This window comes from Anopheles bellator, chromosome 1 (genome assembly GCF_943735745.2).
Source record: "Anopheles bellator chromosome 1, idAnoBellAS_SP24_06.2, whole genome shotgun sequence".
Lineage (NCBI taxonomy): Eukaryota > Metazoa > Arthropoda > Insecta > Diptera > Culicidae > Anopheles > Anopheles bellator.
In genome coordinates this window covers 16,181,966-16,313,275 of record NC_071285.1, presented here as the reverse complement: position 1 = coordinate 16,313,275, position 131,310 = coordinate 16,181,966, and the positions used below count along the sequence as shown (strand labels likewise).

Sequence of the window (131,310 nt, the reverse complement as noted above, 5' to 3'; positions counted from 1 at the left end):
AAACCACGATGTTTATGTGTATAATACTGTTCCGGTTGTCCCGGAGTTACCCAGGGGGTGGGGGCACGTGTAACACGCGATCAGATAGAGGGTCCTGATAGGTGCTTTTTCAATTTCGACTCACCTGCCCTACCTTGCCCTGCACCCAATCTAACCTTTTTGGACGAGTCATGCCCCCGAACAGGACTCCCAGCGCTGCACGTGTCAACGTAAATTAGACTCCCTTTCAGGTTAGGTCCCCGCAGAGCGACTCGGTGCGTGTTTCGGGAACCGGGAACCAGGCACCAGGAACTCCACGGGGCACAATATAGATATCAACCATCGGAAGCGAACGGATCAAACGATGAAGGGAAGGACCCAGCACCACCACCACCAGTCGTGTTTGTATTGGTTGGTGCGTACGTGTGAATAATTAATAGCCCTCAATAGAAGGGTGCGCACGCGTGTGTATGTGTACACTCCGCCAGATGGGTCCAGGCCGGGCGAGTCCCACCCAAAAACGGGGCCACCATTAATGAATATAGCGGGCAAATAATCCAACGCAACGTGACAAGTTGATGCAGGTGTCGCTCCACTCGAGCGCTCCAACAACAACAAGCGGAGCACACCGGCGGACGGACAAAGGATCCTGCCTGGGGTGGCTGTTCCAGCAAATTATACTCAGCTCCTGGCGTTCGGAATGGGAAGCGGCAAACTTTCGGGCGTTTTTTGGACCCACCCACCAGCGCCATAAAGCTTCTGAGATTGAGCGCGGTCTCCTGGTCAGATTGCTACTCCTGGATAGGACCTGGATCCATAATCCTTTAAATATTCATACCGAACGCTGCGTCCACTCGTACGCTCTCTTTGTCTCTTTGTAGTGTCACCCGATGTAGGATTACCAGGATGGCGACCCGTTCCGAGTCCCCGGCACAGAGAGTACAATAATCACCCACCGGGAGGGACTGGGAAGAAAAACTCCACAAACTCCACAAACCCGGGATGAAATGATGTGAAAAATGGCGCACTTCAGTGTTCACTTTTCCATGTCAGCACTCTTCGCACGGCGAATCGGAATTAATGGGCGACTGTGACCCGGGCCCAGGGTGATGGGATTCCGGGCATTCCGAACACCCACCACCGCCCCCCCGTAATCGATAGAACCGAGACCCGGCCCGGTGGATGCGTTGTTGTGGATTTTTGGATTCAATTATCTACCCATACACACTGTGGCCGGATCAGGGGCCAGGTCCGCACTCACTAAACTTGACGACGTAACACCGATAGTCCGGTGTCCGGCCATCGCAGTGCTCGCAGTCCGGACGGTGTGGAAGCTCATCCTCTGGACGATTGGGTCAGCAGATCGGACAAACAAACAAATTATCCCCACCCCGGTCCTGCTCTCTCTCTCTCTGTCTCTGTCAAGAAGAACTTGAGCCTCGCAGCCTGACGATGCCTGACGCAGCCTGACGATGCAGCGATACGCACTGCAAAGCCGCATGCCAATAACTGCTAAAGTACTTCATAAATTATGCCGGCACGTCGGCAGTCGACACTGGTACCCGGCTGCCGGCTGCCGGCCCACCAAACGGAGAGGTTTTGCATTCCAACATTAGGACACCCGAGACACGCCCGGGATTGGATTCCGAACCATCGCGTGGATTTGTTGTCCACCGACGACCTTGCTGCAGCTGCAGCGCCGGAAGCGAGCGGAAGATTTATAACACACGGTGGTGGCGGCGTGGAGGGGCTCAGGATCTGGATCGTGCCGCTCCCAAGACACGCCATGCCGTGTGCCGTGATTCTGTGCAAACATGTTCACGACTCGGTGCGTTCCGGCCGACCAGCGGAGTAGGTGACGATCCGACGACGGTGACCAGGCAACCGGGCAGGACCCCGGACAGGCCAGCAGCAGCTGCGAATATTTAATATGCACAGTAATGAATGATCTATGGGCACACTAGGCCGCAATTGTATGCATATTTCATGACCTCTTCCCGTCCCCGGATAATCCAACAGTTCCCCGAAAAACCAGCAGCGTTCCAGCGTGGCACCACCGATGCAAGGATCTGGTGCCGGTTTCGGGGGGCCCCCGGGGGGAGGTGAACTCGGCCTACACACTTGCTCCATTCGTACCTCGTAAATCTTGACAAACAACCGATTGTCCGTGCCGTCCGGAGGGGATTGCACTGTCGAGCGCCAGCGATCCAATGTGTGATGTCGCGAATTTGTCAACTCCCGCCGACTGGCTTCAAGTTTTTCGGAACGAACCAATGGTTCGAAAACAAAAAAAAAACGGCAATCCACCGGATAACCACAGAACCGGTTCGCACGCGTTCGAAGTGTAATCGAAACCGGTAGCTACCGAAAGGCACGGCGGCGAACCGGTTTCCCTGGTGACGATGGCGCTGCGCGGGCTACTGTTTTAAATTTCGCACCGGGCAGTGCCGTGGGCCCCAATAATTATCTCATCACCAATTCGCGAACCATGTCCGCTTCGGTGTGGCCATTTATTATTCGTTTCGATTTTTTGCGTTTTTTTTCGGTTTCTTTCCCGCTGCTAGATTCAAGTGTTTGAATAGGCTTCCGAGGCCGCTTCCTTGTGAAAACTTTGGCCCTCGATCAAAGACCATCCGCCCATATTTCGCCGCTTTGGCGCCCATTAAACGGCGAACTGCACATTACAGCAGATTAGGCGAATAAAATATTTGCCCATTTCCCCGGGCCCCCGGAAGACATGGGCGCTGAGCCCTTTCGATGGCACCCCGGCTGGGGGGGTGGGTTTGATCCTTCCCTTCGAGAGCGCCAGCGAGCAAACGGCCATCTGCCCGGCCTGCCCGATTGCCACTGTGAACCCGTGTCCGTGTCCTATCTCCGTGGCCAAATCTCATCGGGTGGTCCCGCGCCAGTGTTTCTATTGTTTCTAATGCTGTTGCCTCTAAAATAGATCACCCAATTCATCACCCCCGTAAATGCCTGTGTGTGGCGGTGGCTGGCACATACTCGCGTATCGGGCATGAAAAATCTCCCATTCCGCTGTTCCGGGTTGGAAAATAGAAATATAAAAATGATAACACGGAAAGAAAAAAGGGCGTTGGGCCGTGCAGGGAAAAAAACCCCCACTCGACGCCAAACCAAATGTGAATATAACTCAGACCGAACCGAACCGAGTGATGGACGCGGTGGCGGTGGCGATGGCGGTGGCCGAGCGGGCGACCTGTGCACACGAATTTATAACCTCGCTTATCAACAATTTATATGCGCATATATTTCATCCATGAAATATAGAAAACACCATGAATAAATTCTATATCTATCATTCGAACCCGGCGCCGAGGTTCCGGACGGGCCCGGATTCGAAGAGGCATCCTCGGGTCTCGGCCGGATCGGTGTGTGTGGTGCCGCTGCTGGACATCATCCTGGAGCCCGGGAGCCTGACGAATATGCATACAGTCGACGTCCATCCCTGCCATCAAGGGCAGCCGGAACGGTCAAGCAGCCGGAACGGAAGCGCATTCGCTCCGGGTTCGCCATCAATAAAGCCATCGTCCGGCTTTTGGAGCCGTCCCGGCGTCAGGCGGCTGCTACGCAACGCTGCTGACCATCCTCGGCCGTAAACCTCGGTGAACAGTTCTCGCCCCATCCGCGGTTCGGTCCAGGGAACGGTCCAGGACCTTCTTCTCTTCGCCGAACGCCACACCGTTACGCGACCTTACGTTTTCGTGCGATGTGGGAAAATTGGCAAAATATTTCCAAGCGCAACCAGCGTCCAGGGGCCGCTACAAAACAGGTGCTTGACCCTGCTGCTGGTCCTCCGACGGGGACCTAAATTCATCATCCCAATAACTCATTCCGGGTTCTCACCCGGTTCCAGAAACCTTGTTGTTTCCCCCGAAGGGATTACAGGATGGAACGGAAAATGGATTTACACCCGCGTCCACGGGCAGGAGCTTCATCGGTGGTGAGGGTGTTGTCCCAAATCGATGGCCCGACGAACGTGTGACACGTTTCGGGCTTACAGTTTTTCCGGCCGCAGCGTAAGGTGGCCCGAATGGCCCCGAATGGCGGTCGCACGGTCGAGTGCTTCGCAACGGTTCGATGCAACAGCCCGGGCCCGGGTTGTGCCCTCCCTTCCTCCCTCTCATCCCCCCAAAGAGTCCTGCAAAAATATTATCCTCACGTGTGTTTGCGTGTGTGCGTGGTTATTTTGTGTCGATTTTGATGCCCGGGACACGGAACGGTGGCCAATTTACCTCGTCGACTGACCGAGGACCGAGGTCTGGCGTGGACAAAGAACAATTTTCATTTCCCTTTTCGGATGATGTTGAGTGATGTGGCGCGTCGGTTTTTTACTCGGAAAACTCAACCCACTGGTCTGCACTGCTGACTAATGGCTTCCCTTTTGGATGGTGGGCTGGTTCCCTCGAATATTGTGCCATGTCGTTAAACGTTGTACATGGAATGTGGAAATGGCAACAGTAACATTGTTTTATGTTGCCGAATGTAAGAGATTGTAAGAGAAGTACCATTAAAGCATATTGCGCTAATTTTTTTTTATTTAAAAACTGTTTCCTTAATCCAACTCATCGAACACTCATCGATATTTAAAATTAATGTAATTTCGATTTTCAGCACTGATTGGGCGTACAATGTTTAACGCGCGTCTAACGAGCCGTTTAAAATCACTCAACAAAACAGGGTGTAAAAAAAGGCGGCCCGATGGGGTGGCCAAATGCAGCGGCTCTAAATCAATTTTCCTGTAATTATAAGAGCCGTTCTGCCTCAGCGACTGCATGCGCCCCGTGAACCGTAACTAAAATCAAATCAACTCCCACGCGCTCTCTCTCTCTCTCTCTTTCTCTCTCTCTCTCTCTCTTTCCCGCTTATGTGCGCCGATGCGCACGATGCACACATCCAATAAATATTCGCCCCGACCCAGAGGGCACCAAAAAATGCACTCACCTTCTGCACATTGCACTAACGATTGCAATCTCTTAAACCGATTACTGGCCCGGCACGGTTCGACTCGGCTCAGGTCGGTGGATCACTTACCACTGATGCCTGCCGCTGCTCACCGCTGCCGGTGGCTTGATGATGATGATGATGATGATGGCACGATGGCCGCCGCTCGGAGGAAGGAAATGCACCACCGAATACGTTATCACATCATCCGCTCGAAACGGTTTCGAAATTACATTTCACATCCAAAAGGCATCGCCCCCATCACACATACACCCACTCACTGATGTGGGAGGGAAATTTTAAACAACCGTCAGCAAAAGCAGCGGTCCAGAGCAGAAGCAACATTCGAGGACGACGACGTCACCGACCGGGATTCCTGGAGCAGGTGAAATAAAATTCCAGACCGACGAAGCAACGGATAAATATTAGTGCCGGGGTTGCCTCCTAACGATGATTCCGACTCTCCCGAAAATGATATCCGTAATGGGATCACACTAATGCCGTCGTCGATCTACAAGCACACATACACCGAGCGCCCAGAAATTGACTTTTCAATCTTCATTAAACTTCCTCCGGCGAGTTTTATTTATTCCACTTTGTTTCTCCCGGCCGTGCGACCAATCACGGGGCACGCAGGGCTGCCCCGCCATAAATAGCAACCGGGAGCCGAGCCGGGAGGTGAAAAAGTTTAATTTGATCACTTCCTGCTCATCGCCACCACACAGATTCGCTCCGGGCGCGTTCGTGCGCATGATAAATTGTCAATCTTTCTGCGTAAACAGTGGCGTGCCAAGGCACACTCCATAAATGGCACACCTTCGCCGAGGCCGAGGCGACACCCGACCGACCACGGTGCTGTGACGGTCATCAATCATTCGGCGTGTGACGCGCGATGATGTGAGGAACTGGGCGCCTCCATCCGATCACCAGGCGCCTCCACCATCCGGTGGCGGCGGGAGTGTCATAAACTTTAGTTCCCCGCACGTAAGCAGTGGGGTCACGGTGGCACAATAAATTTAGGGGCGTTTAGTTACACAATGATCTTCACTCTAGGCGGCCCAATAGGACACTTCCACGTGACCGGTAGCATCAGCATAGTTTTTCACTATTATCGATCGCTGCTTTATTCATTAACGGCTGCACCGTGGAGAAGAGGCTAACGCAAACATTCCGACAGTAAAACAGCTTCCCGGACCAATTCATTCAATCAGAGCTCCGACCGGATAATCTCGGTGTTCGAGTAAGATTGATTGTTTGACGGAATTGGAAAACGGAAACAGAGGTTCGAGCCAGACGGGGGCCAGAAAATAGGACGATTAGCTTTGCAAACGAATAACTTTGCCCGGTCGGCCCGGGGTATTTATTTATGTTTGCCACCACCGATGATTGGACGAGATTGGGCACACTGGGTGTCCATCCGCGTCCGTTGCCAATTGATCGATCGAACTTAAATGACACTTTTCTTGCATTGCGGCATCCGTCATTCATCTTGCAAGTGGACTGCCGCTGTTGGGGAAAATGGATTTTTGTGATCACGCAAATGGTGCCGGCCGTGTTGGGTACCATCTTACACGAACCATCTTGTGTCCTGCTGCGCCCAACCCCTGCCGTTGAACCGCTGCTGTTCGTTATTGTTCGACAGGTCTACACCCTTAACGAAGACGGAGCAGAAAATGGGATGCACAATCCGAATCTGCAGTGCGCCGGGTTTGATGTTTCGACTGTGCCAGCTTCCCAGTTTTTAATTACGCCTTCCCGGGCTAATTACCGGGGTTCGTTCGACAAAAAGCGTACCCGTGCACGGTTGTGTCAACTTTCAACTCTGTTTCCCAACAATAAACCCAACGAAAAAAAAAAAACCGGGCGCAACATCCGAATGAATGGACTGCTGCCGCTTTCCAAAAAAACATGCCTTGGCTTGAGAGATCAGAGAAAAGCGGGCAGACGAAACAAACGCAAAACAAAATGGAGATTATATTTCCCAACAATCTTTTTAATGCCATGACCTCGGCGGGCTTTATTAGTGCACGGACTATCCCTGCTGTTTCGAGATGGAGTATGGAGATCCGCACCTTTTTTTTTTGTCCCAAGTCCCAAGTCCCAAGTCCCGCTTCAATAGCGTAGCCCGGCGTTCCAGTCGGTGCCCTAAAACAATAAATTGCACGAATTGTGCAGGAAGGACGGGGCCAACGACCCCCTTTTCGGTCGGGGCGCTGGTGCATTGTCACCTTCAGGCGCACGGAAGGCATTAATGTGATGGACCGGCACCAAGCAAAGCCGGAAACAGTAAGTCTTTGTACGAGTTTGGCTTTTCATTTTTCCAGTCACTCCGTGAAGTGCTCCGAACACCAAATCCGTGCTGCGAAGGGGCTTCGGCAAAACAAAAGCCATGCCCACCCTAAATCAATGACACAGGGTGCAGCTGCAGCACACGGGAAAAGGCATTAGCGCTCTTGCAATTACGAAATTGAAGTAATTTTTCATAAAATTTGTCCACTTTTGGGTCACCCCGGGATGTTGGAGAGGCCTCCGACGGTACCGGTTACGGATGCCAGAAGAAACATTGCGAGCGAAGGAACGAGACGCCACCACAGCACCACAAATTAATTTGTTTTAATTTATTCATTGACTGCATTCTGGTCGGGCTCGGGGCTCCGGCTCTAATTGGTAATTTTCTGGCACAAGAAATGCCAGCCCGGGATGCGATGTCCGCAGTGAGATAGAGCGAGATAGAGAGCACGCCGTCGTCTTGCACTACATTTTTTCGCTTCTCGCCTGAACCGAAGCGCACCGGAAATCGGTGGTAAAGTTAAGGACCCCTAAATCACATAAACCATAAGAGCAAGGAAATGGAACCGGACCACCCGACCCAGCCAGCCCAGCCGAACCAAGTAATGGTGGGCACCAGCCAACGAGCCAAGAAGACGACCGAAAGCGGACGACACCCAAACCGTATAGTTAAGCAAAACCCCAAACCAAACCCCGGGGCCCGGGATTTGCTGCATTTCCCTGGTTTTTCTTTTACGATTCTTGCACCGGACCAAGACCGGCTTCGCTGGCCTGGGCTCAAATTAGGGAGCGGTCACGGTCGAGAAGGCACACCACGGACCAACCCGCGCGCCGTGGTTCCGCGCACGAGGATCCCATTAGGCCGCGGTGCACGGCGGTGCAGTTTGCCGGGTTGCGGCCTCGACTTCGTTGAGAGAGCCCCCGGATCCGGATCCAGAGATTTTTCCTAGCCATCCCGTCCGCTGCCGTCGGGTGGTCCGGTGGATGAAAGTTGTAAATTACAAAATTTGCATTTAAATAGCGGCAATAAAGCAACGATTCCCCGAGTTCTTCCAGCTTCCAGCCAGCACGCGGCAGTCCCCGGGAGCAAAGGGCCCCTTCGTTTGTTGCCCGGGGGCCAGGATTTAGTTTTTAGTGACGTTTAGTCGACTGCGGAGACAATCCGCCCGCCCGCTTCTGTTGCTCCTTTATCCCGCGGATCCATCCCCGGTGGGGCCAGCTTTGGACTTGCTGTGTGCTTTGATTTCTGGTCTACAGGAAATCACGGTCGCTTTGGGTGTTTCTTTTCTGAGTCCGTAGCTTGCCCAACCCGGACTGCCGGTTCCTAGGGGCGGATGGAAAAGCAATTTCCACGCTTTCGCCTTTCGCGGAACATTTTGGCCAGTTTGTGCAGTGTGGCCGCGGGTCCGTTGGGCCCACCACGAACCGGTGGGGGGTATCTCACTTAGCGCTGGTGAATTATTTATCTGCATTAAAATCAAATTCCCACTCACTGCCCGGCGCCCTGTCGCGGTCGAAAGCGAAATGCACGACCGGTTGGAAGGAATGCACCGGGGATTTTAGGCTCCAATCTCGGGTTTGAATATTTAGTAGAGCGAGCCCGAGGGACGCGGCCTGTATTACTTACTCGACGCCTAAGCCACAGTGGACCATGAGTTTTTCGTTTCTTCAAATTGTGTTTGACTTCTGGGCCGTTGTTGACTTTCGTTTCGCTTACCGGACCGGAAGAAATCGGCAGCAACTTGCCGAACAACTAGTTGCCAAACAAGTCGCATAAAAATACATAGAAATGTGGAGTCCCCCATCTCTCGGTGACACATGTCACCGTCTTTCTTTTGCGAGGACAAATTTGTGATCCAAGAACAAAGCAAGCTGCGGCCAACTTTGGTTCGCAACCGATTGCGCACGGAAAGATTTATTCAAAATGGTGGAAAGTCGGGCAAAATCGGGTTCCCGAATCGGTTAAAGTTTGTGCGTTTCGATTGTCCAACTCGTAATTTTTCCCGTTGAGAGAAAGAGAGAGAGAGAGAGAGTGATAACGTCACGTGGAGGAAACAAAAACTGGCCGCAGCAGCACAGCCCTTTGCCGAGCCACTGTCCTTGGGCGGGAAGTTTTTTGTTCCATTCGCTCCGATTATATTTCAGCTGAACCGCAACTGATCGTAGTTGCGTACTAGTTGGGGATCCGGTGGTTGGTGGCCAGCCAGTCGGTCAGTGGGAAAGCAAACCCGGAGCAACTAACAAAGAAACATAAATAAAACAATCCCCCAAGACCGTGGATCCCGGGACGACGGGTGGACACGTTCGGGTTTAGTTGGACGGTTTTATTGTACTTTTCGGGTGAGTTGGTTCTGGTGGTTCTACGGTTTTTTTGCCCCTCCACTCTTCTCTGCTTCAGCTTCAGCGTCAGCAACCCATCAACAGCACAAGCGTTTCAAGTGTCGCACCAAGCACCAAGAAACGTCCACAGCGGTGGCATTCGGTCACATACGATTAGAAAAATGGTTCCGAAGAAAGTTTTTATTTCTATCGGTCACCGATGGTGGTCCACCCGGTCTCGGTCCCCCAGAAGCCTGCCCCGAGTGGTGTCCCGCGGAAGCGCAGAATCACAGCGCGGTTGGCAAACAATAATTGAGTTCCTGCAAAGTGCTCTTTCCGGCCGCGGAAGAAGAAAGGACATCGGCGAAATCTTCTGTGGAAAACTTTGCCCCGCACGTTGCACGTTTTCGGTGCTGCACCATATTGCGACACATTTTGAAGGATTTTTTCGGCGAACACAAAAACGTTACTCGACCTCGTGCCCGATCGGGAGCGATGATAACGGAAGGATTTGGGGTGTCCGCGTTCCGTGTTGTGATTTCGTGATAGTTCCGGCTCTATGGGAAAAGTTTTCCCATCGATGAGCTTACTTTTGGCGGCTCCGTTTTGAACTTCCGTCCTGTCGCGGCCATTGTGAAACGGTTAGTGGAATTGGTGGCCGTAAATGTAGATGGAAAAATGATTTACAGACTCAGCCCAGCAGATCGTGCTCGTTTCACACCTTCACGCAGTACTTACCAGGGCAGCGAAAAGCGGCAGTCTCGGTGGGCAAAAGTCGGCATTATGGTAGGTCATGCGTTTATTGATTCCTTCCGGATGAACCCCAACAAGGCGGGTTTGTTCCATTCCAGCTGGTAACAAATTCGACCCACTCGTAAGGGGCTCATTTTACGTTTTAAATTTGAATATTTATTCGGTACTACGCCTTGCTAGAGGTTGCATCCTAGAACTTCGCTACTACTTTCTCTCTATTTCTCTAGGGTGCTGATAATGTAACCTTTTTCTCAACTGTCCGATTCCGAAGCGATTGTGTTGTCCATTCTCTACGGATCGGTACTAGCGATTTGTGCAGTTTCTTCTACGACTTTCTGTACTACAACTCATCTACCATCAGCGGCTGGGAGCTCGCTAAACAACTTCGGTAAACTAAACGCCACGTCGTAAAATGGTACCTCGAAGACCCTGTTTCGCAAAACTCGAGCTTCTGATGGCGATTTAAAACGTGGATTCGAAACATCCAGCACTAAGGACGGTGGGGAATGGTTTCCTTTCCTGCGATACTTTAAAACGTTTGCACGAAAACTGGAACTCATAAGTCGGCTCAATAATGTTCTTAACTTTCTTTTCAGAATCGGAAGACCTACGGGAAAACAGGAAAGGGCTTTCAGTCGCTAAGCGGAGGCAGTCTATAGGTTACAACATTCGTATAAAACTCTTCGAAACACGCGCATCCAGGCGTGGGTTTGCTTTTGTTCATGTTTTGCTAGATAATCCTTAAACGATAACGATAACATTAACATCGCTAGTGCCGGCTCTACACACCTAATCAAAAGTACGGTGAGTATAATTCGTGGCGACAATTCCATCCGCTATCAGACATCGGTTTGGGCTACAGTCTTGTACTCTACGATATTACGTGCTAAGCTAAGGGCCGCGTTTGCTCGTGGCACACCGGAACTGAAACGTACAGGTAACTACACTCATACCGCTTCTTCCCGCCGTCCGATCCGCCCCGGGCTTGTGGCTGCGTCTGCTGAGTATTCGCACGGTGATGACGGCCTCGGGTTCGGATTCTATCAGAAGCGTACGATTGCTTATGTCTCTACTATGCAACATTGTGCCCACATTTGTTTTTGTTTTTTCTCTGTTAATTCCACCATCCTATAGCGTTTCATATCACCATTTCGTATTGACTAAAGTATGAGCATTGCTTGTTTCGCGGTACTACACCTAAAATACGAGGCCGTGCGCTAACGTCTAAATATCGCCTTCTGTCGCCGCGTGCCAGGAGTCAAAAAACTACTAAAAAAGCATACGGGAAAGCGTCCGCTCAAAGAGCGACCGAAGACATTGAAATAGACGCTGCCGGGGGCTCTGTAAATTTTGTTAACGATTCCGGTTCCAGTCGGGAGCCCAGCACTCGGGGTCCCTATGCGCCAGCGCTCGTTGCTTATCGGTTTAACGTTGGCATTCAGTCACTACGATTGGATCCCCAGTCTCTTACCAGGGTCGTTAACTTTGTGTGCGCGATCAAATCACAATCGATGGACTCCGAAAGATGCTGGGTCTTCTTATCTCATATTTCTGTTTTGTTTGGTTTCCGGTGGGTTGCTGCTGGCGCGGGTGTCCTCTCAGGAGTTCAAGTTAGGTCAGCGCGAATCGGGGACAAGAAAACGGAAAGCTTCGGTGGTAACATCCGCTTCGGCTGGGAGCATTTTTGCGCACGCTTCCGTTCCTTCGAGATACCGGAACCGGTAAGCAGCATTAAGGTTCCGTGATTTGTGTGTCCTTGTGAGCTAAAAAAACACATTCCTGCTGAACGCCACCTTCCACACACCATTCGCAGTGTTACAGCGATGGCCGCGTGGACGGGCACCGTCGGCCTGGCTCCGTTCCGGTGCCGGAAGTGTATCGAACGCCACTTACATCACCAGACAGTCATCACACTCGCCCTGTCCATCGTCCTCGCAGTCGCAAAACCCACAGTCACCGCCCGGGCCTGACTCGTCGTACGCACAGCACGAACAGCATTCCTCCTCCGTCGGTTCGATGGTCACTTCCGGGGTGGAGAGCTAAAACACAGACCAATGCATGGGAAGGATGAAATAAAAACCGGGAATAACCGGAATCGACGCCAGCTTACCGGTTCGTTGCTTATGACGCCCTCCACATTGACCGTGGTGCTCGCCGATGCACCCGGGAATAGCATTTCCGGCGGAAACAGATACGTATCGTAGTAGTAATGACTGTGGGTGACCTTGATGTGTTGGTGCAACTTTTCCTGCGACTCGATAGGCATATCACAAAGCGGGCATTTGAAGCTCATTTCTCCTCGCTCGAACAAACTCATCGTCGGGCCGGATCGCCCCGGAGCTCAGGGCTCTTGGCGTGCTGGGCAATCTTTCCTTCCGCGGGTAAGGGCCTTACCGAATGTTAAGGTTTGTGTGTTGATTTGATGATCACATCTTCCGCTGATTCCGCTTTGCTGTTGGCACTAATGTAAATACTCAAAGCTGTCCGGAGGCTTCGTTTTGGAAGTATAAATTTGTTTCAAAAATATGTTAACATCGTTCCGACTGCGGTACGCCCGAAGGTAGACTACTCTTGCTGCACTGACAGTTCGCCTCACGTGCTGTCAGTCGCCTGAAGTGACAGCACTCTCACTGAATGCTTAAACCGACGTACAGGTGGCGCTGTTGAAAAAAGTGAGAAAACAGAAAAAACCTAAATATTAGGTTGGGGGAAAAGAAATCCATTATTTCCTCGGATGATGACTTAAGTGATCGATATCTCGTGAAGTATCTATCGTACAGTTTAGGCTCGTTTTACAACTGATACTTTACACTTAAAAAATTGCTTTCGCTGTTTGTTCCATTCGTTTGTGAGTTACAGGGTGTTAACAATCGAGGTTAACGAAGAGAAAATTCGGTACATTTTAGAGTTTTTCTTTGAAAAAGGGGAAAATTCAAGCTAGGCAGTTGAAATTGTACATGGTGATTATGGTGGCGATACTTTTACAGCGTGCAACATGAGATTTTAGTTTCGTTGACCCGTTACAGTTATGGGAAACGGAAAGGGAAGTTGGCGAAGCACCGGGAACAGCTAGTACAAAGTAAAATAGAAAATATGTCCCGCGATTTGACTGTGTCGCTTAAATCGTACTTGGAGCACTTTATTTGCGTGGTTAAAAAGTGTAAACCTAATGCAGAAATATAATACACCTACAAACACGTTGCAAATAAGATGAACATTTTCATCTGGCTATTACAAAGGCCAAAGTCTAGCTATTATTATACCGGGAACTTATCAAAGTTAGAGAGTTAGAACTCCTTCGTACTGGGATGGAAGAGTATTTTTGTGGCTTGAGCGGCTCTCCTTGATCATTCGACGAACATCTTAATTACCAACGGCAACGGTTTAGCAGTTTCTGCTATCCTAGAGACTTAAGGACGTTGAGCACACGTCATCAACAGACATAAGTTGTAGGAATTGGACGGTTCCCACAACAGGTTTAAGCTATCTCTGATCCTTGTATGAGTAAGAAGCACCGGAAGCAATTGAGTCACATTATGGAACAGTCCCCACAATCGCAGTCACAGTTACAATCGCCACAATCGCAACAGTCGCAGTCACAATCACAATCCCCACCGTCGCCGGGATTTGCGCGTCTTCCGTCGTCACAGCATCCGTCGAAACAGCAACAACAGCCACAACAGCCACAACCTCCGCCGTCATCAACTACCAATACTGTGTCGGTTCCAACCTGTAACGAACGAAAGTAAAAGTCGATCATCCTGGGCATCAACAAAGCACACGCAATTTCACGCAAAAAACGTCTATTTCTGATTTTATTTATTCTTTTTACCGATGTCGGAGCAGTCGTAATCACCGTGGCCGTTGTGCCGATGGTGGCCACATCGTTTAAAACCAGCGGTATCGCCATGTAAGTATCATAATAATACGTGGTATGCGCATCCTTCACATGGCCTGCGAGATCCTCTTGCGCTGCGAAGAAGGTGTCACACAAAGGGCACTTGAAATCCATCGCCCTTTTCAATACCGGTCAAGGTTAGCGACGGCGTGTGACCCGGACGCGAACTGTTTATGAGACGCACCACCGCAAACAAAAAATAAACAAAACGTAAAACAAAACGCGCGTCTACGCCAAACGACACTTGCGACAGTTCTGCGGAATCGACGCAACCCGGCGCTATGTTTAGTTTATGATCAAAGCGTACGCAACGCCGTATCACCAATACTTTTGAGACCTCTGCCGCGAGTAAACACACACACAGGTACACACAAGGCTTGCCGATGTTTTGGATCGAGTCCAGCTGGTTTGGGGATTATGGGAATTTCGCCGAAAGCGCGTTACTCATAAGATTGCGGTTCTTATCACACCCAATACTCATCACTCTGCGGTTCTTATCACACCCAATAAACTGACCAAGGCCTATTACAAAACACTTCGTTTTTATCTAGCCATTATGATTACCGCAGCGGTCCGTATTGGAGAAATATATGTGGATTAGAATGCGCTAGGAATGTCCTCTAAACGAACACATCCGAGCCAAGCAGCTCCATTTGAACCGCGCGAGTGAAGGTTAACGACATTTCCAAGCGTGACAGACGGCGACGGCGTGTGGCGTGGCGGGTTGCGTGCTCCCCTTTTACGTAGTTAACGAGGTCAGCTGGGTGAACTTGTAAAACCCCCTTGGGGAGTCACCTGACGCATCGGTGCATAGTTCTTTCCTCATCGATGTTCGGTTCCAAATGCACGAAAATAAGAACGAAACGCAACGGGTGGGATCAGTTGTTTTCTCTTCATTTTAATTTTCAATGTAATCCTTTCGGCCACATTAATCCATCACATCTCGTTGTCATACAGAAGTTCAGTAATAACAGTTAATATTATGCTCCACTAATCCCGCACCGTTGGCGATCCTCTTGCCATCGCCATCTTTTCGTTCCAATAAATTAGGTCACTGTTGGGAAAATGGTGCGAAACGGGACGAAAGCAAAGCCAAAAACGCTCATATTTGGACAGGGGTGTATCGTGAAGAGGTTTATGCTACGCGACACGTGGTACGCAGCCACGCGGTAAAGTGCACTTTCCTATAACGAGATGAGTGAGTGACACAATCGATAACGCATCGTAATCATGAAAGCCCTACTCTAAAGCGACCACTTAACGAAAGGTGCCGGCGATTCTTATGATAAAAACTCCAGTTCCTTCGCGCGGTACCGTATATAAAGCGACCAGACAAAAAGCGCAACTCAAAGATCACTTTAGTAACAAGAATTGTAAAAAAAACGTTTGTTACTCAGGTCACCGGGGGAGAGTAAGCCGACAGTAATAAAAAAGAACTTGTTGCCTTTTGCATTTCGTATCTCGCAAAGACCCTTCCGCGCCGCCTATCCGAACCGATAATACTAACGCCCTTCCAGATCACACATTCACCCCTAAGCCTTATGGATGCTAAATATCTATTCCACAAACAAGCTGCCACCCAAAAAAAGGTTGGAAGGTTAGCTTTCTTTGTGTTACATTCTCGAACGTTACTTCGTAAGCACGATTATTCGATTGATGCTGCCGCGGCTTACTGGCGCTCGATAAATAGTCTAAATATCTACATGACAAGTGATCGCTTCTTACCGGCCACGGATCGGTTCACCCCCGTGGGTAGACCACCATCGTTTGCTGATTTACTATAGTTTTCTCGAATCCACGAATCATGAAGTCGGGCGGACGAAATCGGGGTTAATGTTCTTTTTCTTCTTCATCTACAAAATTGTCTTATTAACATCAACACGTGAAATAGTACGCTGCTGCAGCCGCAGTCAACCAGCGCTCGGTCACCCGCCAATCGGTTCCATTTATTCCCTCCTGTGAGTCTGCTAGCCCAGCTAGTGTGGTGGTCAGTTTTAATTTAAGCCTGCACAGGGATAGAGACTGAGAAAGGCGACTGGGTGAGTGAGGTTAAAAAAGAAACCAACGGAAGGCAAACGGAACAAAACGTGTGCGTTTGTGGTGGATGAATGTAATCTAAACACAACGGGGACAAATAAACATTCACCACCTGCACCGTCCACTCCCGTAGCATGGAAGCATTGTTAGCAGAGAAAAATGGGAAAGTTTGGCCACGGAACGGTTTATTTAAAAGTTAAGCAATAACAAACCACAAATCATTGCTGGTTAGCGTGCAGTGGAAAGCAAAGGCGAGATTTGTAGCTGCGTACGGGGTGAGGCGGATGCAGGGGAAAACAATCTAAAAGAATATGATTTCTGGGTCCCCCTTTTGTTCGACTTGACGTGCTCAACTAGTTGATTGTTAATTAAATTGCTTCATTCTTATCTACCGTTCGACAGAACGCGCGCTATTCCTATTATTACACGGATGCGGATGTAGTATTCAAGGATTGATTCGGGAACGCGCTGGCCATCCCGTGCCCCTGTAAACGGGACGTGCCTTTCGTACACCACTGATCAGTGTGTATATTGTTGTGGTTGAATTACTTTGGATTATTTTATACACAGCAAAACTGATACGGTTCAGTTGTACTTTCAGTGAAGGACGCGCGTAATCCCTAACACTGTCACTTTCTTTAGACCTTAGACCTGCCCTAGACAAGGACAGCAGAGAGAGAATCACTAAATCTCGTCCTAGTGGAATACTTCACCGTATTCGTGTTTTAACTTTTGGTTTCTTTTGCTTTCGAGTAACGGCCACACGGGAGTCACTACTGGGGGCTCACGAGGTCCACCGGAGTGATAGCTTTCGGCTCACCTTTTTCACTTCGGCACCCCGTCCGATAGCGATCGAACGCAAACTAGTCGAGTGTGTTTGTGTGAATGTTAAACAACAGAATCTTTGCGAATCCTAAAAGTAAAGGTAAGTAAAAGAAAGGATGATGTGTTAAACTGAGAGGAGAAAGAAAACCAACGCAAATGATGAAAGCGGATGGCGGAACGGAGAGACAGGCAGGGTTCTAGCGGGAAGCGATAGGATGGTGTGAGATGCCGCTTTAAGCGAAATGGTTAGCGATACGTCAATCTTAAATCGCAAACAAGTGAGTTAATAGTCGGATGGAATCGCAAAACAAGAAAAATGTGAGAACAAAGACACAAAACCATCACACAGCACGATGAAGCGTGACGCGTCCGATGTGTTGGCGGCGGGTCAGTTCGTGGGTGCAACCCCAAAAAGACAACCCATTCACCCATCTTGGGAACAATGGAGCGATCATCGTAAGCACGTAGCAGTGTGATTAGAGGTAGATGCAGAAAAACTGGGTTGCCAAAGAACGGTGTTAAGCAAGTTAAACGGGGGTCTTGGGCGGGCAGGTGGTGGTGTTGGGACAGAAAATCGGTCGTGGTGGGGATGTGTTTCACTATTTACCACATGTAGTTCTCTGTCTGTGGTGCCCGCATCACGCCAACCCCACCGCCGAGCCGTCGGTAGTTCATGCAGCCGCACAGCCGCCACTGATTCGTTTCCGGATCGTACACCTCGATCGTCTTCAAGTAGGCGGTGCCATCGAAACCTCCAACTGCGTAAAGCTGTCCGTTTACGACCGCTAGTCCAACCTGCATACAAACAGAAAGCGAGATCATAGTAAGCTTTGGCATGAGTGACTCGATGAATGCTGTGTACGTACTCCGCTTCGTCTGGACGTCATGGCCACGATCGGGCTCCAGGAGTTGGTGTGCGGATTGTAGCGTTCGGCCGACGACAGCTCCATACAGTCGTCCCGACCGCCGACGGCGTAAATGAAGTTGTTGAACACGGCGCACCCCAAATGTTTCCTGCGGGTCGACATCGGACTGACGGCGCACCACTTGTTTTGCCGCGGGTCGTACCGCTCGACGGTATTCAGCGGACACTGACCGTCGGAGCCACCGATCGCGTAAAGGTAGCCACCGAGCACGGCAACGGCCACCCCAAGCCGTCGTGTCGTCATCGGCGCCACCTTTGACCATTTGTTCTCCTTCGGATCGTACCGTTCGACGTGGTTTAAACACTGCACCCCATCCTGTCCCCCGACGGCGTACAGAAAGCCATCCAGCACGGCCACCCCGACACTGGTGCGACAGCTGGTGGTGGGGGCCACATCACAAGACCACTGATTCGTCTGCGGATCGTACCGTTCGATGCTGTTCAGATAGCTCTGCCCATCGTGCCCACCTACGGCGTACAGTAAATCGTTCAACACGGCCACTCCGACTCCGCAGCGCCGTTTACTCATCGGAGCGACCATCTTCCAATCCGCCGTCTCCGGATCGAACCGTTCGACCGAGGCAATCGCATCGCCCGAACACCAGCCCCCCACGGCGAACAGAACCTCACCGCGGCGGGTCGGCTTTCGGGGCCGGGTCCTCGGTCCCTGCATCAGCGGTCGCTCCTGTGGCAGTAGCAGATAGTTCTTCGCCTCATCCACCAGATCGCGGCAGGCTTCGTCCGAGCGGACGAGCAAATCGGACCCGACCGTGCCGACGAGAAACTTGGGACTCAGCAACGGCATCCGCACGTGCTGTAGCACTTGCGCCAGATGCTGGCGCCGTTCGGCCACATTATATTTGAGCCACGCCATCACGGCATTGAAAACCTGCTCCTCGGAGCGCACGTTTAGCTCGTCGCTGCAGATTATGTCCACCAGCTGGCCGACCGGCAGCAGGAGAAACTCTTCGCTTTCCATCACCTCCTGGAAGTTGTGTTGCGTGAACTTGTCCGCGATGCGCAGCAACTCGCGGCACGAGTGTGTGTCGGCGAACGCCCTGATCCCGAGACAGTTGGTCGGATCGAGCTGGCGCTTCAGGAACTCACAGCAAATGTCTTGTATTTCGGCCAATTGAAGCAGACAAGCGGCGGGCAGCAGGGTCTGAACGTTCGATTCCTCGACGACGATGTGCGAAGTGTAGCAGAAATCGATCAGGAGTTCCATGGCGTTCTCGTCGATGTCCCGGATGGTGACTTCTGTTTGGCGCGATTCTTCCAGCTCGCCCGTGAACATGGCCCGGAAGTAGGGGCTGCAGGCGGACAGGATCACACGGTGGGCGAATATCTTTCGGCCGCTCACATTAATCACGACATCGCACAGCTCGCGGTGGCGCCGGAGCACGTTGAGCTCCTGCAGGGTCACCCGAGGATGCTTTTCCGAGGTGTGTGACAGTCTACTGTGGGACGTAAGTGGGAACGACGGACGGATAAATTCCGGAGTTTTACGGCGTTTCGATTTTTCCCCCAAAAGAAGCTTACCTCGCCGGCGACGGTGGACGATCCGATATCAGTACGTCTCCCATCCTGTTGGCCGCAAGACGCAGCGGGGCAGAGGCCCAACCCCACACGGTATCTATCTGCGAATGGGAGTAAAACCGGAGACCGTAAACATCACGCCACCAATTACGCCTGCACTACGGGACCATCGCTTTGCGTAAACGTATTAATTTTATGGATAACTTTTTTGCCCACCACCCCGAAAAAAACCAAGGTAGGCGCGGAGCTCGCATGAAGATGAAAAACGTTTCTAATAATGGCGCTGCGTCTGTGGGCGAATGGATGCTCTCCCCCATCATCCAAGCAATCTTCGTCCCCAGTGAAGCGTGTTACCGTTTCTCTTTCCGCTTTTTTCTTCCTCTTTCGCTGCTCCACTTGGCAAAGTAAACAGTGCAAAGGCTTTCGAACAGCAGACGGTAGATGCTGTGCGGACGCGCACTAAAAGGTGCCTTCAGAACCTGTCCCAAATAGCGGCACTTCTAGCATCGATTCGCCCAAAAACTAGTTTGCCGCGGCCCTTAAGAACGGTACACGGTACTTTCCTAACGGTCGCGAGCCTCCTATTCTAATTGGCCCCATTCGGCGGCAAACGGCGATTAACGGGAAGATGCTCTGAGCTATGAAGGACTTCCTGGTGGCCCCCGGGATGTTGGGGCGAGATTCTTAAAGCCGTTCATTCGCGCATATTTTTACACGCAAATTGACGCGCACACACACAAACACACGTCGATGGGCGGATGAGAAGCAAATTTGTTGCGAAATTTGCACAACCATTCTGACAAATGCCTAGCCCTTTCGGGATGCTGCTTACCTTTGTATCTTTTATTCACACCCCTTGGCGCAAAAAGGGCGGAAGTGGCTGATGATTCCTCTTCTTCTATTCGACGGCGGGTTACGCACGCACAGCGGACGCACGCACGCACAAACCTACAGACACGCAGACTGTGCGTGTGGTCCGCGTAATTCCTTCCCCGTTCGAAGTTCGACTCGGGAGCGCTGGGTTGTGACTCGGGGTTTCTTTTCAGCAAAGGTCAAACCATCGGGAAAGCACCATTTCGCGGATCGCTGGAACCATTTTTCCGTCTATCGTCGTCGTCGTCGCCTACTGCTCGAGGGATTGGGATTTTTCGTGCCCGTTACCACGATCGGTGGAAAACACTACACTTCGCGCATCAACGATCGCTCGCACAGTCCCGCACGAGGCAGGCACTTTACGCGAAACACGGGGAGAATATTTTCGCACCGTCGTCCTGCGGAAACGGGATTCTTTTCCGTCGTCGCCGATTCAATACGCTGCGCGAAATCAGAGTCAATATGGAAGGGTGAGGATTTTGACAGCTCGCTCGCGATGACAGCACGGTGAAAACGAAGAGTAGACGTCAACAGTAGACGTCAACATCGCTAAACGAAAGAATCTTTTCGCCGCGATCCGTTCGTAGCCCGTGTGTTTTGCCTTTTCTTTCTTCGGCCTTTATTTGCACAACTTTGTGATAAAACTGTAAGTTTCTCGAAAAGAACGAAGGTCTTCGTCGAGAGGGCTCCATCAACGGCGCAACGATGGAGGCCGTTCCACGGATGCCGATGGTTGGCTTTGAGCTGAAAATTTCTCCCGAGCAGACGAGCTTCGTAGGTCTGAAGCAGGTTAGTTGCGGTGAATCATCACGCGTCATGGTGCGCAAATCAAATTAGCAAAACGACGGGACGGCGCCTCCCGTCGCATTAACCATTCCGATGCTCTTTTCACCGCGCCAGTACATTGCGGAGTACTACCACGAAGATCCGGACTCGTACTCGAAGGAGTGCTATCAGCTGGAGCAGTTGCGGGGAAATGCAACCCGGCCGACGCGAGACATCGAGGGCACTGCCACTATACGGCGTTACTACTGCCAGCTGCACTCGATCCAGAACCGCTTTCTGCTCGGAGGGCTAAGCGAAAGCCAACAGATACTGTCCTTTCACTGGAAGGACATGTACTCCGGGGCGACGGTGACGAAGGCGAATCTAAAGTTCGAAATGGCCGCCGTGCTGCACAACTTTGCCGCCCTCCACACGCAGCTCGGTGGAGCGGAAAGCCGCTCCGATCCGGAAGGAATGAAGAAGGCTTGTACGCATTTCCAGTGTGCGGCCTGGGCATACGGTCACGTGAAGGATGGTTACGCTGCACTGCTGCAGGGCGATCTTTCCTCCGAGCTGCTGGCCTTCATGCAGGCGCTTTGTCTCGCCCAGGCTCAGGAATGCATCATGGAGAAGAGTCTGTGCGACAACCGGAAGTCGGGCATTATCGCCAAAGTGACGGCTCAGATCATTAGCTACTACAACTCGGCTCTGGCAGCGCTCCTCACGCAAGCAGGTGACGGTGGGCGGGTGCAGGACATTGTCGGCAGCAAGCTGTTCAAGGAGTGGCGCCGTTACGTGCGCTTTAAGATATCGTATCTGTCCTGCATCCTGCTGCTGTACCAGGGCCAGCAGTCCGAGGAGCAGCAAAAGATGGGCGAAAGGGTCGCACTCTACCAGGCGTCGTTCGACAAGCTCGAGGAGGCACGCAAAGAGTCGAAGGGCATGGGCTGCCAGGAGCAAGTGAACGAAGCTCTGCAGTTCACGATGGACGTGGTCGAAGCGAAGCGGAAGGCTGCGAAAAACGAGAACGAATTCATCTACCACGAGGAGGTACCCGAACTGAGTGCGATTTCCGCCGTGCAGGGTGCCAATCTCGTTAATGGGATCGCATTCAACGTAACCGATCCGGAGGCGATGGGCGAGGACATCTTTCATCGGCTCGTTCCGATGAAGGCGCACGAAAGTAGCTCCCTGTACAGCGAGGAGAAGGCGACGCTGCTGCGTACGCTCGGTTCCCGGGTTGAAGACAAAAACACCGAACTGGAGACGTTTATGAGTTCGCTAAACTTGGCCGCCATCAAGCAGCTCGAGTTGGGCGAGGATGGTAAACCGACAGCGGCAAACGATTCGCGGCTCCCGCAAGGCCTGGTCGACCGCTGTGCTGAGCTGCAGGCGAAACCGAACGCCATTCCGGATCTGGTGCAGTCAATGTCCGTCCTAGCGGACACGTGCTCCGATGTGGAGCTTACTTTGAAGGAAATAAAGAACCTGCTGCGACAGGACGAGGCGAAGGAGGATCGGTATCAGCAAAAGATTGGCCAACGTTCGAACGGAGGGGCCCACATCGTTGAGCTGGGCCGAGAATTGGCCAAATATCAGGAAGCACACAATAAGGCCGGCGAAAGCAACGACACCCTGCGCAAAGCGATGGGATTGCACGTGCAGAATCTGAAGATACTTTCGCAACCGCTACCCGACATCCGAGCGCAAGTGCCAGTGTGTAGCGAACAGTTCGACGAGGTTGCGTTGTCCAATCTGACACTTATGCTGGGAAAGGTCGAGGAAATGCGCCTTCAGCGCGACGATCTGTATAAAGACGTGCGCCACAACATCACTGAAGATGACATCACATCGCAACTGATAGCCCTCGATGGAGGTGGCAGCACGGAGCAGAAGACCAAAATGGAGGAACTGTTCCGGCGGGAACTCTCGAAGCACGATAAGCTCATCGGCATTCTGGAGCAAAACATGAAAGCGCAACCAAACATCTTGAAGGCAATGACCGAGGCTTACGCGCGCTGTGCGCCGACTCTGAAGAGTCACTCGGACAACAAGACGCGTCGGGATCAGTTCTTCTCTTCGCTCGTTGCGTCGTACGACGTGTACCAGGATCTCCTGTCGAAGAGTGCGAAAGGGCTTGAGTTCTACCGGAAGCTGCAGAGCAACGTGCAGAAGCTTTACTCGCGCGTCAAAGCCGCCTGCGATGTGCAGAACGAAGAGCGCAATCAGAAACTAAAGTCGAGTAACATTTCCAAGCGTTCGAACGAAGCTGTAAACGGAGCTGGTGGAGCGACGTACGCCTCGGGATCAGCCGCCGGTACTCCGGGAGCCGGTAGTGGTGGTCCCAAACTGAAAGATTATCTAAAAGCAGGAACCATAACGCTCGGATCGATTAAAGCTGCCGGAGTGGATAAACATTTGCCATCGATACGCCCGGCACCGGTCGGCTCGGAGAGCACGGGTGGCAGAGGAGCAAATGTTAGTGGCGGAAATGTCGGTCAGGCCGGAGGCTACTATCAGGACTCGTATAGCGCGGGCTATGGCAATTACCATCAACAACAACAACAGTATGGAGGAAGCAATGTATCTCCGGCCGTTGCCGCCTACGACTACGCTCAGTATGCGGCGTCACAAATTCAGCAGCAAACACCGCTGCCATCCACCAGCACTGGGTATGCCAATCCTTTGTATCAAAACACAAGCACCGCACCGTACTACTACAATCAGCAATCGCACCAACCATCGCAACAGCAGCAGACAAGTCAGTTGCAAACCGTACCTACCGCGGCAACCTACGATTATGGGCAACAGCAGCAGTATCGTCCAGCCCAGCAACCGTCACCGGCTCCTTCGACGGCATCATCAACGACCGACATTAGCCAGGGACAGTCTTGGCCACAATTATCGCAGCAGTTCGGTGCAATGAATCTTCAGCAACCCACCGACGTATCATCTTATTATGCGACCACAGCAAACAATGCTCCTACGGGAGGTTACGGTTCAACGGACACCCCAACCGATCAGCAGACTTATCCCAATCTACAGTCGCAACTCAACGCCTATACGGTGCCGCAGCAACAGTATCAGACTCCGGCGAACAGCTATGTACAATATTCGGTTTCTTCTAGTGAATCGTTTGCCTCGACGCCGACGATGCCGGAAGCGTATGGAAATTCCAGCCAATCGCAGGTTAATCACTACCAACAGCCGGTAACATCCCAGTATTACCAGCAACCACAACAACAAGGGCACTATCAGTGTGAGCAAACATCATCATACGGTTCGCATCCGGGTTATTCCTACAACTCACAAACTGGGGCGTATGAGTATACCAGTGGTTTTCAGTATGATTCATCGTTTGTATCCGCGTCGTACCAGAACCAGTATGCTCCGAGCACCCAAACGGCTGCAGGAACCTCAATGGCTGTCACTACGCCCAGTCAATCGATAACATCCGTAGATTCGTTCTCGCAGCCGTATCAAATCTCCGCCAGTCCAGCCATTGCTGGGCAGTCTTCAGGCGCCCAGGGTGGTTACAATGCCCCTCAGCAACAACCTCAACAACCTGATTCATCGTACTATTCGACGGGAGCGATGGCGTCGAACGCGGCCGGATATTATCACCAATCGTCGACGTATTCCACAATCCAATCGAATCAGTATTCGCAACAGCTGGATTCGATGACGCCAGTCTCCATTCCGTCGGTTGATCCTGCCAACGTGGCCCACTATTCGCATCACACAAACTCGTACGTTGACAGTAGTGGGTCACAGCAGGTGCAGCAGCAACAACAGCCGAATGTCACGACAACGACTCCGTCATCTCAGCAGCAGCAGCAGCCTGCTCAATCTGTACCACCGGCGCCGAAGCCTTCGAAGAGTGCCAACATTGACCTATTGTCCGGAATTGATTTTTCTCCGGCCGACGTACCACCGCTTTCCGTGCCCGTACTGCAACCGCAATCCTCCGTCACACCGTCCGTCAGTGGCAGTGCGATCGATGAGAGTGAGATTGCTAGCGAGATTCTGACACCATCGAAGGTACCGGAGAAGATGACGCCCGTTCCGCTAGCAGTCAGCCAACCATCCACCGGTGCACAACCACCACCGGCTCCAGCAACACCGAATTCTGCCTCGATCAGTCTCGATCGGAAGCCAAGCTTCGACAATCTTTCACTCTGCTCCGATCTGAGCTCGAGCTTCGACTGGGAAAGTGCCTCGGTGTGTGGTGCGACGGCCACTGCCTCGGGAGCGACGACCGGTGTTAGTGGCGCCGTGATGGATAATGTCTTTTTGCGTCCCGCAAAACCGGACCCATTCGACGATGCCAGCACGGTCAAGTGGTTCCACAAGGAGGTCGAACGATTGGAGAAGTTTGTCGAAACGATTAACGTGAAAACGCTGAACGGTACGACTCCACTCGATAGCAAGTGGAAGGAGCTGCAAGATTTGCTGGTGAGAAATTCGACAAAGTAAGAGAACCTGGACACAGATTTACATTCCGCTTATCCGGCATTCGCAGGTCAAAGAAGAATCGAAGCGCCAGGTTGGTGTTGCTCGACTGTTCCCGGAAAAGAATCGATCGATCGATTGCGTTCCGTATGATCACGCACGGGTGCAACTGTCGACCGATACGGACAACTACATTAACGCTGTTTACGTGAAGGTTTGTACCGAACAACCGAGCACACTGAAATTTCCCGTGATCACTCACCTTCCGTTGATCAGTCGATCAGTGCTTTTTGCGTCACCAAATGCTTCCCTTTCGTTCTCCCATAACCCGTATAGCAAGTGTACCCTTTTTGTGTCCAAAATGAGTTTATTAGATCTGTATTTATATATCTGTTTCTGTTTTAACTTTTTGATTTTATTCTTAAATTTGCTTTTGAAAAAAACACCAAAAAAGTTCAAGAAGGACCCAAAGCTGGTAAGTTCCAGTTCGCGCCCCCCTTTTTACGAAGGCGGTCGAACATCCATTGTTTGTATATTAAGCATGACAATATTTATACTTTTCTCACCTTCTTATTATGCGTTTTTTATGAAAATGTGAACGGGCATGATGAATGATTCCATAATATCTTTTCAACGTTTTAATATTACACAGGATCTTGGTTTCGGTTGTCCCAATTTTGTACTGGCCCAAACACCGCTGCCAAACACGGTGAACGATTTCTGGAACATGATTTGGTCCCAAAAAGCCAACGTGATTGTGTGCCTTCACACGGCCAACGAGGTAAACAGCCTGCGGAAATGCTCATCGCTCTTCGGTTAATGATGCTCCTTCTCAATTGCAGCTTCTCGATCCATTTTGGCCAACGGAAGCGAGCAAAGAGCTTAGCTACGGTGACGTATCTGTAACGTTGGTAAAACAGTTTGATCTGACACACTGCACCGAGCGCACGTTATGCATTCAAATGCTCGGTGCCGACCATTCGCTCACCGTCGCACTTCTGCAACCGAAGTTGTGGCCGAAACATAGCACCGAACACATTCTGGGTGTGGCGCAGAATCTGATCGATGCGTACCGGCAGTATAATGCACAGGTGGATCAGAAGCTAACGCAGCTACGGCCTCTAGTGTTGAACTGCCTGAATGGCTCCGATCGCTCCAGTCTGGTCACGGTGGCCATCGGAACCATTCTCGCTACGCAGACACGAAAACCACTGTTGATAAGTATGTTACCGTCGACGAAGAAGCGGAACCTGCGAATCGAATATCGAGATCGCCATTTTTTTCCCTTGCAGATGTGATCGATATTTGGTACCGGATCTGCTGCCAGCGAAAGGGTGCTTTGCGTGACCCGAACTACATACAACTTTCTTATCAAATCGTATTGAGCCACGGGCACTGCATTTTAAACAAACGTAAGCAAATGTCAACGAGTGATCGCCGGCGGATAAACGGATTCATAACTAATCGAAATCATTAACTTCTAATCGCACTGCACAGGTGGTATCCTCACGTCCTATCAGATGAAATCGGCGCAAGCAGCAAGCAGCACCGTGAAGGAGGAAGCGAATAATGATCCCTTCAAAGATCTTGATCCACTGTGGAAATTGAAATGACGGCCTTCGCCAGCGATCGACGCGCAGTGATGGGTCTAAACCGGAACACGGAATTTGATGGACACGCTCACGATCAATCACGGCACGGGTGGCGCATCGCACTGCAACACAAGCCAAATTATTGTTAAACTTTATGTTTACTGGAAAATTTTATCGTACCGTTTTAGTGTAATGTTTCGTGTTGCGTTTCATTGTGTTCTGCGTTGCACGTGTTAGGCCCGGGAAGTGCTGTATCGGACACGATCCATCTAGTTCCCATTCCCGTTTACTTTGCAGCTGCCGATTCCATTTTATTTGAAAAAGACTAGGGGATGTGTTCCAATATTTAAACTATTGCAAAAACATACATATTTATTTTTATCGCTAATATACGGAATGTGGGAGATAGTGAAAGAATGATATATAATCTTCAATCCTTCTAGGAGTCAAGCAGAAGCGGCTTCGACCAAAAATATAAACGTTTATTTCGATAGCTACGATATGCTCGTGATCGCCGATGTGTACGGCGTATTTTCCAACAAAATAAAATATACTTGTTTCCGGCACATTTGGGAAAATTCCAAAAACGATTGTTGCTTTTTTAACGAAACCCTTTAACGTGTGGTGTATTATTCTAAACGATCTCGTGATGGGCCGTCCTGAGGACCACCGACGCATGATGGCCACTGACCGAATTGAGGATATGGTTTATGGGGTATCGTAAACCGTTTTATCACTCCACTCTCTCGCAATCCATCCGTTTGGACCTGTCACGAAGCGGTGCAGTAAACGGATTAACAAAACGGCAACAAAAAAACGACAGCATCCTGACCCGCCCAAGCTGACCAAGTGCCCTCGAGAGAAAGGGTTGTTTTCTTGGGCGTCTTCTGCCTGTCTATCATAAATATGGATGTCCGCTGATGACCGAGAGGCATAAATTATTAGTGTGGTTCGTTGGGCGAAAGAGTTGTGCCTTCCGCTTTCGTCACACAGAGAGAGTTTAATCGAACGAATAAGAATTACACGCGCTGTTGGAAAATCACATCAACTTTACTAAATCAAATTGTTTAGCTGCTTGGAAACGTGCAACTTCTAAGGTTCATACCTTCATAAATTCATACTTTTTTAAAGCGTCGATAGTGATGGCAAAATTCAAACGTTGTTCTAACGGCCTTAGTATCGCGCTTTTATGCAGCAATTTTCGTCAACCCCACGCACACACGCTATGTGAGTTGCGAACTTAGTTGCCACGTTGTGTTGAGCAAAAAGCACCTAGACTTTACGAAAATTGGAGTCAGTTTTTCGTAAGTTTATGATGTTAAGGTCAGCCAGGACTCTTCAATTTAACCCACCTTACTCAACGGGGTCCTGTGGCGCAATAGCAATATCTTCACAATCCAAAATTTGGTTACAAAATTACAGCTCTATTACAAAATGTTGAAACGTTCAAATAACCTGGCATGGAAAATAATAACACAAACTTTAATTCCATGGGCTAGCATATTTTATAGTCGCTGGAATGACCACTTTTATTCCAACCCAAGCAGGCTGCTCTCTTCGCTCTCTCTTTCATTCTCTCTCTCTCTCTCTCTCTCTGAATCGCTGGTCGAACAGAAGAAACAAAGCAGCGCCATTCACGGTGAGCGGCAATTTTAGTCTTAGTTTCGTGCGGGACGGGACAAATTCAACGGGCGCGCACAGGTTTTTCAAGTTTCGCGCTGTAGAAAGTGAAATTGTGTGTTGAAAAGTGAAAAGTGTTCTTCAAAACCGGTCGTGGGGCCCGCGGACGTGAAAAACAACGGTTCTCGGGAAGGGCAATGGCGGGTTTCCGGGCGACCCGTTACGTGACGTGAACGAGTGAAATGTGTGAACCGTGCAGGAAGCAGCGTTAGCCAACATCAACCCCGGCATTAGAATGGAATGCTAAATGTTCACCGGCAAGAAGGAAGGCCCTACGTTCAATCGGTAGGTAATATAGACACGATCGTTACCGATCGTGTGGTGGTCCATTTCGCCAGTGTGCCGAAAGCGGAACGGAAGTGCAAACACATGTGCCTTTCCGCAAACAATCTTGCCTAGTGCGTGCGTGTGTTCGTGGCCGTGAAGATGATCGTCATCCAACAGCAATCTTGCCGATGGACACGACCGTCTCAAGGAAAGCGAAATTGTGATTCACGTGCAAGTGGTGTTGTGTCGGACCGGTCTGTCCAAGATACTGCGTCGAGCATCGTCGAAGTGTGCGTCAGCTGTGAGCACGATCGGTTTTTTTCGGTTTGTTTGGCGAAACAAATCTCGTCGGTAGAGCGTTTCCGCGGCGATTGGCCACTCGAATCAAGGTGAAAGATGCCCTAGAAAGATGCCTAGAATGGCCACTGACTTGGTGGCGGATGCTGCGAAGAAGCATTCTCCATTAGAGTGGGGAAAAAAACAAATGTTCCATCGCCTGCTCCGATCGGGGCTGCTTCGTTGCGACACACTCAGACCATCGCTGTGTACTCAGCTGATACATGGCCGAGATGTTGGCGAGAATAAACACAACTTCAAGTACCGCGGGGAAGACCCGTGGAAGGTCATCGCGCGGTTATATATTTAGTATACACTATATATAATAATACTATATATATTAGTGGAACATCATCGACCGTCTGACCGTGGACTGTTTCTGGTCTGTGTGAGTAACACACTTGAGCCGTGAGCCGTGGTGTCTTTACGGCGTTGCCCTTTCGCGTGCATTATCTTCGCCGCTGAGGCTGTGGGACATTATGAGCAATGTTGAATTTGCACGCCCTTCGATGGCTTGGGCTCCCAGGGCCTGGGGGGTTCCGTGGACACAAACGTCTGCAGAGCCGAGTTTACGTAAGCGTGCTTAATGCGTGCCATTGTGGCATGTCTAGTTACCGAAGGGAATTTCTTTTAAAATGCTGTTTCACTGCAACTATTATGACCGTTTCTTAGCGCAGGGGTTTTGGCAATGCACATTGTTTAATTTCTTTATTTTCCTTTTTGAAAATCTGTAAAGCCTATTAAAAGCCTGTGAAGGATGTTTAAACTGATTCTTTTTTACTAAAATCACCTTCGAACGTGTCGAAGTGCAATATGGCCACTGGACTACCGGCCGCCCTTACTAACGATCCGCTTGGGTGTCTCCCGAACGAAGATGCAATGATAAGTCACACCGCGACCAAAGACGCTTCACGAAATAGGAAAGTGTTTACCAATTATTTATTCGGGCTTCATTCGAACCGTGTGATGTTATTTTTCACCTTCATAACTGTTACGAACATTTATAATCACCTTTTTGTTTGTTTCGTGAAAGCTGCAGGGTTTTCGGTACCTGGTAAAATGTTTTTCCAATCTTGGGCTATGTATGCCTCACGTTTCTATACGAGTTTGTAATCTGAGTTTGCATGTCAAAAAGCACATTTTCCCTTCAGATTTCAAATATTCACCTGAACGCATCCGTGACGCACTTGAGCGGGTGTCCTTTGGCACGTTTATCAGGCCGCACAATCAAACGGATGCCTCACTCAGGCAAACGCGAACCGGATAAAGGATGAAGTTTCAAATTTCTAATAACCCTCCGACCTGCAAGGCGCCATTATCGATGCGGCATCGCGAGATAATGGAGGCACCGTTGCCATGTAAAGCCGAAAATGATAAAGGATGGTACGGACGCTTGCACTGGGAAAGGGTATAAATAGATTAAAAAGCGTTTTTCAGACTCCATCCACCAAAGAAGAAGGAATCACCATCGCTCCATCATCAATAGAGAGCATAAATTTAATGAAGCCTCCTCAACTCTTTCTTTCGCAGGACTTTGCGCTTAAACTTCCAGGTTGCCCACTGATTCGAAAGACCCTGTGTGTTCATGAAAGAAGGAAGGAAAGTTTATTACCAGCGTACCGCGCATATCGTGGTTTCAATAGAACATTTCGTGCGATTGAAGCTTGGCTATGAGTAGCCAGACAGAGTATCAACGTTTGACCCAGAACGAATATGAGGACGTCGGTGTCCTAGTATCTAGTACTAGTGACTCGGAGCGTGATGATGACGAGGACGGAGAGTTGCTGTTTCCAGTCCCAACGGATGAAAGTGATCGCCGGAGAACCACTTCCGACGAACGCAGGTGGTTAACGACGCAAGGAACCATCGTCGACATTGACGGAGACCCCGGCAAAGGCGGCAAAATGAAAAGCGAAACGTATCAGGTAATAATTGAATAATTGTGGTCCCAGCTGGCACGTGAAAAATGTGCGTGGGTTATGTTGGAAGCGCGTCCCAAGACACGACCCGACAAAAGCTTAAGGTAAACTTCTATTAAACCGTGATTCTAGCACAACCTTGTTACGGAACTTTATCAAACTGACCAGAATGTCAATGTCAACTTTATGATTAAAGTATGAAAAATGGCTGGTCGATTGTTGCATCGCGCGGTGCAATGCGGTCTAATTGCTAACCACGAAACCGTCATTGTGTGTAATTAAAGCACTGCAGTTATCGTTCGCAACATACCGTTCTTCGTTGGCTTCATTTCGGAATGTATGCTTCCAAGCGGGGACCGGATAGGGAAGTGGGACGGTCCCGTCAAACGCCACTGTCAGACATGCAATTATCAATCACACCAGGCGGGGTTGTGATTCCCAGTCGCAGCTCGTATTGATCGAGTGGTGGCTGTCGGAACACCTTCTGCGACCAATCTCGATTAGCCTATTGTTTGGGGCGTGCACAGTCGCATTTTCCCACCCATCTTAGGGCCACCCGGTTAGCACGTGGATTAAACGAACAGCGCTTTCTGGGTCGTGTTGCTTGTGTCTTGTGTCTACCAACTTCCCCGGCACGTAAACACACTTGTACGGTGTATGCTCGCTTTTCTGTTTTATGTTTCACCGCCGTTTGAACCAGACCGAGCTAATGAAGTTTCGTCGTGCAACGTGTTGCTTCATCGCTTCCACCAGAGAATCGAAGCCCCTAGTGGCAGCGTATACTTAAGAACCATTAGCGCGTGGCACATGAATCATTTATCGTGGTTCAAAATCTGCCTGCCGAGGCCCATCTTCGTGACAGCAATTAATGATGCCGGCCGCTCATTATGTACAATCTTCGCTTTTTGTGCTTCAATTGCCTCCATCCTGATTAGAGCCGACAGCGCCGTATGAGGGTTTGTTTGAACTTGTGTCCCGTGCGTGACCAGCAGAATGATGCATCGCGGCGACGGGATGCAAAAGCCGGTCGGAACTGGTGCGGTGGTGCGATGAGGGAACGTCGTGAAAATAATAGTTTAATTGCACCGCCGCCACTGAAGCCGATCAGCGACACGGTTCACGCACTACAACCTGCAAGGTGCTGCAACCTTGACAGGGAAAGTGGTACGAAGGGCCCGAGAGATGCGCTTGACCGCACTTCTCCTCGCTGCGGTGGGCCTCGAAAACCGACACCGAAAACCGCAATGCTTATCCATTTTGTATGCACTTTTAACGCGGCGTCAGAGGCCGCAACAAGTCGTTGTTTACTATTCGATCCTAGTGGCCATTGGCGCGCGCAAAAGGCGACCGAAACCGAGAGAGTGAGAGGGTCGCTCACGCATCGTGCGGAGAGCTCACGAAGCGAAGTGAGCGTCCATTGTGTATTGGCTAACCAGAGTCGAGCAGATTACTATTCGGAGTCGCGCCAAATCGGCTTTTGCAATCGACTGGCATTTCGTTTTGAATCTTATTATCTTAATGCAGCAGTTAGTTTAGTGAAAGTATTATCTGTTTGACATGCTAATTTGAAAAACTCACAAATTTATTGAAAGACAACTATTGAATTGCTAAAGCTTTGGCAATGCAGAGTTAATAATCTCTGAACAATGTGACAATTGAAACAAACTCAACACCCCACAAACCCTAATTAATTATCATAATTAGTTGGATGGTAGACACGCCATTTTAATGGACTTTTAAGTCATCAAACACACGGCACGGTTAGTGGCACGTTGCATTTTAAGTTTTCGAGCACTTTCGTGAAAGCATCGTTCGCTCGTTTTCTCACCCTTTTTCTCTTATACTCTCGGAGCGCCTGAGCTGCTGGTGGTCCCAACACTTTTTTGTTTGCTTTTGTATTATAGAGACTTTTTGCTTTTTGCCTAACATTCGTCTCTATTCAAAATACTAATCAAATCTAATTCAAAATTTAAAACCTAGTGCCAGTTGGGCGATTCAAGACCGTGGCTTTTCCGAAGATCTCCACTTCCACTGGAAGGTTTGAAGTACTAGAGGCCCGACTCTGAGGAGTCTGTGACTGTGGATCGCCGGCAAAGATTTGAAAGTGATGGGCAACTCTGAAAGAGTTTTTGACTCTTGGGGGTAAAGTCTCTGAGACAGTCCTATGAGCCCGTTGGAGAAGACTGAACGACTTCTTCCCCGTCCTGCGCACTACCGCCTCCAGAGACCGTAGATCTGTAATGGAGGTTAACGTAGCAGTAGAAGTATCCTTTGACTCTGAAAGAGTCGGTGAACTTTTCATATTATTTGTCCCAAAAAGACTGCCAACCTTCATTTGTGTGCTGCCTCGGTGCATGTAGCTGTAAGTAGATCCACGTTGCTTCAGTAACGCCATCCCACAGTAACTTCAGCTTCAGTAACGCCATTCAGTTGCAGCCAGCCATCCCACAGTAGGGAATTTGTTTGGAAAAGGAGGACATATTTGTTTTTAGGAAGAATCTATGGGCTTTTTTCAATGTTTTTGGTTTCTTTGCATGTGTTTTGATTGAATTAAACTTTTTATGTGTAATACACGCGTTCAAGCACAATAAAAAAGCTTTTTTCTTTATTTTAAGGGTTTTAAACGCCAATGATTTTCTGCTACAAATCTTAGGCCATATACAAGATAGACACACGATAGGCCTTATACAAGATTAATACCGAATACAAGATAGAGACTTTGCTTAAGTTATCTAAATAATAGGAAAGGTATAAGGGTAATATGTTTTTTATGGCCGTTTCATAGACTACACAGAGGAAGAACGAAACATATTGGAAATAGTTTAAAATTACCTTAATTTTCATTTCAATCACTAGTGTCAATGACAGAAGGTGGCACATTTTTTTTTGCTGCATTACCCAAGTTGAAAAACTGTATTTTTTCGTAGTTATTTTATTTCCGATAAAAATGTACTAGCAATGCCAAACGTAAACATTTGATGAAAGAAAGATCTATTACCTTTCGAATGATGTATAATATACGTACAATACCGAAGCAGAACTGTGCGTTAAAGTAGCTGATAGAAGTTGGTTTTCAAGGGCCATTTTTATCACTTTTTCGACTTTGACAGATGAATTCACGGAATCTACGCAACATGAAATGCTAAAAGTTCGGATTTACCATAGATAACTTATCTCTTTTTTTGGGGCTAATATAACTAAAACCCTCAGTTTTTACCATTGACTTACGACCACCTTCTTCCCATAGAGCGGATGCATCCGCAGCACCGAGCGAGCCGACGGGGTCCCAACACTTGACTCTTGCTCAGTGTTCAGTCTTCGTCTGGCGCTCAACCCGTTCGGTTGCGCTGCTCGCTCGGCCGTTTCTGTTTTTTGTCCCCCGGAGTCAAGTCTGTGGTCAGTTACGACGCGCGGTAGGTGTGTGCGTGCGCTGGTGTGGCCATTCCGCGGGCGCGCCTTAAAAGCCGGAACGCCAAGAACCGGCCAAACCAAACATTCCTTCGCGCCGCCAACGTGCGTGGAACGCGCGCGGTCCGTTTGCGTGATTTTGCACCCTATGTGGGGGGCTGGCGTGTCTCGTCGTTGGCCGGCCCAAAAAGTGTGGCCATCGGGAGCTAATGATCCATTACCGTTTTCGTGTCGTTTTTTTTCTGTGTGGCAGCAACTGAAATGCGCCTAATCCTCACGGATGACCGGCGATCAGCGTCCGATGCGGTTCCCAGAGGATAGTGTGTCCCTGAAAGTGAAGAAGAATTGCCATCGATTTGCTTGTGGATTTATCATCTGGATGTTTTTGTGCGGAGTTCCACTCCGGTGTGTGCGTGGTTTTGGTCGAGCCATCCGAATAAGCGGCCACGTGATTCGTTTAGCGCGACGGAAGGCATCAAAAAGATCCATTTACGACTAATATCTGATGCATTGTGTGTGCGTGTAGTGTGTGGCCAATAAGATTACCGCCGTACCTAAATTGCCGCGCCGCGGTCCGTTTGTTATCTCGTTCCGAGCGCCGGATGACCCTGTGATCGTGTCCTTCGGTCGCAGCAGAACTTTCTCCCCAAAACGCGTGCCATCCATTACAGCGCGGCCGTGGAATTGTGCGACCACGCGAAAGGCGCTGTCGAGAACATGCATCATGTGCCGGGTTTTGTCCCCTTGTTTGCCATGCTGCGCACGGGAAGAAAGCATTTTGATTAACGGGAAGCAAGAATGCAGGAAAGTGTAAAATAAAAAAAAAAAGAGCGCCCAACGCATTCCTCTGTGACTGCCATGCGCCGCGTTGCACTTCCGCGTGCAGCAGCAACTTGCTCGAGCGTTGTGACGCGTTCACAATGGGGGTCACTTTATAAATCATGGACGAAATAAAAACAAAATGTTACCCATAAAACAAACACACCGGGGAAAGGACCGGTGCGGACACGGACCGTGAAATGTAACCATCACGCGGGCAGTTACATTCCACCGTATTTGCTCACCTGTAACGGCTGTGTACCGCCGCGATAAGGGTGAGCTTTTTATGAGAAGTCTCATAAAAACGTACTCTACAGCAAACCATCGTGTTTCAATTGTGTCTCCAAGAGCCGATTACGGCTGCCAGGGGCAGCTTTTCGCGGAATGCCTGTCTGGTGGAGTGTACTTCACCGCCGAACGTGGGGAAGTACTCCCTATCTGGCTGCACTGTATCATGTCCACCGAATCGAATTTGACTTCTCGCTGAGGAAGGTTCTGGGCTCATGATTCTGGTTTCACCTCAGCAACGTAAACAGTTTTTATCTGATTTCGGTTACATCATCGCGACACGACGCTCGCCTCGCTGGGGGCAGCACGACACATTTGTCGATCGACACAGGTTGTTGTTGGCAGAAGGTTTTTTTTTTCGAGGTGTAAAATGGCTGCTGAATGGCACCCCCCCGCTCAGTGGCGATTCCAGATCCAGCCCCCTAGCGCCTAATGGGAAGAAGGTTACACTTCTTACGAGACGTTGCCTGCCGGCCACACCAAATCGCGAGAAACCGGTTTTCATTTTCGCGTTTTTGTTGCTTATTAATGGCATCCGTGATCAATCTGCGCCGCGGAGTTCTACGAAACGGTTCGGAATTCGGGTCCAATTTTTGAAACACTCCATCCACTCCATCGCGCACTGTTTGCGTGTCCTTCATGTGATCGCATTGCGACTGGACTGGACGATCGGGTGTGCTATTATTAACATTATTTAAATCAAGCGATCCAAACTTCCAGTGGCGGAAAGAGTGAAACTTGTATTCTGCATCTGTTTGGAAGGTTAAAATGCGGAGGACAGCTCGCTGACTCGGTTTGTGGGACACACAGCACACCGACCGGATGCCACGGTCGGCTTGTCACGGTCAGTTGGTTCGGTTCGGATTTATCTCGCGCAAATGCAGTTGCGGGTTGTAAATGTCATGTTCACACAGGCGAGCGTCACAAGAGATGATATTTTGTGCTTTACCGCTGGCCAGAGCTTCACCCGAAGCATTCGAAACGAAGCGAAAGGAAGTACTCCTACCGATCAATACCGAACATTTGTGTGAGATCGGGACGGAAAACGGTGACATCATCATCACGGATGGGATGCCAACGGAACGAGATGTACGATCGAATTTAACCAATAGCACAACCACGATGGAACCGGTCCAATAGTGAAAAAGGTTAGCGTTAAGTGACAGACCTGACCTCACGCTACTATGTAGCCGGCAATCTCCCTTGCAGCAGATCGTGGCCGACCGAACAAAACGATGTTTAATTTCATAAGCAATGTTGCCGTGGTATGTCGGCGTGCAGGTGAAACACGATCCGACGGACAAGCGGAATACTTTGGCGCTGGCTTTCGGTTTCATTCATCACAAAACTTGCACCACAGAATTTATGGCAGAGGAGAAGTAATAAAACCGACACAGCTTGATTACGCTTTTAACGCATGACGACGACGGGCGTGATGCGGCCCTTTCTAATCATCAAACCCGACCACGTGCCGTGTGATCCGCAAGTGATTGGTATCTTGAGGCGGGAGGGCTGAAAGAGTTTTTAGGGCACGTCTTTAATTAAAATCGATTTCTGGCTGGATGAGGCTTAAGCTTCGAAAAAAATGGCTTACAACAATGATGGTGAACTACCGAGCGATTCGCGAGTGTTTCGTATTGAGGTCAAGAATTCGTCGTCCGCTGCTTTAAGGATGTTAATCGGGCTCAGCATGGGCACCCTCTTGTTACACGAGATGAAATCCTTTCCTGCCTGTCACTCGAACCGATTAGGAAGCCAATGGGGCGTAACGATTTTACACAGCATGGCGGTTATACCGGTCAACCGGAACTCCTCATAAATCAATTGAGAAATTCCACGTGCCAAACAAATCAACCGTGCACAAGTGTGTCTGCCACATGAGCGCCGCGCAGCGTCTTTGAAGTGCTTGCTCCCTGACCACCGGCATCGGCCGACGGATTCCTTTTGTGTCCTTTTTGAGAGTGTCTTCCTAAACGATTTTATGGGCGTTCAATTTTAGCCCCCCTGTGCGGGGCCTTTAAAAGCTTAGGCACTGGTGCGCCCGTACGTAATGAAAGTGTCCGTCATCGTGGGATCCTGGGTTGATGGACATTTTCATCTCTTAGACCAGGCCTCCCCTCAAGAAGTCGAGAACATTAATAATGCATTCCGCTGCAACCACTTGGCTCAACGTGGCCGTCGTCGTCGGCGTGATAAGTGCCCGTTTAATGACACGTAACGGGGGCCCCAGTGTGGGTCCTTCAGGAAGAATGGAGCCAGGATGAACTGCCGCTGATTACCGACGTCAACGATTACCGACCACAGGGGCGGATTACCGGAAGGAAACCCCGGCCTTTGGGTGGGCCCCTTAAGGCGACAGCCGTTCACTAACCAGAGAAGCTGTAATAAAGGGCTGGATGGCCGATGGTGCTGGCGACTGGAATCAGTATGTGTGTCATGAAAAATGCAAACCTTTTTAAAAGGGCACCATCGTCGTCGCCCGTCCGGCAGATAACATCTGCTGTACCGTGCACTTTTGGTTGAAATAGGCTAAACCGACTTGCATCTTTAAAACGACTGCTGCAAGCGGCCCCATTGGTGACGGTTTGTGAGCATAAGTGTCCAACGGCCACCCGGCAGACAAAGCCCTCGGGTGCCAGTGGAACGGGTTAATTAAAGTTAATCGAACTGAGAACACACACCATGATGGATTAGGGCAGACGGATGATGAATCTCGAAGGAGTAACACTAACAGGGAAACAGAAATGTATCGATTGGTCCAAGACACCAGCCTTGCGTTACAGTGTCTCGTCGGTACGGGCAGGATTCGGATCGGTGCTTTCGGTGGACTGATTTCGGAACAGTTTTATTCTTCCAAGAAGTGTGACTGCATGAATCAATCCATTCGGACGCCTGGCAAGATCACAATTGGCCCTAATTGTTGGTCTGTGACTCACTTCCGGCCCTTCGTGGCGTTTTCTTTTGAATTTCGCTGGCTGTACGTCATCACCGCATCCGTTAAAGGCATCCACAATTGAAAGTGATGATGATGATGCCGGCACCAGTGTGAACAGATCAGTCAGAGCTCGTGTATCGACCGATTCTGGCGGCTCTTGCGGGGTTCCGATTTTCGTATCCAACGGCGCGCCGCACGAAACCACAAGTGATCAGTAACGGTACGATGAAGAGGCTCACGACGCGGCCAATTATCTTCGCCAGCCACGAAACCAATGCCGGCGCTTGGAGAAAAAGTGATAGTTTTCCGTTCTTTGGTTGAACAAATTGTTTAAAAACAAGTGGATAGCTCTCGGCGCCTGCCATACAAGGTGAGGGCGTCCAACAGCTCATTATCACCCACCGAGAAAATTGCCGACAATTTAAAATCGGCCGTTTTTCCCAGCAGGCCCAGCGCGCCAGTTCGTGGAACAGCCAGACGTGTCTTCCGGGTCCCGCGTGGTACAGGAGAGTCATTACACGGCCATTTAGCCAGCACGACACGGTACTTTGAGCATCGAGCAGTTTGTGTGCGTAGTACAATGTCTGTTTTACCTCAAAAACAGTCGATCCCGATCGGAAAGGGGGTTGAAGATCGATTCACGATCGTTGGCCGGGGAAGGGACAACCGTTGGTGTGGTGTTGACTGCGCCGAGATGGAGATTAATCCGTCCGGGGTACCAACTTCCTTCTACGATTCATTGAACATCAAGAAACGGCCTTAAGTTTGTTTCTATTTTACTGCTGGCCGAACGCTGCAACAGTTTTGATAAGATCGTACTCGAATGGGGTACTGATAGCCCGCACACCGGCCGATGATAAAGCTGTGGCTTCAACTGCATTCCTCCGCGTCGATGATGGAACAGAACCGAAGCGAACCGAATGCCGAAAGTTTAAAGCACAATCGGTTGGTTCCAACCACAAACAAATTTCCTTCACTTTACCGCGTGTTTTCTCACACTTTCGCGTACAAAATTTGAATTCGATTTTCGATGCTGTAAATTTGTGCCACGGCCTCAAATGGCCCCCCTAATTACTGCATCCTCAAAATCTAATTCCCCAACTATTGTGCCCGCCGCCGTTGTGTTCTCCACTTGTGCAACACACTCGATAACACGTCTTGTGATCGTATCGACCTAAGTGTTGGCCGGCATGTTGTTTATACAGCTGAGACGTTACCACGAGCGGCGCATGAACCGGGCCAAGAAAATGTGCCACATGAACACCTCACTTCGATTCGATTTCGACGAGCGCTCAGATCGTAGGTGTGCCTCCTGGTAGCGGACCGAAATCCCTGCACTGTTCGGTTTTGTCAGGGACCCCCAAAAATTGAACGGCCACCCTACTTTTCCGTGAAATTTTTCGGCACACCACAGCGCAACCGCTGGGAAAACCACCGAAAACTTAGTCTTAACTTCGCGCCGTTTCCTTATCATCAACCCGGGTCTCCCACCAGCAGGGCAGCGGCGCAAGTGAAAAGTAAACTTTGAGAAGAAGAAAGGTGCCAATAGTGAACCGGACCAAGTGAAAGCTGCCCCCCAGACGCTCGACGACGATCCGACAACGATGGCAGCCTCGAGTGGAAACTCGATCGAAATCGGGCACTCGGATCAGGTAAATGATACTTCCCTCCATTCGTGTGGTCAAGGGTTTTTAGGGCTAATTTTTATTACTTCAAATCACGAGACAAGCCGCTAATGATTAATGATGGCAACGGGAGTGAGTTGCATGCTTTCGTCTGCTTTCTTCTATTGTAGGCTCGTGCGACAATCCATCATTATTAGCGCATGAAAACACGAACATCCGTGTGTTGTCCACTGGTCGATTTCTCCATCAGTTTTCCCTCTCGTTTCAAAAAGGGCCCCCCGAAAAGCCCTCCGATAAATCATACCAGAAACCATTCCACTGCAAATAGTTTACAAATGAAATGCAAATAATTCCGTCCGTTAAATAGACACCGCGAACGATCGGGCACGCGGTGTCGGGATCTACCAAGCGCACGCGGTCGCGCAATACTGGCGATCGCGCCCCAAACCAGAAGTTACCACATAACGGAGCTTATGTAACGCGAAACACACACAGTGCTGTGGCCACGAAAATGTGGCACGAAATTTTTGTGGAGCACGGTTATAAAATCGGACAATCGCCGGCGACACGAGCTGTAGGTTATATTGCTGGGCCGTTGGTGTCTTATGGGCCATCGTCTCTCTGTGGCTCAGGTGTTTGCAATGCGATGATCGCAAACGCATTTCAATTGCGCAAAGTACGCCGGTATGGGGTGTGCATCGAAACTCCTCCGTAAAGCTTCCTCCAAAAGTGGGACACGCATGTTGCAACGCTCGGTAAGCGATATGGTCCAAAAGCGTGATTAGTACTGAGGGAATCTCAGAGATACCTGGCTCTGGCGGTCCTGGCTCTGGCGGTTAAACTTCCGTCATTTACTTCCGGTCGAGACGATCGAAAAGGAAGCGCTCGCTAATCGGAAGTGCCCGATCGTCATGAACGCCCGGGTGTAATGCAGTTTTAATGCATTCCCCCTGCCTGAAGGCATTCCTAGGTATCGCATGTGCGCTGACGATCATTACGAGAGTACCGTGGCGGATCGTTGGTTGGGTTTTCGTGACCGGTTTCTTGGCTGTTGTTAGCTAACGTGCCTCGCAACAGAAGGAGCGCGCTCTCGGTAAGGAAGTAGACCCTAGCTTAGGACTGTTGATAGGTTGTTGGATAGACTCATCGACTCATACGAATAGTGATTGCCAAGACTGATCGTTCGCCATTGTCCACCCAGTGGGGGGAACACAATAATCCTCTTCCCTAGTAAACCTTAAACAGACCCGAATGTGTTCGAATCTAAATGACCGTCTTTATCGATAGGGCAATTCAATGCCACCGTATCAATCGGTTCGTTCGGCGACAGACGATTGATAGCATTGTGGGGGTCGCAAATTTACAACAATCCGACAAGACATCCGATAAGGTGTCATGCGTGCGTAAGAGCCGTGCCGTACAAGATAATTGACAGCTGATACGAAGTTGCTTAGCCCTCAATGTAAGCAATCGGCAATGATATGGCGTATAATGGTCAAGATTAAAGCGTAGATGAGTATGGAAAAAAAACGGCACTCAGCTAAGGGTAATTCCGTGCGTGATTGGGTCTTACGATGTATCTCGTATCTGGCCAGTATTCGATTGTGTACATTTGTTTAAAGAAAACTTTTCCCCTTTTCACCCTCTCTCCAAGGAGCTGGTCGGTTCGGGAAAGCGGAACCTCCGGCGCTACATGCTTCTCGGGACCGTCGCCCTCATTCTGACGGTCGTCGCAGTCGCCCTGGTGGTCATGCTGACGGCCGGCAACGATGACGAAGGATCCCCCGAAACAGCCCCGATCGTATTGCCTGGTCAGCCAATCACACTGGAGGAAGTGCTATCGGGGCGCCTGTCCGCTAGTGGCTACACTGGCACCTGGAGCTCGAACGGGAAGATCATCTATCGGGATGATTTCGGCTCGGTGATGGTGTACGATCCGGAGTTGAATGAAACAACAACACTGCTGGGCCCAACCCACGAGCAGCTGCTGGAGGGCTTCAAGTTCGATCTGTCGCCCGACGGGAAGTTTTTGCTGGTGGCGCGCGGTTACAGCAAAATCTTTCGCCACAGCTATCTGGCCATTTACGATATCTTCGATCTGCAGACCAATCAGGTGATTCCGGTGAATGTCGGTGGCACGAGGGTAAGCGCAGGAAGAAGCTCCCACTGGAAGGATCGGGAAGGATTCGCTTCTTATCGTAATTCTTTTCATCTTGCAGCGACCGCTAAACCTGGTTGAATGGGGCCCAGTTGATCACTCGTTCGTGTTTGTGTTCGACAACAATCTGTACTACTGCGAAGCACCTGGTTCGGCCGAGGTACAGATCACGACCGACGGTAGCCCGAGCGTGTACAATGGCATTCCCGATTGGGTGTATGAGGAGGAAGTGTTCTCGACCAACATCGCCACCTGGTTCTCGCCCGATGGTCGGCGGATAGCGTTCATCCGGTTCAACGACACCGACACACGGCTGATGAAGATTCCGATCTACGGTCCGCCGGGACACCCCGACTACCAGTATCCTCGCGAACTGTCGCTCCACTACCCGAAGGTGGGTACGAAAAACCCGGTGGTGCACCTGTTCCAGTACGATCTCCGGGAACGCAAGATGCAGGAGGTGGAAGCACCCCGTGAGCTCGTCAACGCGAACCAGGACCACATCATCACCAGCGTGGGATGGTCTCCTTCAACCGACCGGCTGGTGACGATCTGGAAAAACCGTGTGCAGAACCATGCCATTCTGCGGTCATGCAAGGCCATGGAAGCGACACCAGGTGCAGAGGATTGTATGACGGTGCACGAGATCAAAGAGGGAGACGGATGGTTGGATCTCTTCAGTGCTCCCGTGTTCAATGCACTGGGAACACACTTCGTGATCATTGCGTCCCAAAGCCAAGGACTCGTAGGTGGTTACAAGCACGTCACAATGATCTCGACCACGGAACAGTCGAGCGTTGTGGCCCTCACGAAGGGCCACTTTGTCGTGCAGGACATCCTAAAGTGGGACCCCGAAACGAATCTTATTTTCTACACCGCCAACACGGAGGAGGAATCGCACATCCTGCACGTGTACGCCATCGAGGCCCGCGAAGGATCGGTGGCACAGTGTTTGACGTGCGATGTGGACGTGGGCGAGAAACAGAGCTTCTTTAACGCGCAGGTTAGCCCGAAAGGGGGCAATTACGTTGTGCTGGAAGCGCGAGGACCAAACATTCCCTGGAGTCACGTTTTTCACTGGAGCGTTCCGGCTGGATCGACTAACAAGAGTAAGCCCCAAATGTTCGCTCTGAACTACTTGGCGCCTCGGAAACTCACGCTTCGGTTTTCTCGTTCTTTTTGTAGCCGTCCAGTTGAAGTTGATTAAGATGTGGGAATCAAATCACCACCTCGAGCGGATGCTGAAAGGAAAAGCAGTCCCGAGGGTGGAAATTCACGAAATCGATCTCGGCAATGGATACACGGCGAAGGCGAAGCTACTTATACCGCCCGGTATCAACACGACCAGTGCGGCCGTGAAGCTGCCGATGCTGGTGGACGTTTACGGTGGCCCCAACTCGGCCAACGTCGTCGATACGTGGGGCATCAACTGGGGTACGCATTTGGCGTCGAACCGCTCGGTGGTGTACGCCAAAATTGATGGACGCGGCAGTGGATTGCGCGGTGATCGGTTAATGTACCAAATCTATCGGAAGCTGGGCACAGTCGAGATAGACGATCAAATAGCGGGAGCCAAAAAGCTGGCCGAACAGTTACCGTACATCGATGCGAACCGGATGGCCATCTGGGGCTGGAGCTACGGAGGTTATGCATCAGCGATGGCCCTAGCACACGATGTGGACCACGTGTTCCAATGTGCCGTTTCCGTTGCACCGGTCACCGATTGGCTGTTTTACGGTAAGCAATGTTCCATGGTGGGAACAGGGGTATCCATTAAAACGTCAATGCTCTAAGCTTATTCACCATTTTGGCTTCCTTCTTGTCCGATACCCGTAGATTCCATCTACACCGAGCGCTACATGGGTCTCCCGAAGGACGATAACGAGCGCGGCTATGAACGGTCACGGCTGACGGCACTTCACGAGCGGTTCCGGAACCGTAGTTTCCTGCTGGTGCACGGCACGTACGACGACAACGTTCACTTCCAGCAGGCGATGCAGCTGTCCCGGGCCCTCGAAACGCACGACATTATGTTCAAGCAGGTGGTAAGTAGCTGTTTCGCCGTTTTTGCAACAATTAGCGCCCCATAAGTGGACCCCTTCTCTGAACCTCTATCGCTTTCTTTGCCCCATAGAGTTACCCCGACGAGGATCACAGCTTAGCTGGCGTTCGCCCGCATCTTTACCACACACTCGGCAGGTTCTTCAGCGAGTGCTTAAAGTTGCAGTAAACTCCATCGTGTCGCAAAGAAAACCTTCACGTCTAGCAGATCCTTCCCCAAACCTTACCAGACTTGAAACCCGTCCCAATTGAAACTCGTCGCTAGTGCACCCCATTGTTTCTTCCTGTTCGACGAGGTTCTTGTGGTTCCGTTAAACAATCACCGCGCTCCCTCCTCACCGTGTTCGTGATACAGTTCTCCTCACCAAATCCTTGCGAGAGGCACGAGCGCGCACGCCGCGGATTGGTGATGTATATAATAGATTAGCTTTGTATGTTGTAATGGAGACGTAAGTGTCTGTTGTTGAAACGTTTCCTATCACGCGATAGGATCCTCGTAAGCATTTCCGTTAACGTACCGTTCTTCGTGGCTGTTCTTGTGCGGAAACACCGGTTGTTGTTGGAAGCAGATTTTACCTGTGTGTAAATATAAGTTCAAACCGTACGAGCATTAGATAAATTAAGGCAGCATTAAACGGGATGAAACAACATAGAGAGAGAGAAAGACAGAGGAAAGATTACTGGGACATACTGTAACTGGCGGATCATGGCAGTATTTCTCTACAAAGGATACTGAAAACAGAGACATACCTTACAGAAGGACCAAACGTGTTTATAAAACACTAGTCACTGGCAGGAAGAAGAAACGGATAAAAACTGTCTTGTGTTGCTGATTGATCCCGAGAGATAAACGTTCGGAGTGAGAATGATAAAACTAGGCATAGAAAGTGGCCAGATAGTGGAAAATAAAGCATCTTATTTTACCAGGAAGCCCCCCAGGGAGATAAGAATTTTTTTTTCAGAACCTTTCATTTACCGCATCTACCGGTTCACCGGCCAAGGTAATGTGCCCGAGATTGAACGAGATTGCTTTTGATTTTACATAAGATTCACTTTATTTACTTTTCTTTTGTTTTCCGTTATATTCGGCTGTTGTGTTCACCATTTTACTCATTATTTACACACATTTATATTGGTTTACCATTCGTGTCTCGCATCGCTCTTTCGCACACCGACCACCGACCTGTCTGCCTGTCTGCTCTCTAACGGTACTTTAAGTTGCTTACCTTTAGTGAGTTATAATTTAGGATTCTGATTCATAATTCATAATTCGATACACTAGTAATGCAGAGAAGATGTGAATTGGGAGGAGTACAGTACATCAAGCTTCTTGGCTCACACGCCTCGCCTCACTTCCCAATCGGGTTCCCTCGGTTCCAAGCCCTAAATCTTCCCTTTCCTCCACCATCAGCCCACGTTCCATGCGCGATCGTGTTCACTCGTTTGTTGTTTGTTCGTTCCTTACTTTTATATATATATATGTTGTTGTAGAATTTTGGTTCAAATTTTCACTAAATGTTTCTCTCGCTCTCTCATAATTTGTAAAAATGTGCAAATCGAAATGTTCGCAATAGTTTTGTTGGTTTTTTTGTTTGTTCTTTGTTTTACAGCAGAGAGAAGATAAATCGCGCACGCGAAAAACGAAGATCAATTCGTTTTATCAATGGAGTGTAAAAATATTTGATTTAGCCCATTTCGCCATTCGCCGCGGGTCCGAGAATTGCCTTTCGGCAATCCGTTTTTATTTCGCTACAGTTTAAAATTTGCATTTCTCACCACAATCTGCCCATCTGGTTTTGATCAGCTTTGTGTTATGGTTTGTTTATACAGCAATTTATGATTTACGAGACACTGTATGATGCTACTTTTTTACTGTCTGTCTGTGAGATGTGATTTCTAATGGATTATCTCGTTTATATTGTGAATTATTTCTTTTATGAGTTCAGTTTGATGTGCTCGACAGTCGGCTGTTCAACAAGATCATTGTCATCATAATTTTCTCGAATTTATAAGCGCCTGTGCTACCACCGTCGATTCATGCTCAGGCCTCATGGCATTACGGGGAAATCAATCGCTAAATGCATTACGAATTAACTATCGATCAGTGCGAGCATTGTTTGATCTTTTCCTGACGCCACGCCGTGGTGGAGCTCTGTTTACTGCTCCCTTTTCTCGTTCCCTATTTGCTAATGTTGTACTTTAATTTGTTGCCATTGCGGTCTAATTGTAAAATTTGGACAAGAAACTTTCGACGAGAGAAAACAAACAACCAACTCTTATTTCGCTATCCTTTTCTTCTGCGGTCGCGTTCAGTAGTAGTGTTCGAGAGTTTCATAATTTTGCTTGTATGCTTGCATGGGACAAGTTATGTTGTATTATTGCGATAAAATGACACCCAAACATACATGTTGTTTATTCGTATTGTAGTGTTTATTTTTGTCTCCGATCCTGAGGGGGCTATTTAGTATTTATATTATCTTTTTTACATTCAATTGTCACCTACGCGCCGCACCGCACTTCTACCTTGCTAACGCGCACACACACACACACACACACACACACACACAACAGACACACAATGGGTTTTACATTTAGCTTCTTCTTGTGCCGCGACACTTCCTTGTTGTTGTTCCAGAGAGACTCATGTTAGATATTTTGAATGCACATTCTCCCTTTCGTGTTATGTCTTGATTCATTACTAGCACAAGAAGCGAACGATAACAAGCGAGAAAACGAATAAATAATAAAAATGTTTCCCTTCTTTGCTTTATTTGTCTACTATATAGTTTTAGTGAGGGCCTCACTCACTCACTAACTCACAATGACTTCAAATTTATTTCAAAATGGCCACCCACCAACTGCGAACTGAGCCGACCCAATTTTGCAAACTCAACAGGCGTCATACAAAACATACGGTTGCCAAAAACCCAATTCTCGGTGGTTTTCGTGTCCGGCACCATGCACCGCACGCACATTAGTTACAAACACATTGGGGACTCTTCTTAAAGAATGAAAGGAAAACAAGTAAACCTCGAGCCACGTGTGCCCACATTCGGCAAGCCTTCCGCAAGTGTCGTACAATCATCCTATAGCATACGTTTACATGTGGTGTGTATTGTATGTGTCTATATATATATTACTCTATTACACGTTAAAAAGTACTCTAATACTACCTCCCGGGAGGGTTGTTGTGCGCCAGTGTGAAGGGACCCTGTGACTCTATTGTGGGGTGCGATGGAAAGCCAATGGCTTCTGATGTATGTTCAAAAGCAGACTGGCAAAGCTGATTTACAAACCAGTCGTGGCGACATTTAGTGTATTGTTTGAGTTCTGCTACTCTCTTCACTACCGGACGTGCTGTGCTCGGTCAGCGATTACTTCGGACTAGTGCTGTCTGAAGCAAAACGCGTGGCGTGACACCGATGGAACGAGCTGTTGGGCGAAAAATCGCTTTAAAGCTGACTATTTCCACGGCTGGGAAAGGCGAAAGGGTAGAGTGATACTAGATTAGGAGATATTTCGTTTAAAACTGGATTTTGGGCTTCCGTATTTTGTCGGTCTTTCCAGAACGGATCGCCATACACATAAATCATTTCGTTCACATTGCATCCATCGCTCGTGGATTTATTGTTTATGTATGTACAGGGTGGAGCATCTTGCTCGTTCGATTGAATTTCTTGTTCCGCTTAAGATGCCCCGCTAGGTGGGCCCCGCTATCCGTGGCCGTTTGCGGACAGTACGGGACGGCCTCTTCTCCGATGGCACCCCCTTTTGCATTCTTGGGCATTCTACTACTAATTCAATATCGAACCATGCCACGCGTTTGAAACATGCGTTTGAGTGTTGAGCAAACACAGCTTTCCCTCCTTTGCCTACTCAAAGAAGTAACCGGAAGTGGAGAAAAAACAAGAACGAATCGGTTAAAAACTTTGCCATACCAAAACCGGTTACACTTCTCTCTATTGTGCCTCTGTTTACTCGTTTCAAGTTCTTTGCGTTCCCGGCACTATTATACGTTATCTGCCTTCCGTTCATTCAGCGTTTGTTGTGTGTGGACGCGCGAAAGCATCATCATCGCACCCCGTTAATATATTTACAGTTGCAACAAACATAATTTAAAATCCGAAAGAAGGTCAACAATTAAAAATAAAACTTCATTGTGCCGGTGGGAAGAGAAGATCCACCGCTATTGATACGGTGGCCAGCAGCTCCACACACTCATCAGCGTTTACCCCAATCATCATCGTTACGAACGCGTCACCCCAGTCAGTGGGTGGTAGTAGTTTGGAATTTATAATTCAAATCCACACACTCACGCTTATGGCGCGTAACTAATAAAAGATATTCCTAACTTAAATAATCCTGCGCATTGTAGACTGATTTCGTGTGCCACCACCGCACCACTAAAAGGTGAGGTGTGTGCGCGTGAAAAGAAGAGTACAAACTGTTAACACCTTACTCCTTTAACCACACATTTTACCACATCGAAAAGAAAGCAATTCTTTACACAGTTACACGTTAAGCGCGCTTTCGGCTTAACAAGCAATCCTCGTCGCGCGTTTCGCGCGAGGCCTTGAGTTGATGGCAAACCGTAAACAAAACACGTTCATTTGTCTACAAAATGAAAAAATGCTTATAGGACGACGGCAATCCGGCGTGATCGGTACTGTTTCCACCGCCACCGCCGCCGCCGCCGTTCCCACCACCATCGTCGTCATCATCATCATTGCCACCGGTTGCCTCAGCTTCCGTTTCGTCGTCATCCGCGGCTTCCCCTCTTCCCGATGACGCCGTGCTGGTGCCCGGTGCCGCTGCTGCTGCCGGAGAGTTTTCGCTAGAAAGCTCCAAACTCACACCGGCAGCTGTGAGCCGCAACCCGCTTCCGCCACCAACTAGTGTGTGTCCCCCTTGGACCACTTCTTCTTCATCGTCACCGCCAATTACCTCCACTCCTTCGAGATCACCACCTCCGTCACCTCCACTGCTGTCGATCGTGGGCAGCACGTCGGAAGTGGTGACGAAACTGATACTGCGACCACCCCCATGGCCACCTATTCCCCGTCGACTGCCGCTGGCCGTTGTGACGGTCACGACCGTCGACCCACCATCATCATCATCCTCATCCTCGTCGAACCCGTGTTGCACGATCTCTTCCTCCGCCAGCTCCTCCTCACTTCCGTCCAGCCCGTGATGATGCAATATTTCCTCATGATGCTGATGATGGTGCAAAAGCAATTCCTCGTCCTCATCGGTGGCCGTATCGATGATCACACCTTCCGAAGGATCGCCACCATCAGTAACTACGACCCTTCCCGTGCAATCCACTAGTTCGCCTGCGGCGACCGCTGCAGCCGCGACGGCGTCCAGGACAATCTGCTCGTCTCCATCGTCCCCCTGGTCACCGGTGACAATGATGCCACCGTTTGCCACCGCCCCACCAGCACCGTCATCCATCTCCTCGATCACCTCGATACCACCGTCCGGCTGCTGTTCGTCCACAACCTCGCCGCTCACCAACTCGCCGTCCTCGCCAACCACCGGTTCCTCCTCTATTTCGACGTCGACACCGCTGTCGATGATACAATCATAATCGACACCCTCAACTATCTCATAAACGTCGCCTTCCCCTACCACCCCGTTGTCGACGTCCGCATCGTTCTAAGTCAGGCGATTCGACGTGTCCGTGCGACGTTCCTCTATCGTGTACACGGTGTTGCCGACGCGGAACAGTTCCGTGTGCGGGCGCAGGGTGGGTTCGTGCGTTCCGATGATGCCTGCCTCGATCGATTCACCGGTGCGTATCAATGTGGCCTGTGCCGGAAGAACGGGATTCCAAAATTGCGCAATGAGTCCTGCGGTCTTTTTGTTCCGCCGCACCACACCCGGCTGCTGTCCCGTTTCCCTGCTTACCTGATTGAGATTTCCGATGGCTAGCTGATGGCCGTCCAGCGTTTGTACCTGCGCGATCGAGAGCGAAGTCGTGCCGTCGGCGTGTTCGTGCTGCGTAACGACGTGTTGCTGTCCACTAGCCGCCGCCTGTTCCAGCTGCTGAGCCTGTGCCTGGGAAACTGTAACCGATATCGTGCCGTTCGTGTCGATCGTGGTCTGTCCCTGTTGTGCCTGCTGCTGGGCTTGCTGCTGCTGCTGTTGCTGCTGAGCCTGTTGTCCCGTGGGGTCACCACCGGTCGTTACCACCGTTACCGTTCCGTTATTGCCAGCGTTTGTTCCGTTTGCTCCGTTTGCCTGGTTTGCGTTTGCGCCTTGTCCTGACGAGAAAACAAAACCGGAGAAGGTCATACTTGCGCAGAGAACGGGGCAGAGTGCCGCCTGTACCTTTCTTGTTCTTGCGAACACGCTCCTTTTTGACGCCCGGTTTTTTGAAGTGTCGCAGCTCGAGATGACGGCGCAGGTTGCGTGACTGTCTGATGACCGCCTGGCAGATGGGGCAGGTGGCGGGCTGTTCCGATTGTGACTTGCTCTTGATCTCTGTTTGCGGGCGGAGAGTACAAAAGTAATACGATGAGCGATTTCAGTACCGGCCGTGCACTACTCGTAACTCACTGATAATGCCTTCCTTCGTGTCCACGGGTGTTCCGTCCGGGTTCGTTTCCTTTTTGATGTCCTTCACCACGGCAGCGGCTGCCGCGGCGGCCGTCACACCTTCCTCGGCGCTGTTAACAATGATCGTCTGAATTGTGCCGTCCTCATCCGTTTTCATGACCTTGGCGTTCTGGGCTCCTCCAGCGTTGCCGGCAGCCGCACCGACGGTACCTTGGCCAGCATTTTTCTTGGTGCGCTGCTTGCGCTTACGGGTGGGCAAAAATTGGCTAATCACGTCCTTGGTCACTTCGTCCGACATCTGGTCCGGGGTGATCGTCTCAATAACCTGTGCCTGTACGGTTTGTGTCGGTGCGAGGGTCGTAATCAGATCTTCCGTCTGCAATGGGAGAAAGCGAAGGGTGACGATCACAGTCACCGTGCGTTCGGTTTGCAATGTCGGTGGCCAGAGTTCGGCGATCGGAACCCTGTGGAAGTCTCTTATTTACTCACGCAAACATTGTTGCCCACGTCGATCACGGCCTTGACGTGGTTCTGGGGTACGAGCGTCGGGTGGAGCTGGATTGACGTGGTGTACGTTGTGTTGTCGTCCTTGTGCGAAACCGTCTGCGGGGCCAGTCCCTGGATGTTGAGACAGTGGGCTGCCTGCAGCAGCGAAGGGAGCTGCGAATGGTCCACGCTCACCTCACCGCGGTACACGAACTCGAGCAGCGCCTCGAGATCGTTCGCATTCACCCCGGCCAGCATCACGACCGGATGTTTGCACGGTGTGTTCTGTGTGTGTGCGCGTGTTGTTTTGTTTTGATGCCGCAGGTGCCACCGGGCGGGAGCACAATGAAGCGAAGGTTCAGAACCAAAACAGAGCGGGAGAAAAGCGTGAAATCGAAGAGATAGTCGTCGATGTGGTTGATGAGTCCGGGTCGTTCGTTATTCATCACAACAGAGCGCGTTGTGGATCGTGCGAATGATCCAAATCCGGAGAGCAAGATCGTGAGAGTGGGAGAGAGAAAGAGAGAAAAAGAGAGCAGTGTTACAACTTTATTGATTACACAAAGTATGCTGTGAGTATGCTACCGGTGGTTCGAGGCGCCACTCTCTGGCATCTTTTGATGCTTTCTTCTTATACTCCTTTCTCTATCTTCTACTTCCCGTCATTGCTCTTATCAGTTGGCATTGACGTGTGCTGTTTTAGCGTGGGTTCTACGTTGTACCACTGCTAGCTTTCCCGCACCAGCCATTCCACGTCCATTGCGCATGCTTCGGAAGTGCTACCCACTGTTTTCATCCCACAGCCAACTAGGTCGCCCAGGGAAACATTCCAGAACTGCCCAAAGGAAGCACCAACAGTACAGAGCAAAAAAAATGCACCACCATTCACAAAACATCTCAGTGTGCAGCGTTGCTCTTCGCGTCGGTGATGACCTCTCACGGCGCGTTTTTCTTTTCTCGCAGAGTGCGCGCGCGATTTTCATGTGTGCAAAAAATCAAAACAGAGCAACACCGCCGACAGTGGAGGAATAGAACCGTTTTGAGCGAGAGAATTCTATCTCCGACAAACCGACGGAGTTTGGGGGCCACCGTTTCACTGATTTGCGCGGTCATTCTCGCGCCCGCTCGCCGTTTCTCGCCGATGGACGATGTGTTGACGACCACCAATTGGGGGAGTTGCGTGCGTTATTTTGCTCTCAACTTTATTGCTATCGCTGTTATTTGTGGCGCCACCATCGTCCATCTTCGGTGGCGCGAAACGGCGAAAGAGTCCGCGCCGTGGTTTGCTGAGTTGGAGATAGCGCGCGCGCTGCGACTCTCTAGTCACGAACACGCCCTCCTCCACTCGCTACTCCGTGTGGCCGCACCAACAACGCGCATTGCCTGACGTATGGATGTGTGTGCATGTTGGATATATATAAATAGCACCCCCCACAAGTGGAACGAGATTCTTTACTGAATTTCCACGGAATTCGTCAACACACGTGTTGTTTCGTTAAAACAACGGCCGAACAGCAATTTGGGTTTATTTGCATCCGAAAACAAAGCCCCCCCAAAGGAGATTGACAAATTCGCTCGCCGAAATAAATAAGAATCCGTTCAAAATAGGATTTCTCTCATTCTCATTGAATGTCCAGTTTGTTGCTCTGCTGGCAGCACTGTCATTGACACTGGAACGCGCCGCGCTCTCTTTCTCTCGCATTCGGTGTTACTGTTTCTTCTCAGCGCTACAATTCAACCGTGCGAGAGATATTGACCGCCACCGTGGCTTCACTCCCTCTCCTCTCCTAGCTCGAAGTCATTTCCAGTAACAATGTTTGCGCTGCTGACGACCGTAATGAGGTTTGTTATTTGTAGGGGCGGGAAGCATTACCATCCCTCTCCCGCTCTGGCGCATGTTCTTCTGCGTCAAGTGACAGGACCAACTTTCTCATGCACTTTTCGGTTTTCCTCATTCTCGCTACAAGCAGCAGGCCATGCTAAAAATATGTTTTCTCTCGCTCACCGCCAACATGAGGATGTCCTAACGCGCATTCTCTTTACATTCGTGTGCTCACATACACATTCCTGCTCTTACACGCGCACGCTCTATATTTAACTTGGCAGGCTTGGGAATCTCACTCTGCCTTCAGGTTGCGCTGAAAAAATCAACTGCTTTGGCCACCCACCCAGCACCCCCACCCGCATTTTCTTACCTTCAGCAGGTCCAACAGAAATGGACTGGCGGCGCAGAGGACTATCTTGTGCGCCGGAAAGCTACGCCCCCCGGCGGCCAGCGTAACATCGACCAAGTCCCCATGGCACCGCAGCAGCTGAACCGCGGACACCAGCGAGGTTCCGTAGTCGCCCCACGTCAGGCTGTAGAGTGAATTTATAGGGAGCGACATGCTCACCCGTGCTTCTCACGCTCACCGAATTCGCTGCTCACTTGCTCACTTCTCCACGTACCGACGGCGACACACGATTTGGTGCGAGAAAGAGTTGTGGCAATCTCTTGGCCCGCAAAGTTGGCTTTCTGCTCACTCTGCTCGCTACTTTCACCGTATTCTTTCTCGCCTTTTTCACTGGCGTACACAACAATTATAGATGGCTATCGCGAGCGCTTTGCATGCCTCCCTTTTTCGCTCTTCGCACCTCACTCACTCACTCACTCTTTTGCCTCGCTGCTGCTCTTGTGGAGGGTTTTTCTCTCACCGCTGCTCACTTTTCGCTCACGCAACTTCTCACCGCTACTTTGCTGCCGATGTTTTCATCCCTTCTGCGGGTGGGCGAATCACGGTACACTTCTATTCTGAAATGTTAAAATATTTTGCTTCCAATATTTGCAACAAACCACACGGAGCGTTTAACACACCACAGCTGGACACATCCCAAACCTCGCGTCCTACGTTCTCGCACTTAGCAGGCCAGGAAAAAAACCTCACCAGAACCCGCGCGCGTATACACACAAACACACGGACGCACCAGCACGGTCTCACTCACTCGCTTACGCTCCCAGCGAAGTCGCTCTCGCTCGCTCTCCTCCGCTCAGGTTTGCTTTATGAGTGAGGTAAAAAACCACTTCTTCCGCTCTCTTCTAAGCTCTTCTTCTTGGCACACTCGACCACTCTACCGACTGCTCCCGAGCGCAAACACCAAACTGGCGCTGTTGGTTTGGGAGAAGAATCTAAAATCTTGGCCAGGGAATCGCGCGAGACGACCGAAGCTCGGAAATCGACCAACTCGCGCTAGGCTCACTCACCGTATGATGGTTTCTCGCTCCCGATTGCTCTTTGCTCCGCAGTGCCGCGGTCGGCGCGCTGGTTGCGTGTGCGTGCTCTCAATCGCACGGTCGGAGTCGTCACGCACACTACGCCGCCGCAAGAGTAGAAGAGCTGTGCTCGCACAATCCACTCTTCTCGGCGTACTTGCCGCTTCGCTCACACGCTCTAGCCTTCGCTCCCGACGCTTGGGTCTCTCCGTTGCACCCGCTCGCACGTTCGGCCCCACATCAACGTGGAACGGGAATGTTTCTGGCCGTCGCCGTTGTCAACGGGGGGGATCGAATTCACAAAACCACCGCGATGACAGCGCAACGACCCAGCAGCAAAAGGGGCAAAGTAGGCAACGAGCTGCTGCTTTTGCTGACGGCCAATGAAAACTTATTGGCGCCGCGCGAACCTGCTGTCGATCGGCGCACTTTCTGCATTCACAAAGATCCTCGATCCTTCGATCCTCCTCCAAGCACGGCCACCGACAATAACAAATGCCGTGCTCTCCACTAACCCCCGGAAACACTCCGTTCTCGAGAAAGTCGCGCTCGCCAAGATGGTTTGTTTGTTTTCAATTTTACACTATTTTCGCCGTTCTCACGCCGAGAAAAAGGATAGCGCTTTGGTCGAGAAACAAACACTCCTCGAAAATATCGCTCGAGCTCTCGAAGCTCTGGGCTCTTTTTCTCTCGAGACAGTGCGGAATTGCTCGCGTTCCTCCTCGATGCTCAGAGACCACCGGAATGTGCTGGCCAGTCACGAGGAATCGGCCACTTGCGGCAGAGGCGCCAATTTTCGGGCGCGTGTCCCTCCGAAAGAAATCCGGTGTTCCGGCCTACTGCGCCGATGAAGAGGACGACGGGTACGCAACGCAGAACTCAGCGGAATCGACAGGCTTCGGGCGCCAATGGATTCTCGGTGGTTTCAATTTTAGAATTCTACCGCCAAACCGTGTAGGAATGCGCCCATTTATTTGCCTTTGAAATGCACGTGTGAAACATATGCTTGCTGCCCCATTTGATATGCGCGGCCAACGATGAAATCGATCGAAGACTGCTGTGAAGAAGCAGGCTGGCGGGAGACAAACCGCGGATCAAGAAGAAGAAAAAGCGCGTACGAGCAGGACAGAGTGACGGCGGAGATGGATTTCGTGTATGGCTACCAGCGCCACCGAGCGAGAACGAAAGAGCGAATGGTGGTGGCTGAAAATCTAAACGAAAAAATACGGGAGTTGGGTCGTTTTCGGAAAAATAGTAACCGTGCACAGGCGCGCTTTTCAGCACTCTCGAGCAGCGAACCCTGTGTGAGAGAGAGGGAGAGAAATAGAGACCGACCGAACGACGGAAAATTTACAAACAATCGCCATTCGCCAACATACATTGAACAATATTTTTCGGATACACTACCGTGTCGTAGCGTTGTTTCCTAGTTTTCGGACCATCGCATTCTACAAGTCTTGGCTGGCTTATTTGATGCTTTTATTACGAGCGGTGCCCCATGCACTCGCAATGCGTTTGGTTTGTACCGATTTGTATGTTTGCGGAAGAAACACCGATAAAACTACAAAAACGGAAAACTGAAACAAAGTGTAATGAACGTAATTTACAAAAATTAATTATCATTACCATTACCAGCACGACAGCGGAGGATTGAAAACGATGTGACCTAATGTCGTGATGATAGAAAATAATGTTTTCTGAGTCATTGTCACAAACCTTCTGCGTTACGGTTTAAATCCTACACACCCGTGTACCGGAACGACTTAAAATGAGAGCTTTTCCACAACGATCACGGTCGCATTAGCAGCAATAGCGGGCAGCAACAATGAATATATTAACACCTCTTCCGGCAATCGAGTTATTGCTATCCATCACATCCAAACCGTTGCGTATGCGAAGCGTCCACGTTAGGGGTCTCTTGCTCGCTTGCTTGCTCGCCTACTTGTGGTTGGTGATGTTGAAGTTCTGAGTAAAATCGTATTCAATTGTTGGAATAACGGTTTGCACAAACTTCAGGAAGATGATCAGATACATGTGCACTCCGAGTTCGCCGCCGCCCTCCTCAACGGTTTGGATGATTTTCTTCATAATATCAGCGTGTCTGCAGAAGGATGGATAAGGATGCGATAAGATAGCGAGACGTTTGTGTTTCGCTCGCTCGTGTCACTCACTTGCACGGATGCACCGACGCCATATTGGGGCCGGGTAAATTCGGGTGCGATTCCATGGTGACGGTTTTCTTCGCATGATCCTGACTCACGTCTTCGTACATCTGCTCGACGGTCAGCAGCTTCCGGTTCTCATCGTACCCAACCACCCAAAGACGGGGCGTTTGATAATACTTGTCGTAGCTAATGTGCAGATCGTAGGTTCGCGTACGCACGACGGATTCACCTTCCGCTTCCAGCGTGGACACAGATGCTTCGGACGGTTTTTCATTCGGTGCCGGCAAAAGTGCGTTCGACTGTGAAGAATGGAGAGCAAACGTAAAACGGGTGTAAAAAATGGCTCGTTTCAAGAGCAATCGGCTTGCAGTTAGGATTTACCGGATCGACCGCGTCAAGCAAACCGCTCTCCTCGAACTCATCCATATCGATGGCCGCTCCTTCATCATCATCCTCGCCACCATCGTCCTCACCGTCTCCACCTGCTAGATTTCGCGGGTCATCCATGTCCGCCGCCAGTTCGTCCTCGATCCGTGAGCTATCCAGCTTCATCTCGCACACTTTTTCTTCCAACCCCGAACTTCCCGCTTCGTCCGGATTGTAGTGATGAGTCTCAACCCAGCCACCGTCCGCATCGTTCACCTCGACCAGATTCTCCTCACCGACGAACTCGATCTGTTTGCAGCGCCTTCGGCAGGGCACGTTGCGTGTGATAAGAAATTGTTTGTCTACAATGAGATAGAAGAAACCAGAACCATTATTCCATCCGTCAATCAAGCAGGTCGCAGGTGTTTACCCTTTGGAAGGTAGGGTTTGATTTTGCTCTCGTCGCCCACAGCCCACGACCACGTAGGGCAGTGGTGCACTAGATGGTCCCCGGCCGCTATGAATTCTTCCGGTGTGAGCACTCCCGTTTCACGGAACTTGGATTCCTGCAATGCAAAGAAAGCTTGCATTAGCCCGAACGCCGTGGTGAAGTTTTCACGTGCCCCAACCAACCTTTAGAACGGGCGTTAAATATTCGGCCACACCAAGGGCCGTCCCTTTGACCGAATTCAGTACGCTTTGCATGGCTCACGATCTGCCCAATCAACCACTAACAAGAACACAATGGGCCAGGGACGGGACCAACGACGAAGGCCTTCTGCGCGCTGGCCTTCCTTTCTGCAGAGACAAACGAGGAACAAAGACAATTGCAGCGACCCTCAGCCACGCCCGAAGCCTGTTCCTACGGCCACAATAGTTTTCCAGGTGATAAAAAGGCAATCACGGGATCGAATACGGGGTATACGATGAATTAATCGCTCGAGTTTAGTGTGATATTTGCTTCCAAAACAATCAATGCGCTAATGGGGAACTTCTTCTGACAGCTGACGATGAATCGCTGCTTTGTTGCGAGAGTGTGCGTGAGAGAGACAGCATGAGAGAGTGAGAGATGAATGAAAACAAACCGAATGTCGGCATTGTCGGTGTAGTGACTTTTTAAATAAAAATACGTTGGCAGGCCGCATTTGTACGCGCTTCTTTGCAATTGAAATAACCACCAGTAATAACGGTAATATTCTTATTCCTTTATTTTCTGCTCTCATTATGACGATATTTACCTTTTTATTTCACTACTTCTTTTGTTTCCTACGTTTATTCTTCCAGCTTTATCCATCGTTTCGCTCCGTTTCGCTACGTTTTCTTATATAGTACACAATAAATATATATTTATCATGTAAATATGGTATTTTTACATAATGCATTGTTCTCGTTATCGGAGTGGAGGACATGGGAACTGAACAACACCACTTTAATCCCCAACAACAAACACCACCACCCATTTGAATGTGTGTCGCGCGCGTGTTTCTGGGTTTCATGCTCCGCGTGTCCTTTTGTCGATAATTTATGTCTGCGGTTGATCGATTTCCTCTACTTTTCAACTGTGTTTTGTTTTTTTATTCATTTAACTATTACACTTTCATTGAACGCTTTTACACACATCTATACGCATTTAGACCAATTTGCTTCGCTGAACCTGCCACTTGCCAGTTTGTTTTTCCGTTGTTGCTGTTTGGTTTTGCTCTTCTCCGTCGTAACTTTGTTTATGCTTTACTTTAGGATTTATCCTCTTATTGTTACTTCTTCTAGAGGTCCGATCGCCACCGTGACGGGGGGAATGGCTTTAGTTAGTTTTCATAGGCTTTTCTTTCGACGGAACCAGATACCCTATTAAGATTAAGACCCTAATAACCCAGTGTGTTATGTGAGTGAGCAATGACCGATTGGTTCAGGGATGACCCAGATACGCGTCGGATAACCCGCAGAAAAGAGTGCACTCGCCGTGCGAGTAGATGTTCCAGACGAAGAAGTTCCAATTGGTTTTTGTTTCTGGATATGTGATTTTTTGCAACTTTTGAAACATCTAGTCTCGCCTTTGGGAAAACATGCATTTCTTACTCCTCTCTTTTCTACTGGTGTTTTTGTGTTTATTACTGCCGAATTGTTTTAGGCCATCTTGTCCATTCCGCAAAGCAGACAGGAGGGGCCCCAGTCAGTTCGCTGATGATTGTATTCGAAACGCTGACGCTCAACTAAATTCGATTGCCAACCCCCTTTCTCGGTGGCCCCTCTCCTGGGCATCCATGCCTTGCACCTTTTCTCTCTGGCTGATTGCTCGTCAAACTACAATATCTAGAATCGAACTTCGAGAGTTCCTAGAAGATTGAATTTAGTTAAAACTTGAATTGAACGCTGGAATGTTTACTAAAACAAAAAATCAGACTTCAAACCGGAAAGCAACACAATAATTATCACATTCTACCAAAGCATCGACGTGTGATAAACTCATGATTTCTTCCATTTGCAACCGCATTAATGAATCGATGACAAGCAGACGAGCAAAAGGCTGGCGACATAAACGGAAAGGATAGTGTTTGCGTGTGCCTGTGTACTCATCCTACATCCGGTGTGTCTTCGTTTTGTACAATTTATATACACGGCGCGAGAAGAAATATAACAGTTACACGGGTATTCTTAATGTAAACAATTGAATAGCTCAATGTTCGAAGATCAACTCAAGATCACCTCAGTTAATTTAATGGGACAAGTTTAGCTGGGATTGAACCAAATTCGTTACAATAATTCACAAGCAAACGACATATTTGTTGTAGTAACAAATATATTAACTTAAGTGTTTACATCGGATGCTATGCGGGACATGAAATCACCACCACTCGGCGCGAAGAGACTGGAAACCACTTTTTAACTTACAATCACAGTGTTGTAAATAATTTCAAAAAAGTACGTTGCTGGGTGCAGTTTTTCGCGAGCGACGAACAAGGGGACGAGCAAATCATGCGGGGACGTAAATTACGTGTTTGACCATTCTCACACCGACGCTGTTTGTTTAATAACACTTTTTCGCTTGTACACACGCTACAGTGTGTCGTCCTGTTCTCTGGCGGTTGCTTCTAGTCTGATGAATCGGGGTATCCGTTAAAGCGTTTCCTCGCAGGAATTAGGAATTAGGCTCCGGTTTTTGTAACAACTTTGCTTGCTTGCTAGGTTGTGGTGTGTGCCTTGCGCACTTATGCTACACTATCGTACGGTGGTGGCGAACTGAACGCGATCGGTTGCACATTGTTGACCAGTGTCGAGTTCTGTTTGGTGGTAGTACCACCGCCCAGTCCGCCAGTGGATGCCATTCCACCGCCTCGCTCAGCGGACGAGCTGGTTCCCGCCGATGCTGCTGCTGCCGCCGCTCGCATGCTGTCTAACGACGCTCTGGCCAGGGCACAACGACGGTCAAAACATGAAGCACAGAACAGAAAGCGAAAGAACGTGCAAACAACAAAATGACGAAAAGAAAAGCAAAAGAAGAAAGTTAGAAAATCAGAATGAAGTCCATACCGTGGCTAACTCTACATAAGCTACTTAAAAGTACCGATACTTATAATATGTACTATGTACAAGCCATGAAACTATTCGGTTAGGGATTGCGATGGGCACTAAGAAATGTTAGTCAAAATTAAGGTAAAGGAAAGGCAAACAACGCTACACAAAAAACCACCGTTCTGACCCGACCAAAATTGCCACGTAAAGCCAGTAAAGCGTACGCAAAATGATCGTGAAATCGTAATGGACGAACGAATGACAGTAATTCAGGTAACCCTGCACAGAAAACATGAAACACATTCCGACAGATTGAACGCACGGACGGTCAGTGCACATATTAGTTTTTCTCACACGACAATGGCAACCGTTCTGACTAATTGCATCATGTTTGAGATGAAATCGTTTTCTACTCTCTTTTTGATAAATCGATCTAACCGCAGTGACATTTTTCTTCGCCGTAAGAATGCGCGCCACACCCTACTCTGTCTACTTCGAGCCTTTCGAGCTGGAGGTGCAGGTTGGTTCTAAACTCCCAGGGACCCATCAGTGCGCGCGATCGGACCTTAGTTTGCCTATTTCCTTCTTCTTTGGTGGGTTATGTCAGTGGACAGTACGGCATTAGGTTGGACTTTTTCCTCCAATGGTGGATTGAATGGATTGTTTGTTTGGTTTGGTTTCCTCACATCATTTCTACTTCTCTTTCATTGTTTCTTTTTTGCTTCCTATTGAAGGTGAACGTTATTTATACGGGTTTGCGAGACTATCAGCTGCTATGTGTTGTTGGAGTCTTGTGTGTTTCTGTTACTTCCGCACAGATAGTTTGTGTGTCTGTGCTGTAATGTGAGTGGAGTGTTAGAATGTTAGGTGACATGTGACGCACTTTAGCCTGGCGGTTCTTCAGTTTAACGTTAGAAACTAATGCGGAGAGGTATTTCATAAGACTATGCTCGTTCTCCCTCATTTTTTCGTCAACATTTAACGCATTCAAGAAGGTTGCACCAACCACAACTCGATAGGCGACCACAACGAGGAAAATCAAACAAAAAGAAACGATGAATATTGAACACATTTTGATTTTGTTTGTAAGACGACCAATTATTCCCCTTTTGTTGCCGATTACTGTTTGCTATTGGACTACAACCTAACAGCAAAAAGGGCAAACATAAAATTGAACATCTAACCTGTTCCGAGGTCACATAAACGATTGCCCCTATCGACGGTCATCTAAAATACGACCATCTCGTTATTGCTAGGAAGTGCACACATGGCTGGGTGCGACAGGTGAGTATGTGGTGCGCGCGTACCCATCGTGTGCATGTTGTGGGTGAAGTTCGACTTTGCACCGATTCAGTCGGATTAGCATAGAGGAGGGATACGTCGAGCAAGAGAGTTACATCGTGCTCTCTCAAGAATCCTAAAACCTACCCTCGAAGCCGACCGGATTTCAGACACACGTCAGGACGTCGATTATACTGGGAATGTCGTATGCTTAGGGTTGTGTGTTTTGTGCGGCTCTTTAGAGCATCCTGATGCGAGTTCCTTTGCGACGAACTCCGCGGATTGTTTTGTACATCTTCTTCTGCGCGTGTTTTATGCCAAACCGGAGTGGGATTTTTTCAGTAAGCATCGAGAGTTTTGTTTCGATTTTTACTTCTCGTATGTTTGTCACTACGTAGACTGTAGTATGGCAACGGAGACTGAGTGGTCAGCTAATCGAGCGGACAATGATACTTCGGGGAACAATTTGTCGCGGGTGTGATTGAAGGCGGGACACAATAGTAGCGATAGTAGTAGCAGTAGTAGTAATAGCGGTTCTAATGTTAGAGAGGATTTTGATAGTGGAACAATTTATGTGGGACGCCATACATCGGGATCCTCCATGAGGGTAGAGTGTTGGTCCGTGGACGGTACGCCTTGTACCGGGGACATCGCGTTCGGTGAAGCCATTGCTGCCATATCCTCGCGCGATCCTCTGCGTGGCGACAGTGTAGGTGTGATTGGAGATTGTGAATTTGTTTACAATGAATTTTGTTAGTTAAATGAAATTTCGCAGCAATATGATAGCGGTAGCAGTAGTAGCAGCATGATAGCGTTTGTTAGTAGGAGTGGTCATGTAGTTCCCGTTTGTGAGGCACATTTGGAAGACAAAAAAATAACAACAAACACGGTTAAGGTTATGTTGCACAATTTCAAACCCATCATAGTTAAGTACAGCCATTATGGAAAGACTGCCACAAATGAAAGTATTTACATTTCACACACATCTTTTGATTAACAATGATCCTTACTCCAAATAAGTAGAGAGAAATCGCTTGGTCGTTAATTCGTCTTCTATCTGTTACTTACTTTTTGCCAAGCGCCATCATTCCGTACAGCATGCCAGTGACAAAGATAAGACCACAACCGAAGAGACTGCCAAGCCCTAGGCACATGATAACCGGCGGAATGGCAATCCTAAAACAAGAAGCAAACAAAACGCAATGAATATAAGCGCAAACATTTCGCTGAAACTGATGCCCGATACTAACAAGCAGTAGAGTGCAGCCCGATTCCAGTACGGTCTCTGGTCCGCCTTTTCGGCTGCCTGCTGCACGAAATCGATAAAGATGAAGCAAAATGGTGCTTCTATCGCCAGCACTATGAACCCGGCCAGTATCTGGAGAATGCCCCCGACGAGGCATCCGACGTCACCGAGCAGGATGCCGATGCAATTGTACAGTCCGAAAAGAACGGCAACTGAAAATTTATTTTAAGAAAGATTATCAGAAGATGTCAACATAATTACGAAACAAAAACAATAGAGTCTCGTGTTGTCATTTTGCGTCGTACGTTCTGAACCCTATCGCATCCCCGTGATGTATCCAACAAGTCTTAAGTTGCATTTCAACAGTGCAATGTTGTTATCATCAAAGGCGCATATGGAGAAAGTTTACCGTTCTTAGCAGCGCGTTGAGAATGCTAAGCATTGAAAGCATCAATAAGATAACGAGTTAGGGCATAAATTGTAAAGATCCTTCCTATCCTTACACGTGTTGGAAAATATTCAAAGCGTAAATTTTTCGTATTTTCATTGTTGCTGCCAAGCTCCGGTCACCTCCCGCGATTCATGCTTTTCGTGAGCATTGGAGAGCAACATTTCTCCCGGAGCTAAATCCTTGATCCTGGTTCCTTTCCTTTCGGCACCATCACGTAACGGTACAATGTATCCGTTACATAATAACCTTCGGCAAAGGTTGCTCCAGGAGGCCAGGATACCCACAAACAAAAAAGGCACCCCGAGCGCGTGAGAAAAAGGATAACACTCTGACTGGCACACATAGAAGCGCCACTTGTAGCGGTTGCAAAATCCGTTACTCGGTCGCTCTTTCTCTCTGGCTCGAACCGATTCTCACCATTCCATTCGTGCGCTCTCTTTACCGTTGGGTTTTTTCCGAGACACGCGCGTTCACTTTCTTCTCGTGGTTTGCTACGATTTACTTTTTCGTTTTTCCTTGCCCACTGGCCGAAAAGAAAAATCAACGCCAGGCGACGAAGCAAACTCTGGAATATAATCCATTTTTTCCTCTTCACTCCACACGAATCCAAACACCACGCACGCAAGCGATCGAACGGAACGGGGTTCACGGGTTGTTGGCTACTCGTTAATGATTCATTATTGTTTCGAATAAATCGCACTTTGAAGGCTTCTGAGACCACGGACGTTAAAAACCACTATCACTGGCTGTTGGAAAAATCTATTTCGTCTGTCCAGGGGGAACCATTAAAAACTGTCGCTAATTTGGCGTCCTGGACGATTTCCTGTTATCTCGCTTATCAGTGCAGCAACGGAGGTGATTCATTCTCACCCTCGCCACCACTTCGTTAACACCATGCTTCCCAGAATTGTAAATCATCGCTCCAACATCAACAAAAAAAACACTAAAACATTGAACGACTTTCATTTGGGTTTCGAGACCCTCCCACCGCGAATCGATCGATAAATCTACTCACAGAATCCACCGACGATGCCAGCCGCACGTCCACCATACTTCAGATGCCACGGCACATCATCCCGCGGTATGTTATCCTGGTTAGGGCGGGCCATCAATCCCGCTAATCTTTCGGCGAACGACTGAAAGAAACGAACCGACAAAAGTTGAAAATAAAAAGAAAGTTTTATCACTGCCTCCATTGCTTCGGTAGGCTTTCGTTTCGAGTCCATTGATTTGCCACAGCAAACTTACCATTTTTTATAATTTATATTTTACACCTCTGTGAAGAACACGGAGTCCGCTCCGAATCGAGACGGCTGCTAACACTTTTTTGCGGATCGAAACAAACGAAACGAACCAGAATTGTTCTCAGCAGTGTAGAGCAGCTGCTGGATTGTTGCGCGAGGGAAAGCGATAATACGCTGTGGCTAATCCTTGTGCACTGGAGAATTCGGTCGGAAATGTGTAAGAATCGTCTTATCGACCACCAAATTTTCTCTCTTCCCGCGCGCGCCGCACCGACTCAATCCCTTCGTTTGCAGCAGCGGTCGTGTCCGTTTTTCTTCACTGCCCCTTTTTCGGCTGAAGCCAGCGAAAAAGATGACAAGCTCGCACAGCAAACGTTTCGGATGCTGCGTTTATAGTGGCGAGTTCAATCGTATATTCACCGTCTTTTTAAACTCAAGAGGGCCGATTCACTCCGACGCATTGGATCCTTAGGGTCACAAGCTAGTTTTTCCAAAGTGGTCTACAACATCCAATATTTGGCACGGAATAACAACGTTTGCTGGTGCTGCAAAAACTCTGAATTTTGAGTCTATTTGTTTGAACCGGTATGTGGTAGTGTGTGTGCCAGGATCAGTGGTGAAAAATCGATACCGGTTCTGTCACAGAAACCGAAGAAACTCTCAATTAGACGTTGTTGTTGAACACAAAAAATATTCGTTTGGCGGAATACCAACAATCTTGAAAATACAGTCAGTCTTACGCGTGCTTCTTCGCTTTTTTCTCCATCCCGTGACCAAAAGCTATGGACAATATTTTCACCCTGTAGGTGACTTAAGCACTCGATCCGTCCGTATAGGCGTACGTGACACAACAATCCGATCCGTCCGTGTTTACGTTACAACAAAAAGTGTCAACAAACAATCGGGGAAAAAATGTCCAACGATTCCTGCTACGCGAGTTTAGCGGGAAAAATACTGCTTTACGATTCGAAAGTGTGTCGACTTTGCGGCGAAGAGAATGAAAATGGACTCCCGTTGTTTCGCAACAGCGAAGGGAAGAAAGATTGCGAACTTAGTCAGCTGATCAACCGATACTTGCCCTTGAAGGTAAGTGCGCTGCGACCGCGGGATCGGTAGAAGAATTACAAGTATTTTTGCGTTCATCGTAGGTTCATGACGATGGCATTTCCCCCCGGTGGATTTGCCCCGGCTGCAACATTCAGCTTGACTCAACGGCTCAGTTTTTCGAGATGATCATCAAAGGCCAGCAGTTGGTGGAAGCGTTGCTGTTTCGGGAAATCGAATGGGAGGAACAACGGCAGCGTGCGTCCGCCAGTAAAAGCAGTGCCGCCGTGGAAGATTTAGAACCTCTGTACGACACACTCGATCAGGCAAAGTGGAACGAATTGTTCGAGAAAGCAGAAATGGCCCCAACTGGCTCCGGGACCGATCTCCTGCCAATCGAACTGCACGAGCTAGAAGATTTACTTAAACCGGACAGCAACGCCAAAGAACACACCGATTTGGTTCCAGCAACGGAAGAGCCGATGGATGCGCCAAGTGGGGCGGATGCCGAGAAAGACTGGATTGTTAAGTCGGACATGTCGAAAACGAACGGCCGATTGATCGGGTTCGTGCAAAATCGTAACGCAACCGACATCGGCAGCCTTGTGGTGGTGGCGCGCACTGAAGGTTCGAAGCGGACACAAGCACAGTTCGTGTGTGACATTTGTAGCAAACTTTTTCCTCAAGAACTGCAGTACCTAAGGCATCGGAAAATACACAGTATTCTGTTCGAGTGTTTCGACTGTCTGCTCAAGTTCGGCACAAGCGACAAACTCGAAATACATCAGCAGGAAACGTCACACCAGGGACGAGGGATGGTCGAAGGTCTGCAATTTGCCGACGAGAAACAGACCACCGCAAGGAAGGCGGCAGAACGTCAACCAGCTAAGGTAGACAGGGATCTGTACGCTTGTGATAGCTGTGATAATACGTTCCCCGAACTGACCACCGTCCTGAAGCACGAGAAAACGGTTCACGCCGGTGACAGCCGCACTTACGTTTGCAGTGCTTGCGGTAAATCGTTTCGCCAGAAAAATCTCCTGAAACGCCACCAAAACACTCACACCGAAGGCCGGCCACATCGGTGCGAGGTGTGCGAAGCGGCGTTTAAAACGCGCTCGACCCTCGCGAAACACGCCCAATCGCACACCGCAACCAAGCGCTTCCCGTGTACGATCTGCGATCAGCAGTTTCGCTACAAAACCAGCTTGAAGCAGCACCTCAACTGGCACCAGGGTGTGAAGCCGTTCGAGTGCCAGTTCTGTCAGAAACGGTTCTCCCAGCGGGGCAACATGAAGGAACACCTGCGAGTTCACTCAGGTGACAAGCCGTTCTCGTGTGGCATCTGCGACGCCCACTTCACGACCAGCTCGCAGCAGCGGTTGCACATGATGCGCCATGGTAACTTCCGTCCCCACGGCTGTGAATTGTGCAGCAAAACGTTCGTAGCTCTCGACGCGTTCAAAACCCACATGCGACGTCATCTGAACGAGAAGCCATTCTCGTGCGACGATTGTCCGAGTTCTTTCGCCGAACGGAACGCCTTGCGAAAGCACCTTCGAACACACACCCGCGAGAAACCGTACGCCTGCAAGCACTGCGAGAAGACGTTTTCCGATTTGTCGAACATGGCGCGCCACACATCGAAAATTCATGGACGGGACAAAAACCTCACGGAAGGAAGTGAAGCCGGAGAACCAACTGGAAACATCGAATGGGAAGCCGTTGCCCAGGATACGATAGCGGACGCAATCGACGACGAATCCGACGCGAATCCACTACGTGATACTCTTTCCGAAGTGGAAATGCTTGGCCTAGACGCGGTTTATATGAGCGAACACTAGGGGCAGAGTTACTCCCCGGCAAGGTAGGAACTCCACATCGTTAACCCTATGTTAGGGCCGGGTCATCGGAGGGCAGATAAGAGCACGACACAGCGGATATCCTTCCCTACCATCTTGAGACGGTTTAGTGTGGCTCAAGATTCTTTTTCATAACTTGGCCGTATTTCTCTTATTGAAAGGCCAACAGCAACTGCTAAATAAAGTCAAGAGGTGTCCTTTACAGGAACCGTCTTCACGAAAGCGCCACGAACATCGCACGCCCAGTCTCGTGAAATATGAGGCTTTACGTTTCCAATGAACTCCATTTCCACGGGACCACCATTCGAGCGGACCGCCCGGCGGTGATTAGAAAGAATGTCTCATTATGTAAATATACCCGTTTCTTCCTCAAGAGAAAACTTGGAATAGATTTCCCATACGACGAAGCAAACTACGGCCCAGTTATCGCCGTCGACGCCCGGTGAAAGCGAACACGAAACCGGGTGGTCGTGTCCGTGACAAAAAGTAAAGGACTAAACGGTCGTGGTACTGTCCTTGCTGGGGGCTGGGTTCTTGAAACATGATTCCACGTTCAAGAGCGCGAGGTCGGTATTTGGCATTGGTGGCTCATTATTCTCGTTTTTTGCTCGCCGTTTTCACGAGCACTGATGATGAAGGTTCTGATATTCGACCTCTAGGGGAAATGCAAACCTTCGGTGAGTTTCGGAGAAGGACAGTCTGTGTGCTAATGCTGCTGCTGCATCGAGATATGGGTTATGAAGCCGCAGGCCAGTGTCACATTAGGTGGCCCAATACTATAAATCGAATGGGTGGTAGATAAAAAGTTATAGGTTTTTGTGGTGGTTTGGTTCCACCGCTCTAATTAGTTACCATTTTAGTACAAACCGTAGGAGAAGAAGGCTACTCAGTCAGGCTCAGTCAGCCACATACCGGTCCGAGGCATTCAGGACACCAAGTTTAAACGAATCGTTCGTACCGGTATCTGTAACTCATTAGTGCATCTGTGTGTGCTCCCAAAAAAGTGGAGAAGCGATTTAATAAATTACTTCACCAAACCCCCAATCTGGTGGCAATCGCCGTGCCGTTACTTTCGTTTTTATTGAGCAATCCGCCTGCCGCTTGCGTTCCTCGTTTTTTGCAGAAAGTACGATTTGCCCCCGTTATCTGTCTAATGTGTCTGCTAGAGACGCAAAACGCTCTGGAAAAAGTGTGTCCACAGTGCGAACGCACAAACAGAGCCTCCGAAGGATGGAACACGAGACCGGTACGGAGCACGCTAAGGACACGATCGCCCATAAATTATCGGCAGAGCCGCCACACTTCACCGAGCCCACTGCTCCATCGGACTACGGAGGCTGACAGTTTTGGCACACATCAGGCGTCGGGTCGGTGGTTCCTCCGGTGCATTTCTGCTACGCTCTGCATTCCGGCACACTCGCTCGCTTGCACCGCATTCAATGCCGGTGGGAAATGATAACTTTCCGTGACCAACCGACCAATGACCGAGCCCGAGTAGAGAATGGCCGTGCGGCTCGACGGAACCGACGGGACCGGAAAGGAACTTATCACCCGTTCGCTCTGTCGTACCGGGGGAGATGGCTTTGGGAGTTAATGTAGCGTGCGTACCAGGCTTGTAGGTAAATCATTCGCATACACTTGTGTGTATTGCCGATGTGGCGTGTGCCCAGTGCGGGGCCAACGCATGTAACGCACGCCGACCGGTAAAGTGCAATACGTTTAAGTTTGTGTAATGTGTAATCAAAAAGGACAGCATTCCCTGGGCTAGCCACGGGGCGGGAGGAAAGGATAAAGTGGGAAACTGCGGTTGCTGCGTACGACTCTTATCCTTTCCTGTAAACACACTGCCCGACAGAGCAGCAAACGGGAGCAGCTTTCGTTTGATGGCCAACGCTTTCGAGGCCACCAGAGGGAAAAGAGTGGCTCTAACTTCGTTTATTTGCATACTGATTTAATGCTGAATTTGCGCTTCAGCTCTCGTGGCGGTGTCTTAAATGCTTCATCAGTGATTTCATTCTCGAGTGAAACTTTCACGCAACCCGCCAACGTCAGCCCGGCATCGGGCAAGAAATGTGCCGCATGCGAACGGTGCGTTAGTCCTCGGTGTGAAGTTTCGTAATTCGTTTGGGAATTCCGCTTTCGCTGAGCAGCAGCAGCATGACTGTGCTTCGCGCCTAAACCGATGGGGTTCTCGAGATTCACACATTCCATCATCGCACGCCTCGCCGGGGCCCCCCCATCCGTCCGTCTGCGTCGGATGAAATTTAAAGAGATTTACGGTGACACGATAATGACGGGCATTTCACGGTTGATTTAAGGCTCCAGCGCGCGCTATGCAACCGGTGACCGGTGTTGGCATTCATATTTCATCAGCCGCGTTCAGCAAAACAGTTTAGTTTCGACGCACACGGCGGGGCAAGAGGATTTCGGGGAACGGACGGGGACTCTCTAACTATTGACAAACGGTCACCATTATCTGGCGCAATCGGATAAGCTCTTTGAATGGTTAAATTAATTTTCATAAAAACGGATTACGGGTTAAGTGGCGAGCACGTTTGGCGTGAGCACATCAAAGTTTTCAGAGGATACAGTGCTTCTCAATTGTCCCCGGTGGCCCTCAAATTATTGGTTAATTATTCAACATCAATTCAAACACACGAGATTGTTGGCGTTACGTTTGCACTGATTTATTTACCAGTTTAGGCAGATATTTAAAAAAAATAAAAAAATAGTTCACCAAAAACTCAGCTTGGGAACCACTTGCTTGGCGAGGCTCGTGCGCTATTTGATCACAATTTTCCATTGCTTTGAAGTGTCCACCCGGAGTGCTGTTATGTGATCTGCATCGTCAACGGTTTTGCCCTCATTTTTTTCCTTTCGAACCTTCTCCGAAATAACTGGGGCTGCACCATGCAGCAGGTTCGGGCTTGTTTGCCTCGACGAGATTTAAAAGTTTGAACAAAATTTTTAAACAGTTGCCCAGCTTTATCCGAACGTCCGGCGGGTGGGAAGGGGAAGCCACACACCACACCCGGCAACGACCGGACGTTGGTGCAACGGTGTGCGGCTCACGGTGGCGCACTTCAAAGGGTACCGTAAGTTTCGTATCATATCGGTCGGTGATTTACACAACAAAAATTACCGCCACATTGTTCCGCCACCTTCCGAGCTGTGTTGGCCATTTGTTGCCACCCACGTACCAATCCTTACCGTCCGATCCTGGAGACAAGATACCCCGATTTACCCGACGCCTAGCGGTCCTTTGACCGGAGGCCTCCCCTGTAGACACTGCGAAGGCGAATTACGAGCCATTTGTCCCATTATTACGTTCTGCCTTCTTTCGATGGTGGCCATCTATCGCAGGAAGTTTTTTTTCTGTTTGCTTCGGAGAAGGCCGATAAGTGCAGCCGACGAGAAGGCTCCGGAAGGCAGGCTCCGGGGCCAGCAGAGAAAAGTGGTGCATCGTTGCGAAACGAATTGTCGAGAATTGGTCGGAAAAGCAAAGCAAGAAACACACTCCGCAGCATGAACGAAAGTGATCCTTCGGCGGAGGAGAGTTTCGGAGGAGCCTGTTTCGTGTGCGCCCTTTTGCTGTCATCCTTTGGCTACCTGCTGTGCGCAGGGTCTCCTGTGTGTGGTTAGCTGGCCAGAGTGCGTTTTGCATCGTAACCAAGCAACCGCGCCACAGTTTGGCGTCCTGTGTGCTATTCGATCCATGGAAACGGACGAAGAATGCGGCTGTTGTTCACTTTTCTCTAAATGGCAGCAATTATCCTGTGCAACCTGGTGCTGGTAATGCGCCTGAAAATGCGCTTTAAATACCTTTCGGGGGGTCCCTTCGTAGTAGCAGCGCTGAGAGGCTAGCCGATTAGCATCTTGCAGCGTTTTACCTCGGCTAAAACAGTTAAAAAGAGCAAAAAAGGTTCAGAAGAATGAGAACGCCATCTGGTTCGAAGAGTGAGCGAATTTATTCCGTTCGGTTCCCCGTTTGCCACGTAGTCACTGGCGTCCTTTCGTCGATTGCCGGTGTCCTTTTTGGCATATTGTGCTGCTGCTGCTGCCGCTGGGATCGTCCATTGTCAGCAAATTAAATCAAATTAAAGGCACGCACATTCATTCTCGGGTGGCACACAAAAACGTGTTTCTCGTCCATTTTGGGTGCTCAGCCTCCGTCTAGGATTCGTTGGCTTGGGTCCTGGCCTGTCCTAACGGACGCGCACTGCTCTTTGATCGATCCCCGTGCTCGGTTCTCGGATTGTTCGGCCAATAATGTTGCCTCTCTCGGCCGGCAAAGGGCAAATTTGTTACGGCCGACGGCAGAGAGTGCATTTGGTGCGAGTGACCCGAGACCGAGTGTTGCGAGGGTTGGGTGTAAACTTTTGACTCCGAGCCCCGGCCGCTGGGTCCGCTTTTATTTGTTTCCATTTCGATTCGAACGCAATAAATTATTCAATTAGCTCTAATGTTTTCGGGCGAGCCCCGGGAAGGTTTGATTTGAACTTTAATCCGATTGGTACCCGTTTTGGGCCCTCGTTCCTGGGGATCCTCCTTCGCGAGATACGGTCAGTTCAGAGGGCGCATTCGGACCTGAACCCGGCGCTGATCATCATCCCGATAAGCAATTTGATAAAAGGTTATGCGGAGCGCCCCGAAAGCGGCTGCACTTGGGGTGCGCATTTAAAACCGAGGCCCGTTACGGGACCGTATCTTCCATCGGGGCCAGCGACACGTGTCACGATCCGGTGGATTTCGATTATTGACTCGCGCCCTGCTGCACCCCAAAAGGGCTGTGTGTGGCACAAATTGAAAACCGCACGATAAGACACGCGCGGACCGATTGCTGGTTTCGTTTCGAATTAACAAATTTACGGACTCAATTCACCGTTCACCAGGCCAACATTATCCGGTGCAGTTCCGGTGCGGTGTATCGCGCGGTCCCTCACAACTCGGCCGATCGATCATTCGACATCCTCGCGGGCGGGTAAATTATGATTTTCGGTCGAAAAAGTATTAGCCCGTTGGCACTTTTCATCACAACGCACATTCTCCTTTCCGTCCACGCACCCACCCGTACTATGGCCCATCATCCTTTGGCCGAGGGCGGAATGCGGTTTTTACGATTACGACGATTGCGGGATGCATCGTTAAAAGGTGGGTTGTGGATTGTTCCGAATTTGTCGAACAAGCTGCCGGGCCGGGCCGGGCCGGGCCGGGCCGCTGCTGCACGGAAATGGCCCGGAAACACCGAACGCTGTCCCGCCGGAGGCCATGTTCGTTAGCATTGTTTTATGTTTTATGGCCCACCCATTTTCGGGAAGGATTTTGAAAACCATTTCCCAGCCCAGCTGGCTGACAGGTTGGCCGGTTGGCTGGCCGCGGATGGGCCTTTAATATCGTTCGGTTCAGTGTGTCGGCGCCCGGCGGGGGACAATTTCCGTTAGATTTTTATGCCGCTATATGGGGACCGTTTTGTTTTACTCGATTTTTAGTATATTAACCGACTTTTTTCCCCTGACATCACATTTCCCGTTGTGTTCGTGGTGCCTGCGTTTCGTGTTCCGGAAACTGGCGTCAAAGTGTAATTCGCTCTCAATTATCGCCCTGGCAAAGTGTATGCGATTCGCATACCGGCGGCTCATCATCTCTCCGCGTGGGCCCGCCCCGGGCCAGAGTTGGGGCGGTTTGTTCCGTGATCACAGTGACGAAAGTACTTTATGACCGTCCGGTAGCCCCGGAGCGTGATGGAGCAATAAATGCATCCCGTAAAAATCGTACCATGGTTGGACATAAACACTTGCTTTATCGCAACACACGCTAGCAACGACGTTTACTGTCCGTACATACAGCCTTCCACACCTTTCCGTCCGGCCGGACTCGGTTTTCCACGGAACGCGGAAACAGAAAGAACGAGCGAAAGAAAAGCCGGGAAATGCCCGACGGTGGCCGGTCGGCTAATCGACGATCAGGCGCAGCGCAGAATAAATGTTTGCATAAGTGAGGTTATGGTTTTCCTCGTCGTTTCAACGAATCGTTCCCACGGTTTCGGCGGAGGCTGGTGGGACGGAGAACCGGTCAGAGCGGCCGGAAGGTCATTTTTATCTCCACCGGTCGCAGTCGCCGTGAGCATAGGTTGTCGTCGTCATCGTCCTTGTCGGTGAAGGCCCTCGAATGGGTAGCAAAACATGTAGCTACACGTGTCCTTTTCGAGTCTTGCTCGAAGGCAGAAGCTCAGCACAGATGATGATGAAATATGCGCCATTTTAGAAGACTCACCGAAAGAGTGTGGGTGTATGTGGGGCCTTACGTCGCCCCACAGGAGGATACAGGATGCTCTCTGGGGCCATGATGCTAATCTTGGGCTATGTTAGCTCGGGTGACACAAACGCCGCGCCGGGGGTGTAGTACAGGACATTGTACCCCGCTATGTGTCTGGCTGATAAAAAAGTGTGTCTAGCCTGGGGACCGATAAGAGAGCATTCGTCCGGCTGGTGGGGAGCTATTTGCGAAGACGGTTGTCGGCCGGTCGGTTCTCCTGCAAATTCGCTGTGATTCATCTTAACAAGATGAGCAGCACCGAGGTCAGTTACGGAACAGTGTGGCCCTCTTATCTGACGTTATACAAACAGACACACATTTTCGATGGCATGGGATGATTGTGCTCTCTCTGCTGCGCCAAGGTTGCCATTAATCCTCCCGTTGGCCCGACAAGTTATTCACTTCCGGTGATTCCGGACTACTGTTTGCCGAGTGCTTCAAAGTTTGTCCACAAAAGTGAATCATTGGCTAAGCTGAGAGTGGTGCAATATAATTATGCAAACGAGCGATAGGTATCGTTAGTGGTACTTCAGAACAAGAATGCATAAGGGTATCGTTTTCTTTCCATTCTTTCAAACAACAACGGAAACAACAACGGAAATACCACAATTACCCAGAATGGATGAGATTGTTGTAAAAAACGAAGTAATGCGATTACAGCGGGACCCCACGGGTAGGACATTCAAGCACAATAATCAAATGGCGAGTAAATCACTCTCTTGGGTCAGCGACGCAGTAGAACCACCAAAATGACGATGGCACGGTACGGACACACCATTTATTCCGGTCAAAATGGCTCGATTTATCAGAATCACCTGTGTGTAATTACATCGGGCTCCAAGTTCCGAGTGCCGGCTCCAAGTTCCGGGTGGACATTCGCAGCCAACTCGCACGTTTCGTGGAGAACGTTATTTTTCCTCATTTCCATCATATTGTCTTTTATTTGCGCCCTCTGTCGTTCTAGCAGCGCTCGGGACATACCCGGATACTCGCGGCGAGAAAAGCGTGACTCACTGCACCATGAAAATCCGCTCGGCGTGCCATCAGACGAACAATGCCACGGGAATGGGAATTTATCGCCTTCAGAATGGCGATTTCCTGATCCAGCATGGCACAGAAGGATATCCAATCCAATCGGTATTGGATTTGGCTCTCGTAAAATCAGCAATTAAATCGATCAAAAGAAGGTGAAAATGCACGGACTAATGAGGCGGGCCATCGGACTGTGGGGAATTTGTATGGAATAGGCGGACATATTTAGCTTTAGGAAGAATCTAAGGTCTTTTTTCAACGTCTTTGTTCCCTTTGCATGTATTTTGATTAAATTAAATGAAATTTGTTTGATGTGTTATACACGCGTTCAAGTCTTATAAATAATCTACTATTATTATTGATCCTGGCATTAGATGATGATTTATCGTTGTTCGAAATTATCATACTCATTATTATACACTTCCCATTATTTAAACTCATAGCTAACATAACTTTTTTAGGACAATGTCACTTATTTAAGTTTGTATACGATCGCGTTTTTCTCATAATGTGCATCGGCGACGTAGTGAGAATCGACGAGAAAGATTCTCACAGATCACAGCATCTCTCATCTCACATTCTCACATTGTTTTGCCGGGAACCGGCTGATTTTGGGCGGACTTCGGCTTCGCTTCGGGTCGAAAAAATCGTGTTCATCCGTGGCAATGTTAGTTGCGCGGCTAGCGAGTGAACCCTTTTGCCGTAACTTTGTTCGTGGTGATGTTAAAATAATGTAGGCGCAAAATTGGCGCAAAATTGATGATAATTGGCAAAAACTTAAAATCAGGCACGCAGAGACAAATACAAGAGCGAGTTACCGGTGATAGAACTGATGAAACGACTGCAAAAAAGACTACGCAACTAGATACTGACAAAAGAACTTATTGAAGTCAAGACGTAGGGAAAAGGTTAAATTGAGTAGTGGGAAGTCAAGAGCTGAAAAGCGGCCCTTGCGGTGTATGGCATAGTTGCGCCAACATTACTCAACTTTTGGCCACATAATTTCTTCACGTACATAATTTCATTTCGGCCACATAATTTCATTTCTTCACATCTACTGACGTAGATAGCCAAACCTAACATTCTGTAGTAACGTTCTCAAGATCCAGGTTCGCATTAAAGATCACACCGATCAGGTCAACTCGCGGGGCCCCGTTGGGGCATGTGAATCTTTGCAGGGCAATAGCATTATGCTAATATTATTGACATTTATCATTTGAACTTACTTGTTTTCCAACTCTTCCGTTACAAAGTTAAAATAGTTCCAGCCACCGAATGCGAACAACCCCGAGTAAAATTCGTACGCCAAACTGGAAAGCGTGTAATCACCCTCCCAGGGGTTGTAAAAGTTGTCCAGCGAATCCGATCCAAATCCATAAAGTACAATCCATAAAGGCACAATTAATTAGTTCAATACAAAATGCGTGTACGACTAAATGAAGTATGTTGGATTTTTTTAAAATATACAAAGTAAACTACGAAATTTATATTTCATTCAATTTGAATTTGATGTTAGTCGCGTTCGCGGCTAGTGAACGTTCATCGTAGCAATCGTGGTGAATTTCGTCAGGTTCACCCGATTCAAACTACGAAAATCCCGAACACGAAACGAGAGAGAGGGAGAAACTTTTCTCTCTCTCTCTGCGTTCCCAGTCTCTGTTAGCAAAACTGGTGGCGCCATCTCCTGTCTCCTGTTGCTGTTAGCAGCATTTTCAATTTTCAAAAAATCCCAACCTTTGCCGGCGTCGGACGCGCGCGTGTTCCCGTCGAATTTTACGTGTTTTCCGGTCGTTCCGGACGCGACAGCAACGATTGTCGGATTTCGAAACGTACCTTTTCGTGCTGCTCCGCCATCGCCGTCTCGTGCACGGTGCGGGGAGAGAATACGGAAGTCTAGCGAAAACGACCAGCGTTTATTGTTATTCGTGCGAGAGTGCATTTATTTACGTTAGCCAAAGCGAAAATTCGTGCGCTCGCCAGGCGGTGGTGTTTACTCAATATTTGATGCGAAACGAGCGTGAAGTTGGCGACGTCGCTACGCTCTGAAAATCCTCACACTCGTGTGCGTAGGTGTGAAATTTGATAGCACATTGTTATCACGCCGCGCCCCAAAGATCGGCTCCGCGCGAGGACGAGGAAGTGTGTCCCGAGTGCGACGAGAACAAGGGCGCGCGTGTATTAGCGGGCCATTAGCAAAACGGTTTACCGAAGCCAGAGAGAAAGTGGCCGGTTTCCTTTTTAGTTTTTTGTATCCCGCGAACCATTTTCCATCGCATCGTTCACCCGAAAACAGTAAGGTAAAAGCTTCAAAAGTGTCAACCAGCCGGTGTCGAGAGAATCGGAAGATTTAGTGTGCCGTTTTGTGGTGGCGAGAAGCTGTGTTCAGATAAGCGGATAAAGGGCTCGCTGTGTTTTCGGGGGTGCCTTGTGTCCTGTGTATGTGTGCGGTGCCACAAGCTGTACCAAAACAAAGCAGTAAAACGCAAGCTATCACAGTCCGCCGGCGTGAGTGTTCTTTTTCGCGACAGCAACGCTCATTCGCACATGATTGACATCGGACCATCGGCATTCGTCCTTGCCTTGTGAAAGTCCATCCACGTAAGGGACGCACGTTTTGGGGAAAATGATTGAAAATTTCGAATCCAAGATAACCTTCGAAATACCGTCGAACATCGACTTTGACAAGCTCATCCGTGGCAACAACTACACGCTCTTCTGGCAGAACCTGCACCAGCAGCAGCAACAGATCGGCGGCGCCGGCAGTGCGCTCGGGGCGGCCGGTGCGGCCCGGCTCGGCGGCATGGCCGACAGCGGAGGGTTTGGGTTCGCCTCGTCCCCATCGGCCAGTCTGTTCGGGGGTATCGACTACAGTAACGGCAGCAGCGACTACGGGCTGCTCAACAGTCTGCAATCGTTCGCCAACCGTGGGGCCGGCCGCGATGGGCTGGTCGGTTCCGACCAGCTGCTCGACCCGACCTACGAACGGTTCATCGGCGACGTTTGGGTCGGCATCGTGCTCACACTGATGATCCTTTCGTCCATTTTCTGCATGTGCTCCTGCTTCCTGTACCACAAGTTTCGCCAGTGGCAACGAAATGGTAAGTCCTTTTCAGTTGGGTTTTTTTTGCACGCGGGAAAGCGGCCATCACACAATTTAACTCAATTCCATACTTAGTAGCGTGCACACGAAGAATCGAAATAAAAAATTCGTGTCCGGTTGGGGGGGACCACCACATCTCCCCACCGCCGGGTTCCCAAGTTTTCGAATATTATCTACGAAACATAGTAGCGCAGTCTGCGTCGCTTACGGCAACGCGACACAAAGAGGACGAGGGCTAACTTTTTATCGTTTCTAGATATGCTACTTTGATTATGCTCTGCCTGAAGGGAAGGCCGCACACTATTGGCGACAAATTGCACAATTTTCTCATCTGTTTCTGTTTTAAGCCCCGGAGGTAGCTCGACTACCGGCTGAGACCGTGTCTGCTCGGGCCTTTATTAAGATGTTGCTCGTTTTGGAATGTTGATTGGAAAATAGACTCTACCAGACAACGGCAGACAGGGCAGCAGCCGCAGAGCCTGCGAGGAAAACTCGCGACTCACAGCACCAGCGGAATGGACCTCTGCCTTCCGGCAACCTTATGCCTGCCACGAAGCTAACTGGTGTCCCATTTGTGTGTTCGGCAACAACTTTTTTACGATAAAGAAGTACCCGAAACAATTCCGCCTCGCCGTGGAGCCTTCTGTCCTCCTTGGGCGGAAACCTTGAACCCGAAAGCACGTCGTGCTAGCTGAAAAACTTTTTTCACCTATGAGTGTACCGCAATGGGAGTATACCATATGATCTTGGGGGAGCTTAACAAATCTGACTCTTAGGCCAGAGAGAAAGACAGAGTGAAAGACACTGAACGAGCGGATTGTTTCTTCTGAAATCGGATAAAAAGTTCGTGGAACAATAAAACGAGAATCAACATTGGAGTTGAAGTTTGCGGAACCGAAATGGTTGAGGTTCCTCGCTGCAAAAAGGATACAGAAACAGAGAAAAGGGCAAAAAGAAGCACAACTTCACTGACTGATTGACATTAATTTAAGATAAACTTCAACCAATTTATGCTCGGTCGAACGGAAGCGCCAGCGGATGCGCGTTTCCGACTGAGTAACACCCGAAACCTGACCGTCAGAAGATTGGAGCCTCTCCGCTTTTTTCGGCCACGCTTTTCCGACTCTTGCTCCCGCTGTTCCGTTTGGCCCAGCGAAAGGCTTCGCTCCTTTTTGCGCCGCCCCGACCGGGTGGAACGGGGAAAATATTGACGCCACACGGAACGGACTCGAAGTCCGAGGCGCTCGAACCGCCCGAGTGGCCTGGGTTTTTGTTTTGTTGATTCCCCGCCCCATGCCCTCCGCGAGGCAGCTGGTGGCCAAATTTATATTCCGTTCGAAAAAGGATCAAAGTTACCACCTTCCCTGCCACGAGAGGCGTGGCGAACCCCGAGTGGCGAGGCAAGCACGCTCGGGGATCGCGGAAAAGACCCATAAATATTCTTTATATTTGTTTCCGCACTCTCATCCGGCCGCAAAATCCTGGCTGCAGGGCGGCTGCTGCCTGCTGCTCTTAAAGGTCGACAGGTTGCTCAATTATGCATTCCCATCACACACATGGCGTATCGTATCTTTCGCTCACGCCACTCACGCACGCACGCACGCCCGCTCCCGTGTGTCGCGAGCCGCACGAACCACGCAGAAACCGCGGTTCTGTGGTGGCCGAGGTCGAGGCCGAAACCAATCGGCCAATTCACCCGGAAACCGTTCAATCGGTCGGTGTCACATTTGGGGGTCTTTATGATGTCCCCTTGTGTGGCTGTATTGGTGTCAAGCCGGAATGGAGGGCACAATTTTATTGATGAAATTTATCCCCACTCTCCGCGGTTCCGATTCTTTCGGGAGCAATTCGCGACAGAAAGCATACTTGAACCGCGGCTGCCCGCTTTTTACCGCTTCATTTGTGGGCATATTGGTGACAGCCGGCCCCGGGGTGCTAAACCGGTCCCCACGTTCGCGGATGCGGATGTTCAGTGCTGTGCGGTTTCGACGAAACATCCTTCGACTACGCTGCCTAGCTGTGGCGTATTAAATCTAGCCGCAGGAGTGTGTTAACCTTGGCCCCGGCCGGGCCCGGCACTGACCGCCGCCGGTACGCATATTAAATACCGTTTAGCGTTCGTGAACTTCTCTCACACGATCACGGTGACCGTTCGTCATCGCGCCGGAGCCCGTTAATTGAACGCGGTCGGTAGCGCATCAAGTTTGCCTTGGATTTTTGGTTCGTGCGATCGTCGACCGATCGATTCGATCGTGCGATTGGTGTCAGTCGGCACGCGCGACACGAGTTTCACACGAGCGACTTATTTACTCACTGGCACGAAAGTTTGGATCGGCCACAGTACGTGCTCCTTCCATGCGGATGTGGTGTCACTTCCAGTCGGCGGCACACGGCGTGCGGTTGTTGCCAACGGGGCGAGTCGTGGACCGCGTTGAAGCGGAAGTCCATCAACGCCGTCATCTCAGCCACCGAGGCCTTATCGTCATCGTCGTCGTCGTCATGTGCGGTTCGCAAATGAAGATTGATGCAGGTCAGCGCAGTTTCGGATGTTGCTTAACGGTGACTTGATAGAATGCGCGATCCTCGGATGGTGCCTTCCTACAACACCGCACCGTCCCAGTTCCCAGGAGCAGATCGCAACCGATGACTCACCCTGCGGGGAAGACAGCAGACAGATTTCTGGTCTCCTTCGGGTTTTTTTTACCTCCAGTTTTTTCATTGCAAAGGACGTCGGAAAGCCATTTGCTGGCGGCGGCTTCCATCACTCATTATTAGCTTGAGGCACGAAGAAAATCCGATAATTCCCCGCGTACCGCCATTTTTGTACGCCCTCGGGGCACTCAAGACGCTGGCTGCCATCGGGCATCATCTTACCTAGACCTCTTTAATCCTTTTATCTTTCGAACCAGCCGAGACGATATCGCCGGTAGCCAGCCAGCCAGCCAGCGGGGCCCAGGTGAGCTCCCAGATGCGCTGGGTGTATCCCGACTAGTTTGCTTTGCTCGGCCCCGAGACATGATGATCCTTTCGGGATCACCATTTTTTCCATGCCCTTCCGAGGCCAGTAAAATGGTAATTGGAACTAATGGATTCCGTTCTGTTTGGATTAGTTTTTTTTTCTCTCGTTTCGTACCGTCTTTCTTGGACCTCTGCTTGGCCTGTTCGTTCCATTCTCCGACGCCGCTGCCTGCTGTCTTTATTTTCCTGATTCTAATGGATGGCAGTGATACCTTGGCCACCGTCAATAGGCTCTCGTTTGTTGTAACCCGACGGAAAGCTTACGAGCGTATGTGTGTATAAGGTAACAATAAATTTTTATGCGTGTCGAATGGATCCAAATTGATGTAAAACTACTGCGAGTAGCGTAGGAAACAAAACGGTCCGATCCCCGAAACGAATCGAAGATAATGGAGTTCGATTTGTTGCTGTTCGGAATGCTGTTGTCGGTTTATGGCGCACAGGATTCGCGGTCGGGGTTGCTTCACTTTGCCGCAGGTTCCGTCGGACAGTTACCAGCGCGATCGTACGACGATCGTTTCGGGTTATCGCAAATGGGCAATCAGAGCTACGGGAGAGGAGCCAGCCCCGTAGGGTAGTTAGGGTCAAATGCAGGACCTTCGATCGGAGGCGGATAGAGTGCGACTGAGGGGCCGGTTAGCGACCAACTGCTAGGGAGCATGTTACGCCATAGTTCCGTAGTAACACCGGCGCTATTAGAAACTCATTTGCCCAAATGTCAAAATAAACTTACGTCACAGTGCGGACGCAATCGGTGCCCGAGCCGGACGTAGGCGACGGCTGCATTTGCTGATTGGAAGGGAAGCCGGCCATTCCACCCGGCCTCGGCCGGCTGACCTTTTCCAAGTAATTCCTAATCGCCGGACATATGTTCGCAGTTGGCCCCTGTTGCCGGTGGTGACTTATATGCGTTACGAAAGACCCTCTCGCAGGACCTCGGCGTATCCAGCACCACACGGGTGGTGGCGTGGCGCAGCTTTTCTCGACTTTTTCCTTCTGACCAACCAACTCGACAATGACCGTGAACAATAACAATTACAAAACAATCGAAAGAGGGTATAAAACCGGAACAGCCGGCGGGTGGTACCCAGCGAACGAAAGAGAGAGAGAGAGACCACCACGGCGGGGAAGTTACGACCCTGAAGGTCGCTGCTGCTACGAACCGAGCGCCGAGGGTCATTAATCATGCTCTAACTTCGACACTAACCTACCCCAAAAGCCAACGCGCCCAGCGCGATCGGCGGATCGGAGTCCTCCCGGAACGGGCCGGAACTGGTTTGCCGAGTTTCGGAGTTGTTGTGCGCTTCCATCGGATTGCGGCGGTCCCTTGAATTCGCTACAAAGTAGTTTTTCCGTCTTGCTCCAGTTTCTGATGGACGGAAATTGGTTCAACGAAATCAAACTACACTTCAAACCAAAATGGCGCCCGGGGGAACCAGCGGGGGGCACAGCGCGCACACAAATCGACTAACAAAGTTTGGCTTTTCTGGTAAAACTTACCGATCATCTACCGGTTTGGTGGTGGTGCGGTGATAGGTTGCCCAAACTCCAGGAGAAACCATAAAACCAATTAACTAGTTTTTTTATAGCTAGCAAACCCGGGAAAAACCGGAGGAAATTGAAGAAAGCTGGGAATATTCGAGAAAAAAGCACAAAGTCAAAACTCATCAAGGGCTCGTCGTCCAAGTGGCGCCAGTTTATCAAAACGTCACGCACGGCCCAGGGGGCGCGCAGGAGGGAAGTCACTGAAGTGCGTCCGCCGGAGCGGATGCCACGGTCGCCATTCGTCACGATCCGTCGTTCCGTCGGGGCCGAATATTGCCATAAATTACTCATAATTTGTTTGTTATGACGAACGGGAATAGACTTTCGGGAACTTCCTGCGGGCCGGAAAGCGCCCTTCGCTCTCCCTGGAACCGGATCCCGCTGGGTACCGTGAGGACAATATTTTCCGAAGCCGGGGTTTTTTTTGTCTCACTCGTCGGCCCTCCATCACACTTCATTAGCGGCCTTTGCCGGTACTCGTTTGAAGGGCTGATTGTTCTTTTTCTGATTCGACCGGGTATTCGATTCGACGGGACGGGAATGTAATCGTTCTACAATTATAATGTCCAGGACTCACATACAATCAGAGAGGCCAGGTATGCCGTGATTTTGGTGACCCAGGGGGCATTAGTGGGCCGTGGCGACCAATTTTTCATCGTTTTTTTTTCTCTGTTGCCTTTTGGTCGTCGGTCGCCTCGGGCCGGGGATTAAAGGTAAATACAATTTGGAACTTCCTCCTCGGACGGACCGAGAATGAAAGAAAAAAAAAAAACAGGAAACGAAATCCTAAGAAATTGGTCCCGCCACCATTAGGACCATTCGGTAACAATTCCCTCGCTCCGTTTCCCAATTGCGGGGCCTCCTAATCGGATCGGTGGACCGGGAAATCGCGCGGCGAGAAAACGCGGTGATTCGAAAATCGGAAAATACTGTCCAAATAATTGAATTGCGTTTTCGTACCTCTGCTGGCCACCGGCTTCTGCAAGTCTGCGCGGGCGGCAGCCGTGGTCCTTGTCGAGGTGTTTTTCGCCCCAAAATAATGGCCTCCCCTTCCGAGGCATCGGCGGAGTTGCGGAATCAATCAAGGCTCCTGCGAGCGCGGCATTTGCCGTCGCCCCGATTCTGGAGAAAAACTTGAGGCCGACGACGACGAAAGTAATCATCTGGGCCAGCTGCTGGACACGTACGGCCGAAACGCTGAGCCGGTCCGGAATGGGACTCGAGGCTGTTGGGAAACGGTTCGGTTGCGAATTAGTGCGTCAAGCGCGCTTTGGAGTGATTCTTCAAGGGGATTACCCCTGGTCTCAACAAGTCACAGGGTGCACGGCGGCTTTTGGAACTTTAGAACACGGGTGGCGGACGGTCAAAAGGGCAAGGACACGGTCTTCGAGGTGTGTGCCAGATTGGAAAGTAAAGATTTCCAAATCGACCGATAACTTCGAGGGACCCCTCCTCGGGTTCGGTAGGCCGTTAGGCCGCTCATCAGACGGCACATTGTGTGCCGGCCGGGGACTGTGGGAATTGAGGTGACATCGTTTGGAATTTTGGGCGGCTGGGGGCCTTTTTAGACGGAATTCTGGCAAGAATTTCGTCGTTCGGTCACTCGTCCTAGGACCGTCCTTATGCAACATCGTGTAATCAGCCTGCTGCCAAGTGTGCCGGCACTGACCGTCCCCCACGGTTCATTATGCTCGACGCGCCGGTGCTCGGGAACGGTCAACATATTTTGGCTGCCGACCAGAAGCGCCGCAAGTGTGTGCGCGTCTCCGCTCCACACTGCGGCAATTGATTGCCACCGTCGCCACCCTTCTCCGAATAGACCGAAAGAGAGAGAGAGAGAGAGAGCGAGAGAGGTCTTACGTTTTGGCTGCGTTTTCCCGGGTTGGTATGCGCCAAACTTAAGTAATGACTATCGACCAAAAACCGGGGAGTCCTTGTCGTCGTTGTCGACGTTACACAGGGTCATTAAATGGTGTGGTCCGCCGCAACCTGTCACGGAGCGGGCGCAGGCGACCGTCTGCTTCCCGGCCTTCGTTGCCGCCAATTTTCTCCATCCACGCCTCGTCGTGGCCCGGCGTCCGGGCCGAATGTGCGGTACCCCAATTTCCCCAGGATGGCAATTTAAAATTTTTGTCGCAAAGCCCAAAAAAGGACCAAAAATTGATTGGCCACTGCGCGTTCTGCCGCCGTCGCTGACTTCTGGCACGGCTGACGCCCCTTGACTGCTGCCAAGGAGCCATTTTTTATGTCTAAATTTCCTCCGTCCCTATTGAGGAAGTCCGTCGGCGGCGTGTCCTTGCCAACGAAGTGAAGTTGTCGGCTCGGCTAACCCTGCATATTTTTGCTAACAAACTTTCTGCCTTTCTTCGCCCGGAGAAGTTCCGGAAAAGAGTGATGGAAGTTTCGCTTTTATGCTACCGGGTTTTTTTTTTCTCCCGAAGCTACGGCATTCTTTCTTCTCCGTGTTGTGGCCTGGACAGGAAGCAACGACAGGCGTTGATGGCGGACCATACGTAGGCTCATGCGAACGCTTCTACCGGCTGGCATGAACATACGAACAAGATGAACAGAAATTTAACAGACCCGGCAAAGAAAAAAATACCAAGAAACGGCGTGATAGATCCTTTGGCATCTTTGGTGCCGGCTTCCGCGTGGAGTCACTTTTTCTGGACCCCGGGGCCGGTTCTTCGATGTCGGGTTCACATTTTTCCCGGATCGTGATTGACGAACTGACGAATCCCGTGTCGGCTTTCTTCGCGGAACTCGGCGACGCAGGATGGATGGAACTGGCAATCCTAATTAGTGGTCCTATACAGGGTGCGCAAAATCCTGAAGTGTCTGATACGGTTTTCCTGTGCCTGGATGCCTGGTCTTAAGATTTCGTTTCGTGATGTTACGTTTCCAGCCCACGATAGTGTACCGGGAAACGAAACGAGCTCTGTAACTTTCCCGTTCAATTTTCATTCCTCGGGCGGTACTCTTTTCCGTGCCGGCTCACCATCTACTATCCAGCCATAAAAGCAGCCAAATTTCACGGATACTTGACCGTACCGCGCGGGCGACCGAACGGTCGGTGTGTCCTTTACGAAGGTGGCGCACCGTGGATATTGTCCCCTGCGAAAAATGAGCCGAGTTTTTGAGGCGAACATTCCACCGGAACATTCCGTCCGGGAACATCTCGCCACGGGATAGTGTCTCTGTGTCGGCAAAACGGCGAACCGGTAGAATGTTAACGGGCGAGCCTTGGTTTGGTTGGATTATTACAAAATGAATTCCCATTAGTCCACGCGCGGCGCGCGGCGAATTGAGCTTGATCCAAGGTAGGTTCCTGGGCCGCCTGGCGATGTCTTTGTCAGGTGACGAAGAAAGGGCCGGTTTTGGAATTCGCTTGGGCATGCCGATGCATTCCTTGGTGTCGCGCTGGAAGGAGCCCTTAACCTATTACCGGCGACGGCGGCGCAAGGTATGACAGGACACCGATCTTCATCTCGCTGTCTGGGCACGTTTTGAAAAATGGCCGATGCAAACGTTGCCGGCCAGAAGATAATGATGAGCAGGTCCGGCCGCAGGGGCTCGTCCGGTGGCTTTGCTTCATCCCGACTACCATTTGCTTGATTGCATCTCTCGCCTGGGCTGTCCGATCCTCTTATTACGGTGTGACTGATTACACCTTGCATTGTTGGGGATGTTGTTGTGGATTACGAAATCCTCCGGCAGCGGTCTGCGATGGACATCCGGAGCGGCCGGCCATGATTTGAAAGAATCTGCTGCAAAGGCTGCCGGCCGTGAGCTTCCGGGGGCGGCTTCCGTAAGAATTCCTCCAGGCAAAACGTGATTTCGCAAACCGGGACCGACTTACCCCGTCAGGGATTCATCGTAATGATCGGGGACTGATCGGTGCGAAAAGGATGCGGCAGGCGCGGGTGGCCCTGCGGGAATCCTGCATGGAAATCCATTAAATCCCATCCATCGATGGGGAATCTCGACCGCCCCCCGCCGCCCACCAGCCCCCGGTGCCAACACCGTTAACCCACTAATGGTCTGTCGGGCGCGCAGATAGGTGCTGGGAATTGGAACCGTATATTTGCATTAATTATTTCGAATTCCCCGGCCTCCCCCCCCGATGCCCGTGTCTGGCCTGTGTTTAACCGAGCGAGTAATAAAGAGATGGCGAGTAAGCAGACGACGAAACGCCATTCCATTTCCGAGGCATGCCTCCGGTCGTCCGTACGGTACGGTTTGCTCGGTGGCCGATGAAAGTTTGGTGCTCCGGAAGACGGACGAAGAAACCACACACCGGAACCACACTGACGCCGGCAACGGCGGTCCCTTCCGCCGGGCAGACTACTACCGCCGATAGAGAGGGAGTTACAGCGAGAGCGAAGCAGGACCTTTGCTTCGACAACCATTTTTGCTGTGGATTCGCTTCGCTCTGGCGCTTTTCGTTTCGCTGCTGGTTAGCTGGCGGCAAATAAACCGCAAAACCCGAGTCTCCCAAGTTACTCTCCTGGAGGTGGGAGTTGCCAAGTTGTGCGGAATCGCCCAGACGGAATCGGGCTGTGAGCGATCGGGTACGCTAACCGAAAACCCTTCTTCCGTTGAGGTTACGAGGCTCGACGGACCGGGCAGGAGGGAAGCCGTGGGTTTGAAATTGTGGCTGAAATTTCAATCCCGGACGGATTGGTTGGAATGCTGTTCGAAACACGGGGTGGCCGATGCTTCGATTACGAATGCCAATCCGCCGCAGACGGACGGGTCGGACGGGTCGAAGAGTGAGGGTGTTGATGGTGATAATGATGATGGAGATGATGGAACACGTCGTTCAAGTGCTGCTTATACCTTCGTGTTTGTTAGGTGGGCGGTTTTGTTTGAATTTAAGATTTCATTGGTACTCTTGTCTGGTATGATATTAATTGAACGTGTCCTTCATTTTGTCGTGGGCCATATCTCTTCGCGTAACAGGCTTACCAACCTTTTTTGCGAAGAGTGGTTGATCGATAGTTTGGGAACTTACACGAGTGGCGAACTTTCAGCACCATTTGTGTTAATATTGATCGGATAGTTTTGTTGTTGTCGTCCACAAACTCGTAGCGTAGGTCCTTCCGACGAGGAACTTTGATTAGTTTTCTTCCCCCGGGGAAGTGGGCCGGTTGGGTTTTTGGCTAAGGACCAGAGCAGCAGAGTGGTCACCGATTACGAGAGCTGTTGAGCTCATAATACATTCGAAGGGCCAACAAGCACGATACAAATGGGCTCGGTGTCTCATTTCGATGTCTGATTGGACAAAGTACGGAAACAGACCGAAAGATGATTTGTTTTTCTCCTTCCCGTGTATTGTCGGTCGGCGCACGCCACCTTTCAAGACTGATCTGCTGCTCCCGATTTTCGGACCCCGAGTACGGCGAAGGGTGAAGGATTAAGTTTCCGCTCGCCCCACACAGACCTTGCACGGCCTGTCGTCGAAAGCGATCTTCGGCTTCGATAAGCTTCGAGGTGTTCTCCTTCTGGGACGGTGGAATCGGAATCGGATTCTTTGTTTTCTTGGTGTAGGTCCCGATCCACCGATTGGAAGAACATTTTTCAGACCGTATGTTTCGTGGCGTTCGCCGATGGAATGCATTTTTCATGTTTTCTTCTGCATTGCACCCTGCGTCGTTCTGGCATCGGCGGTCCTGCTAACCTGCCCGGCGGTCATCGAGGTACCAGATTGGGAGTTTTGGACGAGGAAAAAAGGACGAGAAAATCCTCGACTATCGCCTCGGTCCGATCTCGGTTCCCGAACGAGTGGACCTTTGAACAGGATTTGGTGGCGGAAAACTGTGAACAGCTGACACTCGGTTCCGATCTCAGTTCCAGCAAAAGACAGAGCAACATAGCAGCCAGCGGCTCTCGTACCGCGCTGTTGGTCACTTTCAGGACCTCCGGCGTGAAGACTGTTGCGGCGGGGCTACGGTCTTCCCGTTCCGGCCGATGGAACCGGCGAAGATTGAGTGTATTGAATTACGTTCTTTCGAGCCGTGGTGGGATTTGGATTTCATTCTGTGAATCTAAAAACAATCCGGCGATGCTCGTAGCCACTCTCAGGTTGCAATTGAAATCCCCGAGCTGAGTGCGTTTCGCTGTACCCGATCAGCTCGTCAGCCGCTGTAAACGATTGATCGAGTTTCTTCCTTTTTTACCGTTGAGAAAAGTAAAACAAAATTTTCACTTTAAATATTTCGTTTATTTCGTCTCGCTTGAGGTTGAGGTGTTTTTTTCGTTGCCCAATTTTACTTTAAAAAGTTTACGAATCAATTCTTCTGTCCTGGAAGGATCCAAAACGTGGCCACTGCAACAAAGTCCTCGTACCGGAACCACGGGCCGGACGTGTACCGGGAATCAAAAAGCTGCTCAAATGTGGTAGCTCCTTTCCGTGACATGCAGCGTCGACAAGCAATAAACACCTCGTGAAGCCCTTCTCGCGAAGCCAGCGAAACGAAAAACGGCCAACAAACGTTGGACATTTTGGAACATTTAATTCATCATCTTGTTCACCGAAATGGTGCCATCCGTTTCGAGCATTTACGAACGCGAACGCGCGCGCCCGACATGAATTTCAAATTCATATTATTCGCGCCGCGCGGAGCAGAGCGGACTCGGTCGCGTTGGCACGTGGTCTCTTGAGTGTGTCGCAAAAATGTGTAACGTTCGTCTGGTGGCTTCCGAATACTTGGCGGAGCGCAAAACTAGTTGAAATTCCAAATCGGTAGCCAGCCAGCCGACCACAGTGCGAAAGGGATACCAATGTGGTCCTTGGCCCCCACCGTGGCTCCTGAAGTGGGTTTACTTTTTACGGACAGGATCCGTGCACACGGTGTCCTGCAGAGGGCGGGAGAGAGAGCGAGAGAAGGCTACGACAATGGTGTGGGCCGCTGGCCGGTTGATGTGCTCGCTAAATCAAACACTCGACAAAAAGCAGACCCACAGGCGGGTTGTGTGCAGCGCAGCAGCACCGTTGGAGGTGATGATGAGCCCTGCCACCGGGCCCTGATCAGCCGGCGAGCCGGAATGGCAAGAAATTTATGCTTTATGAATTTTAATCAACATTGTTTTTGGGACGCTCTCGTGTCGCTGCTTCACCTGCCTGAGCCGGAGCTAGTTGGTGCTCGGTCGTTCGGTGTTTGGTAAATTTCAGCGACTCCATATGCTACGTGCTTAATATGTGAAAATTGGGGCCGCATTTGTCGATACAGCCGGCGACGACACCGCAGCGTCCGGCCCGTCTCACGTCTGGCCAACCCCCCAGGGCCAGAAGAGTGTTGTATTCGGGGACCATCTTGAAAAGTACCACAATTTGGACGAGTTTTTATGCCACTGCGCACTGCCTAAAGCTACCTTGACGCCAACCGGGCCGCGCAGGATGTTCCACAAAAACCGCACACGGCCAATGTTGTACGGAAAAGGAAAAACATGCCACGGAAGCTAATATAAAATCGGCTGCGATATGGCAAAAAAGGTTATTCCGTGGAGGACAAAGACGGAAACCGGAGCAAAAATGAGTGGCAAGAGCGCCGCGGACCCCGCGGTTGATAGTGACCGAATATGCAGAAAGATAGAGAGAGCACGCAGCGAAAAGGTGAAAGAAATGGCCAGAGATGATAATAATTTGATTTATAATAAGAAGCTTGTCGAGGCGCGAGGCCAGGCGATCCCGCGATCCCGCAGCACTTTGAAGGCATCGCTGGCCGGCCGGATTCAGACATCAACGGGACGAGGGGAGGACGGAGCGGGATCGGCGGGAAATGCCGAATCCTCCCCGAGCAGACGCGGGAACCGAGTGCGGGCGTTTCAATTTCTTGCCCACCGTCTGTCGCGTCTCGCTCCTCCGAGGCTTGACCGGCCTGCCAAGCTTCGGCCGGTGCGGAAAGTTGAGCTTTTCATTTCTTCCATTTTATTTCTCACTCACTTTATTATTATCCGGTCCGGTGGCCATTGGTCCTGCGAGCTGCCAGCTTGCTGCTTGCTTGGGCCGGAGCACCATCCTGTTGGTTGCGCTGGAGAAGTAAAACATTTTCATCGTTATTATTACTTCCATTCGGAACCTATCTTTTATCAGACCCCTCGTGGACCGAACCGGTCGTGTCCGTGGCCGGGGAGTGTGGGACGTCGGGGCGTTGAAACGGTAAAGCCTACAATCTTGCCCGTCACGATCTACGACCCTGGGTGGTGTCCTGTAAACAAACGATAACCTAAAATTAATTTCAGTTCTCTCTTGCAAGGACCCTTCGCATGTGGCGCGGCGCGCCCTCGATCTCGGTGAGAGATTGTAAAAATTAATTTGTAGTCCTCGCTGCCGGCACACACAAGAAGTGGGCCTTCCAGGCCTTCCGCCGCTGGGTCCTCGGCTGACCGGCCGGCGCCTTCCCTTGGGCAATCATTCTCCGGCGTACTTTTAGCTCATCAACATCCGTCAGGTGTTTTCATGTGCACCGTCCCTCTTCGTCTTTCTCCCGGATGCTCCGAGGACGACACTGGGACGCCAGGGTTTTATCAGCCCCGCGGATCGTAAAGCAAGGAACGAGGCCACGAGGTAATATTTTACGGTCCTAATAAAACGCATCTTCGGAGTGCGGGGTGTCAATGACGCCCGACGGGGCCTGATGGTGACATGTGACACCCACCGGCGCGTAAGATGTGCTCTCGCTAATGGCGAATCTCGCGTCGTCTCGCTGTTTATTTGTGGCATTCGCGACCCAATTATTGACCAGCACCAATCTGCGCCGCGAACAATTAAATAATCGCACTTTACAACCATCATCACCGTCATCATCGTCTTCTCCGAGCGTGCAAACACTGCGCACGGCACTCCGGCGCCCTGTTTACTCTCGCGGCGGCGGCCGATCGATCTCTGGCCGTGTCATGCGATGCCATTTACTCTTTCCATTAGTTGGTTGGTTACGTCTCTAGAAAGACGCCACGGAAAAACCGATCTTGCCGCCCCGACCGATCTTATTGCGCAACGGGGGGCAACCTCCATCGCAAACGTCCTGTGCCCGAGAAGAAAACAGGAAACAATGTCAGGAAGTAGCCGGGCGGCCATAACACAACAACAAACTGCCGCAAAAGAGGTTCCCCTCGATCTCGGCCGATCCTCGGCGCGGGTTCAAATGGCAAATGAGTCGGGGCGCATCGAAGCGCGATAAGAACGCCGCGCCGCGTAACATAATCATTGCGCCAAGATGGCGTGGTCGTATTTTTCCACCCGGTTCCATTTCGTTCTCCGCGTAAAATGAGGCGAGTTGCGTCAATGGTGACCGCTAAACATACTTTTCTGCTTAAGGCCCGGGGTGGGGGCCCGTTCTAGAAGTGTCCCTTTCTGGGAGCTGTACGGCCCTGCGCATTGACGCACTCGATTTGTGGATTTTTCCATCCCACCAAGGTCCTAGCCGGTGTTTCGGTCGGACTGAAGCAAATCGTGTAAACGCGTAATGTCCACCGGTAAACCGTTAACCGGTTCCGTGGGTCTCTCGCGTTTGTCACGAAGGTTGACGTTCTCACTTCACCTTTTGTGGTGCACCGATCGGGGCTTGGAATGGGGGGCGCGGAAATTATTTTAACGATCGTCGTGCTCCGCTCCGTAACTCGATTTATATAGATATTCATAAATAATGCATAAACTTTTATTGACGCACAAGGCGGCGGAGGGCCGGACCCGGGCGAATAAACACGTCATATGTTACACCGGTCGGTCATTTGCCGGGACGTTTGCCATTGCTCGGATGGTGTGAACAACCGCGCCGACCCGCCGTCCCGGTTTACGAGGTCCGTTTTATGGGCTTTATGACCACTGGACCGGCTTCTTGTTTGCCGATTGACCATTCCGGAGTGAGATTGTGCGCGCTCTTTTGCAGTTGCATCTCCGCTCCGGGCAGAATCGGTGGCAGAAAGTAATCATAAACTGATTAACGGACCGAACGGAGGAAGCCGGTGGCCGGTGAGGGTCCAGTTTACATAACGCGATCCTTGCCGCCGGCAACACAACCTGCGCCTCGCTGATCCGGATGATCCCCGGGATGGTGGATCTGAATGAGACGCGGATATGGTGCAGAAAAATCTCGCCAAGCTCTGGCGCCACTACGGCCCTCTCTGGGCCGAACCGTGAATGAACCGTGGAAAATCCGGGCCCCAGATGGTGCCCCCAGATATGCACCTTTTTTTTTCGTGCACGCGTTTGCAGCAGAACTTCAGCGGGCCTTTTCTATTCTTCTTCCGGTGCGAAGATGATTTCCTGGGTCGCTCTTTCGCTCTCATTAAGGTCAGCGAGGCTGTCGGCGGTGCATAGCCGCATGTGTGGGGATGTGTGTTTTGCATGATCCTTTTTTTCTTGCCACGGTTCTGGAAAGGGAAAGGCAAACACACAACGGTTCCCGGCTGCAATCTTTGCTGGTCCGCGCCGCCGGGTGACATCGAGGTCGGCATCACCGTCGTCGTCGTGGAAAGGGAACAGAGAATGGTGAGCATTCATCCAGAATGTTGTAAAACCCCCTCGCGGCCCAGCCCGCACCCACCCTCATCGACCCTCACGGAAGCTAACGAAACGGAAAAATGAGTAAAACAAAAGCCAACTGCAGCCGCAACGCGACGCGGTTTCCGCGGGTTCCGCGGCCGCGGATTGTGGTGGATAAGTGTAGCAAATGACATGGCCGTCCTGCGCCCGTAGTGTCAGTTTATGAAGAGCCCCGCGCACACGCAACACAAGGGACCAGCCAGCCAGCGGTTATGTTTCGAATGGAGATGTGTGTGCTCCGCAGATGAGTATCATCATCGGACGCCAAAGATGCGGCGTGGCGTTGAGGAGCAAAAAAAAAGGAGAAGAATCAGGAGTGTGATTGCAAAAACCCACCGCTCCGAATGAAGGAAGCCATAAATCATTCAACCTTTTCTCCGCGGCTGTGCTTGGCGGAAGCGCCGGAAGCCGCCGAGTCGCTTTCGCGTGGCGTATGTTCAAAGTCACAAATCGTTAGTGTAATGGGTCCCGCTCGGATTGCTGGTGGGAAGCAAAAAGTGGGCCCGGTCCGGAGTGATCCATTTCCGGAGCCGGGAGCCTAGCAGGCCGGAGCCTTCTAGTGCCGCTGAAGTGAGGTTGATGGCTTTATGAGCTTTGCGCGACACTCACCCGGGGGGATAGTGTGCGGGTGGATTGGGACAGAGTGCGGCAAGCATGTTCCGTGATAGAGGCTAGGACCTACAAGATCCTAGTGGGCAGATCCTCCAACAGTGCTGGTTTCTGTTTCGGGACATTTAAACTGGGCATTACTTTAAAAAATCTGAATTCGGTTGAAAACCGAGATGAAAAATATTGCGAAATTTTAATCTCACGAATGTGAGAAATAAAAGACATGTTTTCCAAATTTGCAACATTAAAACTTTTTAGTTATCGGCGCAGATCTTGACGATGTTTATAATACGTTTAGGTTCAGAAGACCGTCACAACTCCAAGTGGTTGACGCTCCGGTTTCGGAACTACAGAACGCACCGTACAGGACGAATGAATCGCACAGAAACTTTACCATTGCCGCCACGGTCCTCTACACGTGGACGCCCGGTGCCGAGCCGGGTAGCCTCGGATGATTATGTTGTCGGCCAAAGTTTTGTGCTTCTTTTATCGCCGGCCCTGACGGGTCGGTCGGTGGTGCAATGATTGCGAATGCAAATCCGCCCGGCAAACATTAGTGACATTATTTGTCTAAATTTGTTGTGCGATGGCCATTTTTGCCCTCCGATGGTGATGATACGCTGTGTGTGTCCCTTCGGAGGTGTGTCCCTGTTTGAAGAGCCTCGAGGGGGCGAGGGCTGAGCGAGTGAAAAGGTCAACTGTTTGCACAAAATCAGAGGAAATGTTTTTCCAACTTGCATTTCTTTTATCCCGTGTACCGAGTTTCGGCTTAATGATGGGCGACGTGCCCGGGCCGGCCATTTGGCCGGCTGGCGCATCGAAATAACAGCCCGGTGATTAGGATTGAAAGAGCAACTTCATTGCTACGGCAGGAGGGACACACCGGGACAGTGCCGGTGTTCGCCATTTGTTGCTAAATAATCCCACAAAATGGAAACATGTGTTACAATATTAGTGTTTGCTACGCTTACTTCACGCTCTCTCTATCTCTCTCTCTCTCTCTCTGTGTTTCCCTCACCGATCAAAGTGCAACATTTAGCCGCCCGTGATCCTGGAATGATTTGTATTCCATCCTGGCGCCTGGCGTTCCATCGAAAGTGGATGAGTTTTGCCATTTTTTCGCTACACCAGCCGCCGGGGAGGGCCGTGCGCTTTTATCGGCGTATTGGATTTTAATAATGAAATTAAAATAAAACCTTCTGCCACGACGCGCGTGTGATGGTGTGGTGGTTTCCTGTATTGACCGCCGGTCCGGAGCGATATTCATTTGAGTGTGGCCGCCCTACAACACGCCCTAATGGTGGTTTTCGGCTAGGTACGGCTAGATCCGATAAATGTACCAAAATCGGTCAACAACAGCGGTCGGATCACGGGTCCGGCACGGTGGTTCGGTTTGATTAAATCGGCCCACCAATGGCTCGCTCTGAATGCTTCGCAAACACAGGGACGATGTGACTCGATGAGCCAGCAAAAATATTATCCTTTTCGGGACGGCCAGTCGAAGGACCAGGTGCCCAGGTGTGTGAAGTTTCCCGGGAGGAACACACAGAACCCGGGCGGTGAATGGTTGTCAACAGCGCAGCGCGGTCCAAGGGCTACCCCGGGTCCTCGGCTCGTGGAAGGGCCCCGGGTAGGTGACTGACAGTAAGTGTTATGATAAGTGAGATTAACTGTTTCGGTTCGCCCGATGGCCGCCGCGCGTGAACCATTCGCGAAAGGTCCCTGGGCCCCATGGGCCGTTAATTCGTTTATGACCTCTACCGTACCTCTCTATCTGACCATCGGATGAGCACCGAATGGGTGACGATGGACACGCTTGTACGTGGCAAGGGTTGCCGCGCCTGTTTATTGTGTTGAAAGGATTGTTTTATCCATTCGATGTCGTCCGTACCCGGTTGGGACATTTATTGAGCCCAGGCTGTGTCAACCCCCGGCTCTGTCACGGGGTCAAGCCGGGGTTCCTACTTAAAGCGAGCATGTTGCCATGATTGGATGGAAAATCAACTTTCGGCGCTTGCCGCGGCTGTAATTCTTCACAGCTCATGAAGCCCAACTAGTGTCACAGCGGGGTGACAGATGACGCGCGAATCCTTCACAGCCGTGTACGTTTGCATGACAGTTATGCGACAGCTTTTCACTGCTTCGCCACGTTTTTTTTATGGCGCGCACAAATTATGAACTGAGAGCTTCAACTGACACAGACGACCAGACACTCGTGACGTGACATCCGCATTGTCTAAGCATCATTCAGGACCCGTTATTTTTTTTTCGCACCATTAATTCGCAATGTCGCAAAGGACATTAATTCCTCGGCTTCAATCGGATGCGTTTGTGATGGTCCGGGCGATGGTCCGTTTGCTGCCGCTGGTGTTTGATTCAACCAAAGGCTCTGAGGGGCAACTTTTTGTCTGATCCGCAGCGCATCCTCTCACCGATCGATCAACCCCGACGGGACCGAAATAATGACATTTTTGCATACATTGATTCGCTTGTATGCCTCTCGTTAATCTCGCTCTCCCGGGGGCGCATCGGGGCCGGTTAGCGACACGTGTCAAATCGATGTTTGACGAGGCGTAATCGAATTACCCGCGGCCTCCGCCGGTGGACTTTTATCGCCCAGCATCGGTGCTTCATCGGCGGCGATCCGCCCCAAATTAGTCCTCGCACGCACGCACTCATGTAGGGATCCATCATCGTCATCACCGTCACCATGGTCGCGCAGTCCGTAATGATAGTCCGCTGGCCGTCCTGTGAAAAGAATGACACCGCTGCCGGGTACACAGGGATCACAGGGAGAGTGCACCAATTAATTGTCCCCAAAGCGATGCGCAACAGGACCGACCGGCCCATCCGTGGCCGTGGAACGAAACTGGAGGCCCATCGGCGGTAACCGAAATATTCAAATTAATTTTCCGACTGAGCTCGGCCGGGCCGGGTGCGACAAAGCAAAACCACAATCCATCAGTGGCGGTCCATCCGTGGATTGGCCGTCCCACCGGCAGGGGGTGTGGGCGCGCACCCGAATGGAAATCGCTTTCCTCGAACGCCCGAAAAATGGAGGTTCTCTGGAGTTGAGGTGGGGCCTCTTCGAAAGCCGCTGCCAGCCACTCGCTCGTTTGCCACGCGCTTTAATTTAGTCTCCACGCTTTCATCATGCTCAATTTACCGATTTATGTCGGTGTAATGCTCCCTGGCCGCCGCCCGGACCGGGTGGGTGGAAAACCCTTTTCCACTCTACGCTACGCTCGAAGAGCCAAATTCCACAGTTGGATGAGAATCCGTTGTATCTGCTCGGTCTGCGCCGTCGTTGGTCGTAAATCCTTCTCGCCGCACACGGAGAGGAAAATAGATCGGGAAAACGCACACACGCGGGCTGCCTTGTGTCGAGAATTGCGGTTAAGAACACGGGGGCCCCCCCTTATGGGGTACTTTGCCCAAAACGACGTGCCGGGCGAAGCCAACCCGAATTCTGATGGCTGGGCTGGGGACTCGCATTTTTGGTCGCGTGTTGAGGTGTTTTCCTTTTTTTCCTCTTCTTCGGTCCCGGTGGAAAACCACCCTCCGGAAAATACCGAAACATCTAATCCGCGGCGTACATTTCCCAACCTCACTGGCACGTGGACGATTAAAACCCGCCAGAGAGCCGGATTGTGCTGGGTGGGTGGTGGCGGCGGCGGCAGTGACCACAATTTAAAGTGTCGTGAGGCAGCGATTTAAAGTGCTGGGGCTGGGATTCCCTCGGACCCCCGTCGGACCGCTGGCTGCTACTATTTGCTTGATAATAGTCTCCCGACAGTAGTGGGGAAGGCACTGAGTAAAGGGGCTCCCAGGGAGTCATCCTTTTTATCTCTTCCTCCGAGGCGACCGAGAAGACACGTGTTGGTCCCGGGTCTGGTTTGCTGTAAGCAGTGGGTTTACTTTTTGCCTTCCGACATGCATACGACGGCGCAGTTCTGTTTGAAGTGCCGCCAAGAGACCCGACCCGTTCACCGCAAGACGTTCCGTTCCGCGGGTTTCGGGTTGTTCGGGGCATGCACCACTACCGTATTCCTAGTGTCGGTGCGCTACGGTATCGGGTGATGGCTAGGAACCCCTTAATTCGATTATCCTAACCCCGCAGGATGGCGGCACACTTGGTGGTGACGGTGCCAGTGATCTCAAAAAAAAAAAAAAGAAACCAAGATTATATGCCATCCGATCCGGTAGTAAACTCGGAACCGAAACAGGCACTGGTGGCACTCTATCATATTTCGCCCCCAAGACTGCGGAGCATAAACACGCCGGGACCGCCGCGTAGCGAAAACAGTGGAGAGGAAATTGGATTACGCGCCAAGAGGAGGCAGTGCTCGCCATCGTCTCTGGGGCTTGAAAAAGGACTCCCGCCGATCTTGGTGGCGGCGACGGCCAAGTTTCTCGATTTTCTTTTCCCGAACCCGAAGGACGGCTTCGCCCTCCGTTTGGCTAACTCCTTTCGGCGGGGGGACCAGCAAAACCGTTTACGTGTTTTCCCGAGGATGATCCAACTTCGGGGCGTTATCTGGGGCTATGCTGGGCGTTTGGTGTTATCCTGCAGCGCTAAAGTGGCTACCGATGAGGGCGCGCGATGGTTCGCGAAGCGAAATTAGAAAATGAGATTACCGAAAACGGAACGCCCAGTGCAGGAGCTCCGCGATGGCGCGGAAGTTAAATGATTAGATGATTAGAGTGGCCGGGGAGGAGAGTCCTTGAACTTGGGAGGCAACAGTTTGGAAGGCCACGGAAACGGCCCCCAGATTAGCCGCCCGAGGCCTTCACGTGTGATAATGCCTGTCTCTGTTGGTATTCGTGGAATATTGCTGTCTGGTTCTGGTTAGTTCGGGTGTCGTTTTCGGGTCCGGGGCGATGTTTCTTCACGCGCGCACTGAGCCAGCGATAACGCTAATAATCCTTATCGGCACCAGTTCGGTTTGGAATTTTTGGATGTTTTTTTTCCCCCGGGACGGCGTAAATACCAACCTCTCGACCTCGTATTATCGTCCAGAAATAGCTGTAATTGAGTCGTAGATTTTTAGGTTCCCGCAATGTGGTCGACCTTCAAGTAGCAGGACTTGTAGCGCAGCGCATTATCGTACCATTTTTTACGATGCTTTCTTTAAAATTGTTTACAAAGAGTGAGATGATGCCACACACCGCACATCTGCTTAGTGTTGTCGTCGTCGGTCCTGCCCGCATCTCTAGCCCGAAATAAGGGGACATTTGCATGCGACCGTGTCTTCATCTCGTAGTGCCGGCCTTCCGGCTAAGCCTCTTACCCGCTCTCGGCCCGAGGAAACAGAGATGATTTTAACAAAATTAAAAAATTCCCCTTCCGGCCTCACGATAAAATCATAACTCCACGGCGGAAGGAAACACTCTCCACTCGAGAGACAGCAACCCCCCGAACGGTAGGGTCCGGCCACTCAGCTTAGTTGGTTTTAACGCACGTCGATAAAAGTAATAAGTCTGACAACATCTCTCTGGCTCGCTCTCTCTCGCGAGAAGCGAAGAAAACCACGAAAGCAATTTGTAGTCAAGTAATTTACCGTCCCAATTTTTGCTACCTTCGGATACCGTCTGCCAGTAACCGAGCGGGATAAATATTTAGATAAAAAAGTGGTAGCTCCTTTAGTGCGCGCATCACAAGTGCTTCGGTTTGTACTTCTGGCAGTTCCTCGGGTTCGTTAGAACTTCTATCGAGAATCGGTCCCCCGGAGTCACTCACCGAGAAAGTGGAAGGTTTAATTGTAAACAAAGCTGGTGGCCTGTGTCATGTGGCCTTCTCGATGCTTGAGTCCTGTAGCCCTACCATCTGCCCGATAGATGGCCTCCTATCTGACGGGCATCTGGCTGGGCGTACAGACTCGGCAGACGTGCTCTTGCATAATCATCACCAACTGAGAGCTTATCACCTGAGTCGTGTCACACCCTCGGCAAACAAACGCGCGGCATCCGTCTGGGCCGTGTCTGGCTCGTTCTCTATGCTCCGTGGCCGGCCCGATTTGAAATGGTTTCAGTTTATCACAACCGTACACAGGGCCGTGCGTTGGTGGGGTTCCCTTTCCGTCGAAAAGCCAAGCACAAATGCAACAAAATCTGGCCCTTCAGATGTTGACTTATCTCTCTCGCCGTTGGCCCCGCAACGGAATAAGCCCGAATGTCATAATGTGCTGAGTGTTGAGAGTGGACCAGAAAGCAGACGTGTTAAAGTCACTCGCTTTAGACTCGCGGTTGGTTTGCGTCATTTAAAAGTTGGAAGCGCTCGCCACTCGGAACTGTCGAACAGGAAGCCCGGTTGGGCCCGTAATCGATAAGTATGCTAATAAGGAAACGTTCTCGCCCGGTCCGAGGGCACGGCGCTGATAGCGCCTCGAGATGATGATCTTGATTTCCTTTCCTGTTTCGGTCGGCTGTGTACCGGTTGTGTGCAGTGGCACCAACAACCAACCCTGACAGTGGTCGTGGTCGCAGCGTAGTGTTTTGTGCATTTAATTGCACACTACCGAGTGACGCTAATGTCCGAACCGGGCGACCTTCGGCTTCTCGTGGACGACCCCTAGGGAGAAGACTAGGGGGTGTTGTTATCGATTGCCGGATGGTAAAGAATTTGTTGTGCAAGTCGAGGTGAGTTCCCTTGGCGGATTTGTGGGAAGGAAAAACATGCAGCCAAACCATATGGTGCAGCCCTTCGACGAGCGTTAATAATAATCGCAATCGATTATGATTTATCGACGAGGTGTGTAACTCTCCATTTCTAAATTGTTGTACCGTGAGTCCGGCCCGAGTCGTTCGCCGTTGTTGCCGCTTTATCGATCATAATTTATCACCCACCGGAGCCGTGCGCCAACCCACCGGGGTCAACCACAAAGTCCTGTCTCTGTATTTCCATTTCGAAATTGTGAAGAGCGTATTGCGGTAATGGAACCGTGTTTCGTTTGTCTGACACTGCGAAAAGGATATTCGAATACTTGGTTGGCCCGGTTTGCCGTTGGAGGAGCTGCCGATTCATTACGATACGGATCGTTGACTGTGCGCCGGTGCCGGCTGTTGCGTCTCGTTGCGCTTCCTTGTAAGTCCCGACTCCCTGTTCGAGACCTATTTCGGGATCTTTCCGGCGTTCCCAGCGTTTGCTACCGTCACGGGCCATTTGCTCGATTGGAAAATGATGTTCCGAAGCCTCTCACCAACTTTCGCGAGGCTTTTCACTCTTTTATATGCAGCGGTAAGGTGAAATGATTCATTCGCTGTTCGGTTCGGTGCCCATAACTTGTTGCTTTCAATCGCAACGCTCCCGGGTGCTCCATTCTTGCGACGGTTGCGATGAATAAGTAATAGCGTCCCGGGATCATCTTGGCCCTCCATTGATGCCACTTTCTTCGGCATCAAGATGTAAAGTGTTCCAATATTAATATTAATGCCCTCGGTGTTCCGATGATGTTGGTGTGTGTTCCGATGCCGATTGTGTCGCCCCATGGTTCGTGGATTCGCGACCGGGCTCGTAGTTGTAATTAAAAATGGTTGTGCTGCGCCACAAGCGCCACATAATGAACACGGTGGCGAACATTATTCCTTCTGCGAAGGATGCTTGCCTCTTGATGGCGGTCGGCTCTGTCCGGACGGGACATATACCACAGGACACCATCTGGCGCGCGGAATCTTGCGGGCTTATCTCCGAGACGGCCCGCCGACAAGATTTGCGGCGGTCCATCTGTGCCGAGCTGGAGAAGCCGAGGAACCGGAGGGTCGTTAAGAAATCGGTCGGTCGTCGGTCGGTTTGCGCGCGGAATCTTTTTGCGGTAAACGAACTGCTGCTCCTCGGGCTCTTCCCTGTAAGCCGCGTCAGCGTGTAATGTGAATCATGCAACATCCTGTCTGCCTGCCTGCCTGCCAGCGATGGGCAATGATTTTTCATTCCTTCATCCTCGCGCCGAGTAATGTTTCGCTTATTTGTTTTGGGCTTCGGCGAGCAGAACGGGAAGGGACCACGGAGCGGGCGCCCGATTCCCATGGTTCACTTGAAGAAATGTAATAAAAATAAAATTATGACTCTCCGGAAGCCCGAGTGGCTGCTGGCCCCTTACGCGTGTGACGAGACTTCAAAGTCCCTCTTTTCCGAGGGGACCCAGCCTTCGAGAGGGCCACTCTTCTCCTGGGTCTGGGGCACACCCAAGGATGCGAGGGCCCTTCGTTTCCCGCTTTGTTTCTGGTTCTGGGGAAGTAATCATGGGAAGGAGTCACCCTTCAAGAACGCTTCGCTCGGCAAGAAGCCAGCAGCAACAGCCGTTCGATCGAAGTCCGGGAGTCAGAAATCGGTTCTCTCGAGGATGAGTTGTCACCGCGCCCAAGAAGTTGTGTGCCGATGACCCATGAAATGGCAAATGTTTTCTCCCCTCGGGCGGAGGATTAGGATTTGCTGTGAAGGCTTTTCCGATTATTTTCCCGGATTTTCCGACACCCACTCTGTGGGGTACTGAAGCCATTTCGGACACGTCTTCCGGGGCTTCTGAAGGGGGCGCTCATTCTAATTATGACCATGCTTTACAACACCACCACCATGGCGTGTGAGAGGGTCACCGTGTGGTCGATGATGGAGTGTGGTGTGATGTGTTGGGAGCGACACACGGCTGGCCCATCCTTTTCGGTGATCCGTTATCGATGAGGCGTTGCCTGATGAGGCGCATGGGCATGGAGTGATTTCTTGGCCTTTCCGAATTTTCACCAACGACGGGCGATGCGCTGTGGCCAGCATCCATCAGCAAACGCAACCGAGTCTCAACGGTCCGCTGGTAATGCAATTAAAATTTCCAAGGAAGCTAATTAATCTTTCTTTTCCAATCAACTCGAATCCATAGCAGCGTCCAGGACTCACGTATGGGTGGTCAGTATCGTGCCCCATCGGGGCCGGGCCGGGAAGATCGGAAATTTTAACGAATTTAATTCCCCTTGCCGCACTGCACTGTATCTGAGCGGCACGGTGGTATGCGCATCGTCGTGCTCTGGACCCTAGGGATGAGGGATTCCAGTGATGTGAGCGGGCGGCAGGGAGATAGCAATTTTAAAACTATAAAGCTCTCGGAGGTCTCGCGGGAAATTCGATCCACTACCAGCATCTCGGGAAAAAGCGCGCGCGAGAGAGAGAGACGGGGGCCCAGGAAGAGGCGCATCGGTGGTGTATCATATTTTAATTCGTCCCAACTGGGCGATCTTCCAACTAGTCCGTTCCCTTTTTGTTTCGTTTGCTGCTCCGAGCCCTCGTCATTTGACCTACCACTAAATGCTCGCGGCGGGCAGCGATGCACCCGTCGTAACCCGATCGAAACGATATTTGTAACCAATGGGGCAGGCGAGCAACAAAAAAAAACGGGATCACACAGTGGATGCGATATGGGGCACAACGAATGGGTGGAAGCAGAAACAAGAACTCCCGGAAGCTCGGAAGGTCGCTCCGGCCGGCCGGACCCTGAAACTGAAACGTTATCGACCACGTGTGGTGGCCTCGTTCGGTGCCCGGGAAGCCTTTTCCAACTAATTTACGACCAACAGAAGCGCACGCCGGTCCGGTTTGACTTCCGCTTCGGTCGCTTTTATTGATTCGCTTGTTGTTGCGCAGGCCAACACCAACCGGACCGGAGAGGGCCACGGACTTGACTCGTGCCGTTGGTGGTGGTTGGTTGGTCTACACAGATACAGTCCGGGGGGATGTCAAATAAATTTCGTGCTCCATCAAAGATTTGATCAGCCGAATTCCTTGGAACCGTGTGTTCCGGACGGAACGACCCCACGGGTTGGAAGATGACGATCGAGTGTGCCGCCGTGAGCGCCCTGCGAACATTCTGGGGACATCTGAGCCGTAGATCGCCCGCAGCCGATAGGACACTGGGCAATGATTTATAATTAGAAATATGTCAACACAATCAAATTATGTAGATTCGGGTTTTATGGGAGTTTGATTGCTATCGCAGGCCGTCTCCGTCGCTCTGTGACTGTTTCGCGTCCAAACGGTAGTTTGGTCTGGGTCTAGGTTGCTCCATCTCCTGCTCACGTCCGTCGGTGAGTTCTCCGTCGACCGTGATCGTTATCGTTGCCTCGGGCTACTCCCTGACTCCAAGCTGCTGGTTGGGTTGAGTTGAGTTTTGCATGTAAAATTTACTGCTTCCCTGCTCTGCCAGTCCTTATCTCCACCGCCAGTAGCCCTCTGTGGCGTACGATTTCGCAGCTCAAAAACGACGCTGAATGCTGCAGCTATGTGTGGGGACGATGTTACACCGATGCCTGCTGCGGCCACTCTTGTTCGGTGCATTTCGATGTTTTTGATGTTTGATTTATCGACGGATCGAGCCCGAAACCAAACCACCACGTACGTTTTTGGTCACGCACGCACGCACGGAAAGCGCAACCAGCCGGTGGGGCGCGAGTTTGTAGAAGTCGAGATAATGACGACTCTAAATTATTACTGACAGCAGTGTGCACACCGAATCTGTGGGTCCGGTGACCAACCGCAGTTCGCGCGCTCCGTGAACCTCACATTAGCCGCGCACCGCTTGGATGTAATTAACTTGAACAGAAGTTGCACCCAGACGGGAGAGACACAATTATGAGCCGGCACCGCGTGAATTATGGTTCGAACTACAATGGACGAGGAAGTATTTATTGGCAAGATTAGACCGCGGCTGATGGGGCATAAATTCCAAAAACGACCACCATCAACCACCACTCCAGTAGTGTTGGGTCGGAGCAGAAATTGTTCCAAAAGTCGGAACTAGCTGGAACAAGGGTAGCCTCAGACCAGACACCATAACAATACACACAGGGGGCAAGTAAATCTTCCGTGTTTTAGTTGGCGCACTTCAAACGTGAAACCAAATCTTGTACTTACACGAGGGCCTTACAGCAAGTGGCAAACTAAATGCACTGTGTTGTGTTCGTCCTCGCCCCCTTCAAGAGCAACACCGACTGCCGGAAGCTGGAAAAGTATCGAAAAGATGTTTGTTCACGGACTGGGGTCCGGGCGGCAGAGACATATTGTAGCAGCATCCCTTTTCTCACCTTCTCGAGTTTCTTCCCCGGGAACGTTGTTGTGAGACGTGCCCGTTTTCCACGGAGCGGCATCCTTCGGGCCGGGCGGGCCGAAAGTTTTTCCCACTTTACGTCGGTGCCGTTTGGTAAATATTGACACCAGCGTCTGGATGCTGCCGAGCACCACCAACCGACGGCCGCTCTCTCTATCTCGCTCTCTGGCTATGTTGTGGCAAAACTGTGAAGAAGCTAAAACTCGAAGCCAAAAGACGTGGCCCGGCTGTGGACGGACGGAGAAATTACAATCGTGTGTAGCAAAAGCCAGAGTAGCAGGTCGGTGGACAAGAAGCGACTTAGGCTAGACGACCCAATGATGAAGGAACAAACACTGCTGGCCAAAGTGAGCTGACGTCAACGAAACCGAACACGCTGGACGGTGGATTTGTCTTCGTTCCCCCAGCGTCGCGCTGGGCTGTGGGAGTAAATCGTCGCGGGCTGCCGTTAATTCTGTGCCTGTGAGAAACGTCGCCAGCGGCAAACGCTTGGATCTTGCGACTTGTGACAGCTGAACCGTTTAACCCCAAGCCATCAACCTTCGCGTGGAATAAAATCCGTCCGGCGGGAGCAGGCAGGGATTGTTGGTGGAAATATGAGCGGACGTCAAAACAGAACCGGTGGCATACTACAGTAGCCAAAACATATCGGGAATTCGCTCATAATTCGAGAAATAGGTCTTTATTCTTCAAAATATGCAGGATGTTCCATTAACACTTAGAGATTGAAATGTCAAACAACTCCATTTTTTAGTCGATTTTGACAAAATAGTCAATGTATGCCATTTTAGTCATGGATCAATTTACGGTTTATTGTTGCACAATTTCTTCCAACTTCTTTCTGTAGGGCTATTTGAAGAGTAAGGTGTATGCCAGTAAACCGAAGACTATTGAAGAGCTTAAAGCTAACATGACAGCGGAAATCGCTGCTATTACGCCCGAAATGTTGTCAAAAACAATAAAAAACCCTAAAAAATATCTTGTTCATTTGTCGAAATCGACTAAAAAATGGCGGAGTTATTTAACATTTCAATCTCTAAGTCTTAATGGAACACCCTGTATATCACTACCGATTCTATCCCAACTATTGGGACTATAAAAGGTATCCTCGGAACGGTCTCTAGAGTTTAACGAATAGCTAGTCACATGATGCTCAGTCAGACAAATACGGTGGTTAGGGTCGATCGATACCGGTCGAGTTTGTTAGGAAATGATCACCAAAATGTAATACGATATGAGAACATCCCTAGGAAGTCGAACCTAAGAATTGTCTCTCTACAACACTTCAATAGTTTGCTTTGCTGACCGTTTCTCTTTACGTTTTGGCCACAGTAGCAAATGCTTAGCTGCCCTTCGCCGTGATCTTCGCTCCGTGACTTTCCAGATGGGCGCGTGAAGAGATTAAATTAAAATAAAAATTTAATCCATCATAAAAGCTGGCGAACGTGACCAGCGCGCGGGACCAAGTCGCGACCAGGCTGTGCCGGAAGCCTACAATTTTTCTTCAACTACGCCCGCTCCCGGTCCGGTCCGGAGTGAGAGAGAAAGTGTTTTGGGTCGCGACGAACGCGAGCCTCGCGAGGAAGGAAAATTATTTATTACACTCGCAGTGACATGAATGTCAAGTAGCCACGGTAAGCAACCTGGTGGTAACCTAAGCAACAACCCGCGGTAGCAACCCGAGCAGGTCCGAGATTTGTTTTGTAGATCGGGGACAGGATGGCGGTGAGGTTGCAACACGAAACAAAAGACGGATTTGGTGGGCAGAACAAAAACACGCGAAAACATTTCCCAATCCCGGGAAAAACAACACCCAAGAAAGGCGCTCTAAGGATCAAAGGATCGCCACCAGAGAGGGCCCAGGCAGGGGGCAGAAAGTCACCGAAGGACACGCAGCAGCTACTTATTATTATGGACCCCGCGCGCGCGCGCGCCCCTTCGAAGGACAGGTTGTTATCTCGCTGCTTGTATCGGATGTTCGCTCGGGACTAAATGGGTTGAATTAATAAGTGGCCGCCTTCGCTTCTTTGGGCCAGCCGAAAGCGGAAACGCCGGAAACATCCGTCATCCGTCGACACGCGCCCAAACGGGAAGCGGAAAGGGAGCGGGATCTCGGGACACGCCAAACCCGCGCGCGCACGCGGATGTTCCGGATGGTGCACGATAATATTCGTTAATGGCCACGCCGTGGTTGTCGTGGGGATGGATTTTTGGATTCGAACCCCACCAGCAGGCGGGGTCCTGGGTCCTGCCCCGCACGCACCGGCTGACCACCGGTTGGGCACAGGATGGAATGATAAATGAATTCCATGGTTCCGTGAAATTAAAAACGAAAATACTGACAGTCGACTCATTACAATCGCGGGCGCCCTTTCCAAGACCAACTTTGGTATGAATATTCATGATGGCCTCACCACCACCACCACCACCACCGGCATCGCTGCACATTGTCCCCCTCGGGCCCCAGTAAGCGGGAACCCTAACCGGGACAATATTATTCCCGGTTTTGTTCTACTCGCCTACTCGCCAAAATCATTTCCATCCCCCTTGTGGCGAATCCTTCGGCCCGTTCTCGGGTTTTCCCTCTTGCGGCCGGGGACATAGGGTGGTGCGCAAGGACACACAAGTGTTGTTGTGTCCTCCCCCGCCGAACACCTGGCTTTCGGCGAGAGGGGGTGTCAGCAACAACCACCAAACCCTAACCTTCGCCAACACTCTTGCGCCAAGCCAAGAGAGTCTCGAAGGCAAGCCGGCCAGGGGCCAATCGCGAAGCAAAGGCGCGGAACATGATGTAAAGCGCATGGACGTCACGTCAGGAATAATGCCCTTCATCGACCACTGAGAGCTCCAGGATGGCTCCCGATGGAGTCTCGCTGGTCGAATTTTATTTAATTTCATTGCATCGGCCCCCGGGGGGTGTGCGTCCGTCGGGGTTGAAATTCTTCATCACTTCACGTAGGGGAGACTCGATGGATGGATGGTGGTCCCCTTGGGAGGCTTACATACATCATCTTCTCGCGCCAGACGGGCGCTTGTACCGCAACTCGCAATACCTTAAGTCACCCTCTGGCTTCGGCGGAAGGAAATCTGCCAACGTTTGTGTTGAGTAATCACCGAGTTTTTTTTGGCGTCATGGTGAAAGGTTGCAGATTTTGGTTCGTGGGCGATGCAGACAGACCACAGAGCGGTAGGACGAAAAGTTTTCTCCGCGCCCGCTGGATCCCCCCGGAGTCCTTGCAGAATCGGGCCCCAACAACGCAACGGAACAGTTTGACTAGGCCTCATTTTCGGCTATAAATATCGTACAATACAACGCACACACCCCCGCACCGGTTCTTCGGTGAGAAGTTTTATGACTTCACGGCAAAAAAAAGGGAAAACAACCGAAGGATCTGTTGACACGAAGCCGCCGCCGAGGACGACGCAAGGTAAAGACCGTTCGGCGGGCGACGAAACCTTCACCAGCTCTAGCGAAGGTCGGGAACATCATTCTGGCCGGCCGGGTCACGGGCACGGGAATCTCATAAAGTTCCGCAGTTGGGTGTCGGTGGTCGGTGGTGGCCTTACCTTACCGTCGGCATTGTCGCCACCACCACCACCACCACCACCAGCACTCCCCCCAATTATCAAGCGTTCACTTCTCCGATCTAACTCCGAAGCCGGGATGAAATTAAAAGCTGAGACGGCTCCTTCTCGAGCTCTCGAACCGCCCCCGCGGAAAGGCCGAACCTGGGGTTGTGGGTGGGCCGGGAAAACTTTTTCCAAACAATTCCTTCTGTTCGAGGGGGCCGCAGCGCGCGAGGCCGGGGCGAAACGTGTCCACACGCGGCCCCGGAGTTGCTGAATTATTTGTTGAGTTAGGTGTTCCGGTTCCGCCCTTCTTCCGCCTTCTGCGGGAGGGTTTGTTGGGGGATGGAGGATGGCTTGCCAATACAATTCTCCTTCGGCGCCGCTCACTGCCAGAGGGAAACGTGTCATAATCCGTGCAATGTAATTTATTTATTCCCGCGCTCCTGGCCAGTTGTCCCCTGGCCCCGGCCACACCCGGCACCAGTTGCGGTGCGGGGGTGGGGCGGTTTTAATTTCGATGAATGGTGCAAAAATTAATCCCCGGCTAATCTAACGCGGCCCCTGGGTTGCCCTGCCCCCGGTCGCTCTTTGATTACTCTCGTGATCACGTCCCCGTGGCGGGTCCTCGTCGTCGTCGTCGTCGTCGTCGGATTCGATCCCCTGTTTCCGTGCGCGACCAGGACGACCAATGTGTCGTCCGGGAAAAGGCGAGGAAATTTTATTGTAAGAAATGAAATTATTAATAGGGTGGCGGGCGCCGGAAAAATCCAATTCCGGAGCCGGATCCTTCGGAGGGATGAGTTCTAAATTGCTCATTATCTCTTTCTAATGGCACAGGACTTGTCTGGCCCTCCTTTGTGGTCCGTCCGGCCATTTTGTGCGCGCGGTGTAAAGGGAAGATTTATCGGAACATCATCCGGTCGATAATACGCGTTCGGACACGTCCGGTTGCGAGTTTTGAGGATGGGCAGGCACACCGTTTACGTGACCGCAATCGGCTTACCACCGGGCGGGGATGTGGTTCAAGTGGTTCTCAGTGACCGGGCTTCCGGGTGGCAGCTTCCTGCGCTCGACTCGGTTTCTGCGCGAAGTCACGGACCGTCACGGCGTTGCGTGCTCCTGGTGCACCTTCTCTCCGGTTACAGCAACTCAATCCGTGTGACGACATTCCGACGGGTACCCCGGGAACGGTGCCGGAACTCTTCCGGCTAATTACCGGGCGCCACCTGATCCCATCCGCCGGAAGCTTATTTTTATGTCACGCCTCGCGGCGCACACCACGTAGCTAGAGCTCGTAGTTCCCGGAACTCTCGGCGAGAAGGAAACTCCGGTTACTCCTTTTGTGTGTTGGTGGCCCGCGAGGCATATCCGGTGTGGTGATCGAATTTCCCGGTCGCCACCGCTGCGATGAGCCCGGGAAAACCAATTTCCCGTTGGAAGTCGTCAACCAAGGAGCACCAGCACCCGGACTCACCGAAGCGCGTTTCGCGGCACCGTTAATAGGTCCCGTTCCGTTCCCGCCAAATGCCTGTGGTAACTTTCCGACGCCACTTTTCACGGCCACGACCCCCCCGGCCGGCTCCAGTCGGGCAAAAAATCTGTTTCCATTTTATTTCCGTCCAGGTTTTTCCCGCCCAAACCACAGTGCGCACCCGCAAGCCCGCAGTTCCCTCGGGACGCGCAAAACAAATTAAGAAACAACAATTTGGTAATAAAAAACATACGCACACAAACCCGCTCTCGGGGAACGGGTGATAAATTATTAGCTTATTGTGTGGCCCGTCTCCTCGTGAAAACCGGAAAATCGGGAGTTTTCCTTCCCGTGCTCACCCCGCACAGGCACGGGACGAGAAACCTTTTCGGGCCCAATGTTTGTTTAAAAAATTATAAACTATTCAACACCAGCGCCGTCAGCGGCACTCTGGTTTCTGGTTCCCCACCCATCCTTGGGTCCTCTGATTTATAAGGGTACAAAAGTGGTTCCGGTTCCGGTTGCCCTCCGGAGCGTGCTGGTGTTGTGGTGAAGAAAGGGAACAGCTGTTTGCCCCGTGTTGCGTTCCGCTGTGTGCTCAGTGATCCTTCGGAAGGGTGCAGACCTCCGGCGGGCACGACGCTGGGCTTACCTGTGAGGTGAGTCCATTACTCCGTCGGCGGTCCGTCACCGTCAGGGAGTCGTCCTTCCGAGCGGGCGCGAGTCCTGACGTCAGTCGAAAGTCACGGCCAAGAAATGGCAGGCAGCTGAAATTAACTTTCCCAGGCGGACAATTTACGGCTTCCGGGCCGTTCCGTTTCAGGCTCGTCCCCTACACGTGCTGCTCACGTCCGCTCACTTGAACCGTTCCGTTTCGGCCTGTGGGGTCCTTTATTATTTCGCATTCACATCGCCGGTTGGCCGCCCGTGTGAAGGGTATAACTTTTCAATTAACATCCCTCTCGCCGTATTCGGCGTACCCGACACACATCGGCCTTCCCAACGATGCCCTAGGCTCCACACACCGAGAGAGAGAGAGAGAGAGGCGACCTTGGGAAACACTTGGCAGCCAAGATAAAAGGCACATCCAACCCCCGGGGACGGGAGAACCGGACGTGGGAGCAGCTCCCCCAGAGTAGTTCCATTTTCCGGCCTCTGTCCGCTATTAACGTCGAGCAAAAAAAAAGGGTAAAAAAAGTGTACAATCCTTCCCCGCGTGGCCACGTTCCCAGGATTGGGCCACCCTCCCACCGGGAACCGGAAGCGTGAGTGAAGTGTGAGTGGCATGCAAAATGCAAAGAGGAAATTAAACGCAACCGGAGCGTGGAGGACGATTTAGATTAGGTGCATTAGCCAAACAACTCCGCCGCCCAGTAACTAACTCGGCCGAACCGAGCCCACCCTCTCCCCCCCGCCGGAAGCTGCGAGGCGGAGGGGTGTTCGTCGGAAGTCCGCCCGGGAGCCCGGGGCCCCATGGTAGTAAAGGGAATTACTTACTGTCCTTGGCCGGAGGCGTTTGTTTTAGGCGCACATTAACCCTGGACCCTGGCTGGGTGGCTATTCCGGGCCGTGTCCCTACCCTACACAAAGTTTGCCTGCCAAACGGATGTGATATGCAAATCAATTTAGTTGGACAACCCGTAGGTGTGCGTGTCGTGCAGGCAAGGCGCGGCACGGCTTAACTATCTCAGCTGGGCAGCTTACTCGCTTCGGCGAATCCCACGACTTCCGGTTTCCGGCGGTCCCCGTGTTTGCGGGGCGATGATGAATCATCGGGTGGTGCCGAACTTTAGAACTTGGCTTGGAACAACTACTGGAGGCGGTTTCACCGGCCAAACCCGGTGCGCACATCTGGCGAAGGCCGCCATCCAGTTGAGGTTTTGTGGTGCCGAAACTGGAATCTCGCGCGTTGACTGTAGCGGGTTTTGAGCAATGGCCTTTCATTAATCTTCATGATCAGCCCCCATTTGACACTAGTGGCCTCCCCGCCCGGGGGGTGCGATGAGATGAATTGGAGCAATTTTTTTGCGGGTGAAGTGAACGATTCGCTGATTGTGCCTCGCCGGATCGATCGTGCCAAGTGCAAATGCATTTTCCCCCCACGCCCCAACAATGGGGGTGACAATATCCGGCCGCGGATGTGTTGCTGTTGGAATTTGTTTGTCACATTCCGCGGCCACGGGACGGAAATCGGGGGAAGTAAAATGGGAGAACGAAAAAAGATCGAACGGCGAACGGAAAATAGATGGAACTTACATCCGCGCACCGAAAAGCATCGAACCGAAGGCGGCGGGTTTTGGGGGGATTGAGAAGGACACCGGAGAGGATCCGTGCATCCAATCGCCCGAACCAAATTCCGGTCGTCCCCGTCGTCAATCTTCATGCTACGGCCCGCTGCCGCATCCTAAATTCGACCGAAAGTTGTGAGGCCAGAAAGAGAGAGAGAGAGAGCGAGAGAGAGCGAAGGAGACAGAGTGAGAGCAAAAAATGCAATTTATATTGCCGGGGAATCAACCGAACCGAAATCGGAATGGAATCAAAATCCATTACACACACATCGGCGGCGCACATCCCGGGGATCTCGGGAATCTCGGGGATATCATCTCGGTCGGTGGCGAAGGCGACATCGAAATCGTCCGTTCGTCTTCCTTTCGATTTGCCTTTAGCGCCTGTCCGCCCGCCACCCAATATCCCACCCGTGTCTGGTCCGTTGGTTGGTTGGTTGGCGGCGCAGGATCAGCAAGGATTTATCCGGACACCCGGACGGCGTTTCCAATGCTGGGGATGGATTTTCCTCCGTTCCTTTCCTCAAAAACGCCGGGAAGCATCGGGAAGCATGTTCCGAAAGAAAGTCCACCGAAATATGGAGGAGTCCACCACCCCCTGTGCTTGGGTTCGTCGCGCGATTCGTCCTGGATTAGATGGCAGGGACGATAAATATAGGGATATGCGGGGCCGCGCATTCCCCCCTTCGCTGCGTGATAAGGGATTCTCGGGGCTGGCACAGCAGCAGCAGCAGCAGCTAACTATTTTCCATTTGAAATGGAATAAAAAGTGGAAACATTGCTCACTGTTTTGGGGTGCCAGTGGGCCGCGGCCCACAGCCGCCGGCACCCGGCGTTATTGAGAAACGTGTAGGGGACACGCTGTGCTGGGGAAATGCCGGAGAAATTCGTGGGGAGTGACGTGCCGATGTCGTTGGATTGCGATCGACATGAAACCGTGATACGGTCGTTTTTCTTTTATATTGTGTCCTGGGTCACGCACGCCGCCCTGGTGGTGATAGGGTGGGCGTGTAGGACGTCTAGGGGCGGAAGGTACTGGGTTTTGGGAGGCAATTCGCAGCAGGAGCTGGAGCAAGATGAATTGTGTTCGGTTGTTCGGGGCCCTGTCTCCGGGCCTTTGATGGCGTGTTCTGTGGCATCTCCCCGACAGTTCATAACGTTCCGCCGTTGTTGTGTTGTCATGGCCCCCCACACACATGTATCAAGCTGCCGCTGCCAGCCCGGTGTGTGCCGGAAGCAGCAAGAAGCCTATCCCGATTGCCCGAGCGACGTGGCAGGGAAATTCGAGAATCACCTGCACACTTGCTGTGCTCGGTGAACCGTTACAGAGCGCACAGGATTTCATCTAACTGCTCGGCTCGGAGACCGGAATGCCGGTCTACGGTGTCGCCGTCGTCGGCTGGATCGCACACACTGCATCCTGTAATTATGCTTGCCATTGTCATGCTGCCAATCCGGCCCCTGGAGGACCGGCGAGGGCACACCCCCGGGGCCGGGAATTCGATATGATCTTGCCAATCTTGGGCTGGAGTGTCGGCACGGCACGTCCAAAAACTCCGGAATGCTCTGCCGTAGACGTTGCAGCTGAAAGGTTTCATCGTTCGGCACCGGCCTTTTTTAAGTTTCTTACCGACTTGGACAGCCTAAGAACTTGGGGGGCTGAGTGAATAATTTCACGTCCCAGTGAGCAGACGGCGGAAGCGAAAAGCCGCTTGCCGGCCGCCTGTCTACGGGAGGTCCAATCGGAAGTCGTTGAACTTCGTGTTGGGTGTGCGTGCACTCAAGGTAACGAGTGGCATCATATTTGCGTGCACCGAGGTGCAACGCTTCTTCAACCGGAACGCCCTTGCTGAAAGTTGCCGGTTCTCACGCCGGCCGGACTGTGAATCCTTTCAATTTAGTCTGCAAAACCCGGCACAAACCACGTCCGGCGGGCCGGCATTCTTCAACCTTCAACACCGGGAAGGTGTCTTCTTCATCGGTCACGTTTCATCGTTGCTGGGTCGTCGCCCCTTCGCAGGGGCGATCCTTTCTTCTGAATAGGTAATCTCTCTCTCTGTGTCACCTTCTCGCTTCTGCTTCGTAATCGCCTCCCGAAACACTTGTCAGCGGCAGATTTGGGCCTTTTCTTCCGATGGCAGATCTTCATCTTTTAATGGTTTCTCTATCCAGTTTTGATTTGATTCGGGCCGGTGCCGGTCCCGGTGTATCCTTGTCTCTTGCTGTTGGGTCTCTTGTTTGGGAAACATATTTATCGGCCCCATGCCTGCTTTCCCCATGCCGCACCTAACGCGGCCTTGTGTGGGAGATATAAAGCTTCCGACAAGTGCCGAAGAGATATTTCAAAAATGTGTTCGATTTTATGTGTTCTCCCCAACGGTGCTAACGGTTCGGTATTACTTCGGAAACTCAAAACCAGCGACAGGTACCCGCTTCAGGGGACAGGGGGTTGGTGCGGTTGGCCACTAAGGGTTACACCGCCGAGCCGATCCCCTAATCGACGAGGGGTTACGGGCTTTTGAGGTCGGCTCTGATCGCATAATCACGTTCGTCGATTCGTTCCACGAATCGTCCGCTATTCCATCATCTGCTGGAAAAGGACGAAAAAAATCCCAGAACGTGCGTAATGATTGGTTCTCGCACACACTCGCTCAAGATCGCAGTGGAACCCGCACACCACGGGGGTCCTGGTGTGTCAGGTTGTTTTCGAACGAAAAAGGATCAAATCACAACAACGGCGTCCGGCGTGGAAGTTGTAGCAAAGCGCAACCCAGAAGAAGAAAGGGCCCTCGGAAAAATGTAACCCAGCGACCGACACGGCGGCGGGTTCCGGAGCTGCGAGGAGCTGCTGCATGCTTGCGCTCGTCCTTCGAAGCTGTCACGTCATCAAACTTTCAAATTATGAAACGCCTTCGACACACGGCCCTTCTCGATGCCGCGCGGGTCCCTTTTTGGGTTCGGTGCAAATGGACTTCCAATTCCAGTTTTTGTAGGACCAGCGCACACAGATACACACGCCACTGGTGGACAGTAAAATAAGGGAAAAAGTGTCTTCCCATTTTTTCCAAGAACCCCGGGCGGAGTGGAGTGTCCAGTGGCACCCCGTCCGATGGATTCGATCATTCGATAAGGGCTTTGACTGGTTTATATATTTTTCGGACCGTTCTTTTTGCCCGGGTTCCCGGGGACTCGATCTTAAATCGATTGAATATTAATGGTTCGCTTTCTATGCACAACGCTGCCATGTGCCAGCGAAGCGCTGGTGACCCCGATGATGTTGGTGCCGAAAGGTGCCCATGGCCTCTCGGCCCCCGGAGCCGAGGGTTAGCTGACCTTAGGTGGCCCGGGATACATCTTGATCGATAACGGTTATCGATGCGATGTGCCGCGAGCAAAAAACGGGCGCTCCCCGTGTTGCCGACGTGATTGCCACCGGCCGTGACGGATGATGCTGAGTGGGTAATTCGCGGCGCGTAATTTAGAAATCATCTGCCGTTGAAGGGTTTCTTAATTGGTCTGCCGATGGGTTTGAAGATGTCAATCTGGCTAAATGGAGTCGTCTGGGCGCCCGAGGCGCTGCGACTGCTACCGGCGTGTTCAGCCGCCGTCTTCTGCTGTGTAAATCTTGCCTCTGGCCTGTGTCTTCGGTTCGCGCGGATTGAATGATTGAATGTTGTTTTGGTCCTCAGCAACATTGATCGCGCTCGGTTTCGCTCGATTCGGAAAGCGGCTTCCTTCTCGCGTGTGCGTCCGGTGGATTAAATCGAATATCATCTTTCTCTGGGGGCCTCTCTGTCGCGGCAGGGTGCAAAATCATCCTCGTCGGTCACGCAAATCCTGGTAGAGCAGGGTTGCCTGGCTGGCAGGCTGGCTGGCTGACTGGTTCTTTCTTATTAATTCACATCCCTTTTATTCCTTTTCGGCGGTGGCCGGCGTCTGGGCCTAAGCGCCCATGTCTGGCCCACCACCACTGAGGCTGAGTTTGATCGAACAGCAACACAATAGGAACACTGCTTCCTTCGCGCCAGCGCCCCTTTCGGCCCGCAAGGACACCCGGCACCAGCCGCATTCCACGCCATTGGGCCCGCTGAGACGTTCGTTTTATGGGTGGATTCGCTCCCACGCCTGGACATAGGCGGGCTTTATAGAGTTGAGAAGAAAATTCACCGCCGAAGATAACTGGCCCGCCCGAGCCGAGACGCTTGGGGTTGAGATCCCTTTGTTAGTGGGCCTCCTTTGGCTGAAAATTGCATTCGCTCGCGCCCTGCGCGTCCTGCCGGCCACGGTTCGCTGTGTTTTGTTCCGAATGAAAAATGACTCAACACGGTTCGGAAGCGGCCCAGCGTGGGGTGGACCGAAGACGTCGTCGGTCCCGCGACCCCTCAGGGAATTGTGATAGGCGCCCGAATTGCCTAACCGTTTAGAGGCGCCCGGCAGCAACCCGTTTGGAGCCTCGTCATCGACGCTGAGGCCCAGCCAGCGGCTCCCGTTTAGCGCCGCCCGCACTGGGATAAGTGTCGGTTTGCGATGGGCTTGCGATTCGGGAAGAGTTTTTCGCTTTCTTCAATTTTAGGCCCTACTGCGAACCGTACAAGAGGGAGCACGACCCTGTAAAAGAAAAGCCCGGGCCAAAGTGGCCATCGAATGATTGATGTTTTCTTGGCAAGCGTAATTCGACAGCTGAGAGAGAGCAAGAGGAAGAGAAAATTGGTTCGTCCTGCATTGGGCAATCCGAAACCGAAACCCTACGGAGAACGGCGCCTAGTCTGGACAGGAAACTGCAATGGCCACGTTTGGTGACCGAAGGCACATCCTTGCATTACTAGCCCCCTACGGTGCTTCCTTTGAATATCCGTTCGGTGGCACAAGTGCGGACCGACGTTGCACAAGAATGCGAGCCAGCCTGCCTGCCAGCGGTCTTGCGCTGTCGAATCGCTGAACACTGCCAATGTGACATGTGGGCTGCACATTACACTGGATTAAATCGACCGAAAGAGGACACGTTCTGTGGGCGATGTGGGAAACGAAGAAAATAAACCGCTGACGCCTTGTAATGTCCCCCGCTCGGCTCACTCGAACTGGCCAGTCGATTGGAAAAAGGGACGCGATGCAAAAGCGCCCGATAGGGGAACGATGGAGGGATGATAATATTTATAGTTTCTCGTAAGGCGCTCCGAATGGCCGCCGTTTGTCTACTTGTTACGCCAACCGCCGTGTCGGAGGGGTTCGAGTGGGTTGTAATTTATGGGTGCAGTGAGTGAACCGAGTGACCTTTTTCCACCGTCGGATGGGTGTAATCATGACTGGCTAACGACGATACTAACCTTCGCTCGCTTTTTTTTCTTTCCCTCCCTTCCAGTGTTGACCGCCCGCTCGCAAACCCTCTCGTCGATGGACATCGAAACGCCACCACCGTACGACGTGGAGTCACTGCCCAGCTACACGATCGTGTCCGGGTTGCCGAGTTATCAGGACGCCATCGAGCAGCTGAAGCAGAAGCAGATGAAGTACTACGAACCGGTCAAGGTGCACCGGCCGAGTGTGATGAAGCTGTTCGAATCGCAAGACCTTCTGGCGGCTGCTGCCGGGACGACTCCACCGAAGCTCGAGGAGATCCGTTACACCTTCGGCCGACCACTGTCAACGATCGAAACGGAGCCGGCAAGCAGCAGTTGTCAGCAGCCGTCACCGCAACAGCCACAGCCGATTGTGAGCCTTCCGATCGAGCAACCTGCGCCGGTGCCACCACCACCGCCATACAAACGCGAAATTTCCACCATTTCCACCGTGAGTTCACCGGCCGCCATAGGAGTGCTGCCCGATCAGGCCGGACATTCGACGGACGTGTCCACCGTGATCCGCGTGATGCCGCAGCAGAAGAAGATCGGGGTGTGCCATTACGCGATCGAGAACGAACGCCCGGCCGGAAGAAGTTGAGGCAGTTGGAACGGCAGGAACGCATCCTTCGCCCTAGTATAGGCCAGACCCCGCGCTAGGGCTCGATGCGAGACGATGGGAGCATACAAACAAACTGAAAACTCGATGATGATTACAAATCACTCTGACTGTGTTATTAAAGATTAATTTATTAGATAGGAGAGAGGATCGAGTTTTCGAGAGGAGGCTTATCAGTGCAGCACACCCGGTTCATGGTCCCAACTCGTTCGCTAGGCTCGTATGTAGGCAGTAGTACCCTTTTAATCGGTAGGTTTTAGCCAGTGATTGCAAGTTGGACAGTGTTTAGTGGTCGAGCATCAAGAAACACACAAAAACGCTGGGCTCCAGGCATTCCGGTAGGCCGGCAGAATGTTGCTAAGGAAGGAATAGTTAAGTTTCGGAAGGAATTGACAGAAGCGAAAGGATTTTAGCATTAGCAAATGAGCGGCCCCTCAAGGTGGGCACCCTAACTCCGTTAGTCGTTTAAGAATTCTAGTCTAGGTTACTGACGTTCTGACGTTTTGCTCGGGAACCTCCGAACCTCCCGATCGAAGGGCGGATGGTTTGGCGAAAGATTGAATTGTATACATATTTCCTCCCGTGTGTCCCCTCTGTCGCGGTGTGGTTGAAGCCTGTGAACCCTTCTAGCCATCGAGGGCCAGAGTTAGAGATACGGTACGATAGATATATTTACAAATGGAGATTGTTTTTGAACACTTGGTCCACCTTGAGGAGTTGGTTGTGTTGTTTGCGTGCCAGCGGGCGAAGAGACTGCGGAAGACTCTGGGGGCGGGCTACACGCATTCCAGTGATTCCACCTATAAAAGACTCCCGGATTCGGAAGACGGCAAGGGCCGCTGGGTTAGACATTAACGAATTAACCAAGAATTATCCTTAAGTTGCGCAGGGGAAGAGTGTGTGCAACATTATTTACCGGCACACGAGTAGAGACATTGGTCCTCCGTTTTTTTATCCCAGTGTTACCAGCAGCGGGTCCCGTTGCGAATCGACGACGAATTGAAAAAGCTCAATAAATTGTTTGCGAAACGTGACAAACGACAGGAAATTCCATATAAAATGTAACCGAATGTGTTTGTGTTTTTCTTCTAAATAGGATTTCTATTTTTCTCATCCAAAATATGCTTTTTGTATGAAGATTGGTGCTTTACACGGTACATGTACATGTTAAACATTAACGTTCTTTATATTTTTATACTCCGGCTCTCGATTGGTTTATAGTTTTCTTTTATGCGCATAGTCTTCTGTGTTTTATAGTTTCCTTTTGTTTGTGAAAACCCCGAAGCAAACACTTTCTCACACTTCACCGCTCCATTCATCACGCCAATCGAATTCTCGCCGCCGGAAAATGAAGGTAAGCGAATAGAGTGCCCCATCGGCAGCTTTGTCACGAAAGGGGAAAATAAAATCCCAACCTCACACACAGGCACACGAATCCGAATCATAAAACTATTTGAGAGACCCTTTTAAAGTAAACACAGACTCACGACAACTATCGGTCTGCACTGTGGTGGTGGTGGTGCGTCCTCTGTCTGGCAGCAAACTCAGCCATAAAGGAAAAACTCGTCCCGAAAAGCGTTCGAAAAGTGAAAACAAAAACGCAGCTTTGTGGACCTGGTGCCCTGGGAAAGCGTTTTATCGCTTCCTAATGCTTTCCGGGCGGGTGTAATAAATTCGTGCCGGTGTGTAAAAAGCTCGAGGAACCACTTTGCCGAACGGTGTTCGGTCTGGCCACTTCGCTTTGTATCCATTTCAAGGGTCAAAAGGGTTCCCGGAGACTGCGTTTGAGCGGTTGAAGGGTGAAAAACTGCTCACTCACAGGCGCGATCACGGGCCTCCCGCCGGAGGTGTGTAGCCGGGACCTCCCGACACTTCAACATCCGGCTGAACCGGGTGGATCATAAAACGCTTCGCGTGTCCGGCTCCCGATTGGCGATCTCGATCTCTTTCTCTCTCTCAGCCGTTCAATCTCGTCGTGTGGGCGATGCTCGGGTCCTTCGGTTGGTCTACTGATTAAATTTTCGCCATCTCGTCTACGGACGTCTGGTACGGCGGCGTGTAGTTCTGAATTGAGACCTCGGCGGTCGCTTCCGGTGGTCAGCCGCTCGCTGGACGGTGCTGTGCTGGCTGCGATTGTGAACCGAAGCTATTTACTTAGGACCAGCGCGCACGCTACAGCCGAACGTGCTCAAGAAGAAAAATATTCTATTAGCATATGGAGGGTGTCCATGTCCGCCGCTTCGCTGTCCGCCGACCCGACCGGGTGGGTCGGGTCCTAAAGCAACACTTAGCGACGAGAATTGATTTCGCTGCCTTCGCACAACGCTTCGCTGGGAACGCTCGGGGACCACGCTCACCGTGGGAACTCCGGTCGTCCGTGGCCCCTCGCAGTAATGTTGCTGTAGCCGCGGGGATAGTGATTTCGGAATGGTCCGGTTTTCTTGGAACGATTCCAAGTTTGCCAAGCGTGTGCTAATCGCCACGGACCGCGCTCCGGGCCGCGGGAACGACATCATCCCCGGAGTTCCCGGGAGTTTTCGGAAGTAAGTTTTCAATCAACTTTGGAATATCTTCTTCTGGACACACGGCCGCAGAGCGTGGGGCGACCCTCGAGGGGGCGAGAGGGAAAAGGGGGGACGCTCGCCAAAGTTGTGTGATCAAACTAAACTTTCCACCGGCGAGCGAAGCGAGAGTTTGAGTACAATGCAGACGGGCAAAAAAATGGTCCCCGAAATAAGGCCGCTTTCCGGTGTGCGCCCGGAGATTCCATCTTTATTCCGGGGCTTTCCTTTTCGCCCGTAATATATTGGCCACCTTGCATGGGGTTGGCCCACCCCCCGAGGCACACGTTTGATTAAAAAGTGTGGCCCCGCCAGCGTGAGACAGAGAGAGAGAGAGAGATCGGGCGGATAAATTTTTGGCACGCGGCGCCACCTTTCCGTGTGTGCATTTCCAATTTCCAGCCAGTTTTCCAACGCCAGCGACGACGACGACGACGCGGCGTGGTGTCTGGGCTGCGATTTCAATTTGCGACGGCTCGTTGAGCGATTTTTACACTCCAGCGGTGCGGAAGCCAAACTTTATCCTCTCGCTACGCCGGTCGGGCCCCAGATTGATGGCCTGTTTATCGGCGGATTACGGAGCCCACCGCTCGCTGTGTAACGTGGGCTCTGTTTTCGTGGGCTAAATTCCGGTAATTTATGGTGCCGCTCGCACTTCTTCCCGGGCGCCATCTTGTTCGGTAAATTAACCAACTGAAGCGCCTTGGGCTTTACGGGAAAAAATTAGGAGTACCCGGAAAACCCCGGTCTGATCTGAAGTTTGATGCGTGCAGTTTGCAGTTGCTCCGGCCTCAGGCCATTTATCTTGCCCAGTTTCCCCCCCACGCCCCGGCCGGAAGCTGATTGATTAGGTGTGAAGAAGGTTATGGCGTGCTCGGGTGAATCAGTGCAACGCGGGTGAGTCAGCTCGCTGGACAAACTCCCCATCGTTCGAGAGGGATCCGATTTCCTCTAAATTCTCACCAATCAGCGACCCTCGCCTCTCTATATAGCCGGATGGCCTCAGTGACTCGCCCGTGTTTATCGCACCTCGTGTAAGCCCTGGGAAATCCCTGGGAGCCATAATCCCCCAGGACGCCCGGAAAACTGCCACCTCGAACTACAGAGGCTTCCGGGACGAAGTTGGACCGCTTCGCTTCACCACGGGCTACGTTGGGTTAGGTTCCCCCTTTCGAACGAACGAACCGGTTGGCAGACCGGGAGGGAGGCAGGAGGGGCCCCCAGTAGCCAGGCCGTGCGACAGCGGAAGCGATTCCCCGGTGTGTTTACTTTACGATTAAATTTTATTTCTTTGATTATGAGATGAAATAAGCGTAGTTTTATCTCTCGCCATCGTCGCCCCGTGCGGCCGTTGTGGGATGGTGGGGGGGGCTCTACTTCATGAACAGTTCCCAGTTCCTCGTGCCGAGAACGAGGGTGGCTGCCAAACTATGCTGTGTTGCCGCTTCCGGTGCCGGAGCGAGCGAAATTTAACTTTGTGAAACAAACGCTCGTCCTCCCAAGTGGAAGTTTCGAATTAAGGCGAGACTTTTTCATATCGTTCTGCACCCTGGGTGGGGGGGTTGTCCGTGGGCCGGTCCATGCCAATTGTATTACGTTATAATGAAGCAGGGAGCTTTATGTTGATTATTAAATGGAAACAACTACTGCAAGACACTGCTCTTGAGGCACTCGAGCAGAGACTTATGCCAAACAGCGAAAGGAGTATGCAAAATGTACCACGTGAAATAGTTGATTTCCATTTACTGGAACCGATTTCACCGGTAAGCCTTCGATGGGTCTCGCCTACCGGAACCTGGGAGCGTTACTGGCAAACAAGAAGCAATTCATTTTATCGTTTCAACTATGAAATGAGTCAAGAACTCATTCAGCAAATGGCAGGGAAATTCATCGGATTACCCGTACGGCAATAAGTTTTTCCCCATTCCAAATGTTCGCCGCATTTTCTTCCCCCGCCGGCTGTCTCTGGCTGTTCCCACCCACCTCGGCCTCGCTCACTAAACAATGGATTCCACCTTCACCTCCCAGCAACAACCCATCATCAACACCACATCGAGTGCGCCATTCAGCGGGCCAGGGGCCAGGGGTTTCATTTCAATAACACTCTGGCCGGGAGTGAAAATCCATCGGGCATCGAGATGAAAAATAGCTTCACCCCCAGCCCCGGGGGGTGGTGGTGCTGGAATCTTTACAACATCCCTTTTTCGGCCCACCAACGGCATGACGGGGCGCATCGAAATTCCCTAAAGTACCGTTTCCCGCCAGGAACGCCAGGATGCCCGCACAGGACGGGCCCGAAATTGCATCGCAGCGCAATCCAATGTTTCTTAACTATCGACGGTAGGGCCGCCGCCGCTAGTAGCAGTTTCCGAAGGGTGCTTGGCCCCGCTCTGCTAACATTCATGGGAGGGTTGAATGTGGCGCACACCCTTCGCTGTGTGAACGCTTGAAAAATTAAACAAACAAACAGCGGCCGACAAAACGGCCCACCCGAAACCGCCAGCGCAATTTAATCTCAAACGGTCCCTTTTTTGTCCCCCTGTCTGTAGAGGGGTTGATTCCTCGGGGGGCGGCGTCCACTACCTAGCACCACCGGTAGTGGCGGTAGTGGCTGGCTTGATTTAAAGCGAAAAAAGTGAATCATCCGCCCGGAGCCGGGGTCTACTACACATGGGCCCGAGTAGGGCGCCGCACGCAAGGAACCGGCTCCTCCTCCCAGGGGTGGCGGGAAAATTGCATTGTGCGAACGCGGGCCAAACTTGATGGAAAAACCTATTCCGCGTCATTACATTTTCCGCCTGGGCCGGGTGCGAGGGTGCCTGGCTTTTTTTGCGTCTCCCTTCTTTTATGATTACTCGCGTCGTTTCATTTGGCACGAAGTTTCCCTCGGCGCGCCACGGCTCGGAAGGATGCCGCCCCGTACGCAGAGAGTGTGAATAATGTGGCTTGATCCTTTTTTAAACAACGGGACGGACACGATGACGCTGGCGGTGATCGGTGGAAAAGCTTTTACGCTGGTAACGACGACCCGGTGCTGCATGATGAAAATTGCATCGCATAAATACGCAAACACCCGGCCCGGGAGGTCTCGAGGACTTTGCGAGGCGGGACCACAACACCGCACGCGGTCGATCAGTGGCGGATCTGTCGTTAGCATATCATTCATCACACGGAGCGGTCGGTGGTGACTCCGAATGGCAGTGGTTGGCAGTGATTGTGAGGTAGCTATGCGCTCCTTGCTTAACGGGCCGGTGTCGCCTTGGGCCCGGGTTGACTACTTCCACGAAATCCTCATCCAACAAAATGAAACATTTGATTCGGCAAGAGTAGTAGCCGAAAATTTATGAAGAAATTTGCTAAACATAGGAGAACACACGTCACTGTGGCAACGGCAGCCGGCGGCTACCATCGGTGCATACCCAGTGCCTAGTAACGGCAGCAAATGCAATAAATGGTTGCCGGCTCATAGCAGCTCTCTAGATGCTTTGGTTACTCTGGCGCAAAGTCTCGCGCACTCTTGCGCGACGGCGGCAGATAAAACCATAACCTAGCGACGGGTGCCGTGCGGCGTGCGGTGGGAAGTCATGTTTTGTTATGCAAAATTTTATTGCATTAATAACACTGAGTGGCTTCGGGTGCCGAACGGGTGGGGAGGAAGCGAAGCGAGGACACGTGATAATCTTTCTCTTTCGCCGACCTTTTCTTCACGTTTGGCTTCGGCGCAACAATCTTCGTGCTTATTTTCCCATATTTTCTCGCTCCCTTGTTGTTAGGCTCTTAGGTCCGATTCTTCGAGGAAAGTTGTGGATGAACCGTGGGCCTCGAAATTCGATACCGATATGTTGCCGAGTCCTTTCGGCGTTGGCGAAACTGAACGTGACGGGTTGTTTCGGAACTGGAATTATCTCACCAGTATCAGATATTACGCAGCTTCCCCGGTCATTCGGATTGTTGTTTTAAGGATTGAGGATTTTAGAAACCAAAAGACTGTGACTTGGGAAACGATAACCTCGCTGCGTGCTAATTGGGAGCCGTTGAGAGGGCTCGAAGGTCTTTCCTTCCTATGCGCAGTAAAGTGATCGATTGTCGTTTCTCCGGATCAATTTTATCGCCTGTAGATGAGCATTTCGGGGCTGTTCTTAGTGCGCGCGGCTATTGTCTCGTTTTAACGGCCTTTCAAAACTAGGGGTTTTCTCACCAATTGAACTAAAACTGATCACAGCGAGGGGAGTTTAATCGGTTGCCCGCATTTCCGAACACTGATCACGGAAGTGACGAAAGGAAAAACTGTACAGGACCGTCGACAGTAGCGTAATGCAATAATACCAGCATTGCGTCAGGGAAAAAGATCGAGTCGGGTGTGCTGTTTATCATCACGGCCATGTGCGGTGCGCATCCGCATGTGCCTGGGTGGAGTTGAGTCGTTTAGATGAGCGATCAAAATTATCGACCGGTCGTTAAATCTCGCCCAACGCGCTAATTAATCGTCTATTAGAACCAATTAGAGGCGGTGCATGCGCCGATCCGATCGGCCCCGGGTGACGGATCGGTGATGTGTAATTTTTTAATCAAAGACGACCCATAAAACTCGAACGCCCCTCACGGTGGGCGCAAGCAAGCCCAGGTTCTGATGGGAAAAATGGTGGGCTGAAAAATGGGACCATTTTACCACGGCAGTGGTAATTAAATAAATCAGTCGATATTTGAATGAATAATAAGCGGAGGCAGCCGGGCTTTGTGGGCCAACTGTTGCAATGGAACAGTTGTAACGCCCAACGAGCAGCTTGAATTACTGGACGCAGTCTCTTTCCTTGAAATGGATTTCCACAGGAGAACAGATTTCCACCGAGACCGCCGGAGTAAATCACTCGCTCAAATCCCGCCTTGCGCGTGGAGCATCTTCACTAATTCTCGAACGCAAGCTGGGTGTGATTTTTGGTTGGTTCGCAAGACGATAGCAAAACGGCCACGAACAATTTCTTCGGAATTTTCTCCACTGTCGAGTCCGAATGGTGGAATGTGGTTGGAAGGAATATGAAAAGAACATTTTCCTAACCTAATTATCGGTCCGTGCGCTCGTTAAGCTCTCATGTTCGGGCCGGCCTCCGAAGCCGACCTTTTCCGTTTTGTCTTTTTATTACTTTTCCCAATGTTGGTGTTTTTACTTTCGTCCCCGTTGTTGTGATAAACCATTGCGGGAAATTTATTGCGGTCCTTTCCGAGGAAAAACAGCGGGACCACATTGTGTTGTCCCTGCCGCGCGTCCCTGATAACCGTTGGACCGGCAGCCGGAGCACGTGGGCCCGGCCCGGAGCCTCATCGTCGTCGATCGATCGTCAAACGATGCCGGTCAAATATCAACACACTGTTTTGGCATAAATATTGTCCACCGTCTGTCATGTGTCTGAGCCGCGCGGATCCGGTGGATCGTCTGTCGCTCCCCGTCGATCGCTCGTTTCGCTCCGGCTCGGCCCACTAATGATACTTAAATTTATGTAATTCCCTTCCCGTGCACACGGCGACGCGAGAGCATAAATCACTCGGCGACTTGTTATTTTTCCGGCCCCGGCCGCAGCAGGAAGGCCCGACGCGGCTACACGGAAGGGCATTCCGATGCCTCGCTTCTTGTGGCGGTTTCGGTTCCGTTAGCGGTTTGCCGAGGTTCCACTTTTCCAGAGCCCGTCTCTCATCGCGATGCTGGAGGATCGGTGACGGTCGGCCACGGTACGAAAATATGCTTCTAATTTTCTCCATTCCACGGACGGAGTTTTTCCTTCCGAAGCTTCCGTCTCCCTTAAGTGAGACGTCACGCAGAGCAAATTAAAAAGGTACGACCGGGCGCGGTCCAAATTGACGGCGACATTTTCTCCCGGTCGCCCGGTCCCAGACACGTCGGCGAGCCGACGTCTAGCGATCGTAATTATCAAAACAAAAACCTGAACCCGCGGCAGCCGTTCGAGTGGAATGATTGGTGGTTGGTTGGTTGCCTTCAACCATCACCTGGAACCCCCGGGGACGGGCGAACGAAAAGAAAGGACGAACACAAAAAGCCCACGGTTACATGTGTTTTCTATCCGGAAAAGGGCACGGGCGTGTCTCGTTTCGGCCGGGGGCCGGGGACGACAATTTGAGCAGAAGATGCACTTCAGAGCTCAAACAAATGTGATTGGAAAACATTTGGATACAAGCAAGGAAAAAGGTCGCCCGAGGAGGGCCCCGCCAGCCGACTCGGGCGGGTAATGTAAGACACCTTTCCCATGGCACAAATTGGACCAGCAGCAAGCGGGTAGCAGGTTGGGGAACGTACTCCACCGAAGGTGACCCTACCGAGGACGAGCGAAACCCACAAAACACCCGGACGGTTCGATCCGTTGGCGTCGGTGGGTGATTCTTTTCATTTTCCGCCTTCCAATCGGTGATCCCAACCGTCATGCCGAGTCGATGCCCGTTTTTCTGGGTTTTGTTTTTCTGGCGGTTTTTTGTGTCGATTGACGATGTTTTTGTTCACACTTCGCCACGGACGTCCTGTTTCGATGCTGATGATTACGTTTTACTTCTGACAGACGTTGACGTGTTACGGACGCCCTTACTGTCCATGGGAGTTTTCTTTTTTTCCGTACGGCTTCCATACGGTTCCGCGATTCGGCTCCAGCGTGATGAAGAAATGTGTTACAGGAATTTGTAACACAATAAATCAATAAAAAATATTAGGAAACGTCACCAAGAAGCCATTTCGGGCCGAATACGACTCAGGTACTGCGAAGCGCCTGCGAAGCCATTCTCGATTTAATTACGCTCATTTTCCAACCATCCTTTCCTACCCTTCGATCCGGCATCGACATTCCTCGTAACCGGTTTGGGCAAAACACTGTCACAACGATGCTCGGTTTACGGTGCAGCCTGTGACAAATCGAAAGTTCGAGTTCCAGTTCGAGGGACGACCCGAAGATTTTCCCAGCCCGCGACGGACGACTGGCGGGGCATTAACGGGAAAATTGCGCTGTAAAGCAGTCAATAGCAATCCCCTGCGGGAGCCTGTGGGAGTTCAAAGGACAGAATCCCGTCAAATGGTGCGCCTCCTCTGGCCGGGCTCTGGCAGAGGCCGCAGAACGAACGAGCGGCAAACGAGCCTTATGCGAGTGGTTGCTGCGGCCGGGAAAGAGAGAGAGAGTGGATGAAAGTTTGCGCTTAATTAGTTCCATACGAGGAACGAACCTCGAGTGTGTCACACGTGATGCTGTAACCGGCGGGCATGACGTCCTCAGTGCACCGTGGGCATATCCCTGGGAAATGCATCCGAATTCCTCCCGTAGGCCCGGCAGCCCGGCCCGAGAAGTGCAGATGTTTTTCCACTTGAATGCAACTTCTGGCGAGCGCTGCGATGGCGAAGGGATGAAACTTATGAAGTAGTGGCTCTTGGTGCCAGTTGCCTATATTTCCACTACTGCCGGGCGCTGGGTTTCCAGGCTCGCCTCTACTACACCGAGTCTGGCTCGCGTAGTCAGCCGCAATGCCTCATTAAGCGCTGTAATCGTGTTCATTAGTAGAGTAGGAATCTTCCGGCGCAATGGGTGAGAACACTCCCTTTCCGGGGACAGCAAGGGTCTCGCCGTGGGAGAGGACCCTTTCCACCAGCCTCCGGGGAAATGTTGACATTCGGAGCTCGCCATCGGCGCAAGTTGGAGGTCGTGGAAAATTCCTGCGTTTCCGCGGGGTGAAGCGATCCGGCGAAGGCGAGGCGAACGCAAAGTTTACCCTCGGCAAGGTCCTTAATGTCACCGCCGGCGGCATAACGTCCTCGGTGGAAATGCTGGAGGAAGTGGCTCGCTGACAGTGGTGGGATTTTTTGAAAAGTATTTCCCTCAAAATCCTCCTGCAAGACGCGCTTGAGTGGTGTTTATCCCGCGTTTTCGTCACTCACCAGCCGCGTGGCTTCGGTGAAGTGCGGCTTCTCTTCCCTATATGTGTGCGTAATTCGCCGTCTGGGATTAATTAAGGCTGGCGTGTGTGAGGAACGAACCAAACAAAAAAAATACACATGAAGCAAGCCTCTGCCTGGTGTTGGTTGCTACGAGCAACAAGCTGCGCCTCGCGGAAACTCGGACTCGGAAGCAAACAGTCGGCGCTGCTGGTGTCGAGTTTTCCAATGATGGGTTCCTACCCGAGGAGCGTTTGGGCTGGCAGATCGATAGGAACCACACAGAAACAGATGTTCGTGGTGTGGCCGTTGCGAGGGGCTACCGGAGAGGAGAAAGAGAGCGATGTCCTTGCGCTGAGGAGGTCCTTACTGCACCTTGAAGAGGGGGTCTGGAAAAAAACGTCTCAAGCCTGGAATGCGGATATCCATCTAGGCCGATGACAGGACTCAATGTCCTCTGATAGATGAGTGCAGAGCGCGACGCCACAGAATAAGGCGCAGCACAGCAAAAAAAAACACGATCCAGAGGAAAAGAAGCAAACCGTGTGTACACATACGTAAATGAAAAGGACATACGCAAGGCGTATCCACGGTCGAGCCGAGGACGGCAAGGCCGTTGTGAAACGTTGTTTATTTTACCGCCTCGAGTGGATGATGTGCATTGGGAGCGATTAGGAAAACCATCTCCCAGACGGGCAAGGAGTGCTTCACGTTCCGCCGACTCGTTGTGTAGCGGATTGGATGATGTTCCTTTTTCGTTTCATTGATTTTTTTGCATAATCAAATTGAGCAGCTGCCCCACGAGGAAGGCCTATCGAAGGTGGCCCTGACGCCTTGAGGAAAAAAAGCCCAGCAATGACGATAGGTTTAAGGTTCTTGTTTACCGAAAATGGGTTCACACTTTAGGTTGTGGGAATTCCCATCGCCACTCAACTTTGTTCATGTGAGGGCACATCGACGACAAAAAGATGGGCAGATAATCCCTTTCAACTCATCTCCGTTTTCTGAAGGAGAGCTTGCATTGATTAAGTGATGTTCCTTTCTGCTTTCAGACGCTGCGAACCGAGAATTTACAACCGGCCGGTGTAGCGCACAGAACAATGGGTACGTAAAATCGAACGACTAAATAATGTGAAAAGTAACGACATCAAACGAGGATACGTTACAAGGTGCTCTCGCAACCTTCAAGGTGCCACCCGGCAACCCGCCTTGGATAACATGTGGTCGGTTACCTTTGTCTCTTTTTGCAACACGTGAAACGGGTCGGCTTCCGGTCGGCGGATGCAAGGAACAGATTCGTTAAGCTACGATGCGATGTTGATTCCTTTACAAAAACTCATGAATATATAAAGGATGGCTTACAGCGCAGATTCTGCGCTTACTTTGATCCTGACGGCTGTAATACCGAATTCAATTAATTTCCAACCCAAACTCAAACTGATACGCAGCATCTTCGTGCTCGTGTTCTGGAGCAAACCAGGTTCTCTGTAGATTTTCTTTGCATTACTGGAGATTCGACGCTCAGCTTGGCTGTGTACAGATTATGCAGTAAACAGGTCGTGTTATCGACAAAAAAGAAACAATTTTATTGTTGTACAATCATTTTCAAATTAACCGTGATTTGCATGTGTCAGAAGGCGAACGGACGCGCCGCGTCGACGCGAAGCGGCGCTTTCGGCGCTTCGGCATTTTGACAGCATCGCCGCATGCGATATCGTTGTGTGCGTGATGGCCAACCTCAGTTGACAGATAAACAAACCGGTGTGAATCAAAGCAAACTGATTCGCACGTGGACGGTGAATTGTGGTAGATTGTTTGTTTCGCGTAAAGTTGATAAAGATACCTTCATAATGGATATGAAAAGCGGTAAGTGGTGTTGTTGGCGCCCGATTGAAAATGTAGCTTACCGCTGGTGTTGTTGCAGAAATATTAAAACGACTATCGAACCCGGAACGCGATTTCGCCGAGAACCTGGCGTACGGCATAAAGCTTTGGAGATCGTCTAGTTTTTACTACATGTCGAAGTACGATGTAATTTTCACGTTTTTTCTCGACGGCGTGTCTGCATTCTTTCGTGATCTGGGTGACTTGAACGAGCAGCAGTTTAATGAACGCTGGCAAATCGTCAACAGTT

General features: G+C 51.0%; 10 protein-coding genes across 17 annotated transcripts in view; 5 read left to right on the top strand and 5 right to left on the bottom strand.

Moving 5' to 3' along the window:
- Positions 1–10,476: 10,476 nt before the first annotated feature.
- Positions 10,477–12,600, bottom strand: LOC131216559 (uncharacterized). Its single transcript, XM_058211079.1, has 2 exons — positions 12,413–12,600; positions 10,477–12,341 (listed from the first exon to the last, which is right to left on the bottom strand). Exons 1-2 carry the CDS (start codon positions 12,593–12,595, stop codon positions 12,192–12,194), a joined length of 333 nt encoding a protein of 110 aa, XP_058067062.1. The 5' UTR covers positions 12,596–12,600; the 3' UTR covers positions 10,477–12,191.
- Positions 12,601–13,995: 1,395 nt separating this feature from the next.
- Positions 13,996–20,467, bottom strand: LOC131206542 (kelch-like protein diablo). 5 transcript variants are annotated; one of them, XR_009156800.1, is made up of 7 exons: positions 20,356–20,467; positions 19,527–19,624; positions 17,929–19,444; positions 17,670–17,857; positions 17,058–17,150; positions 15,926–16,222; positions 13,996–14,032 (listed from the first exon to the last, which is right to left on the bottom strand). XR_009156800.1 is itself a non-coding variant. In XM_058199124.1 (5 exons), exons 2-5 carry the CDS (start codon positions 19,568–19,570, stop codon positions 17,126–17,128), a joined length of 1,773 nt encoding a protein of 590 aa, XP_058055107.1. In that variant the 5' UTR covers positions 19,571–19,624; positions 20,356–20,467; the 3' UTR covers positions 15,127–17,125. The 5 variants fall into 5 exon arrangements, 2 of the variants coding, with proteins under 2 accessions (XP_058055107.1, XP_058055108.1); XR_009156799.1 differs by lacking the exon at positions 13,996–14,032 and having other exon boundaries at positions 15,127–16,222; XR_009156801.1 differs by lacking the exon at positions 13,996–14,032 and having other exon boundaries at positions 15,127–16,222; positions 17,929–19,441.
- Positions 20,468–21,048: 581 nt separating this feature from the next.
- LOC131207866 (tyrosine-protein phosphatase non-receptor type 23) lies at positions 21,049–27,773 on the top strand. The gene is made up of 8 exons (XM_058200502.1): positions 21,049–21,185; positions 21,297–25,616; positions 25,684–25,827; positions 26,068–26,088; positions 26,266–26,394; positions 26,456–26,834; positions 26,906–27,025; positions 27,111–27,773. Exons 1-8 carry the CDS (start codon positions 21,102–21,104, stop codon positions 27,224–27,226), a joined length of 5,313 nt encoding a protein of 1,770 aa, XP_058056485.1. The 5' UTR covers positions 21,049–21,101; the 3' UTR covers positions 27,227–27,773.
- A 3,309-nt stretch (positions 27,774–31,082) lies between these two features.
- Positions 31,083–45,618, top strand: LOC131216535 (venom dipeptidyl peptidase 4). The gene is made up of 6 exons (XM_058211050.1): positions 31,083–31,413; positions 42,137–42,625; positions 42,702–43,749; positions 43,826–44,377; positions 44,477–44,685; positions 44,775–45,618. Exons 1-6 carry the CDS (start codon positions 31,159–31,161, stop codon positions 44,868–44,870), a joined length of 2,649 nt encoding a protein of 882 aa, XP_058067033.1. The 5' UTR covers positions 31,083–31,158; the 3' UTR covers positions 44,871–45,618.
- Positions 45,619–50,355: 4,737 nt separating this feature from the next.
- LOC131214989 (transcription factor GAGA) lies at positions 50,356–54,135 on the bottom strand. The gene is made up of 6 exons (XM_058209349.1): positions 53,944–54,135; positions 51,752–52,033; positions 51,263–51,638; positions 51,035–51,187; positions 50,612–50,967; positions 50,356–50,512 (listed from the first exon to the last, which is right to left on the bottom strand). Exons 1-6 carry the CDS (start codon positions 54,133–54,135, stop codon positions 50,360–50,362), a joined length of 1,512 nt encoding a protein of 503 aa, XP_058065332.1. The 3' UTR covers positions 50,356–50,359.
- A 2,332-nt stretch (positions 54,136–56,467) lies between these two features.
- On the bottom strand, positions 56,468–101,783 carry LOC131205491 (ubiquitin-like-conjugating enzyme ATG3). Its single transcript, XM_058197604.1, has 6 exons — positions 101,770–101,783; positions 58,163–58,247; positions 57,960–58,095; positions 57,545–57,891; positions 57,170–57,462; positions 56,468–57,099 (listed from the first exon to the last, which is right to left on the bottom strand). The coding sequence occupies exons 2-6, from the start codon at positions 58,232–58,234 to the stop codon at positions 56,937–56,939; spliced, it is 1,011 nt and encodes a 336-aa protein (XP_058053587.1). The 5' UTR covers positions 58,235–58,247; positions 101,770–101,783; the 3' UTR covers positions 56,468–56,936.
- On the bottom strand, positions 58,723–65,686 carry LOC131205492 (calcium channel flower). Of its 4 annotated transcripts, none has more exons than XM_058197607.1 (6): positions 65,266–65,686; positions 65,033–65,153; positions 63,571–63,778; positions 63,389–63,496; positions 62,909–63,014; positions 58,723–60,931 (listed from the first exon to the last, which is right to left on the bottom strand). In XM_058197607.1, exons 1-6 carry the CDS (start codon positions 65,266–65,268, stop codon positions 60,866–60,868), a joined length of 612 nt encoding a protein of 203 aa, XP_058053590.1. In that variant the 5' UTR covers positions 65,269–65,686; the 3' UTR covers positions 58,723–60,865. The 4 variants fall into 4 exon arrangements, 3 of the variants coding, with proteins under 3 accessions (XP_058053590.1, XP_058053591.1, XP_058053589.1); XR_009156748.1 differs by having other exon boundaries at positions 60,896–60,931; positions 62,468–63,014; XM_058197608.1 differs by lacking the exon at positions 62,909–63,014 and having other exon boundaries at positions 58,723–59,862; positions 65,266–65,685.
- Positions 66,174–68,221, top strand: LOC131215121 (gastrula zinc finger protein XlCGF57.1-like). Its single transcript, XM_058209501.1, has 2 exons — positions 66,174–66,347; positions 66,410–68,221. Exons 1-2 carry the CDS (start codon positions 66,174–66,176, stop codon positions 68,147–68,149), a joined length of 1,914 nt encoding a protein of 637 aa, XP_058065484.1. The 3' UTR covers positions 68,150–68,221.
- LOC131205490 (protein commissureless 2 homolog) lies at positions 78,138–119,333 on the top strand. Its single transcript, XM_058197603.1, has 2 exons — positions 78,138–78,612; positions 118,102–119,333. The coding sequence occupies exons 1-2, from the start codon at positions 78,138–78,140 to the stop codon at positions 118,677–118,679; spliced, it is 1,053 nt and encodes a 350-aa protein (XP_058053586.1). The 3' UTR covers positions 118,680–119,333.
- An 11,693-nt stretch (positions 119,334–131,026) lies between these two features.
- LOC131216537 (uncharacterized) overlaps positions 131,027–131,310 on the top strand; it is a 4,724-nt gene continuing 4,440 nt past the window's right edge. The window contains exons 1-2 of the mRNA XM_058211047.1: positions 131,027–131,042; positions 131,101–131,310. The exon at positions 131,101–131,310 is cut by the window's right edge and continues 2,457 nt beyond it. Coding sequence (XP_058067030.1) covers positions 131,027–131,042; positions 131,101–131,310 — 226 coding nt within the window. The remainder of the gene's footprint in view (positions 131,043–131,100) is intronic.

Excerpts from the sequence above, each read along its gene's own strand:
- LOC131216559 (XM_058211079.1), bottom strand. The coding sequence starts at position 12,595 with ATGAGCTTCAAATGCCCGCTTTGTGATATGCCTATCGAGTCGCAGGAA. Across the intron at positions 12,342-12,412 it reads GCGTCATAAGCAACGAACCG|CTCTCCACCCCGGAAGTGAC; the intron begins GTAAGCTGGCGT and ends TCTGTGTTTTAG.
- LOC131206542 (XM_058199124.1), bottom strand. The coding sequence starts at position 19,570 with ATGGGAGACGTACTGATATCGGATCGTCCACCGTCGCCGGCGAG. Across the intron at positions 17,858-17,928 it reads TGACGTCCAGACGAAGCGGA|GTTGGACTAGCGGTCGTAAA; the intron begins GTACGTACACAG and ends GTTTGTATGCAG. Across the intron at positions 17,151-17,669 it reads CAGACAGAGAACTACATGTG|GATTCGCAAAGATTCTGTTG; the intron begins GTAAATAGTGAA and ends CTTTACTTTTAG.
- LOC131207866 (XM_058200502.1), top strand. The coding sequence starts at position 21,102 with ATGGAGGCCGTTCCACGGATGCCGATGGTTGGCTTTGAGCTGAAAATT. Across the intron at positions 25,617-25,683 it reads AGGAGCTGCAAGATTTGCTG|GTCAAAGAAGAATCGAAGCG; the intron begins GTGAGAAATTCG and ends CGGCATTCGCAG. Across the intron at positions 27,026-27,110 it reads GCACTGCATTTTAAACAAAC|GTGGTATCCTCACGTCCTAT; the intron begins GTAAGCAAATGT and ends CGCACTGCACAG.
- LOC131216535 (XM_058211050.1), top strand. The coding sequence starts at position 31,159 with ATGAGTAGCCAGACAGAGTATCAACGTTTGACCCAGAACGAATATGAG. Across the intron at positions 42,626-42,701 it reads TGAATGTCGGTGGCACGAGG|CGACCGCTAAACCTGGTTGA; the intron begins GTAAGCGCAGGA and ends TTCATCTTGCAG. Across the intron at positions 44,378-44,476 it reads CACCGATTGGCTGTTTTACG|ATTCCATCTACACCGAGCGC; the intron begins GTAAGCAATGTT and ends CGATACCCGTAG.
- LOC131214989 (XM_058209349.1), bottom strand. The coding sequence starts at position 54,135 with ATGTCGCTCCCTATAAATTCACTCTACAGCCTGACGTGGGGCGACTAC. Across the intron at positions 52,034-53,943 it reads TTCTGTTGGACCTGCTGAAG|AACACACCGTGCAAACATCC; the intron begins GTAAGAAAATGC and ends GCACACACACAG. Across the intron at positions 50,968-51,034 it reads TGTTCGCAAGAACAAGAAAG|GACAAGGCGCAAACGCAAAC; the intron begins GTACAGGCGGCA and ends TTTTCTCGTCAG.
- LOC131205491 (XM_058197604.1), bottom strand. The coding sequence starts at position 58,234 with ATGCAAAGCGTACTGAATTCGGTCAAAGGGACGGCCCTTGGTGTGGCC. Across the intron at positions 57,892-57,959 it reads CAAACCCTACCTTCCAAAGG|ACAAACAATTTCTTATCACA; the intron begins GTAAACACCTGC and ends ATCTCATTGTAG. Across the intron at positions 57,463-57,544 it reads TGCTTGACGCGGTCGATCCG|TCGAACGCACTTTTGCCGGC; the intron begins GTAAATCCTAAC and ends CATTCTTCACAG.
- LOC131205492 (XM_058197606.1), bottom strand. Across the intron at positions 63,779-65,032 it reads TGGCATCGTCGGTGGATTCT|TTGCCGTTCTTTTCGGACTG; the intron begins GTGAGTAGATTT and ends ATAAATTTTCAG. Across the intron at positions 60,932-63,388 it reads ATGATGGCGCTTGGCAAAAA|AGCGTCGTTAGACAGCATGC; the intron begins GTAAGTAACAGA and ends TGCCCTGGCCAG.
- LOC131215121 (XM_058209501.1), top strand. The coding sequence starts at position 66,174 with ATGTCCAACGATTCCTGCTACGCGAGTTTAGCGGGAAAAATACTGCTT. Across the intron at positions 66,348-66,409 it reads ACCGATACTTGCCCTTGAAG|GTTCATGACGATGGCATTTC; the intron begins GTAAGTGCGCTG and ends CGTTCATCGTAG.
- LOC131205490 (XM_058197603.1), top strand. The coding sequence starts at position 78,138 with ATGATTGAAAATTTCGAATCCAAGATAACCTTCGAAATACCGTCGAAC. Across the intron at positions 78,613-118,101 it reads TCGCCAGTGGCAACGAAATG|TGTTGACCGCCCGCTCGCAA; the intron begins GTAAGTCCTTTT and ends CCTCCCTTCCAG.